The sequence below is a fragment of the Manis pentadactyla genome, chromosome 14 (genome assembly GCF_030020395.1).
Source record: "Manis pentadactyla isolate mManPen7 chromosome 14, mManPen7.hap1, whole genome shotgun sequence".
In the NCBI taxonomy this organism is placed as follows: domain Eukaryota; kingdom Metazoa; phylum Chordata; class Mammalia; order Pholidota; family Manidae; genus Manis; species Manis pentadactyla.
The window spans coordinates 82,030,325-82,174,503 of NC_080032.1; the positions used below are offsets into that span (position 1 = coordinate 82,030,325).

The following is a 144,179-nucleotide window of genomic DNA, read 5'->3' on the forward strand; positions in this document are numbered from 1 at the left end:
AAAAAACCAGGATAATTTTATAAAGGGTTGTATGTTAATCTGTCCTAGGCTAAAAAATAACATGCTCATTAACGAATGACCATTATTTTCTAGGTCTCCATGAGTTCTGACTTGTGATTCTGACCTGATGTACAAACCAGCTAACCACATCACTGACAGTTACAGCCCACGCACACAGGGCGCTTCACTGTATGCCAAAATTGCACCCAGACGTTTGTCTATATTAACTTGACTAGAATCACCCAGCCTAGAAATTGTACAGTCAAATTTTTTAAAAAGTCTGTCTCAAGAGACCATCTTTTTAACTAATATTGGATATCACCTCTCGCCTTAGAATATATCACTCGCACCAGCTCAACACTTCCCTTCCTTGGTTTTCATTACTTTTTGTTTTGAAGGTACCTTACGTATTTGACCGGCCCTGACTGCGCAGGCGCACGCGTTTCCGGTTTCCCCTGGTGGCGGGGCAAGAGGGGGCGGGCCTGCGCGGTGGCTGCATCGCCGAGCCGCCCGCTCGCGCGGGGTCGCGCCTGGTTCCTTCGGCTCGCCGTCCTCGCCGCCATGGCGGCCGCCGCGCACCGTGCCCGGCGGGCGCTGCAGCCGGGGGCTGGGACCCTGCGCGCTCTCTCCACCGCGGTGCCTGCGGCTGCCTGCACTCCGAGCCGGAGCCCGAGTGAGTGTCTGCCGCGCTGCGCCCGGGCGTTAGGGGGACGTGGGAGGACGGAACACCAGGCCCGGGGTGGCCGCCGCGGTGGCGGACGGTGCGTCCTGACAGCCCGTCGCCGGCCCGGCAGCGGGGAGACCCGCGGCTACGGGCGCGCTCGCGGCGTGCGCGTCGCTTCCTTGCCTGCCGACGTGCGCTGCCGGGCGCGCGAGGTAGCCTGCGCCGCCCCCCCGAGGCCGGCGCGCCCCGGCGCCCGCGCCCGAGGCCTCGGCACGGGGTCTCTCTAGTCCTCGGTGCTTGGGTCATGTTTGTTGAGCAGCGCTGAACCAGAGGCGTTCCCGAACCTTACGGGAAGCACGCAGCTATCCTAGAACAAACTGCGTCTCTGAATCCCGGGCTGAGCTGTGCCACCAAACGGGGTGACCTTCACTCGAGAGGGATCATAGGGATGCGCAATACCGTTCTTGCCCTGGAGGAGTCTAATGGAAACAGGTTTTTTTTTAACGGCGCCGTTCTGTGAAGGGTGAGATGCTGAAATAGAAGCTTGAATAGAGTCACGTGAGCACTGCGGAGCCCACGCGAGTCAGGAAGAGCTCTGTGAAGGAGGGGCAAGGCCTGTCATTCACCAGGTGCCCTGTACTGACGCATAAAAGATCACTAATGTTCACAGTACTGACAGCCCAGTCTAGGCCACCTCCCACTTAGGCAGGTTTCTTTACTGGTCCCTGTTTCTGCCCCTGCTCTCCTACGTGTAATTCTCACAACAGAGTGAAGTGTTCAAAAAGGCTAATCTAATCTTGCCTCTCCCTTGTTCAAAGTCTACACGTGGTTTCTCATGGTTTTACTATAAATTATAAATTCCGTAATGTATCATAGTGACTCTTTAAAGTCTTAAAAGGTCCCTTTGAAATTCTTCGTTCATTCATTCATTCTATAAATACGTTAACTCCTGCTGGTGCTACGTGGTGTTCTAGAAACTGGAATCCATCAAGTTCCCTCACCTCGTGAAGTTTACATTCTTCGGGACAAGTCAGACTTATAAACAAGTAAACAGTGTCAGTACTCTGGTAATGATTTGTGCAATGAAGCAAAATAAAGGAGGATATTGAGAATGATGGGTTGGGGAGTAGTGGCTTAGGATAGGATAAAAGGGTAGTCAGGTCAGACCTCCCTGGAGAAGTGACATTTGAGCAGATCCCAGAGCCACGTGGAGATGTATGTGGTGGAAGAGCATGGTTGGTACAGGGAACTGCAGGGCTGTTAGCCCACAAGTGAGAACAAGCTTCGGGGTGTCTTTAAGGAACAGAAAGAAGGCCGATGGGGCTGGAGCTTTGTGAGCATAGAGTATGGTAGTATAAAGTGTCAGAAAGATAAGCAATGGCCTGATCTTGTAAAGGCTTATAGGTGTTTAGCTTGCATTTTACAGTTTAGATCATACTGGAAAGTTTTGAACAGGGAGGCGATATAATGTGATTTGTACTTTTAAAAGATCTTTGGCTGCCGTGTGGAGAACTAACTTTAGGTGGGAAAGAGTGAAGACAAGAGATCAGTTTGGAAATTGTTGGAGTAGTCCACACGAGATGATGGTGACTTGGAGTGACCAAGTGGAGAAGGTACTGTGGTTGGATTTAGGATATATTTTGAAGGTAGAGCTAACAGGACTTACTAATGGATTTGATAGGATGCTTGAGGAAATCTCAAAGAAGCATGTTAGATTATGTTGATCTTGAGCAATTGGATGAATGGTGCTACCATTTATAGGGATTGGGAAAACTGGGAGGAGATCAAGATCTCTGCCAGTGATGTGTTATAGTTGAGATGCCTATTAACTATCTCAAACCTCTTCTCCATGCTTTCTCTGCTCTACTCTTAAATTTCAGCCATACGGAATTATTTATTGTGATTTTCCATCTCCTTTCTAGAACATTTTTCTCAGTCCACTTTGGGGAGATTTTCCCCATGTAATTGACTGAGTTCGACAACCCTGCTGTATGTTTCCATTAATATTTATCACTGTTTATTGAGATTGTTAAATAGTTCTTACTTGACAGGCTCTGCTGTTCTGTGAGAGGAAGGACTGTGTGCTGCCTACCTAGTTTCTGATACACAGTATCACTCAAATAATTTTTGAATGAATAAGTGAACTATATGGAAGGATGAATATATGAAGTGGGAAGGGGACAGAAGCCAGACGTATGGAAAGGAGGCACATTCCAGGCAGGGAGAACAGAAAGTTCAGAGGAAGACTAAAGGGCCTGGTACTGGAAGCTCAGTGTAGTTGTGGGAGCTCGTGAAGGGAGATGAAGCTAGAGATTGTGGTTCAGAGCATGAAGTGTCTTTTATACTAAAGCTGTTGCCGCCCTAACTCCTTTGTGTCCATTGTATTTTTGGCTACAGATGACCTCTTAAAAAGAATAATAATAGTTCTTACAGTTATTGTGAAGAATAAGATTAAGTGAGATCATGAAAAGCATTTACCATGGTGTCTGTCATGTGAAATTGCTAATAAATATAGCAAAACAATTTATTTAGAGAGGCGTAAGTTAATATTTTATAACCTTTCTACAGTTATGTGATTTATTAAGAATGACTGATTTTTGTCATTACTGGTACCATTTTAGCATTGGCAGCTGTAATATACAACAGAGATGGAAAAACTGAAGGGTTTTTTTTGGTAGAAGAAAACAGATTACAAGTATGAGCAGTATATTTATAATTAGAACATTTCAAAAGGAGGCAAAATACTTCTAACTAGATATTTTAACTTGGGAAAGTGAGTTTATTTGACTATGAACCTCAAAGTATATTGAAAATAATACTTTAGATGATGAGTTAACTGTATCATCAGTCACAATACACTTTGTATTTAAATAAGTGGAATTTTCTTAACTATTTCTGACTTTTCATTTTCAGTAAGATGACTTAGTACATAAGCTTACAAAAAAATGGATTGCTGTTTCATTTTTATACTACTTAATACTTTGAGTTATGTGAGAATTATGGCATCATGATCAATGTTGAGCAACTCTGCATTATAAAATTCTCTGTAACTATTATGTTGTCTTTTAGGTGCAAAAGAAAGAACGTCCAGACAGGAAAGGTCACTGAGAAGACAGGTAAACGATTAATGTCCTCTAGTATATGCTACCTTAATGGCTTTGGAAGCTCTGAAGTGAGGCAGGTGCTCATGCTGAGGCAGAAGTGTGCTGCCTGCCCCACAGGGCTTCAGAGGGAGTGTTTACTTGGTGATCCCTGCAGCCCCGCCTCTTGTCTTCAATTGCTTTTTGTCAGTATCTTGAGAATGCATCATCTTTGAGAAGTGGACTCACTCACATGCTCCCAGGATATATGTGTATTGACCAGAATACAGAATTATCTTGATAATGCCTGAAAGAGTCATGCAGCCTGGGACTTATGGGTTAGTCCACTCAGATTGGTCTCACCCTGGACGTCTCTATGGAGGATTCCGAATTATAAGATCACGTAGAGCAAAGGCACATTAGTAGGAAGTTAAATGGCACCAAATTTGAATATCATCATCTTCACAGGAATATTAGCTGCTTCCAGGATATACACTACACTGGTTTTGATATTACTTTGTTAAACATTGCTGAATTTTGCCTTCCTCAACCCTATGTTAGTATGCTGGCTATCCCCTTCTGTTGAATATAGTTTTTCTAAAAGTATGTGTATATGTGAATGTGTATATGTTAATAGCTCTCCTCTGGAACTAGCAGACATATAATTTATCATTTTGTATTTGGTTAGTTAGTTCAACCCTAATTTACTTATTTCCAAATTCTTTATTTTCCTTATTTCTGATTTACTTATTTACAAGTTCTTGGTGTCACCTCACTTCTATCGAATAAGTTTTAAAAATGACAGACAGTCCCTAACTTATGATGTTTTGACTTAATGTCTTTTCAACTTTATGATGGTGCTAAAGTGATATGCATTCTGTAGAAACTGTACTCCAAATTTTGAATTTTTATCTTTTTCCAGCCTAGCAAAGTGCAGGCCAGCATATGATACTCGTGGTCCTGGGCAGCAGCCAGAAGCTGCAACTCCTAGTTAGCCGTGCAGTCATGAGGGTAAACAGTTGATACACTTAAACCCTTCTTTTCCCATATGTCCATTCTGTTTTTCACTTTTATGTACAGTATTCAATCAATTACATGAGATATTTAATACTTTATGATAAAGTAGGCTTTGTGTTGGATGATTTTTGCCCAACTGTAGGCTGATGTCAGAGTTCTGAGCACATTTAAGGTGGCTAGGCTAAGCTATGATGTTCATTTTTAAATAACTGAATACTTAAGATAGGTTCGGTATATTAAATGCATTTTTGACTTAATGTATTTTCAATTTTAATGGGTTATTGGGACATAACCCTGTCATAAAGCAAGGAAGATCTGTATTTCAAAATATGTTGTTACTCACCCTTTCATAACCAAACTGTGAGAAGTTTACTAAAAGTCTGTGTACATAAATAACATAGAAAAATTAAAGTGAAGGAAATGTTCTATTAAAGGGGTCCTTGCCAGAGGGTTTGTGGAAATAGTGCAAAGGTAAGGTATAAGGTATATTTAGTATTTTTTCATTTGAACAGCAGCTTTGTGGGAGGTCAGATTTTTGTGTAGGTTGCAATTCTGTTTATATTTCTCTTAATTGCAGTTTTTTTGATTTAAAATTAAAAATCACATTCATATTTAAAATGTTAAACTGTTTTGTATTCCTTAGGCACTACCTCCGAGGACAGAGAAAATGGCTGTTGACCAGGACTGGCCCAGCGTTTATCCTGTCGCAGCCCCATTTAAACCCTCTGCTGTACCTCTGCCTGTTCGAATGGGTTATCCAGTTAAAGGGGGGGTGCCCATGGCAAAGGAGGGAAATCTAGAACTTTTAAAGGTAAGATTAATGGCTGATTCATTGGCTGAGTCTAAATCAATGCTGATCCTCCCTTCCACATACCTCCTCCCCTGTTATACCTCAAAGTTAAGTATATAGCAGTTTATTGTATTTTAGTTTAAATTTCTTTCTAGGTAATAATGGATGTTTTACCCTATTTTGATTACTCATGGTAAGGAAGATTCAAAGAATCCTAGCCATTTAAGAATGCAGTTAATTGGTTCTATGGCTCCCCTTTTGGCTTTTTCTTTTCTGTATCTCTTCTATATTGCAGTTGTATCTCTTCTATATTGTATCTTTCAAGTGGAATTAAGAATAATGAAATAACCTAATTTGAGATTGAGAATCAGGGTGGGGAGGTGAAGGTTCTACTTTGAAAGAGAGATTAAAACTTTCTATACAGACAGGTAGAATATTTTTTAATATTATTATTATAGTCCCTAAATTTATTTATTTCTTGATGCAAAATAGATAATATATTATTACGTTGGTAGCATCTATAATGATTTACAAACTATAGGCTTTTTAAAGAAAATATAAATATGCTTATCCTGGGAGTGCATATCTTAAATGGTCTCCTTTTGCATATAGTACAGTTATCAAACTGTTTTCCACTATATGAGAGTCTTCTTAAAAAGCAAAGAAAAATTTGCTGAAAGGTAATGGTAAAAATGAGACAGTAACATGGAGAAGGGGTTCTGCTGCAGGAGACAGGGGTAAATGAAATTTGTAAACGGGAATGTTTCAAGAGATGTAAGAAAACAGATATCAAGGAAACTAATCTTCAAATGAAAGAGAAGTGAATTTAGTTTAAAGCAAAGGTCTTTGGAAAATACTACTACATGAGAGAGAGTAGCAGTCTATTTGTAATAAGGCTAATAGTTATAAATGGTATCTAATATATATAAAAATCCAAACGTTTAATGCATGCTGCCTCTTAATAATTACCTATTAGTCCAGTGATGTGGTCTATGCCTCGGGGGTGCCATTGCATAAGCTTATTAACTGAGCTAATATATATGCAAAGTTTACAAAGAACAGTGCCAATATAAATGCTATATTAGCTATTCTTTCCCTTTATGATTTTAAGGTCATATTTTCATGTTTCAAAAATGAAAGTGTAGAAAATGAAATCACCCAGTAACCCCAATTTTCAGTGCCTATTTTCTCTTAATTAAATAAACATTTTCTGATCAACATTCAGGATTCCAGGTATATAATATTTGGAGTAAATTTCTGTGTGTTCAAATGCATTTCTTTAAATTTTTTCTAGATACTTATATTCAAGAAATATGCTAGGAAATGTTAATTACTTACTTGAAGAAATCAAATATATGACCTTTCCTAAATTTCTATTTGTCCTGTGGATGATTAGGTAGCCTCTTAACGTATCATCGTAAATAAATTCTATACTTCATTAAACAGTGTAGTAAAGATTTGCTGTCTTCATTTATTTATCCATTCAACTGATAAAATATCTTTTAAGTGCAAAGTGGAAAATACATCACTGTATTCTGCATTCCAGGGGAATGAGGATGAGTAAATAATGATCTGTCTCCTTAAGTACTTTCAGTTTTATATATATATATATACCTATAGATTTGTGGCAGGAAGAGTACTATAAAAATGATGTTTATTTTTTCCACTGTCACTGTCATCACTTATTAATTACTTAGTACTAAATATGTATTTTAAGGAATTCATTTCTTGAGTTCACAGTACATGTGACATAGAATAAATATTTTTAAAATGTATCACTTTTTATTTATTATGAATTTTGTTGGGACTATAATTTTGTTTTATGAGAAAATTGACTTTGATATGTTTTTAAGACATTTGACTAATTTATACTTTAAAAACTTTGTCTATTTTAGGTCCCCAATTTTCTACACTTGACTCCTGTAGCAATTAAAAAACACTGTGAAGCTCTTAAAGGTGAGTGGTCGTTTTGTTATATGAACCTAATATTGACTTTGAACATAAGAATCTCATTTCTAATGATAAAGGGGGTCAGTTCATCAAGAGGATATAACATTTGTAAAATTTATGCATTCAAAATAGGAGTACCTAAATATATAAAACAAATACTAGTAGAATAGAGCAAGAAATAGATATCAATACTGTCATAGTAGGGGACTTAATACTGTACTTTCAACAATGGATAGATCTTCCAGACAGAAAGTCAGTAGGGAAACACTAGATGTAACCTACTCATTAGACCAAATGGACTTAACAGACATTTGCAGAACATTCCATCTAACAGAAGCAAAATACAGTCCCTTTTCAAGCACATGTGAAATATTCTCTGCGATAGGTTATGTATTAGCCCACAAAACAAGCCTTAATTGAAGAATATTAAAATCATATTGAGCATCTTTTCCAGCATCAGTGATTTGAAACTAGAAATCTACAAGAAGAAAACTGGGAAGTTCACAAATACGTGGAGATGAAACAGTATGGCTCTAAATAACCATTGATTCAAAAGAAAAATAAAAAACAATCTTGAGACAAATGAAAATGGAACAACAACATACCAAAACTTAAGGGATGAAGCAAAAGCAGTTCTAAAGGACGTTTATAACCTACATTAAGAAAAAAGAAAGATCTCAAACAACCTAGTTTACATGTCAAGAACTAGAAAAGGAAGAACAAAGTAAGCCCAAAATAAGTAGAAGGAAAGAAGTAACTGATTAGAGCAGAAATAGAGACTAAAAGGACAACAAAAAGATCAGTGAAACCAAGAGCTATTTTTTGTAAGGTAAAAAACAGAAAAACCTCTCACTAGACTCACCAAGAAAAAGAAAGGACTCAAATAAATGAAGTTGTCAAAGAAAGAGGAAACACTACAAACTAATTCTATAGAATTACAAAGGATCAAAGAGACTACTATATGCCAACTAATTGGACAACATAAAAGAAATGGATACATTTTAGAAGCATACAACCTACAGGTACAGAGACTGAATCATGAAGAATTAGAAAATCTGAACAGATCAGTTACTAGTAAAGAGATTGAATCAGTAATCAAAAACTTGCCAATAAAGAAAATTCTAGGACCAGATGGCTTTGCTGATGAATTCTACAAAGCATTGAAAGAATACCAATACTTACCAAACTCTTCCAAAAAAAGAAGAGGAGGGAACACTTCCAAACTCATTATGAGGCCAGCATTACCCTGATAGCAAACCTGGACAAGGATACTGCACGAAAGGAAATTACAGGCCAATCCCTGATGAACATAAGATGCAAAAATCCTCAACAAAATACTAGTGAACCAAATTGAGCAGTACATTAAAAGGATCATACAATGGACAAATAGGATTTATTCCAGTGATGCAAGAATGGTTCAACATATGCAGATCAATCAATATGATACAGCACATTAACAAAATGAAGGATAAAATCAACTGATTGTCTAAATAGTTGTGGGAAAAGTCTTTGACACAACTCAAAATACTTTCATGAGAAAAACTCAAAGTGGGTATAGGGGGATGTACCCAACATAATAAAGGCCATATGACAGGCCCATGACTAACTACTCAAGATGAAAAAGTGAAAGGTTTTCCTCAAAGACTGGGACAAGACAGGGATGGATGCCCACTCTTGTCACTTTTTTTCAACACTGCACTGGTGGTCCTAGCAGTTAGACAAGAAAAAGAAAAGGCATCCAAATCTGGAAGGAAGAAATTTATCTCTGTATTCAGATAACATGATTTTATATCTAGAAAACCCTAAAGACTCCACCCAAAAACACTGTAGAACTAATAAATGGATTCAGTAAAGTTTCAAGGTACAAAATAGACATAAAAAAAATGAGTTGTTCATTTGGACAATATCCACCATATCATAGATAAGTTTTCACAAATGCCTAAGGTGCCTAACTGGTTTTCTTGGTTTCACTGCAGATGGCTGGTAATTACAGATATGCTTTGGTTATGTAACTATACTCCTATTATGTTAATGTGTGTGTGCAATTTAAGTAGTAGCTTAAAACCTATACATGCTGAAGTTACTCTACAAGAAGATATGTCAAAGAAATAATCAATCTTCCCATGTTTTCTTCCGCCTGCTACTTCTATAGCTTTTCTTCTTCCTTCCTAATTACAACCCTTAAATAGAATTCGTGCCTCATATCAAATTTACCGAGTATCATAATTCTTCCAAGTGGTAAAGATACCTCAAGACAAATGCTGGGCATAGAAGCCACAGGGCATAAATATGCAAAGAAGTAAAAAGCTAACTTTTTCAAACAATAAGGCTTCTCTCTCACTTACCAACTTAACATTTCCCTGTATGGCCCCGGAAGATGACTGGTTAGCCAGAGACGGGTAAGATTCCTCAAGGGAGGAACAACCTAAGACAGGCACAGTCGCAGGGGGGCCATCAGGTGAGAAATTGGGGATCAACAGAGGTGAGGCTTAGAACCTCACCCCCCCGTTCTGAGAGAAATCTTCTGCATACGTGGATGTTTTATTGCCCTGGTCTAGCTTGGATTAACACATAGTCTACAGGCACACACCTGATCATCTACATTTGCTCTCTTACAACACTAAACTATGTTTTCTACCTTTATCTTGTATCTACCTACCACTTCAGCATTTTATTAAAATAATAATAATAAAGAGAGAAATGTGGTATTCACATATAAATCAAGTATAAAAATCAAATGAGTATTCATATTTGAACTGACTGTTTATAGTTCATAATGCATGAGCAAAACCGAAAGTTTCTGTGATGACTGCCCTTGTACTGTTCACTATGTAACTTACTCATTATGTAAGAATTTGTTCTACATGTAAAAACTTGTTTGTTATGCCTCAGAAGATTGGAGACTGACAAAAATTAGGCTTGGGGTGGAATAATGATTGTGCATTGAGCATTGACTCCCCTATACAGAATTTTATTGTCGTTAACAACCATTTGATCAATAAATATGAGAGATGCCCTCACAAAAAAAAAAAAAAAAAAAAAAAAAAAAAAGGACAGACTTCCAATGGTAAAATAAATTAGTAACCGGGATGTAATGTATAGCATAAGGAATATAGTCAAGATATTGTAACAGCTTGGTAGGGTGATAGCTGGAACCTAGAATTATGTATATAAATGTTCTACCACTGTGTTGTACACTTGAAAGTCATGTAATGTAATACTGTGTGTCAACTACCCTTCAATAAAAAATAATTATTAATAAAAAAAAAAAAAAAAAATGAGTTGTGTTTCTGTACACTAACAGTGAACTGTCAGAGAAATTAAGGTTTATTCATAATATCAAAAAAATAAAAAACTTAAGAATAAATACAACCAAGGAAAAGAAAGATCTTTGCACTGAAAAATATAAGACACTGGTGAAAGTAATTGAAGAAGGCACAAATAAATGGAAAGATACTGTTCATGGATTGCAAGAACTAATACTGTTAAAATGTCCTATGACCCAGGGCAATCTATAGATTCAGTGCAGTCTACCAAAATTTCAGTGGCATTTTCCACAGAAGTAGAACAAATAATGCTGAAATTTATATGGAACCACAAAAGACCCTGAATAGCCAAAGCAATTTAGAGAAAGAGAACAAAGCTGGAGGCATCACACGTCCTGATCTCAAACTATCACAAAGCTATAGTATATCAAAACTGTGGTATTAGCATAAAAACAAGACACATAGATCCCTGGAACGAAATAAGAGAGCCCCCAAAAAAAGCCATGCATATATGGTCAATTAATTTACAGTAAAGGACCCAAGAATATACAGTTATAAAGGACAGTTCCTTCAATAAATAATATTGGGAAAATTGGACAGACATGTGCAAAAGAATGAAACTGGACCACATTCTTAAACCATATGCAAAAGAAAAATGGATTATAAAGGTGTGAATGTACAATTTGAAACACTGAAACTCTTAGGAGAAAATGTAGGGGGTAAGTTCTTTGGCATGAGTCTAGGCAGTGATTTCTTGGATTTGACACCAAAAGCAAAGGCAAGAAAAGCAAAAATCTATGGGACTACATCAAACTAAAAAGCTTCTGCACAGCAGAGGAAACCATCACAAAATGAAAAGGCAGCCCATGGAATGGGAGAAAATATTTCAAATCCTGTATCTGATGCAAGGTGAGGGGTTAATATCCAAAATACATAAAGAACTCAAACAACTCAATAGCAAAAAAAAAAAAACTGAAACACCACACATAGTCCAATTTAAAAATGGGTAGAAGAATTTAATAGACATCTTTCCTTAGACACACAGATGGCCAGCAGACACAGGGAAAGGTGCTCAACATGACTCATCAGGGAAATGCAAATCAAAACCACAGTGCGCTATATTACCTTACACCTGTTAGAATGACTGTCCTCAAAGACAAGAGATAAACGCATGTTGGTGTGGATGCAGAGCAAAGAGAACCCTTTTGCATCTTGATGGGAATGTAAATTGGTACCACCACTGTGGAAAGCAATGTAGAGCTTCCTTAAAAAAATGAAATTAGAACTACCGTGTGATCCAGGAAGCACACTTCTGGGTATATATCCAAAATAAGTGAAAACATGATATCAAAGAGGTATCTGCACTTCCATGTTCACTGAAGCATTATTTACAATAGCCAAGACATGGAAACAACCTAAGTTGGTGATTGGATAAAAAAGATGCAGTGTATATATGTATGTGATGTATCTTTCAGTCAAGACAAAGAAGGACATCCTTTCCATTTGCAACAACATAGACAAGACCTTGAGGGCACTATGTTAAATAAGTTAGACAAAGAAAGGCAAAATAGTGGATGTTTTCACTTACATGTGAAATCTAAAAAAGCTGAACTCATCAAATAGAGAGTAGGATGGTGGTTACCAGGGGCTGTGGAGAAATGGGAGATGTTTGTCAAAGGGTATAAAGTTAACAGTTAAAAAATGAGTAGGTGCTTGGGATCTAATGGACAGAGTAAAGATTATAGTTAATATACACATACTGAAAGTTGCCGAGAGTAGATCTTAAATGTTCTTACCACAAAAAACGGTGATTATGTAATACAGGTGTGAGCTAGTGCTCTTGTAGTCATTTTGCTGTATGTAAGTGTATCACATCAATGCCTTGTGTTCCTTAAACCCACACAGTGGTTTATGTCAGTGATGTCTCAACACAGCCAAAGGGGAAAAAATTTCATCTAGCCTTGTTCTACACCCTTTCTTCTTCCCACATGCATGGAGGTTCAGGCAAAGAACATTATTTTGTTCATAGTTCTATATGTATTTTCAAACTACATACTCCAGTTTCTGATCTAATTTGCATTAAACTACATATGAAATAAGCAAACTTGAATTCTTTTAGATTCAGTAATTAGTGATTGTGCAATTTAATTCAAGAATTAGTGTCTTGGGATGAAGTAAAATTCATACTAATGAAAAAGTGATATATAAATACTCAGTAATACTTGTTAAGGCTGTTCAGGAAAGAAAATGAAACCCAGAAACTCTTCACAGGTAGCCTGGTTATGCTGGAAGGAGAAATAGGATAGTGGTCCTGATTATGATCTGAGCTTTCAGGAGGGCCTTTCATTCAAAAATACAAAGAAGAAGAGATAAAGTAGTCTTAAAAAGTAGGAGTAATAACCTTACTCTTGACATGAAGAAAGAAAAATCTCTATTCTTGCCTTTCATGTGTGTGATCTTCTGTTTCAGATCATCAGGATGCGTTTCTGTCCCTTGAGGTTATATGTTGCTATATTCTGGGATTGGGCTGACACTAATCACTGTCCCAAATTTCTGCCCCATTTGGCACAAACCATGTATCACTCTTTGATCCTTTGTAAAGCCTGCTAACAAATGTGTTATACTGTGATAAATTCCATTTTTCTCCTTTTTAAACATTACTTTTAAATGTGCATTTGTAATCTAGAAACTAGTCATTTTAATACTTCTGAAATATTCATGATTCTTAAACAAATGGCTTTCATAAAGCACATTCAGAAGAGTAGCATTATATTTAAGTGTTTTAATCTTTCCTTAATTTTGCCTTTATACTTTTGCCAGTTTCTGGATTTAGATTATATCTTCCAAGTAACTCAAAGGCTTTTCAAATATTTCTTCTCAGAGTTCTTTCAAAGTAGGTCAGTTCAGACTTTATACCTAACTTGCAGATGGAAAATCTGAAGCACAGGAAAGGTAATTTACCAAAACATTAATAATCAGTGGCAATAGTTAAGTAAAAACCAAGATCTTCCATAGTCTAGTCTATTGCTCTACCTATCAAATAAGTAAAGGCTAATAGGGTCTAGTTATGTGCTTTCCAGTTGGCTATCTTTTTTTAAGACATATAATTGGATAATTCAATTTAAAAATGTAATTATCATCTGGTGATTGAAATGACGTCTTCAAAGTTAAAGAAAAAAGGCTTAGTAAAAATCCAAGAACTCGTAAAATTCCCCAAATAGTCTTTCTTTTAAAGTCCTTGGCAGTGTTGTATCTTACAGTGCAGGATTTTGGAATTCGCCCATGGGACTGAAATTTAACCTCGGTAATCATGTTCTTTTCATTTCATTTAAATATCAAAATGTTCTTAATTGTAAAGATACTTCTTTCCCCTTAAAGTGTCTGAATATTGATCTCTTAAACAGCATATTTAGGGAATGATGTGAGTTATATTCGTTTGCTAACATATATTTAGTCGCAAATCTTGGAGAGTCTCTGTAACCGAGAGTGACATTTTGCTGACTCTTATATTAAAGCCTAAATTGGAACTAAATATAGTACCTACTGTAAGAAAATTGTTAGCTTGGGAAAATGGTATTGGCAGAGTACCTCTCAGTGTCCCTTAGATCATCATGAAGAATAGGTCCCATGTCTGCCTGTGATTGTGACCAGCGTTCCCTGCAGTCATGCTCTTTTGGAGAAAGCATGGATCTGTGAGGTCTAATGTGTTTGACCTAAGAAACCAATTACTTTTCAGTATTCTTAGAATGAGATGTTTAAGGAGAGATTTCTATTGATGGGTACCTTATAATACTCTTAATAGACCCCTGTTAGCCTTTATTCATCTGACAGGGAGAGCAATAAACTAGAATTCGGAAGACCTTGTTTTTTTAACTGCTGCCACTGATGATTAAAGTTTTGGTAAATTACCTCGCTTACCTGTGCTTCAGACTTCCCATCTGCACGCTACCTTGACAGGAATAGGCAAAATGAGATCAGCCACCTACCAATGGAGTCCTTCGGCACTGGTAGCCGCAGGAGGCTGGGAGCTGTCCCTCTTTTATCCCCCCAGTTGAGGCCTGAGTTTACAGCTCTGCACTGTGGTGATTGGCAGGGAGCCACGTTCGCAGTGCTTGGAACCCTATGTTGCGGCCTAGCCTTTTGTAAGCCAGGCTAGCTGCCTCACCTGAGTATGAGGACAAGTCCGGCGCTCTTTCTGTGTAGCCCTGTTGGCACAGAAATCACACACAGGAAACATGAATTCCTGTAAGGATCTATTTAAGAATAACCTAGGCTTCTGTACCAGGTCTCAGTTCCCTCTTAGAGCTTTTTCAGAGCTTCTTGCTCGGCTCCCTTTAACTAATCTTTAATAACCTTTATTTAAGAGTGAATGAATATTAACTGTTGCTTTTTCAAAAACAATAATGCTTTGAACACTATGAACTGTTTGCTTTTACTTAGTGCGGCCATCAGCTGTAACAACAGGTATGTGCAGAGCTAGAATAAGCTCCCATCAAGTCACAGTTCCCCTTTATGTGAACACACCACTCCCCACCAAGCCTGAATTACCCAAATCAACCCCTTAATTAAATTCCCTTATTAGGAGTCACCTGAGAAAAGGGATGAGGGATCACGATGTGTATGTAAAGTGCAGAAGAGAATCTGTTCTTACATTTCATGTAACCTGAAAGTGATCTCTCAATTTGATTTTGTCTGGTAGCATACATTACAGTGAGAATATACTTGAAAAACTATAATTGAGATTTTTTTTACTTCTCAGATTTCTGTACTGAGTGGCCAGCTGCACTAGACAGTGATGAGAAATGCGAGAAGCATTTTCCAATTGAAATTGACACAGCTGATTATGTTTCAGCAGGACCATCTATTCGAAACCCCAAAGCACGGGTAGTAACCTTAAGGGTAAGAGATTTAAAAAAAAATAAGTTACTCTAGTATGTTTTTTAAAAAATAACACTGTGTGATTATAAAATTAATTCATATTTGTCATTGAAAATTTAGAATATATAACAGTTTTAAAGTATACAATAAAATGGCATGTATTTCTGCCCCTCATAAATAACTGCTATTGACTCCAGGGGCTCTGTTAAATATATGCAGTCAGCCTTTGTATATGTTAATGGGATGATATGATATTTGATTAGTTATCTGCTTTTTTTGTTTAATAATATGAATTAAGATTTCCTAATGTTATTAAACATTCTTTATGTTATTTTTGATGGCTGCATAAAATAACATGTAAATAATTAGTTGTTATGTGCATGTTTGAGGCTGGCGGGTACAGTGTTGATCACTACAGACGTAGTCTTTTTTCTGAAACTGAAGTGGGAGATACAAAAATCTAATTCCGTAACAGATCTACCATGATTTATGTAAGTTACCCATGTCTGGGGACATTTAGGCTTTCTTGTACTTTTCTTTAGTAGAAAAAGGTAATGAAAATCCTTAGAGATCATGTTATGTGTTTGTTCCTTATTATGTCCCTAGGATGGCTTCCTAAAAGAACTGTCAGGTCAAAGGATATATATCTATAAATAAACTTTTTTGATATACAGTTGACCCTTGAACAACACAGGTTTGAACTGCTCAAGTCCACTGATACTTGGGTTTTTTCAATAGATATATTGAAAAGTTTTTTTAGAGATTGCAACAATTTGAAAACACATTTTCTTTAGCTTATAAGAATACAGTATATAGTACATACACAGAATACATATTAATTGACTGTTTATGTTATCAGTAAGGCTTCCGTTAACAGTAAGCTATTAGTACTTAAGTTTTTAGGGAGTCAGAAGTCACACACAGATTTCCAGCTGTGCATGGGGCCAGTGCTGCTAATGTGGCCCCCCAGCTTTGTCCAAGGATTAGCTGAATATTGTGAAAGATATTTATTATGTATATTGTAACATTCCTGCAGGAAGTGTAAAAGAATACAATATCAGCAAATTGGGAGGAAGCCTGTTTTCCTCTCCAGCCTAGTTATTATTACCCATCAATTTGATAGATAAAAATATATCTTATATTTAAAATTTGCATGATATTGAATTCTAACAAGGGTGAGAATTTATTCCCTTGTGAATTGTTTTTTTTGGCATTTGCCCATTTTGGTGGTGTATTAATTTATTATATACTTAGTTTTTCTTTTTAATAACAGCTTTATTGAGATATAACTCAACATACTATAAAATTCATCCTTTTAAAGTATACAGTTCAGTCATTTTTAATATAATCACAGAGTTATGGAACCATCGCCACTATCTAATTACAGAAATTATCATAACCATAAAAAGAAACCCCATACCCACTGTCAGCCACTCTCCATTCTCTCTCTCTTCTTTACAACCCCCAAGCCTCTGCTCCTGCCGATCTAGTTTCTGTCTCTGGTGTGGCATTTCCTACAAATGAATCATACAATATGTATTCTTTCATGTAGTATAATGCTTTCAGCGTTTCATCTGTTGTAGCACATATCAGTTCTTCATTCTTTTTTATTGCCAAGTATTCTATTTTATATAACCATTCATCAGTTGGTAGACAGTTGGGCTGTTTCTACTTTTTGGCTATTGTGAATAATGCTATTAAGAGCATTCACATAAAGGCTTTGTTGTGGACTCAACATTTTCAGTTCTCTCGGGTATATGTACATGGGAGTGGAATTGCTAGGTCATATGGTAACTCCATGGTTAACGTTTTGAGGAACTGCCGGGCTGTTTTCCAAAGTAGCTGCACTGTTTTACAGTTTCACCAGCAGTATTTGAGGTTTCCAGTTTCTCCACATCCTCACCAATGATGGCTATTGTTGTTGTTCTTAGTTTTAGGCATTCTAACGGGTGTGAAGTGGTATCTCATTCTGGCTTTGGTTTACATTTCCCTGATGACTAATGATGTTGAGCATCTTTTCATGTGCTTATTGACCATTTGTAGATCTTGGGAGAAATATCTGTTCAAATCCTTTGCCCATTTTTTAAATTGAATAATTCTTTTTTATTGTTTAGTTGTATTTTCCAATACAGGTGTACCTCAGAGATATTACAGGCTCGGTTCATTGCAATAAAGCAAGTCTGATGAACTTTCTGGTTTCTTAGTGTGTCTAAAAGCTTACACTGTACTGTATCTATTAAGTGCGCTGTAGCATTATGTCTAAAAAAGAAAAAAGTACACACCTTACTTAAAACATACTTTATGAGCTTAAAAAGTGCCAACATCATCTGAGCTTTCAGCAAGTCATGTTTACTGATCATTGGTCACCAAAACAAATATAACAATAATGAAAAAGTTTGAGATATTGTGAGAATTACCAAAGTAGGACACACAGACATGAAGCAAGCAAATGCTATTGAAAAAATGGCACCAATAGAGTTGCTTGATGCAGGGTTGCCACACAACTTCAGTTTATAAAAATTTTCAGTAATTCCTTGCTATCATCTAAAACATCTCCACACTCAAATCTCCCCAATTATCTCACAGACACAAAAATGTTCATAGCTCTTTTGTTTAAACTAGAGTTCAGTCAAGGACCATTACATTTGCTTGTTATGTCTCTTAGGTCTTTTTAAATCTACAACAGCCAAAGACCTCACTACTTTTCTCCCTGCCCACCCTCCCATGACATTGGCTTATTTAAAGAGACAGGTATTTAATCCTGTAGCATATCTTTCCTTCTGAATTTGTCTAAATGCATACTGGTGTCATTTACCTTATTTTTCTATCACCTGTATTTCACATAAACTGGAAGTTAGATTTAAGAGACTAATTAGCTTGCAGTCAAATATTTTTGACAAGAATAATTGATAGATGTTGCTTTGTATTTTATATCATGTGATATGAGAGGGCACATAAAGTCTGGTTGCTTCATTCTTAGTATAATGTTGATAACTCGGTTAGGAGGCTGGCAACCTGATCATTCCACTGTGAAGTTATTTTTGTTGTTGCTTTGCTTTTTCCACGAACAAGTAATCTGTGGGTAAATATTCTTTTTGATGTCCAAAGTATATCCTAACTGGCCAGTGGAAACTCTTTTAAGAGTTTGTTACGCCCGTTTGTTACAGTCCATTAGCACTGGAAAAATTCTTTGCATTCTGGGACAGCAAGCTGGCCCAGCTCACTGTATGGATTCCTTATCCCAGGCCTGGCCTCGGTCATTTCTCTAAGGAGCCCCGCCTGATACCTTTTAGTAGACATTCGTGGTTGGAGGCCAAAATCTGGATGCAAGGACTTTTTAACTGATTCTTTTGGTTATTTCTTAGGAAATAAATGATAAGTAATAGTAGTTTAAATTCCCCTTTTTATATATCTGTAGCTTGTTTTTCTTTTCATCCTTTGCATTAGACAAACTTTCTAAGATAATGTTTATTTGGTCCCTGTGCTGTTCTATACATTAATGGGTGTGCCTCTAGTGTTTAGTCTCTAAGTATGAGATTGGAATTGAGTTTGAGATAATAGTCTTTATTTTGTTAATGATGTATCCAATTCCTATAGCATTTTTGAAATGATCTCCATAGAATTATTGAAGTAATGAATTATATTAATAGGGTTTCAATTACTGAAGCATTTCTGAACTCTGACCAGTTCCTACGATATCATCTTTTGCTGTGCTGCTGATTTGCTTTGTTAGAAGCTCATTTAGGACCACTTGTCCTAACCTCATGTTGCCTTGGAGGAGCATCAAACCCCTGCTCTTGCTCCCCAGGACCCTGCCACCTGCCATCGCACTGCCCACATCTGCCCTGGTACCTGAAACCAGTTAGTTTCCTTTGCTCAGGGTGTGTTCCTACACGAGGCATATCTTTTCCACACAGTAGTCATGGACCAGTTACTGATATACTTTCTTTTAATTAACTTTTTTATCTTAGAATTGTTTTAGATTTATAGAACAGTTCACAGAGTTCCCCTATATTTCATGCCGAATTTCTCCTGCATTACATCACAACAGTAATCAGTACATTACTATGGTACATTTATTACAACTAAGGAATCAATGTAGATACATTGCTAACTAAAGTCCATATTTTTTCAGATTTCCTTGGTATTACCCAGTGTTCTTTCCCTGTTCAGCGTCCCATCCAGGGCACCAAACTGCACCTAGTCATCCTGTTTCCCTAGGCTCCTCGTGGCTGGGATGGTTTCTCAGAATTTCCTTGTGTTGGATGACCTTGACAGTTTTGAGGCGTATTAATTAAGTATTTTGTGGAATGTCCTTCAATTTAGATTCGTTTGGTGTTTTTCTCACGGTTAGGCTGGCATATGTTTTGAGAGGAAAACGTCAGAAGTACAGAGTCATTCTCGTGACAACTGTAACAAGGGCACAGGCTCCTTAACGACGTGCCGCTGGGGACGCCGCCATGGTCGCCTGGCTGAGGCACTGTTTGCCAGTTTTCTCTGCTGTAAACTGCTCTTTTTTCCTTCCTTTCCATATTGTATTTAAAAGGAAGCTTATGCACAGCCTAAACCTAAGGGGTTGGGAGTTAGGTTCTACCTCCTTGAGGGAGAAATATCATATATGTGATTTGGAATTCTTCTGTATGGAAGTCTTGCCTATTCTCCATTTATTTATTTATTCAATCATTTATATCAGTTTGAGCTCATGGATATTTATTTTACCCTTTGGGCTCTAATCTAGTAACATATTGTTGTTTTGTTGTTCAGATATCCAGCTTTGGCCATTGGGAACTCTCTTAGTTGGTTCCTCTGTTCATTTGCCGTGCCTCATCATTTCTTTATAAATACGTCCTTACTCTTTGGCACTGCAAAATGCTTCCAGTTCAGGTGACAAATTCTCAGACCCAGTCGTAGAATCAGCCGTTTCTCCAGGGAGCCCTGACTAATGGACATTTGATTCTTCTACCCTAGAGGTGCCTTCCAGGACCGTCCACATGTAGTACTTTAAATCAGAACACTCCAAATACAATGCAAAAATATGTTGAAAACCTGCAACCACTTTACATTATATGCTAATAGACTTTGTTTATAGAAGAATTTTCAGTGATACATCTGTAATTAACCTGTAGTTTTCTTTGTTGGGTTTACCTCTTTTTAATAATAATGATAACCACAACCAACAGTTGTTGAGCTTTATATTACATGGTAAAAAAATCTCAGACGTTTGAGTCAAGAAACCTAGATTTTGCCTTACTTTCTGTGGGCTTTTGTCTTCAGTACTATAGACATCTGAGGTTCTCATTGGTTCTAAGTTTGCTTAGTTTACTTCACACAAAAGTGATCTCATTTTGTTTGAAGTAGTCCCCCAGATACCACTTACTGTATCGTGTCGCCATCCTCCCTTGTCTCAGTGGCCTCGTGCCACCACATGACACCTTCATCACTCCCCGGGACCCTTTCCACCTGGCTCACGGCTGCTCTTCTGGACTAAACCCTGTGCAGTCCAGCATGATTTAAGGCAATACTGTGAAGGTAATAACATGCCGTAATATTATTTAGAGATACTCAAATCTTTAAATTCAGAGAAAAAGATGGTACTACATTTTTCTTGATAGTAATAAAAGTAGTTCAAAATTAAGAACAACATAATATTTATATAGGACTTTACTTTAAAAGTGCTTTCTTCTATTTAATCTCATTTATTCCTAACAAAAATCCTGTGAATCCTTTCTGTTTTATAAATGAGACACAGATGGGAAGATAAAATGATTTAAAAGGCCACTTATCTGATATGTGGCAAATCTAGAAATCAAACTCAATTCTTGACTTATGTGTAATACCAGAGTTCTTTAACTGCACTATTCTTGTAAATAGAGAAAATACTTCACACATTTAGACATTTCTCAGTTTACATTGCTCTTGTAAATATGGGCATTTGAAGATACAAATGTATAACCACAACCTCCTATGATTTGAAATGTCAACATTGTTTTGGGGATAATGTTAATAGTACAGTACTGATTCTCTAAAATACAGCAACTTGACAAATCTAAGGATTCTTTGGAGCTTTGGGAAAAGAATGAATGCCACTCCTTTAGGTCCGGAGGATCAGTGCCAGCCAGAGGGCTCCAGTTCTGCAGTGTCTTTGAGTTCTAGCAGGTGGCGTGAGTGCACCACATAGCTGTTGCTGACATTTTTATGAGTTTCTGGCATAAACTCTACATAAAATTTTTGAACATTAAAATGTTAATGTGAACGTGAGTTCTAAAGCAGTTGTTATAATAATAATCAGCATTCCTGCCCCTTTTTTTTGACTACTTCTAAATATAAAAATCTAGAACACTTAAATTTCTTGAATGGTACATTTTAAATTTATTGTTAAACATCATTATTTCATTGAAGGGAGTTTTAAAAGGAAAATTCACTACATTTTCACTATCCTAATGTAAAAACTATTCTTTTTCTTTACTGTATCTGTGTGCATGCATATAAGCAGTTATTTTCATAATTATAATCAGAATGTCCATACATTTTAGGATTTTTTAAAAAGTGATTCTCCATATTGTTAACAGTCACGAGTTATCATAAAATTGCTTATTTTATCCATTAAGCTGTTAACCTGGTCTCTCTCCAGGGGATTGTGGTAGTTCACATTGTTCATGACATATAACCATTCTGTTGGTTGATATTTAATAGTCAGTGTTCTTCCTGCTTGGGTTCTTTAAGAGTGCATTTATATTTATTTATTTTCTCTTTTCCCTATTTCAAATATAAGATTCACAGTGCTTAAAATATATCCTCCCCTCCCTTCATGTTTGTATTCATTGTTCAAATACATGTTGCATGCTTTTTAAGTGTTAGACCATTGCCAAGAATGAGACGGGCATTGTTCCTACCCTCAAAGGTTTGCAGTCTAGTGGGGAAAATAGAAAAATAAATAAGCTCTTGTGCTATGTTGTCTTAAGGGAAGTGCAAGCTTATTAAAGCTACAGAGAAGAAGTGGATAAGATTTTAAAATCTTACTTAGGCTTTTCTTCTTCATGCAGTTATGACTCTTTCTTATTAATGCTCTCCATGGAAAAATAATCTGGTTTTACCTTATTTAATTGTATTCTAGTGTCTAACCTATTTTCCTCTATCAAGCCTATCCATTTATAGATATACATAAAGCCCATGCCTTAATTTTCTGCAAATTAAATGTGTATTTGTTTGGCCCCCCATTCCCCAAAATATGTTTTAAGGAAGACTAATTACATGAAGTGTCCTTAAAAAGTAGAATCTGAGGTCAAATAAATTTGGGGATCATTGTATAACAGCCATGATCTTGAAATTTCAGAATGCTCATTAGCCCATCTCCTCTTCTAAGTAATCCTTTCATAAGGAACCCAGGTTAACTCAGCACTTCCTGAATGTATTTCAACAGAAATAATCTTTTAAAGAAATAATTCTCAGCAGTCTGTGAAACTAGTATTAACATTTTGAGAAACATTGAGCTGAATTATTTCAAATGTTTTGATCCTTCACAGATGTTGAAATCCAGCAGCCACAAGATACCTGTACCTTTTCAAATAAATGCCCCTAAACTAGTTGCATGATATGGGTCTCATAATTGCATGGTAGAAATTTCTTAAATCCCTTAACGTTCTATCCATTTATTCCTATATTCCAGCTTTACTAACACTAGTTGAGTTTAATTCTCTTAGTTAGTGCTACTCAGGAGCATTGAAATTTCATTTATTTAAGAGACATGTGTCATTGGTTCTTTCAGGAAAAGGTACTAATGCCCAGAACTTGCAAAGAACTCCAAGCAGTTTGCCCCCCCTTCCCGTTTTTTTCCCCCGTTAGTCAGAGCAGGCTTCATAATGCATGTCAGTTGCTGATTCTGTATAGAAAAGAATTTGAAAAGTTTTCTTTTTGGTCAGCTTAATGTTCATATAGTATTGCTCCTCTTTTTTTCACTGAAGTATATGAAATACATTTTTCAAATAATTTTTTTCTTATATTTTTAAGGTTAAACTTTCCAGTTTGAATTTAGATGATCACGCAAGGAAGAAACTTATTAAACTTGTAGGAGCGCGGTACTGCAAGACCACAGATGTGCTCACCATCAAAACAGATAGGTGAGGAGAGAAAAAAGCCCGGCAGGTCGGTTGCTTACTGCTTTATGGTCCCCCAGTCTACTGGCAGTCCTTTTTTAAGAAATGACACTGAAAATAGGGGTAGCCTTTTATCTCAACTTATATTAACTTATTAGGTCAGATAAGTTGTCATTTTTTAATGTCCTCACACTAGCTGAAGAGAGGTCTGCGCAGCTGAGTTAAATCGTTATTTTTAATCTTGATTTTAATTTATCCATCTATATAAAACTTAGGGAAGGTGTTAGAAGAAAACAAAAGTATGATTTGCTAGTGATTAATGCTGAAACAGGTTTTTAAAAGTCAAAGTATGTAAAAATCTTATAGCTTAAAATTAAAATCATTAAATACGAAATTTAATTTACGTATTTGGAAATCAAGCAGAATTTCAGTGCTAGCATAGGCGTTCATAAAAGCGGGATTAAATTTGTTTTATATGAATTCGTAAATTAGGTTACTTGAAGTAAAGAAAGGTTATTGTCATGTTTTACTAAATGGTTATTTTATTTCTGGAAGTGTACTTTGGTTGTTTCTAAATTATGTCAAAATCTAAAGGACCTGCCATTAGAGAAGAGCAAGTGGGCGGATACCCTCTCTGCTCCCTATCTCAGTTTGAAAGCATTTGGAGATGTCAATATTGGTTAGTTTTTATATCCTGCTTAATGATGGGAGGAAAATAGTATGACACCCGTTAAGAGATGGTGATATGTGGGGGTGCAAAAAGCTTGGGAACCATGATTTCAGATTATTACCCTAGGGAGGAAAAAAGATGTGGAATATATTAGTAATATTCGTTTTTACCATCTTGAGAAAATGTACAATAATGTTTTGTGTTTTTAGTTTGTGCAACTTAAAAAATACTTGTAAGATGTTATTGTTTGAAATTCAATAAGTATCTTATAATGTTGCTTTTTTTCTCAGTTTACAACTGTCAGTGCATATATATGTTCTGTGGTAACAACAATTGAGGGTAGGGAACTATTAAACTTAAGTATAGAATAAACAGAGTACAGTTAAAGTCATTTGTCATTTGGTAGTTTTCTTCTATATTTAAAGAAATTAGAAGTAGTTGTTTCCTTTTCTACATTATTTTATTAAGTTATAGATATGCCATCTCATATTTATGTAGAAGTTTTACCTAATACTAAGTCAGTAGTTCCACTTTAAATACCAGAGCAGCAATACAACTTTGTGTAGTATAGCTCTTTTTAAAATTATTGGCTCTGGAGAAATCATGATGAACATTTTGATTAGTGTTTATCATCAGTCTGTCTCTATTTTTAAAAATGAACTCAGCAGATACACTCATAACGTCAAGCAGACTCTTAGCCTTGAGGTTGGAAGGCCGTTGGATTGGCCACAATCATATTAAAAACAGGGTAAAGCTGTCATCAGGTACAGATAACTCCGTTAGTAATGAAGGCAAAGAGAAGAAGAAAGAAAACACCAGTTTTCAGTATCATCAAGAAATGGACTCTGCGACTATTCTTACTTCAAGAATAGAATTTTCCTAAGGGAGTAACTGAATATAAGTTGTGCTTTGTATTTAATATTTGTGTATTTTGCAAATTATTCTATATACTGAATTTTTAGAATTTTGACTTCCTCCCTTTCTCTCTCTTAAAGGTGCCCTTTAAAAAGACAGAATTATGATTATGCAGTGTATCTGCTAACAGTTTTATACCATGAGTCTTGGGTAAGTGATTGTGTGTGAATATTCCATGATTTTCTCAGTTTAGATGAGGTTAACCTTTCTAAATGGTCTGTGTGGCAGGTACTCAATTGAGTATTTGGTGAACCACTAGGTAAGTTAAGGATGTATGAAATGTTAATAGCTTCTACTGACACTGAAAGTGAGAATCTTGAAATAGATTATGCAGTCCATCTCAGGATCTTAGAGAAATCAGATGACTAAAATGCCTTTAAAATTCAGTTTCTGTCTTTGATTGGAAAATTCAAATAATCTTATTTTTTGTTTGATTTTGGCTGAAAGTTCTTAAAGTTATATTGGAGGTTAGTCATCATCTGTAGAACTTGAGGATTTATAATTCATCCTATTATTCAAATAAACTGCGTACATAATAAAGCTCCAAAACTTTGTAAAAAAGGTGTTTTAAAAGCTCATTAAAGTTTTTAAATAACACATATATAGCCTTTCAGGTGAATATGTCACTGGTATCCATTAGGGACAATTAAGGGCAACTAATTATTTAAGTAGTATTAAACATCGTCTGGTGTCTGAATTCATTGAGTTGTAGTATTGACTTAGTGATACAAAAGGTAGAAGCAATAATGAGATAAACTTCAGTTCACTGAGTGAATTTTCCAAGAGTCATCTGAAGGTGGAGTGGATTACCCTTATAGGTGGAAAAGTTCCATCATTGGCTACTTACTGAGGATCTGGTGCAAGGAAAATGCTACTTGGATAGGCAGCCTCATTAGGTGGCCTTTGGAATGTCCTTTCGTCCCTGAAATATGCTAATTCTGTGAACACATGCAGCCACAGCATTTCACTGATACTAATGTAACAGTTGTACCACAAGAGGATGAGTGGAAAATAAAACAAGACTTTGTTGTAGGGTTAGTGAAGAACAAAAAATAGCTGGTAGCTCTTCTCTTCTTTAGAGATACTCTAATTATCATAATTCATCTGGATTTTCTACTTCCTGCTTCCTGGCTTCAGGGGCAACATTCTGATAGCAGTTAGTCTCTCTTTCCTGACAATTGATTTTATAAATGCCTTTGACTTAAGGTAATTAAGTTCCCTTTTGAACCAGCAACAGGTTGATTTAGCTACAGCTCTAAGGCTGCTGCTTAAAGAGTTAATACCAAACAATAAAAGCCAACTGGGTTTGAGTCTCTTTGCTAGCAGCCTGTAAAATGAATTCGCCCCAAAGGAAATGAAAGGCATAAATAAATTCAGTGAAAGTTGACTTACTGGATTCTTTCTGTGGTTCCATGACATAGAATCCAAACACTCCTGTATTCTGGATTCAGGCAAGAAGCCTTTGATCTTTAATGCTAATTACTTTGATGCCAGAATAAGTAGCCACATACAACTGTCCTAAACAGATACAATGAAAGAATTCCTATATTAAACTTGGCTCTTGATCCTTCCTAAACAAGTACCATCAGAGAGCATACTTAAGAGAGCGCAGATGAACTGTGTAATTTTGCAGAGCTGGTGGAACAGAATTTTTATTGAATTGAAATTCTTTTTTCCTTCACCAGCATGGAATTCATACTTGAAATTGATGTTACCGCCTGGTAGTTAATCAGATATTTAGAAAACCCCCTTTTCATCCATTCCTTTATTTTTTAAACTAGTTTCATAGCATTTAATACCTAAATCCAAGCTTCCCTTAACTTCTTAGCTTTTAACCTTTCCATGGAGGTTACCTCTGAACAGTGTTGAGAGTAAAGAAGTTGGCCATTTCATGTATGTAGCACACAGCACTAAAACTTCTCTGAAAAGGTGTTCATCTAGACTTCAGGGTAAAGATGTTACTGTTGTGTGCTATTCAAAACAATTTATAGAAGTATCAAAGTAGACTTGAAAAAGCATGGACTTGAAGAAGTGTAGACCTCGTGAAGCATAGACTTCAGGCACAGAGGCTTAGTGATGATTCAAAGAATGATTATCGCAGAACCAGAGGGGTGGCAAGAGACAGATACACATTAGACCATTCATCCAGCAGCAGTTCAAAGAACCAAAGAGACTTGTAGAAATTTGGTTTCATATTTCAGTGTTACACATTGTTAGCATAGGAGTGAATTAAGTTTTAACCTTTGGAACCACATAGACCTGGATTCACATCACACAGACCTGGATTTGAATCTCATCACCTGTTAGCTGTGTAGCCTTGGCCAGCCATTTGAACTCTGTGGCTGTTCTCTGGTAAGGATTTTTGGTGGCTCAGGCAAAATTGATGTGAAATGTCTGGCAGATAGTGGGCTCTCAGTATATGGTGGCTAATAATATTGTTGTTAGTACTAAAATGAAGATTTATCTTAGAATTTCAAGCTCATTTTGAAATTTCTGTATACAGCTTCCATTTAACTTGACAGAGACATTATAGAGATAGCCAGATCTGTGCCCTATTGTATTTGAATTTTTAGAAAATGTATCCTACTCACTTTCTGGTATAACTGACAGTACACACCTTTATTTCTATGTAATTTAGGCTGTTTTACTAGATAATGGAGATAGGCACATAGGATTAATTTTCTCTGGAAGCTTCCCAGAGTGGTGAGTGGTTTTGGACGATAAACAGGAGTATGAAGTACATAAGTGAAGGGGAGGGTTCTCTGGGCCTTGTGGGCTCGGAGAGCAGGCAGTAGTGTAGTGTGGCCAGGGTATAAGACTAACAGGGCAAAAGTAGGAGATGAGATTGAAAAAATAAGCCAGAGCCAGATTGTGATTGGGTTGTGTAGCTTTTTCACAGAGGAGACACGTCCAGAGGGCAGCACCGAGCTGCTGTAGCATTGCACCAGTTGAAAAGGCAACTCTTTCACTGTTGTAGTGTTCATGAGAGAATTAACTATCCTTATGGTAAATAAAAGCAAATTTGCTTTTATTAAAGTGAACTGTTGATGAATGGGCAGCGTTTACATGTCGCCTTTTATTTGCTTGGTGTTGTTGGGTATGGAGGTTAATACATAAGGGGAAACACATCATTTTTTCCATTAAGGAACACTAGTAGAAGCAGGTAGGTTTAGTAATAGATATTACAAAAGTGTTATAAGCATTGTATAATTTGCTATTTAATTTTTATTTTTCTCTTATTATTTATTTCTTACATATCCTTCAAGGCTTTAATGGATACCTGCTTAGAGCATCTTTTCTTTTTAATTGAGATATAATTGACATACAATATTATATTAGTTTCGGGTGTACAATGTCATGATTCAGTATATGTATTTATTGTGAGATGATCACCACAATGTCTGGTTAATATCCATCACTCCATGTATTTACAGGGTTTTTTCTTGTGATGAGAACGTTTAAGATTTTCTCTCTTAGCAGCCTCAAAATATACAGTACAGTATTATTAACTGTAGTCACCATGCTGTTCATTACCTCCCCACAATTTATTTTATAACTAGAAGTTTGTACCTTTTGACATTTTGCCCATCCTCCACTCCAATCCTGGCAACCACCAGTCTGTTCTCTGTTTCTGTGAGTTCAGGTTTTTTGGGACTTTTTGTTTTAGATTCCATGAATAAGTAAAATCAAAGAAGTGGTAATTACCTTTCTCTGTTGGACTAACCTCACGTAGCATAATGCACTCAAGGTCCATCCATGTTGTCGCAAATGGCAGGATAGCGTACTTTTTTATGGCTGAATAATATTCCACCATGTACGTATGCACGTACAAACACACACACAAATACCACTTATTCTTTACTCATTCTTTGATGGACACTTGGGTTGTTTACATGTCTTGACTATTGTGAATAATTCTGCAGTTAACATGGGAGTACAGATATCTTTTTGAGTTAGTGTTTTCATTTTCTTTAGATAAATGCCCAAAGTGGAATTGCTGGTTCATAGGATAGTTGTATTTTTAACTTCTTGAGGAACCTTATTAGAGTTTTTGTTCTTCAGAGTATCTAGGTCAGTGTTGGATAAGAACACTACATGTTTAATAACAGTTCTTAAAACATTGTTTTTTAGGCCATCCATAGTAGACTTTTGAAGTAGAAGGTTTTCAGCTTCAAAAGAAAGGTGACAAAGTAATAAACTCCCTTTTTGTTAATGTAAAATGTAGCATATTTGTTAGATGTTAGCAATAATTAGCTTATTGGTATAGATTATTAATGGTCTGTTTGTAAAATTACTAATAATCAGCAATCACACTCGTGCTGATTTTTAAGAAGTATCTTTGCCACACTTTGAGATAACTTAGTTTTCGTGGATGTATGTGTAGATGCAATTTGCTTTTCATTTACAATCCTTTTCATTACAGTCCTTTAATACGCCCCAGTTGTAACCTTTCTTAGATGTTTCCTGCTCATCTTTCTTCCGCCCTCCTTCAGTTCGCATTCCTCTTGTTAGTTGTATGGTAATTGTCTGTATAAATGTCTGCGTAACTGTGAGATCACCGAGGGCAAGGACTGGGCATTTCATTCATCTTTATATTCCCGGCATCTAGTACAATGTCTGGCATAGCATCATTCAGTGAATTTTTTAAAAACCAGCCTGAGTTGAATTGAATTCCTTGTCATATTCAGTTAAAAATATAACTTTGAGAACTGACAGAATTGGAAGTAACTTTTTCATTCATTGTGGATATTTACCTCTTCCTATTTTTTATGATTTTCAATTTTTAAAAAAATGATTGAACTGTTTTCCCTTGTATAGCACAATGCCTTACTTGTAACTCTAAGAAGTGGAATATTACCATGATTCATGTGCTAGGCAGAGGGAGTTGTAAATAAGACGGTAGGTGACAGATGTGTGTTCAGTGGGACAGATACTCCTTTGCCTTCTGTTACATCGGAGTGCACTGACCGTTACATGAATGAGCTGTTTTGTGTTTTCTTTGTATTGAATTTATGCTTATAAGGGGGAAAAGGATAATAGGTACAAATTAAATTATTCTTTTGTTCTTTGTATATTTATTTTTATTATGTCTCTGTATACCTTGGAGAATGTTATTCCGCCACTAACGAGCAGTATGATTTGGGGCAAGTTATTTAATTTTTCTGGAGTTCAATTTCTTGCTCTATAAAACAGATGGTAATAGTACTGCCTCCCCGGGTTGTTGTGAGGGTTCAGCGAGTTAGTGTGTGGAAGGTGCTTAGCGTAGTGAGTATTCTGGTAGCCAGACTGATCCCATGCACCGTCCTCACCGCCGCCTGCACGCAGTTCCCTGAATGTACTCAGCCCCTTGCTGCCTCCAGGCCTTGGTGGATGCTGTTTGCTCTCCTGGGACAGTCTTCATGCCTGGCTCCCACTCACCTCCAGGTCTGCTACTAAACTGGCAGTTCCACGACAGCACAGTGCCTGGCACTATAGTTGTGCAATAAATATTTATTGAGTTAAGGAAGGAATGAATAAGTAATTGAGCCAGCTGTCCAAAAGAGAACAGGATTGTGTGGAATGGAAGGTTTGCTTCTTCTAGGATTGTAGTCAGAGCAGCTTCTCTCATTCTAGGCAGGGAAGAAAAAGGCAAGATAAGTGTGTGTATGTATGTATGTGTATTACATCTACACTTAAAAATTAAATGGTCAAATTACAAATATTTAACGGTCGAAGTATTAAAATAGGAGTCTGTAAGTTAACTAGATTCTGCCTAAATGAGGATCAATTGGAACTTACAATAGTACATCTAATTGCCCCCCCAGTAATTTCAGCATGTTATTGTTTATGTTTTAAAATTAATACATTCCAACTATATTTCATATAAGAGAATAACTACCCATTTCAATCCTGGGTATGAATTTAGAAGCTAAAACTGATGTAAATTTTAAGTTAGGGCGCAAAATTGTAAATAAATCAGAACAACGTTTTTAAAAATAGATTTAGGATATGCACCAAGTGTCACAAGTACTGACCGGTTATATTGGGTTGGTAGAATTACAGTGATCATATTTCCTTGTACTTTTCAGTGATTTCCATCTTTTCTGTGAAGATGTATATAGAACTGCAATCTGCTACAGAATACAGTTCTCCATTATTATCCCTTTACTCTTAACCCCCTGTTGTTGTAACAATAAATTTTTTGCTTAAAGACATTGACATTTAACATTTAAAGAAAAAAAAATTTAAAAAAGGAACTATTCCAAAAGGGCCATTTAAAGTCACTTAAATGTAAAAATCTTATTTCAAGATACTTTTAAGTATAACGTGTTGGAAAGACAGTACTTACTTACAGGTAATACTTACAGATAATCCATTTTTAACTGTAAAATTGCTGACTGGAATGTGTCATGTTTCCAGAAATGTCTGCTATATGTTTTAGTCCAAATCAGTCAAATTTAATTGTTTTGCACATTTTGTCCTTTCCCTCTTTTTCCCTGTGTCCCTACATTCTCCTAGGTGATCTGAATTCCATCTTGTATATGCTGACAACTGTGAACTCATTCCATCCTTAAGCTTCTGAGCACCTCTGTTAGTTGAGACTCCACTGTTGTGAGTAATAAAAATTCACTCAAGCTGGTTTGTGCAGAAAAGTTTCAAGGGCAAGAATGCTGCAAGATCTCAGGAATGGGCAGGAGCAGAAACTAGGACGGTGTGAGTGTGGTCTTGTTCTCTGGGCTGTCACTCTATAGGCAACTGCCTCAGTCTTTTTTCTGAAGATTGATTTCTTCCCCGCCTCCATTCTGTACATCAGAAAGCGTGACCTTGATTATTTCGTAATTTATAGGACTGGTCACCCCCAGGGAAGGAGAGGGGAGGGGGAGTAAAACTAACAATTAAACCAGATTTAATTCTTTCTTTGGATTCAGACTCCAAGGGAGGGACTCTGCTTCCATCAGGCACTGCCCAGTAACTGTGTCCAGATAGGCAAGACGAAACATACCTGTCGGGGGCCAGTGATGTGGCTGAGGAATTGCTAGTTGGTAGAGCGTATAAATTGAATGAATGAATGAATGAACTGACCTGGGTTAGGCTCTCATCCATCAAAATACCACAATAATGTTACTGTGGTTATGATTTTTAAGAATCTGTATTTTAAAGAAAAGTGCTAATATATTGTGGATTGTAATGGCATTAAGTCTGGGATTTCCTTCAAAATAATTCAATGAGGGCATGGTAAGAGGGCAGTGGGTAGAGGCACATGTGAAACAAGGTTGGCCAAACTGGTTTGATGGGTACATGAGGGTGCATAGTGCTGTTCTCTTTACTTTTGTGTATGTTTGAAATTTTCTATAATAGGCTTTTTAAACCACAAACACAAAAACTGTATTTAACCTCATGTAAAATGATGAGCTTATAAATCAGATTAATTTTATACCGGTATCACTATTATCATACTTGAATAATGAGGCGTTTTTTTGTTTTAGCCAACTCTGTTCTTTATTTCACCTGAAGGGGCATTTCAGCAAATGTCTAATATGAACAAGCAAATGTACTTTTTTTTCTAAAATGTTTGGATATGAAAACGTTCGTTTTTAGTGAGCGTGCCTTGAGACACCCAGCTTCTTCTAGAACAGAACATAGTAGGTTTTCAGTAAATGGTTTTTGAAAGAGTGCCCATAGCAGTCACGGACCAAAAGGGAGTTGTTGAGCTGTTTTTCTTAGAATTTATTTGTTGAAGAAACCTTGTTTTTTTTTTGCTATAGACTTTCCCATCATTTAAATTTTGCTGACTGCATCATCATAGTGTAATTTTTAAAATTGATAGTTGGATCTAGGGGCTTAATCAAATTCTAGTTTGACTTTCTTTTTTAACTACTTCATAATTGGTATTGTGTTCCTCCACCAGGAATTACATGATATCTTGTTGTTTGTCTTTTTGTGAACTTAGCACCATAGCTTTTTCAAGTTAGAAGTTACAGAAAAATTACAGGTTTTTGATAGTAAAAATTATAGGTTTTTACAGTAGTGATAACTACTGTAAAACAAATTCAAGAATCACTGATCCAGACTAAATTTCCCAAAATCTGGTTTTGCCGACCTTAAATAAAGTTAATTTTTACTTGTGTGGGACATTGGGCTGTTGTAACAATACCACAGACTGAGTGGCTTAAGAACAACAGGAGTTTGTTTCTCACAGTCTGGAGGCCGGAAGTCCTAGGTCATTGGCAGATTCGGTGTCAGTGAGGCCCACCTCCTAGTTCATAAATTACCATCTTGCTGTGTTCACATGGCAGAAGGGGCAAGGGCTTTCACGAGGGTCTCCACCCTCATACCCACACCTCCTGAAGGCCCCACCTCCAAGTACCATCACTTCGGGGATTCATTTCAACAAGAATTTTGTGGGGTGCAAGCATTCAGTCTATAACAGATATGTAAGAGCATTCTTTCCCGTTCTAGGTTTGTTGGAACTTATTAAGTAGGATCACTAGGAACCTTAATCATTATAATATAAAAAAGATTCCAGAATCTCACAGTTAGAACCCCATGTGATAGTCTAATGATAATTTTCTGTTGCTTTGTCTTTATATTCACTAACTTACTAATTTCAGATACTTTGTTTTCCAAATCCACATGGTCTTTTGATTGTTCATTCTTTCTAGATACCCGTTCTTTGTTGAAATTCTTCAATATTTAATTCCTGTTATCTTTTTCACTATTTTCTGTATCACATTAAGTCATAGTTATTTTTACATTCTTGTCTGCTAGCTCCATTATCTGGACTATCTGAAAGTCTGCTCTGTTGTTTGTTTTCCCCCAGTTATTAATTACATTCTACTTCACTGCAGATGTCTAGTAATTGTTTGTTGCTTGTAAGGCATTGTATTTAAAAGGCCATAGAAGCTCCAATCGCTGTCATCCCTCAGAAAGAGTTTCTCCTTTTTCTCTTAGGCAAACAGGGTCAGGGGTTAGCATTTTAACCCAGTCAGTACTGAGCGGGACCAGGGCTAGGTTGCAGTTTCTGTAAGGTTTAGTCCACCTCTCATTTGTCCCTCACTTCAGGCGCAGCCTTTTATACTTTTGACTGGGAACTTGTGAGTCAGCTTCCGCGTCTCTGGAAGTCGGCTCAGCAGTCACCTGTGCTCTTCAGAAGTTTTAAGCTTAGCTTGGTAACCACTAGCCTGTGCAGCAAAATCTGGCAGGTATATTGAAAGGGAGATCTGTTGTCTTTTTGAAACCGGTATTCCTCCCTCTAGTGGGACTTTGTCTCCTAAACACTGTGAATTATGGCAGACTTAATTCTGCTTTTTAGAAGCCTGATTCCACATTCCCGGCTTCCCAGGGGTAGCCCCAGAACTAAAACCAATCATGTTTGGGGCTCTTCAATTCCAGTCTGTCACACAAGCCCTGGTAAGAGCCCCAACCCCACCCGCTGCTCTTTCCCCAAGTAGAGTCCATTTGCATGGGCAAAGCGCCAGTCTTGTGCAGAATTGGGAAATGCCCTCAGGGCAGAAAATGGCTGGGGATTTTCATAAGGATCCTCCCCACATACCTGCAGCCTGGAATCTTAGTTCATCTAGTCCTCATTGATTCTATAGCCCTCTGGTATCTTTAAGGTTTTGGAGTGAAGGGGTGGTTCTTTGCCTTTTTCCAGTCGTAGCTAGAGCAGAAGCCTGCTGTGACCTCTTACATCCTGTTTGAGAGTGGAACTCATAATGTAACATTAAAATATGATTCTTAGAGGCCTTTCCCCCCCTTGGATTTTAAATTTTACCTCGTAAATGAAAAATACTGTAAGGTGACAAAGCATTGTAGAAATTTTACCGCTTTTCTATCATTGATGAAGACTAGACGGTGTTTGGAATAGCTGCTTCCCAGTATGTGGTTCACGGGGCAGCAGGCCTTCCAGCAGGCGCTGTTCTGTCCTCACTGGCAAGCCGCGTTCGGTTGACACCCATCTGAAAACTTACACATACTAATGCCTAGAAAAAGTTTTCCTTAAAAGGTAAATATAGTGAAAATAATTAGCTTTTATCTTTCCTGCTTGAAAAACCGAGACATTCTTAAAGTTGTTGTAAAGATCTTTTCTTACATTTAACAAAGGACTTCAAAAAACTTGATTTTTTTTTTTTTGAGACATGTCTTTGTAAGAGGAGAATGCTCTCTATAAAGCCAAACCCGAGGGGAAGGGCACAGCGAGGGTGGGATGTCCTAGAATATTCAAGTGTGCTTGGGTAGGAAGAAGAGTTAATAATAACGTGAGAACTGGGGGCGGGTGGGGGCCAGGAGTGAGGCTCCCCTGCACGGAGAGAGAAGGGGGTGTGGGGGGCGCTCTGCGCCCGGTGCATGAGAGAAGGGGACACAGGAGGAGGGGGGAGGAGAGCGCGTCCCAGCCGCCCAGCGTCCGCCTTGTGCCACCGGCCAGGGTCTCAACAGTCCTCACCAAAGTGCCGTCTCAGAGGGACCGCGCCGTGGAAACCGCGGTGTTCACGTCTCATGGATTTGCTGGGGAGAAAGGCCGCTTAACAAAGGAGGATGTGGGAGCACTCGTGGCAGAGGAGTTCCCCGGGTTTTCAGAAAATCAAGAAGACCCTCTGGCGGTGGACAGAATAATGGACGTGGACCAGTGCTCAGACGGCAGAGTGGGCTTCCGGAGCGCTTCGCTGCCGGCTCAGCTCACCATGGCGGGCAGCGGCTGTTCCCCATTGCACAGGATGCAGACTGGGAAGACGTGGGCAGCACGGAACGGTAGCCCCGCCCTGGCAGGAGTTCTCCAAAGGGTCATGTAAGGAATCTGCCCCATAACCTCCCCTCTGTAATGATTTCATGAGCAGATCAGGACCCTTAGAAAATGTACAGGTGAAGTCCAATCCCATCATTCGACAAACAGCAAGAAAAGTCAAAGCCAGCTAAACTTGATTTTTATATTGCTTGCATCCTCTTGCCCTCAATAAACAAATTTCTTAGGAGAGGTGATTGCTGCCTTGTGTGTCTTCTCTAACCTGCATTTGGTTAGACATAGAAAGCCTGCACCCAAGGGAGACCGCAGCAAAACTAGAGATAACTCAGTTGTTTTTAAGAACAGGCGATTTACTGAGAAACTTTAATCACTGGTACATTTATCAAAACAGGAAGTAACCAACATCATGAAAAATACCTTTATTATTAGTGATAAAGAAGTAAAGATCTCTTGTTTCTGTATATTATTGTATCTAAATTTTACGAATATCAGTCATGATTTTGCTAGTGGAATAAGGTGGCAGAACATTTGGACAATTGTGTATGTGCTTTTGTTTACCTTTAAAGTTTCAGTTTACTCCTTGGTAGTGATAGTGGTGCCCTTGACATAGGAACATACATTTGGAATGTAGGCTAAGCAGGCTTGAATCCCACTCTTCTCCATTCTTCTTAAAAAGTTGTGTTATTAAAGCAAACATTTATTTAGTGTTTACTATGAGCCAGGTGCTCGGAGTATGTGGATATTCCTTACCTCTTAATCCTCAGAACAGCCCTATGGATCAGTTCTTACAGAAATGCAAGCCTGTCACACTAGTGATGAAGCTAGCATTTAAACTCATTTCCTTAAAACACCAAAGCCCATCTAAGTACTGTGTCATACCACCTCCCTGTGTGACCTAGAGTAAATCACAGATACACACTCCTCTGCTGTAATTCTGAAACCCAAAAAAGTTTGGCAATGACTAGTCTTTTCATAAATCGGTGGCAAAATGAGACCAGAATGAATGACAAATTTGTAGCCTTTGTTTATCCCTTTAGTGTAAATATTCATACATGTTGCTGCAAAAATAGTAATATACTGGATTTAGGGAATGCTGCTATAGAACTCCTATGGAGGTGTTAAAAAATGTATGGTATATATCCCACATTAACTTTCTAAAATATAAAAAATTCTCAAGTCTGAAACATTCCCAGGCCACTGTGGCCCTCTGACTTCCATAATAGTTACTTTCCTTATCTGTAGAGATGTTCACACCTAATGAGTAGGTTTATAGTAAGAATTGTATGAAATAATTAATATAGGTAAGCATCCGAGGTACCTGGTATGTAAGTATTTGACTTACTGGTGTTGTTACTGTCATCGTGGACTTTATATTCACTTGTGCAGAGTTTGGATCTAAAACTAGAATATGTTGCAAACATGAGCTTTACTTAGCTTGTGGCTGGAGCCCCACACTATATTGTATTGTGTAGGATCTGTGGGAAGCCATGCCTTTCACAGAACGTAGCTCCTTCTCCTTACCAGTGACGGTTTAGAACGGTAGTGACTTTCTCCTGTAGATGTACCTGAACCCTGAGAGCAGGATTTTGTGCTTTTTCATATCACTGGACACATGGAAAATTCTTGACTGCAAGAGAGGGTGCTCTGCTGGTCTCACCTGGCCGCCTGAGGGCTGAGGGAGCCCACAGTACGGCACACCGCCAACACAACTTGGCAATCCAGCGTCTGTTAGGTACAAGCTAGAATTGTGTATACAGAATGTAAGGGGAAGATAAATGAAATGTTAGAAACTATTAGTAGATTTACTTTGGTTACCTCCTCTTTTTAAGCATGCACTTCAAAGCAGTTAAGAGAATCCGGAGAATCCTGGATGAAAGTTAAGTCTCTAAATTGCTTGTCTTCTAGCAGTCAAGAATGAGATGGGTTGACTATTTTATTTTACTTAACACTTTATAAAATGTATTTGTTGACCTCTTAAATTAAATGTACTTCAGTTGTAAATTAGAATTATGAAGAGTAGATAGGACCAATGATGTATTTAATTTAGGGTTTTTCTTTAAGAGGCTGACATTTATTCTTCTTCCCAGTATTACAGTAACAATTAGGTGAGGTAGGGTAACTTTGATAGTTTTTTTTCCTTTATGTTACATACTTAGAGTTTGTCTATTAGAAGTTATTTGCACTGGGCTTGCAAGGCCGGGGTTGCTGGGGTGACACAAGAAGTTGTTGCACATTACCCCCACCCTCTACAGCCAAGCCCAAAGCCTAACTACAGATGAAAAAGAAGCAGAGGGTGGATTCTCAACCAGATAAGATATTTCTGGAACGTTCAGTTAGGACATTGTCCTCAGCCATAAATTCAGAATAGGGAGGTTGGGCAGAGCTGCGAACACAGATACCCCACTTTGGCTAATGAATTTTGGGGTTGGGAAACCATCCCACATGCTGTTGATTTCTCTTAAAGGAAAGGGTACTTGTTTTGAAGGATTAAAGGAAGATGATTTCTTCTTGTGGGTGTCTGAGGTGGGGGAGCCTCTTCACTGGGCTTCAGTGGTTTTAGGTGAGTCCGTGGCCTCCCCAGCAGCCTGTTTGCGGTTGGTGGGGCTCCTCTTTACCCTTTGAAGGACAGATTTCCAGTGCATTTCTCTCTTGCTGCAGTCAGGTGAGGGTCAGAGGGACACAGGGGTGGGACCTGTTTTGCCGGCTTAGCTCTGAGCAGCCTTGGAGCTCTGCTCAGTCTGGGGTCTCTTTCCAAAGTAGTTTTCAGAGATTAAACAACGTTTCTGACAGCCTTACAAATCTGCCTCTTTTTAACATTTAAAACATTATAATTTTGGTGTTTCCACCTTCAGAAGTTGTAAGAATAGTGGGTGATTCTGTAATATCCTGTAGCTCAGAGTATTGTCATGTGTTAATTTGGAAAGAATGTGGCTGGTATTCAGCACTTCTTTGAACCATGACGTTATTTATTAGTTGTATTGCTTGATTTTTCACAGAATGTTACATCTTCATTTAAATCATAAACCTAAATTATATTTGTATAAAACCTAACAGTAATAATTTTTGTAAGAAGAAACGAGTAGTAACAAAAACTGTTTCCCTTATTGGAACAGAAAATAAGGCAAACAAACATATCAAAATTCCAGAATGTATGAAGTAATTATATCTAAAAACCATGTGTAACACACACACTTCCTATTTTTAATTTTATCATAATAACTCGTCTTCCCTGTCATCCCCCCAGGCATGTTACAAAGATAATACAGTCTCCCCTCGACTCATTATTTTTAACCTCGGAAATGTGAGGTGTTGACATGTTAAGAGTTCAAGGACTAGGAAGCTGTGACAGTCGAGTTTTCTGTATTTTGGGGGAAGCAGTATTACTTTATAAGTGAAGTTCGCAAGGCAGATAACGTGTGATTCAGGTGGGTACACTTAGTGACGGGGCGTTCGTGTAACAGAGCACGTCGCCCGCAGCTGCAGGTGGTGGCCGCGCTGGACGACGAGGCCGGCAGGGTGCGGGCAGCGCTGACCGGGGCCCTCCGCGTCGCAGACCCTCTTCCCCCTGCAGAAACGAAACGTGCTCTTGGGATGATTCTCAGAATTCAGAACTCATTTTTTTTCCCTTTCAGAAAACTGAAGAATGGGAAAAAAATAAGACTGAAGCAGACATGGAAGAATTTATCTGGAAAAACAGTGCCTCAGAAAAAAATATCCTGGAAACACTTCTCCGAATTAAAGCTACTGAGAAAAATCTGGAAGTAAATAAAGAAGAGCTCCTTGGTACAAAAGAGGTTGAAGCTTACAGAGAGTCTGTTGTTAATCTTAAAAACGAGGGGGACAGTGAAAACACCCTTTCCCAGTACAAAGAGTCTGTGAAGAGACTGTTGAATCTGGTGTGATTTATGAAGAAAAGTCTGCTTGATATATTAATTTTATGGTTCATATGTAATCATTACCTAATCTAATAAAAAGTTGAAAATGTTAAAACAGTTTTATATCTGAATTAAAATTATTCCTTTCAGTTAATATATAATGGCAATGATTATTCAGTTTTCTTACTTGTACACTGGGGCAGTTGGGCTGATAGAGGATCTCTGATTTCTTCTAGGTCTGATGTGTGTTGATTTTATCTCTACCATCACAACTTTAATATTCATATATATATACATATGTTGTTATTTTATCACCTGCTACATTTCTTGCCCTATAATTTAGCACTTGCCGATTGCTTTTAAATATGGATCTTCTTGATCTACAGTGGAGTTACTTCCCAGTTAAACCCATTGTAAGCTGAAAATCTTAAGTCAAAAATGCAATTAATATACTTGACCTACCTTAAATGTGCTTAAAACATTTACATTAACCTGCATTTAAGCAAAATCTTCTAACCCACAGCCTGTTTTTATAATGAAGTATCCAGGGTCTTGTGTAATTCACTGATTACTGAAAGTGAGAAAGAGAAAGGGTGCATCTCATTTACTGTTGCAGTCACGGGGCTGACTGGGACCTGCTGGCTCACTGCCACTGCCCAGCATCTTGGAAGAGACCATCAGACTGCTTATTGCTAGGCTGGGAAAAGATGCAAATTCAAAGTATACAGAATCACTTTCATACCATTGTAAACATCGTAAAGTCTAAAAATTGTAAGTTGAACCCTCGTAAGTTGGAGACTAATGATTTTGGTTACTTAGACCCAGACCCCAGTCCCCTGAATGCAGTTCAGTGCCTTATGTACTTAACTTGTAGCCACCCAATGCATTTTTCACAGATGCTGATTCTAATTAGAATTTGGTCCTTGGGAATATTTTCTAAACCATCAAGTTTGTACCATCTGTATCTTCTGGGCTCAGTATGTTGACTCAACTCTGTTTAGCATTCTACTTCTATTTCATGGGGCTCATTTCTGTAAGCCCAAGCTTGCAGAAAAGTGGAAATGGAGATGAACTGTTGTTCATCTCTGGATTCACCAGTTAGAGCTTCTTCAGCTCAGGAAAGAAACAAGTTATAAGAACCTTGAATTTAATTGGAGTAAATGACAAAATGAGAACTGCCCTAAAGAACATTACATTCAATTTAGCTGTCAATTCAGTATTTTTAGGTATATCTGTTAAGTCATTTATCACCACTTCCAAAGTTGGCAACAAATGATTAAATCAAAATAAAGGAATTGAGTTTATCTAAACTTATTTTCCTAACAGAATTGGGGAACATAAAAGTCTAAAGAAGTTTCAAAACAATTGCCCAAAAGTTTGACTAAGTTGAAGGTATGATTTAGTATCAGCAAGGGCAACAGTCCGTAGACTATGAAGGACAACAGTATGGCTTGAGAAAAAAAAGAGAAGTGTGTTCTATTCCATCGTATGGAGATAGTGAATGAAAAGCAAAGTAGATAAAACTGAATTTTTTGGTCAATTTTAAAGCATACTTTAAATATATTGGAAGGTTATATTTCTTACAGACTCAAGGAAAACACATGTAGAGACAAGATTGAAGAAACATTTGAAAACAAGCTGAGGAGAGATGATCATTTGGAAACATGTAAAGAGGTGGTAGATTACAGTCATGGGTCCTGTAGCAATCATACAGTGCAGAGGAGTAATGATAATGTAATGTAATAAAAAATTGGACCTCGCCCGAAGAGAGGTCTGGCCTTTGCCCTCGGCTTCTGAGAGGTATCTATCATACCTCATAAGAGTCCTTTGCTTAGGGTAAGAGCCATCACGGTATATTTTAGGGTGGGGCTGGCCACACTTGATAGTCTTAGCGATGCCAGAAAAACCAACTATGTGACTTAGGGTGGGGGCATTGAGTCACCGCAGCCGAGATCAACCACCCAGGTAATCAATCATACCTATTTATTGGAGCCTCAAAAACAACACTGAGGCGTGGGCAGCTGTCCTGGCTGACAGTCCTCTAGGCAGTGTCATACCCTGGGGGAGGGATGTGTCCTGCCCCCAGCGGGGAGGACACCGGGAGGTCTGAGTCTGGAACCCTCCTGGACTCGATCTTGCTCTCTTCTTCCTTTGACTGATTTTAATTTGTATCCTTTCCCCATAATGAACCGTAATCACGAGTGTAACAGCTTTTATTGAGTTCTGTGGATTCTAGTGAATGGTGAGATGTGAGGGTGGCTTTGGTAATCCCCTGCTCCCACCACTGGAACTCAGAGTTGGTGCCGGAAGTGCGGGCAGTCTTGCAGAGCACTGTACCCTTCTAACCTTTGCCGTCTGGTGAGCCACAGGCAATCGGCCTGAAGACTGAGGCTGCACCACTGACACCCAATGGCGAAATCTTTGAGCTGCTGCTCGTAAGTTCTGTTTGGTCCCTTTGGGTTCCGAGAGGGACATGGTTTCCAGGCCAGTTGTTTTTGCTTCACGGCTGACTTCACTCTGCTTTCCTCTCCAGTCTTAAGTTTACTCAGTTTATCTCATGGTCAGAGGTAGGGGCCGAACAAGAGAATATTCAGTCTGTTTTCTTACAAAGATAATGTCTTCCCCAAATTATGGTGATTTCTATGAAATAATAATTTTAGGGAATGAAAAAACTGAGAAACCCCAAGGAAGAGAAAAACTTTCTTTTAAGCATTCTAGTTTGCTGGGCCACCTTTAAACAATTTATATGTATTTTAAAGCCAAGTCAGTGATCTTTTAAAAGAACATTGTACAATTAATTTTTGAAGACCATTTCCTGAATTAATTCTTTAAATATATTTTTAGGATAATTTCAATTTTGGTATCCTCCCTAAATAATACGGGATTTTTCCCTAATAGGAAATTGATAAAATTTATGATACTTAATATCATGACTAGCAAGATCAATTAATTTTTTTTAATTCAGACTTTTATTTGTGGCTAATACTCTACTGATACTTTGTATTTCTTCCTTTTCTTATACTAAAAGAAGAAATAGACCTTTTTCCCACCCTCTATCAATACTAGAATAGGTAAAGAAAAAGTAACATGTCTGTGTATGTGAGATTTTAGTTGAAATATAATTAACATGTTATATTAGTTTCAGGAAAGAAACATCTAAGCCACTGGGCAATTTGTTTTCACATTTGAGAAAAGTACTACATTATTAATCTTGTAATAGCATTTCCTGTTATCCTTTATGCTAATAAACAGGCTTAATATCTGTTACACTAAAAAGCTTTCAGTGATGAGGTTAAGGTCCTACAGTTTAAGATCTTTAGAGACTTGAATTAAGTTCTCTACTCTTAAGAACCTGAATGTAAGGTTTAGTGGGGTAGATCTGGTGTAAAATCTGGACAGAGCTGAAACACCTGGAGCTAATATTTGCAGCTGGGAAAACAATGTATACAAGTGAGGGATGTCAACCCAGCCTCCCAAGCTCTATTCACACATCTCAGAGCCATAATTTTTGAAAGGCATGTCAGCTTTGGAAAATGAAGATTGAGAAGAATTAACCAATTGAACAGTAAACTGTATAATAATCAGGACACATTTGCTCATGGATTAGTAACTATAATAGTTCTCTTTTTTTGTTCAAATCACTGAAAGATTTTATTAACAGAGGTGACAATAATTAGACCTTGATGGGAGACAAATTGGATGTTTTACTCCTAGCATCTTTTTTCTATGCTTATTGGGAAAATGGAGGCTTCTCATCTAACTGATTTTGAGCATGGATTTTTGAGCCAGACTGCCTATTAAGTTCTGGCTTCATTACTAGCTGTGTGACTTTAGGCAAGATACTTCACCGCTCTTCTCTGTTTCCTCATCTGTAAAATGTGATACAGTATAATGGTTAAGAAAAATATAACTCAGTTGTAAGGATTCAATGAGTCAATGTGTGTACAGCACTTAGAATGCTCGCACAGTGCTAACAACTGCAGGGGTCAGAATTTTGGAACTTTGGCAAAGGGTACATTATTCAAAAAATGTAAACTAAGAAAAGCTGTTAGGTTTACCAAGCATCATCCTTTTTTAGGGGTTGGTAGGAGCATGCATCCTATGAAATCACTTTTTTTTTTTTTTAACTACCCTGGTCTTTAAAAAAAAAATCTGAAAATGATACTCTTGAAAGCTTACAATCTCTACAACTTTTACTATCAAAGAGTTCTCAGAGTGTGTTACATTTTTTAATTTGCCTGAATCCTGACTCTCTGTCCTGGTTTATACTGGCTCTGCTGCTTTCGACAGCATGCATAGACCAGGATGGCTATGCAACAGCAAAGACAGATGACAGAGGTACAAAGGGCCACAAGAACCAGCCAGGTGTTTGAAGTCACAAATGCCCCATCAGGTGTCACATCTTCATTCTCAGGCGTGTGGTTTCTCATGTTGTACCCCTTGGTTTTATTCAGTAATTGTTTGCTACTGTTGAGCTGGGATGGAATAGGCATATGAAAAAGTTTTGTGTCTGTGGGCACAAAGAAAGGAGAAATAGTCTTGTTATCTGGGCTGCTGGTAAAATCATTACTGAGGGACATCTCACTGACCTTGGTGGCAATGGACTCATTCAGGGAAATGAATCTTGCCCAAGAATCTGTGGTGAATTCCTTGGACTCTGCGGTTGATTCCTCGGAATACTTGGTATTGTTTGTGTTTACAAGCCAGTCGTGATGGGTGGTTGATGATGGAGCCACTCCTGATGGCAGTACTTGGTTTACCATGGTGGTTTGTTGTTTATCTGCATTTGTAGCTTTTAGAATTCTTAGTCTGTCCCGTGTGTTAGATGAACGGGTATTTAAATATGTGGGAGGAGACTGTCCAAAGACCAGCAAATCTGGATCTATACCTGAAACATAAATTATGGCACTGTTACTTATTTATTTATTTTTTAAAGGAAAGGACCAGACCTTAAAGAACAATTTGGAGAAGTCCTGGATTTTGCCACTGAGTTATTGAAACTGAACTGCCAGTTTGAAGTTCTACTATTGCTTACTTCTGATAGGCTTAGAAACATACTGGCCACATTTGAATTTATCTTAACTTCCTAGGACACTTTCTGTTATGAACAGAAATTTTGCTGCATCATGGAGAATACTTTGTGTCTTCCAGGGCCTTGCCTAACAACAGCAGTGTTAGTACAAGACCTGCAAAAACAATAAGCATTTGAGAGACATAGCATCTTAAAAGAAAGTTCCACTAACTAGGCTAAACCTGAGAAGTGTAACTGTATCCAAATCGTGAGCAAAGCCCTAAATTTCATCCCTTTCCAGTCCCCGAGGGCCCTTGCTTTGTCTCCAGTATTTCCTCTCTTCTGGCAAATAAACTCCTTTGGTCCTGACTTCAGGCATGTGCAAATGTCTTTAAAACAACTCTTAACAGCTTTGCAGTTGTCCTGCTAAAAATCAGTCTCGCTCTCTCTCCCTCTTTACCTTCTGCTGAATTTTCGCTTCATCCCTCCCTCCATCCCCTAAGGAAATTATCCCAGTCACTATGCTGGTGTCAGGGCGCTGAAATCTGCATCACCAGGTTTCCCTCTCCGCTGACCTGTCTCTTTGTTCTGGTAATCATCCCTCCTTTTCGTTGCCCCTACAATCACCTTGCCCAAATCTAGTATTTCCCTGTCTAGATTTTCTAAAGTGCATCCTGCATATAATTTTCCTAGACTAAGATAACCAGACTCATCACTTTAATGATGGCATTTTCTCATTAAATACATTTGTTGGTTCCCTATTTCTGACTAAGTCAAACCAAAATCCTACTCTATCAAAGCCCTTTTGTCACCTGGCCTACCCTATCTTATGCATACTTTTATCACAGTCCCAAATGTGCCCTTATTCAGCCAGATCAGATTTCTTACTTTCCCTGGTGTGATAACAAAACTCCGTATCTTGCCTCTGCCTGGCCTCTTCCATGAAGCCCTCTGACTAATCTAGTTTTCTTTAGTCTCTCCTCCTTTTGAGCCCTTGAACTTGCAGCAATATCGTACATTTCTGTATTCAGTTATATGTCTTCCACTAGTGAGTCTTGTCACATCAACTAGATTGTAAGGAACTTGAGAGCAGAGCTATGGCTACAGTCTTCCGCAAGGCTGAGCACAACCTGGTGCAATAAGTACAAATTGGTAGAGATTTATCTCCTATGTATTTTGACGGCAAAAATCTACTCTTTCATGTTTACTTACTTGTACTCTGAGATTATTTACGTGGGCAAAGAACACTTAAATATGTATTTTTCTGAAATCAAATATACTGGTCATCTCGGGACCAGTGGTATGCTCATGTATATCAGTAAGTGGCATTTCCCTGTCCCTGACATCCATCTTTGTAGAATCCTTGGGTGTAATGTCAGTGGACCTCAAAGTTGCCATTTAGGCATTTTCTTTATTTCCTCGTGGCATCCTCAGTCACTGCAATAGAAATGCCTACTTTGGCTCTTGCTGAGGGCTCTTAGGATAAATGAAATAAAATGCTGAAGCTCTTGTTCAATACGTATGATTGTCACCATCTGGAAGGAACTCATCGTTGCTGGACATTGCAGACTGAAGGGAATTCCCTTTTAGTTTTCTGCCCTGGATGCCCAAAACTGTTCCAGACCGAGGTCACTGGGAAATAATGATTTGGGGAGTCATACATGGCTATTGTCAGCCAGTTTCTAGGTTATATGCCTTTCCTAGAATATTATCAACATTCTTCAAAATCCATACACAATACATAAGTCACTACCGTCTGTAATGTTGTATAAGATGGCACCGGTCCCGGGCTCTAACATGCAGCTCTCCAGTGTTGGGCAGTGAACGTGGAGGCAGTTGACATTGTCATGAGCAGGGTCATGGTAGAAGACAGCCAGGTTACAGGCCACTGAAAGGGAAGCAGGCATACATTTGTGGGTTCCCTATTTCTGACAAAGTCAAACCGAAATCTGCACAAGATCCTGATTTCCGCGAGCTTCACGAGCTCTGAGTAACTTAACATTTCTTTCAAGAACACGGCATTAACAGCACTTTGCAGGGCCATGTTCAGACGTTTTACAGAACCTTATAAACTACACAGCAACTGTTTCTATAAATACAGAAAATGCCTTTTTAAAAGAAAATGCCTACTGCTTTTCTCTGATCTTTCACACATTCCATTCCACACAGGATTAGCCTGGACTCATTTCTCAATCCCAGGATTTTATGTCTGTGAAAAATTCAATTGGCTGCAAAGCCTCTGGGGATTTATTAGATCAGATTTCTGAGTACAATGCCCTCTCAGAATGCTCAGGTACTGGAGTTCATGGGCGAAAGAAAGTGACAAATGATGTAACAGAGGAGAGGGTAACGGGAAGAGCAAACAGTGATGTCTGCATTACTCGGAGAGGCCCAGCTACTGGAAAGGCAGGAGGCTGGGGAGCATCACCTTGACCCTGACTGCAGGTGCGCACCGGCCCCAAGATGCAAAACCCCAGGCAGTGAAACCTAATCAGTGTCATTTAAAGAGGAAGGGAGTAGATGGACAAGCTGTGAGCCCTTGGAATTCAAGGGGTATCTCACTTGGTGATGCTGTCTTCCCATTTCTAAGTAAGTTTGCTTCTTGAAACATACTGTGTTGGCTCTGGAAAACCGTATGTCAGATTTGCTGAATGCCCATCTTCGGTCTGTCCTCTAAAGTGCAGCACAGATTCCCTCCCGCTGCAGTGTGGTGGGAACCATGTGATAGGAAATATCCATTGGCCAAAGGTATCAACGTCTTTAATAAAATAAGATTACACAGGGATAGCATTCGATTACCAGACCTCAGAGTTTGCCTAAAGCTGCTGTGGGATTGCTTGTGGCAAATTCTGGACTGCTTCTGTGTAAGGTGAACTGTGGGGCGTTGCATCTCCCCCATGACTTCTGGGACATCCCGTGGTTTCCCCACTTGTAGGAGAAAGACTAGGACAGGAGTTAATTAATAATACATTGCTATTGCATTATAGACTACAAATACGCTCGAGAACTGAGCTATAAAATTTAAGAGAAAGGAATAAAAAAGATTCAAATGTAGAAGTCTCGAGTTTCTGAAAATAGTTGGTGCTGTAGAGAACAATTTTTCAAGGTGTTTTACATTCCTTCTCATGTACAGAGTCCCAGCTCTGAGCAGGTTCGCTGTTGCAGGATGGTGGCTTTTAAAGTTCTGGTTTCCAGCAGAAAAAGCAGGGATTTGTGCTTGTTCCTTTTCTTCTGGAGGAAGAAAGCCACACCATGAAGTCTACACAGTCTCTAAAATCATGGAATTCTACCAGATGCTCACGGTATCCCACAAGTCTGGGAACCAACACTTCCTGGCGTGGAGTCTGGTAGATTGATGCCATGGGAAAGTGCAGAAAAGCTATCGCCCCTTGCCCACCTCCTCCCAGGGAAGGCTCATACGAGTTAGAACCATCTCTAAGGTGAAAATCTGGATTGGCTACTTTTCAAAAAGATTTCCCTTTAATAAATGAATTGCTGTCTTCTGTGCCTGACGAACTTTTGAGGGCTTAGCCTGAGATGGCTTCTCACGCTGTGGTCTCTTGACAGTCAGTTTAGACTCTCCAGTTAGCTTCAGTTTGCATCCCAGAAATCTCATATATATAATTGGATAGGAAGCATTGGCAATTAATAAGTTGGTAAATGAAATTAGATAATTTTTAGACATTACACATCTAATTTAGAAATTAGACAAAAATTACACAATTGTAACTTGAAATTCTGCAACAGTGAAATGGTTTCCTAATTACAAGTCTTGATCACGTTATATGGATGATATTTAACCCTGATTCCAGATTTCAGACAAAAAAAATCTGTCAGGGTATTTTGAAAATATGTTTTTTTCTCTCTCTTTCTGCTGTTGCCATATACTTCCCTATTTATTTTAAAACATCAATCACAATCTCGAGTTGTGTTGGAACATCCTATGTTTGGTCAACACAAGACACACATTTCAAAAACTTGAAGTGATACCAATATCACCAAAAGGACTTTGAAAAGGAAATTATCATAAATATCTTGGAAATCAAATATGCCATATTTTTAGGCTGCAGAAATACCATAGTTAACTCTCAAGGAAATATTTTTATTTAGCACTTTAGTGAAGAAAAGAGGATTCTGTTACCTGCAGGTTCCACGGCGTTCTGGTCGTTACGAGCGTTGCCAACCCAGCCGGCCGTGGCCCGGTCTGCACGGTCAGTCTCAGTGTCCCCCCCTCTCTCCCTCATCCCAGCGCGTCTTCCCTAGTCCTTTCCAAGGATGTCTTCATTCTGGAAGTTTCCCCCGATCTGTGCTCAGGCACATCATTAATACTTACCATCCTTCCGAAGGCAGCAGCTCCTGCTGCATTTCCGGCCAGTGCTCTCAGCGTAATACTTCAGGAACTGGGCTCCCAGCTTCTGAGACTCCTCCAGGTCAATCAGAAGACCTGGGAAGCGACGGATCCAGCAGTCTCGGTAAAAGACGGTGGGTGAGCAGAGACAGTCTGAGGTCCACCCCAGGCTTAGAAGCAGTGTCACATCTGCTGCCACCAGAGCCACATGCATTTTCCTGGTGTGAAGGCTCAGCAGGAAGTCTGATTCTCAGGCAGAAGCAGGAGCTGACCATCAGGGCTGAGGACAGTTTCTGGAACTTCAGGGCTGTTGCTAAGGGAGAGCTTCTTTGAGACTCCTGGAGGGTCATCTAGAAAAAAAATGAGGCTGTTCTTTAACTGCACATTCAGTTTTCCTTTGTTTCTTCCCAGTTGATCCCTAGGTGAACATTTGACTTTCTGGCATTAATTCTGTACATTTTCCAGGCCATCTTGATTCTCTGTCCCTTACTTAGCCTCTTGAAGATGTGGATTCTCTCCTCTGCTTTTCTTCTTTCTGTGAAAGTGAATAGTCACAGACACCTTTCACTAAGTAAGTATAAAGACAGGTAGAAATCCTAGCCAAGAGTCTGTCTCAGGGAAACAATAATTTAGTCATTTGACATCAGATAAAGGAAGAATCCATTTCACCAGAAACAAGACATCGTTTTGTAAGGGCACTTCTGTACGGTGTTTAAGGAACTTGGGACAGCAGACTTTTTTCAATCATCTCTTTATTTTCATCTTTGCATTTAAGTTCTAGTATTCAGCTTCACTAGAAAACCAGTTTGTGTGCTGGTTTAAATTTTTTCTTTTTACTAAAGAAAAAGACATGTTGAAAGTAAATGAAAACTGAAAGTGAAATAAAAAATTAAAAAATGGAATTTTGCAGTGATTTTGAAAACATTGGCTATGGACCTGGTCACTTCTTGAGGTCAGACATTTTTTGCAAAAAGGCCAGTCACAAGCTTTTTTAAAAGATGAAAAGAGAACGTGCTCCAGTGTAGACAGAATACAACACCCAGCAAGTAAGGGGTATATTGTTCAATCAAGAATAAAAAGTGTAATTTACAGTGAAAATTGTGAAGAAGTTCAAATTGGGAGCTGTCTAATCTGCTTTCTGATATTCATGCTTGCAAGTTATAGAGGGGATTTCTTTGTGAAGCACATACATAAAGGCAGAATGTTCCTGATGGAAGTAGTTGCTAAGAAATGTGCATTAGGAAAATGGCAAAATAGCTTAAAATTTCTAAATAGTAATAAAATTACTTCAGATGCAATGCCAAAACATTTGAAAAGGTATTAAAGGAAAATAGCCTCTTATACTTTTGTGAAGATAATGTGTTCTATATCCATGATATCTAAGATGGCAAATTAGTTCAAAGTTTAAAACTTACTTTTTTTGTCCATTTTTGTACAAAGCATCAGTGATAACCAGCTTTTGGCATGAAGTATTCTACTGTTCTTTTAAAAAAAGGTGAAGCTTTTTCTAGCCTATGATCTGTCTTTCATACCTTTTTGGGCAATGACTACTTCACTTACTTGACACATAAATGTTAACATTCTTGGAACTTTCATTTCTGTTCCCTAGTAATAGCCTAATGATCACTTATCTTTTGTTTTAGAAACATAATATTAATAATAGATAATAAAGGGAAAATATTCAAAAGATTGAGTAACTTTAAAATTAAAAGATTTCACCTTCTTCCAAGCAAAAATTGTATCATGGATTAACTCCTAACTTTATATAAGCCACATAAAATACACTAACATGATAAATATTTTATTTTAGTAAACTTCTCATAGAAAGCAAGTTTCAGTTGCTTACCTGCAGACAAACTGTTCCATCTGTTCTGAGGGGAAAGGGAAGAGAGGTTTCTTAGTGGAAGAGCAAGGGACAGATGAAGAACAAAAGACCACTTCCTGTTTTGGCCTGAGATTCCATAGCTATTTCACTTAGTATGTGCCCTGGGGACGTAAACCGGAAAGTCTACTTTCTTACCTTCTAACCTCCACATCTTTCAGCCACATTAACTGTAGTTTCTTTTGTGTGATATATAATTTCTTGAAGTTTTCATTTTTCCTACAGGGATAATGGAACCATCCACAATTGTTTAATCCTTTTGCTGGCAAATGATGTCAAGTGGAGATCAAAGTTGCATTTTAAAGAATCTACAAGTTCCAAGGTAAAAAAGCATGCTTTAAATTTTTAAAAGGACATTTTTTATGATTGCATAATAAGTATTATGTCTGGAAATGGGTAACTTCTTGGAGCCAAGTGTTTTCAAAAGGAGGCTAGAAATTGGACTGCAGGGGCAGAGGAAGGAATCCTCTATGGGCTGAGATTTGTGGCTCTAAAGCATCTAGTCTCAAAACATGTCTATGTGACATGAAATTGCAGAAACCAGCAAGCAACTGTAACTGAATAAAAAACTACTATCTAGCCTTTGTACAAATTTATGAAATACCCAGAACCATTACACTATTTCAATGCCATATGTTGTACTTACTTCTAACTGGGCACTCTTGAGAGGGGTTCAAAAATTGGATACCTACCTTAAAAAACACGCATCTTCCCTTAACAACTGATTTAGCAGCTCTATAGTGTGGGAACCAGAATCTTACTTTTATAAGTGTCCCAAGTGAGTTCCTACGAGGTTTGGAAAACACTGCTATAACACTGACTGAAATAAATGGAAGTTTGCCTACACGAAGGTGCTCAATCTATATTATTAAATAGAACCCTTTATTTAAATTGCCCCACATGATTTAATGAAAGGACGATATTTCAGTTTTGCCTGTTAAAAAAAGAAATGTAGTTGTGTTAGGAATTAGTGGAGGGACTGAAAAACAGATAAATAATTTTTAATTTATTTTAAATTAAAATAGTGAATTGGTAGTGAAATGATAGGATACATTACTGAATTCAGAAAGTGTTTTGAAAAACAGTAACATTCATCTTTATTTTAAAGATGGTGTATAGTAATTCACCAGTTGATGAAATCGATGGAAATTGTTTTTAAAAATGGGGCCTCAGAAATTTAAATGTCATTATGTTTTCTTTAAATATTTTGCTTTTATTAAACTGATATACATTCAGTTAAAAAATCCAAACCATACAGAGAAGTACAAAGAAAAATAAAAATGATTCAAGATTTTACAATCTTAACATTTTAACATCCTCCTGAACATCTCTAAAAAGATATACATATATAATTTTACATATGGATTTATACTGTTTTAGGAACAATTTTTTAAAACTCCAGTGCCAAATTACATTTTTCAGTGTTTGTAAAGAAAAATCTACATCCACAGTTGTAATGACTCTGTGGTATTTCATTCTACATGTACCAAAATTTACTCTGCACCTCAGCTTCTTCAGCTGTAAAATAGTATAAAAATAGTATTATAATCCATGTAAAACACAACAGTGCCTGGCACATATAATAAACATTCAATAAATGTTAGCTACTATTATTATTATGCATTATGTTTCCAATTACTTTTTATACCAAGCAGCACTATTATAAATATCTTGTACTTAGATTTTTTTTTTCCATTCTAGGTTAATTCTAGGTATATTTTCCATAAATATTAAATAAGTAGCTTAACTCTGTGTTGGCCATTACTTTAATCTTTTGTAAAACAGATCATGATGTCAAGTGCTTGAAGTGAATCATAGTGCCAAAGACCAGTCTTTATTGTTCCTTGATCAGTCAGTAACTGATCTATGAAATTATACCTCCAGTTATATAGAAGCAATATTTTCATGAAGCTTACAAATAATTTTAGGTCTTTTGTAAATAAAAGAGTATATATTGCTTTGACTTTGTAGTGCTAAGTTTAACAGAAAGCTTCCTGTGAGTTATCAAAATGATTTGCCCTTTTAAGATGCTTCCAATCTTAACTGACGTTATTACAGGGCCGAAATGCTTACAGGATCAGTGCCCCGTGTTGTCAAACCAACACTGTAGATTCCGCATCCAGGCCGATCTTGCTGTGATAATATTACTGAGTGTGAATTGCCTTTCTAATGCACATCATTCTTTGAGTGTCATTTTTTTGGGTCTGTTTTTGAAAGGCAAGAAAATACCAGTCTGAGGCATATCTATGACAGTTGGGAAACAAAAGCAACTATTGGTGAGAGATTCTAAAGACACCAAGCAGAGACTAGGAGCCTGTTCTCGGCTGACCCGATGAATCTGATGGAGGCACAAACAAATCCCAATTCCGAGCCTCTTTGACAGAGGGCGTGCCTCCTAGCAAAACTTCCTCAACTACCAGGTGGCACATTATCTTCCTCAAAGGGATGCTAGGTTCATGGCCCCCCGACTGCTACACCCTTACTGAGAACCAAAGTGTGAGACTGGTGTGAGAATGGAGTTATCGGTAATGACTTAAAAGCCAGGTGAAACAAGGTGAAAAGCTAAAGTTTTTCACAGAATCCAATAAGTGAATGAGGCCAATCATACATCCACTTTCTCTCCTTTGTTTTTCCCAGGTAGGCCAGGATCTACTAGAATATTTTTCTATGTATTTAAAATGTTAGCCCCTTATTCATGGTGTGTTGTAAAGAAAATACTGACAACACCTCACTTGATGCAGGAACTACGTTATGTAGTAAGAAGCACAAATGTAACCAAACTGTGTTGAAAGGGTTTCGTCTTTTAGGGATATGTCTTTTTTCTTTGATTTTTAACTCTCCCACCTTCCTAACATAAAATGATCAGCACGGTCAGAGGGAGGTACCTTTTGCTTGAATTACGGGAAGTGTATTTTTGAAAAAGTAACAGTTAACCTGCCTCATTCAGGAAGAAAGCTGCAGCTTGCCAGAATAAAAACAAGTCCAAACACAGAGCCTCCCCACGTTGAGGACGATTACAGTTGGTTCTCCAATGCTGGGCTGGGAAAGTTTTCAAGTTTTTTTTTTTTTCTGTAGGTAAGAGTGAACGGGGACCCCCCGCTGCTTCATCTCAACCCTCCGTCTACCCGAAGCTGACCTAACGGCACCCCCACCCCACCCCCGCCAGGGGTAATTCGTATCTCACGGGCGACAGAGTCCCAATGATCTGCGTGAGCTTCCTGTTTGCGGCGTTCAGTGGGAGAAGCGGGGCCTTCCCTGGGGAGTTCTCGGGCGGCGGGGCGGGCCGGGGGCCGGAGGAGAGGGCCCGGGGAAGCCGCCTCTAGGAGCAACAGGGAGCACGAAGGGCCGCAAGATAACCCTGGGTCAAGGCCAGCCCGACCACACTGAAGTAGGGGCAGCCTTGGGTGTTGGGGAACACTTTAAAAGGCACGTGGCCCCCCGTCTGGGAGCTGCACTTGTCCGTTTCTAGCCCAGCGCGGGTCACGGCCCGCAGCGCACGCACCCCCTGCGCCCCAGCGCCCCGCCGCCGTCCGCCCGGCTCCCTCTGCGACATGGCTACCCCGCAGTGCCCGCGCCCGCCACCCGGCCGCCCCCGGGTCCGCCGGGCGCCCCAGCCCCGGGACGCGAGGTTCGATGGGGCCCGACGCGCGGCCCGGGCGCGCAGCCTCCCCGCCCGCGCCGGCCCTTCCCCCCGCAGCGCGGAGCCGCGGCCGCCCGCCCCACCCCGCCCGCCGGCGCCCGCCCCGAGCCGCGGCCCGGCCGGCTGACCGCAGAGAGCGGCGCCCGCGTGCGGGGGAGGCGGGGGCGCGGCCGTTGTCCCGCCCGCCGCGAGAGTCGGATCCCGGGCGCAGGGCCCGCGGGCGGAGGCTGCGGCCGGGCCGGGTCCCTCTCCCCCGCCTGCCGCCGCCCCGCGGAGCCCGCCGGGCCTGTCCGGGCGCCGAGGGAGCCCGCGGAGCGGGGTCGCCCCCGGCCCGGCCGGACCCCCGGCGCCTCCCCGCTCCCCTCCCCGGCGCGCAGGGACGCGGCGGGCGCGTGGCGGCGGGGAGGCGAGCGCGCCGCGCTGGCGGGGTCGCCCGCGGCCCCCGGGCCCCCGGCCATGTCGGCCGAGGAGGTGGTGCAGATCCGCCTGGAGGACCGCTGCTACCCGGTGAGCAAGAGGAAGCTGATCGAGCAGAGCGACTACTTCCGCGCGCTCTACCGCTCCGGCATGCGCGAGGCCCTGCGCCCGGAGGCCGGCGGCCCCGAAGTGCAGCAGCTGCGCGGCCTCAGCGCCCCGGGCCTGCGCCTGGTGCTGGACTTCATCAACGCCGGCGGCGCGCGCGAGGGCTGGCTGCTGGGCCCGCGCGGGGAGCAGGGCGGCGGCGTGGAGGAGGAGGACGAGCTGGACGAGGCGGGCCTGCTGGCCGAGCTGGTGGAGGCGGCCTCCTTCCTGCAGGTCACGTCCCTGCTGCGGCTGCTGCTCTCCCGGGTGCGGCTCACCAACTGCCTGGAGCTGTACCGTCTGGCTCAGGTGTACGGGCTGGCCGACCTGCAGGACGCCTGCCTGCGCTTCATGGCCGTGCACTTCCACGAGGTGTTGTGCAAGCCCCAGTTCCAGCTCCTGGGCTCCCCGCCTCCAGCCCCGGGGGATGTCAGCCTGAAGGAGAGGCTGAGAGAGGCCCGGATGACTGGGACTCCTGTCCTCGTGGCCCTGGGAGATTTCTTGGGGGGGCCCCTAGCCCCTCACCCCTACCAAGGGGAGCCCCCGTCCATGCTGAGGTATGAGGAGATGACCGAACGTTGGTTCCCACTAGCCAATAACCTTCCTCCCGACCTGGTGAATGTCAGGGGCTACGGGTCCGCTATCCTGGACAACTACCTCTTCATAGTGGGCGGGTACAGGATCACTAGCCAGGAGATCTCCGCGGCGCATTCCTACAACCCCTGCAGCAACGAGTGGCTCCAGGTGGCCTCCATGAACCAGAAGAGGTAAGCGCCCGGCAGTGCCGCGTTTTCCCATTCATTCATTCACTTGTTCATTGGCTTGCGCCCCTAATGCTGACTGGGCAGGCACGGGAGTTTGTGCTGAGGTGGGAGTGGCATCTGCAGGAGTGCCGCTGGCCGAGTTCCCAGCGAACTGCGAGCTTGCGAGGTCGGAGAGTTCCCAGGGAGGCCGGTTGGCCCGGCAGTTTCCTCGCAGGTGCCGCGCCTCTGGGCAAACTGCTTTTGTTTTGCTTTTATCCCAGTGGAAAGAACAGATATGTGTGGTTCCTATAAGGATTTTAATAGAAAGCTACCTTGAATTTTGCTTCTATTTTTACCTTTTTTCTTTTTTAGGAGCTAATCCTGATTATAATGACACATTGGGCAATAATCCATAATGCCGACTTCGGAGGACCTTTTTGTTGTTAATGACTTTGAAGCTTTCTGCACTGGGGCACCAATCTGTCATCAGGAGATAATCGTTAGAGTTGTATTAATATTAACTGGATAGGATTGCTTTCTTATTGTTTATCCTCTCTTTTGCATCTCACTTCCCAGACAGTCTTCATCATTGAGGCAAAATGTGAGCCTGGCATCTACAGAATTAGGACATTTCCATCTACTCCAACCTTCGCCCTTCCCACCCTGCAGATCTCTCCCAGCATGCACTTGGGTGACTTGAAGAAAATAAAAGGAGGAGATAGGGGTCGGGTAAGCAGGAGGAGTGGGGAATGGAGCCAGGAAGGGAATAGGAAAAAAGGAGTGAAGGGCAGATTTAGGAAGAGGTGGTAGGAAAGAAAGATGGTAGGGCTCAAGATGGCCCAGAACCATTCCCAAGTGGGGAGAAAGTCAGTAAGCCAGGAAAGGGCAGGAATACCCTTTCCTCTGGTCCTCCGGTATCCGTTTAAAGCCCCACGATGGCCCCTACCCTGAAGTGCGGAACGGGGAGTCGGGAGACTCATAGCCAGGCACAGAAAGTGTTAACAGGAGCGGCAAGGCCGTTATATCTACCTGCCTTAGGAGTTCCGAGAGGGGAACCTTGCTTTATGTCTAGTATAATATGAAATTTATTCTGAAAAGTTCTTCTGATGATAAAAATAATGCATAGCTATTCTAAAAACTGTAAAAATGGAGAAGAATGCAGAAGCAGAAAGACTGTCACTCCTCTGCCCTCCTTCCTGGAGGCAATAGCCATTTACAGGTTGACATATTTTCTCTCAGCTCATGTTTAGTGCATTATTTACTCCTTTGAGATGATACTATATTTTCAGAGGTGTTATTTTAAAGCAAATTCTAAGAGCTTTAATGGAAGTAACAAAGGAACATTCAGTGGCTATGGGTGGTGCTCAGATTAGGGCAGGATGGTCCAGTGGGGTGTCTGTCACCTCCACACATGTGTCTCCAGCTATAGCTCTTGGGGATCAGCATGCTACCTCTAGCTCCTCAACTCTTAACATAACACCTCACAGAGTTCCTCTTTCTTCACAAATCCTTGGTGGTCTTTTTTTCCCTAGGAATGCCCTTTCTGTCCTCTTTGAAAAAAGAAAAGCATTTGCATAATGCATGAATAGATGCTTAGAGAAATTGCAAATGACATGAAAAACCTCAGAATAAAAAAGGTGTATGTACTTACAGACACGTTCTATTAATTATACAGTTATAAGCATATTTATGAATATGTCTGTTGATAGCGGTTAGCAGGGAAAAATGAACATGTGGGGGTGTATATGCACCTTATACATATTTTACTCTAAAATTAATTAGGTTATGCTGATAATTGGGGCCCTTGATATCTCCATCAGTAAATGGAGAGCAACCTCACTCTTGTTAATGCCTGTGTAGTAGTCCATCCTGTGGATATACCATAATGTATTATGTATTCATGAGCACTTAGGTTGCTTCCATTTGCCATTATAAACAATACTATCTTGAACTTCTTGGTACATGTGAGCCTATTTTAGGAGGCATATGTGTGTTAGTTCTGTATGGCAGATTCCTGGAATCCCTAGGTAGGTGGGACAAAGTATGCACATTTTAAAATTTGATAGCTTCTGCCAAATATTTTGCCCATCCAAAAACTGTTCTAGTTTCCTCACCCAATAACAGTGTTTGAGCTTGCGGCTTCCCTGTATTCTTGCCAAGACAAGATACTATTTTCACCTATCTAATGAGCACTCCGGTGCAAATGTCTCTGCTTGAACAAGTGATTGTTCTTTTTGTATGTTTATTGGCATTTGTGTACCTTCTGTTAAATGGCCTTTGCCAATTAAAAAGAAATTGGTTTATCTTTTTCATATTCATTGCAGAAGGTGTTTATGTGTATTAATTTATTTGTCTCTTAGCAATGTTGTACGGTTTTCCCCTCTGACTTTATTTTAGCATAAGGCTCAGAGAATGAAATGCCCAAAGTGACCAGGCAGGTAAAGTCAAGTGAATAGAGGGGTGGGTGGGAGTTTATGATAGACCAGCCAGCTGCTGCCCACCGCAAGAGGGCGCCACCTCTCAGGCGTATCTGGTATTGCCGCAAGGAAGTGAGGAATGATCTTGTCAGACATCCAGATATCCCAGTTTTTAAATGTTGTTAATTTACTCCATTTAAAGACGAACCAAATCAGTAATAACAACAAAAACCTTGTAGCCCACATAGGTGCAGCCCAGCCCAGCACTGGTTTTGGGGACCTCCAGTTTTGGATTTCAGGTTATAGTGTAAATCTCCTGTAAAGACACTGTAAATTTTTTGTAGTCATATTTACCATGGGTGCCTCTAAGTTTTTTATCTTGCATTGGAAAGGTGTCCAAGCTAAGACTATATAAGTATTCTATTTTGATAGTTGTGCCTTTTTACATTTAGATCTGCATCTTGGATTTATTTCATATAAGGTATAAGGTTTTCCAGATGTCCCAGTAATTCAGTCCTTCTCATGGTGACATGCCAAACCATTTATAATCTAATTTTTCTGTTTCCAGACTGGCAGGTTGGCCATACCAATATCAATAACGCACTCTTAAATTATTGTAGCTTAGTAATCTATTTTATGGCTTGGTAGACAGAGACCCATTTATTCTGTTTTGTTTTCATTTCTTGGCTATTCTTTGTACATTTCCTCCTTCTCATAAATGTTAAAATCAGCTGGTCAAAGCCTGTTGGAATTTTCTGGGATTACATTATATCTCTAGATTAATTTGGAGGAGGAGTCGCAGTTTGAGAATACTGGGCAGCTCGAACAATGGTTTGTTTTTTCCATGTATTTCGGGTCTTTTGGTCCTTCAGGAAAGATTTCTTTTATTATCTTTGAATAGTCTGTATATTTTCTTTTAGGGTTATTCTTAGGTATTTTCTAGGAACTTTTTGTTTTTTTCCTATGCAGATACTTCTTTCTAATGTATTTGTAATTGGGTGCCATAGTTGCATTCGTACCCTTCGTTATCTCCCTCGTACTTCGACTCACATCTGACATAATCTCAGCTGGGAGTCCCTTCCTGAACCTTCGTCTGAGCTAAATATTCCAACTCCGAGCTTCCCTAGCACACTGCTGTCCTGCAATTGAAATTTCATCTTTGCTTCTCTCCCTTCTAACTGGGGCCACTTACTTATTCAAAGCTTGTGGGTATTTACACTGCTAACAGGATGTCAGATTAATAATAGATGCTTAAAATCTGGGGTGTTTTTGAATTGTGGGATATATTTACATTGCTGTAATGAAAATGAAGGCATAACTTTATAGTCATATAAAATGTAACAGTATTTTTTATCTTGTAACAGTCATTATGGTTATTGAGAATAGTTGAAAAATAATGACAGGTAGCATTTAATCGAACATTTCCTCTGAACTAGGTGCTCTGCCTACCACCATGCATGTACTGTCACTTAGTTTTTGCAAGGATGATGTTAGGCAGGTTCCCATTTTACAGAGGCAGAAACTGAGGCTTAGAAAGTTAAGTAAATTTCTCGAGTAGAGTAACCAAAATGTAAATATCCATTGAATAGATACAACCATCTAGAATGTTTACAAGTTTTGGCTTCTAGACTTGCAGTGACTATCTTCATGCAGATTTTTAAATTTTCCTTTTAAAGATCATTTTCTTCCAGGGAGCAGAGATATTTTGTGGTATGATGCTGCTTTTCACAGTTGGGTCATGTGTGCCTCAGCTTCCCCGCAGCCCTTGTGTCCAGCAATTTTCTAGTCTCTGTTGGTTAAATAGCAAAGATGACATGGTTCCTGCCCTCAAGGAGTTTATAACTGAATTAGGTGGTGAAACAAGTAGAAATGAAACATAGAATAGAATTGTTCCTATATAATAAATCCAATGCAGATTCAGGCAACACTGGAGAAAACTTAGAACCTTGAGTTAAAAAGGCAAGTTTTGGCTTCTGGTGACATAGCGTTTCAACACCTGCCTTGGCCCACTGCCTTTGCAACATGTGTGTACCGTTTTATTTCACAAAGGGGACCAGTGCAGAGCAGCCCACTTTGCCTGGGGATGCAACAGTACAACAATCCCAGAATCTTAACTAACAAGGATCAGGCAGGAGCCGTAGGATTGGGAGATTTTATAAAGCCCTTTGCACCCTTGAGAAAACGGTGCTCTGTGACCACCAGTGGATCAGAAGAGAAAAAGAAATGTTTAGTACTGCACCCACATACTTGAAAATGGCGAGGTGGGTACACAGCGCTCTTTGAGAGGATGCTTTGAAGTCCAGGTATGCAGCACTTCCCAGTGGTCAGAAAGTGGATTTGATCTAAGGAGTTGTCAGGACATAACTCCTCACATGTGAAAGCTTGTGAACCCACAAAATTGCTCGTTCTCCCTCCTCACCTTCATGAGCGATAACTTGAAGGGACAGGCCGCTGTTGCAGCAGCCAGTTCCTTAATTTCTCTGTAATGTTGGTCCTCGTCTCTTCCATTGCCCTGCACTTTTGCTCTGAAATTGGAGTTGTGTGTGTGAATACAGAGAGGCTGGAAGAGCGTGTAACAAACAAGAGTCTTCTGGCTTAGATGGAATTACAGTTGTCAGTCTTAGATGCCCCCTTGCCTGTGAGCGGTTTAGCATTTCAGAGCATTTATAGAGTCATGGAACCTTCGAGAGAGTTTGTCCTCTGTGGTTAATGTTGTAGTGGAACCTGAGAATAGTGTGAAGGACAGAAACCTGTATGTTTCTTTGTCTCCCCCAATATAGTTTTGGCCAACAGCTGTGATTGCTTTATGCCCTGGAGTTTCTCAGAGGTGGTAGTAGGTAGCAACCACAACTACTGCTGTTTTCTAACCTTTGTTCTCTCCCCTCTCTGGTCCCCAGGGGAGATTAATATGTAGGGAAGTGGCCGAAGGTGGGCAGCAGGAGGGGAAGAGGGGACAGAAGACCTGGATTGTCCACACAGGCTACAATCCTCTTCCCGGTGGTTGAGAAATTGCCATTCCACTTTAATTTTTACTCTAGTGATAGCAAATGTTTCTGTGTAGCTGTAATGAGTTAGTTTTCTGGAGCTCTCTGGACCACATATTGTGGTCACTACTTTAGATGTCATTTCCCAGTTCATGCTCACAGCATCTCTGTGAGATAGGTGTTATTTATTAGCCCCTTTTTCCCAAAGGGGAACCTGAGGCTTAGTGAGTTTAATTAACTGGTACATAGTCACAAGGCCAGCATTCTAAGCCCCCAAGACTTCTGTCAACTTGCTTCACTGCAGCTCTACACGGCTATTACTAATCACTGATATTTATGCACTGCTGATCAGCATGTTTCACGTGACTTAGCTTTTAAGGATTTAAAGAGCTTTTTATTTCTTCTAAGTGAAGTAGAAATTAAATCGGCATCTAATTTCATTTTCATTTCCTACAGGTATATCAACTATCTAGCTACAGCAAATTGTTATTTGGTTTAAATATTCTTTTTGCCTCCTGAATGTGATGATATGTGAGGGATTGATATTGAGAAAACACTGTAGAGACAATCATTTTTTAAAATAACTGATAGCTTGGATTCATTCCTTGACCATTCAAGAGGTGAAGAGTGGAGGAGTTATTTTCAGAAGGTTGAAAAAAAGGCACTACTTTGTGAGAATTTAAGGGTGAGAGAGCCCTTGGTGCACAATTCCAGACTAACGTTATGACCAGTGGCTATGGCAGTTGACAAATGAGAAACCCACCCTCTTGAAGTTAAGAAACGTAGACTTAGGACAAGCAGAACAGCATTCCCTCTGGCGACCTCATTATGCAAGCCTTACCCTCTTCATCTCTTACTATGCATGTGTGATACTGTGCTCTTCTTTTCCCCACTTCACAGGTGGGGAAACTGAGGCTCAGATGAACTGAGATGCAGTTGCTTGGACAAGGTCCCATAGCTGCTGAGTAGCAGAGCTGAGATCTCCCTGCGCAAGCCTGGGCTCACAGTCCTTAGCATTGTGCCTCTTTATTAAGTGGTCTGCTTTTGGGTGGAAATTTCATCTTAAACTCAGTATTGAGACGTCTTCTCTGCAAGTACATTTGAGCATGTTGGGGTCTGGAGAGGTGGAACTGTTTATTTTTAACTGCCTATTGAGCCTCAGTGGGAAGCCCCTTATGTGTTTGCTTAGGACAAATGATGATGCTGGATGAATATTAAAAACTGTTTTGATCCTACAAAATTTACTATCTGTGTACCTTTCGGGAGCAAAAACAAATTGTGGGCTGGTAAAATTTAGTGCTCATTTGCAAGTTTTATTTCCTTTGGTTCCCCAAATTTGCACACACAGAGAGGGCACCATGGTTAGATTTTAAGGACCGTTGGCAGCAGGAAAGGTAAGCAGCATGTACCAGGGACCTCCCACTAACTGCCACCCTGATGAAGGCTGTTGGCATGAAAAATTGAACGGCTGGCTTGGTTTAATGGACAATATGAACTTCTCGATGAAGAGTACTCTGTTCACTCTCTGATTTGAAAAAGAAAACAAAAGTAAAGTTCATTTAAATATGAACATTCCAGGCACCTTGAAAAAAATCTTAATTTTTTAGTAGGTGGCTTTTACTCACATATGTCCTACTCCATAAAGAATCTATGTTTATAAGCAGCTGCTGGGAGGTAAGGTCTGGACTGCTGGTTCAGGGCTCCTTAGGCAACCCTCTTATATACTTTCTCATTTGTACCATCTACCCCTCTTTTTCTTAGGATATTGTTACTTTTGGAGAAGTTACGGTGTTGGCATTAGATGCGACCTCTAAATTCACCTGGTCTAGCTTCTTTATTTCAAATAGTAGAAAATGGAGAAATTATAATGGTAGTATCTTATCTCTGGGTGGTACGTCCTCATAAACTGTTCTAATTGTCTCAACTGCCCTGTAATGGGTGTTATCCCCAGGCTGGAGGTGGGGAGGCAGACTGGTTGGGCCAGGGTCAGCCAGCCAGTCATCAGCAGAACTGGGACCAGGCCTGGGGGCTCTGGGTGCTGTGGTCACCCAGTTGTCACCTTGAGAGTGTTGTGTTATCACAGTGGACTGATTCAGCACTTCCAAACGTTTATTTATCCTTCCTGGACTTCCGAAGTCGATTAATCCCAGTGTGCTACATTGAAACAAATTACCTTTTTCTTACTTTTCAATTCAGAAGTCATGAGACTTTGATTTAGTGTCTGATGCTTGATGAGCAGTATTTAATTGTATTACTGAGTATAGGCTTAAACCCCAGTGTATGTCTCTTTTTAAATTTATCATGATAGGTGTGCCTTTGTTGATACAAATATTCGTTAATGTGGGACTACCCAAAGAATGCTGGGTCAAAATATTTTTAATTAGTTCAGTGTTTACCTCCCCCTACCTTATGTGCTGTGAAGGAACCTACAGGGTGGAGGGAGGGCGACTGACCCTCTTGGTGCACTCATGGTAAAGGGGTCTCTGGACCACCCTTATCAAACACCTTTGCATATGCCTGTGCAGGCAGCACTACTGTGTACCTAAGAGGAGCTTACCCACTGAATAGGAAGAATGAGAAACATTCCAGGAGAGACAGACAAGGGAGGGGGTACGAATGCTTCTCCCTCACCACTTGCTGCTGCTCCCAAAACAGGTGCTGAGCTCAGTGATACAAATTGTCTTCAGTTCTTAGCATAAGGCTAAGCAAGAGTAGTCTTTATATATTGAGTTGCTTATCTTCAGTTGCCAAAGTTTGGAGGATGCACCATTCTCTGGACTCTTAAGGTTAAGAGTGAAATTTGAGATGCCATTTGGTTGTGCCTCTGCCCTTAGGCAGAAGGCACCCAACTCGTAGAGCTAATTTTCTTCAAATATGCAACAGATTCCACACCCTGCTTTAGCGGCTCGTACCATTCATTGTCTTACTTCCTAATGATCAAAAGAACTGACGTGGTGGCCTTTGTGTCTCTCTTTCAGGTCTAACTTCAAACTTGTGGCTGTGAATTCCAAGCTCTATGCCATTGGTGGGCAGGCTGTTTCTAATGTTGAGTGTTACAGTCCTGAGCAGGATTCGTGGAATTTTGTGGCACCCTTACCGAATCCTCTGGCTGAGTTCTCTGCGTGTGAGTGTAAGGGGAAAATTTATGTCATCGGAGGCTATACCACCAGAGGTGAGTCGGGGGTGGGCCGAGGAGGCGGTCCCCTTCTGTCTCCAGCCCTGTGTGGTGTGAACTTCAGCAGGCTGGGAAGGGCAGCGGTGCTAGAGGAACCCCGATGCTGCGCACAAGTGTGACTTAGCATCCTACATGCTGTATGTGTACATATCCGGAAAGAAGAGAGTCCTGCATGACGGGGCGGTTTGGACAGGAGGGGCCTTTGATGCCTTTGGGTGGGCATTAAAATTGAGTAGGGACAAGGGAGCTGTGAAGAAAACGGGTATTTTCCTTCTGCTCTGGAAACCAGCCTGTGGCCAGCCTTCTTCTGACATGGCCTGGTGACTCCCAGCCTTCTCCCAACCACACGATCCACTCCCGTCCAGCACAGTGTGATTAGTGCCAGGGCGTCCTTGCGGGTCTTTGGTTTCACTCTCTCCACTTCTCTCCCCTTCGGTGGGCATTTTATAGCTAGTAATTTGGAAAAAGAAAGTTTCTGCAGCAGGGTGTACCGCATCGTTCTCCGCAGAAGCGTCGCTCGTGGTAGCGCTAGGAAGCTGCTTCCTTGCGGTGAGAAGGGCGGTGGTGCGCCTCCAACGAGGAGGGCGCCCTTCCCGTCCTCTCCCCCGCTGGAAACCACTGTCTCCCAGTTATCTCTTGGCCAAGAATGTATGTTTTTCATTCGGTCTGGCTGCATAATGCCCAGAATTTATAGAAAAGGTATAGCTGGACCGTAAGGGGGCGCAGCCACAGCGAGCTAGTGTCTGACCCCTCCAGCGGCCCGAGTGGGCAGGACAGAGTTCCCCAGCCCTGTCTGAACGCAAGCGTGGAGGCGGATGCTGACGGGCCCACGGGGCCGCACGGGGCCGTGCGTGACTTTGCAAAGGGCAGAAGCCACGCGCTAGTGTAGTGTCAGCGGCAGAAATTGTTTTCACCCTCACCAAACATGTCTTGTTTGGGGGATTAATGGTAGAGGAAGAAGTTAAATGTAAGGTGTTCTGTGAACATCTGATTACTGTGTGTGTGTTTGACAAGTTATTTGGTGGGAGGATGATGGGCGGTGGCTTTGGTTTCTTGCGGCTGATTTAAACCTCTGCACGCTTAGTGGCCTAAAACAGCGGAAATGCATTCTCTCATAGTTCTGGAGACTGGAAGTCGGAATTCTAGGTGTGGGCAGGTTGACCCTGCTCTGAAGGCCCCGGGGAGACTCTCCTGGCCGCTTCCAGCCCTGGTGACTCTGGGGTCCCTGGACTGGAGGCCGCGTGGCTGCAGTCTCTGCGTCCACGTCCACATGCCTTTTCCTGTGTGTGTCCTGTCTTTGCCTCTTCTGTCTCATATAAGAACACGCTTCTCATTGGGTTTAGAGCTAATCTGGATAATCCAGGATGGCCTCATCATGAGACCCATAACTTAATCATATCTGCAAAGACTTTTTCCAAATAAGGTCACATTTGAAGGTTCTGGGGATAGGAGGTAGACATATCTTTTGGGGCACCACCATTCGAGTCAGACAAGTGGTGTGTTTATTTATGCACTTAAGGAGAGGCCGTGAAGAAGAGAGGCATGCTGGGGAGGTGAGCTCTTTTTCCCCCTCCCAAGTTTTCAACACTTGTGTTGCTATGCCTGATGTCCCTCCCTAGTGAACCTCCATTGAAGATAATTGGTCAACTTTGTATGTTTATCTAAACCATAGCCTCCAGAGAATTCCCTTGCATGCATATGTGCCTCTGTGTGTCTTTTCTCCTAAAGCAGCAAATGCATTTTCTTTTGAACACTTCTAAGAATCCTGATTCCATGCAGAACGCACCCCATGGGCTGACAGAATTCTGCACACACCCCTTGGCTTCTCTTCTGACCAGGAGCTGGGAATCACTGCCAGGCAGCCCTGTGCCCTGAAGAGTACTCTGGTGGTAGATTTCCTCATTTTTCCATGACCCTGGCAGAGCCAATGTTCTTTAGATTTGACCTGGAAAACCGTTGTTTGTGTGTTCTCTAGTCTCCCAAGCCACTGCTAATGTACCTTCTGCACCCGGGCCACCCACCGTGATTCCTGCCCTGGATCTGCAAGCCGAAAGCCCACAATGGGATGGCTGGTGATGTGGATGGATGCATGTTTATGTGAGGGTTGAAAATGAGTTTTCTAAGGTGAGAGGGCAGGACAGTAACTTGTACCCTGAAGTTCCCTCCACCCCTCTTTTGGCTCTTCCAGGAATCAGCGCTTCCAAATGGTTCTCTGTGTTTGAAACCAGCAATCCTAATTGTCATGAAAAAAAAAAAAGTCAGGACTTAAAGTTGAGTTCTTAGCCTGCTGTCTTCTTAGTTAAGACTTAAAATTCAGTAAGTTATTGGTCATGATTTTGATGATAGGTCCTCCATGAATTTAATTCTTTGGCTGGCACTGACAAAATTAAAAGAAATCCAATCGAAGATAATAGCAACCACTAAAGGGAAGAAGGGCGATTTGTTAAACTTCAGAATCAACTTTAAATGTAAAAGTGGAAAGGTCGTTCCAACCAACTCAAACCACCTCATCACGGTCTGAGCTCTTGCTGGATGGGGAGAGGAGACATCCACAGAAGACCTGGAGGGAACTTCAGACTTTGGAACTGAGAAGTACACTGAAGCTTCACTAGAATAAGTCCTTTATTCGTGCGGTGAGAAGCCAGGTTACTAAGGAGCATTTTTTATTAGACGTGTACCCCAACTCCCTTGGCTGTCTCCTGCATGAGCTTAATCACAATAGCTATAAAAATATATATATATTGAGGGAGCATTAGTGTAGGTGGAAGGTAGAAGGACAGTTGCACGCTTGGGGACATGTGCACACACAGGATTTGGCCCTTTTTACCTCCTTCTGTGCCTTCTCAGCAGGGACCAGGGACGGTGGTGGGCTCCTGGGTCCTCGCTCACTAGGGGAGGGTCCTTCTGTCTCAGGAGAAAGCGGATTCCAGCTTCCGCAGCCATCCCAGCGCCCCACACTGCGCTTGTGTGTCCGTTCCCAAGCTGAGCGCTTACACTGATGGATTTTGTTGTTTGTTTAAAAAACAACAGCAGACAGAAAGTTCATTCTTTCTGATTACTCAGAGCACTTTTTTTTTTCCCTGCTGAGGCTAAAGTATTCCATTTATTCTTTCTGTGAGGAGTAAAAGAAAGGGAAAGAAAGAACAATTAAAGAAAAGAAACATAAAACTAGATACTTTAAATTTCCCAAACATTTTTCAATAACAGACTAGGCAATATTTTTCCTTTAAACAGCTATATATTTGAAATAATGGCCGAGCACTCTTTCGTCTACTGTCTGATTTTATCCACACCGTAACTAACCGTCTCTTGTGAAACGGGCAGGGGAAGAGGGAAGGGCCTTTATTAGTGTGTCTCTGGTGTTACACTTGGGAAACAGATTCATCAAGTGATTCCATGGCTTGGAGGCCAGAAGTGAGGTTTTCTAGTATTTTTTCTGACCTGCAACTTTGTGTCATTTCCTTTAGGCGGCCCCTGAAGAGCCCGTTTGGCTCATTTGTCTTGTTTCTAGAATCCTCTGTCGAGAGTAGGTCCTCCTGGGGCTCAGCCTGTTATCTGTATGAAGTTGTTAGTAATTTTGTTAACATTGATGAGGGTTCTGAGGCTCTGATTCTTTTCACTGGTGGCTCTAAAAGGTGTCAGGGTACCAGGGAGGAGGGGATGTGTTCAAACCACAGCTGTTCACCTCTCTGGCCTTACCCAGGGAGCCGGCGTGCCTGAATGCAAGGTGAGTGGAGATGATGCTAAATCCATCTCCTCCCAGCCTCAGCTATTCTCAAATAGCTTCGCTTCTGGGTTAGCAAATTATCCGGGAGGAAGTAGTAGACATGTATATACAGCCTAGCCAGTGGCGGTACTCATGGCCCCACCATCATTTAGCTTCTTTCTTCGTTTCAGACCGGAACATGGACATTCTGCAGTACTGCCCCTCTTCTGACATCTGGACGCTCTTTGAAACATGCGACGTCCACATTCGCAAGCAGCAGATGGTGTCTGTGGAGGAGACCATCTACATCGTGGGGGGGTGTCTCCATGAACTGGGGCCCAGCCGGAGGAGCAGCCAGAGCGAGGACATGCTCACCGTGCAGTCCTACGACACGGCCGCGCGGCAGTGGCTCTACCTCAAGGAGAACACGTCCAAATCGGGTCTGAACCTGACTTGCGCGCTTCATAATGACGGCATCTACATCATGAGCAGGGACGTGACCCTGTCAACCAGCTTGGAGCACCGAGTATTCCTCAAGTATAACATCTTTTCAGATAGTTGGGAAGCGTTTAGGCGTTTCCCAGCCTTTGGACACAACTTGCTGGTTTCCTCCCTTTATCTTCCCAATAAAGCAGAAACATGATTGAATTGACTGAGTATTTTAAGAGAAACCTGGCTCAAGACAAAGAAAAATGTAGTGTCCCACTTCAAGAGAGACTCATTTCTAAAGGGAAAACATGGACAAAAGGTCACATGTATGGCAGCTGTAGATAAACCTACTTGGACTAATGACGTGAAAGCTGTGGAGAAAAGAGACCAACTTTATTATTTTTTTAATTAATTGATTTTTAAATAACGGGAGCAAATCCATGATAATGTTTTCATCCAAATATGATGCCCTTGGGTCAATGACTGAAACTGATCATCAAAAAGAAGATTCATTGTGTCTGCCTAGTAAAGGGCCAAAGTCAATAATAGGTGGGAATGGTAAAGGTGATTTTAAAATCATTTTCATTTAGGTCACTTGAAATATTAACATATTAAGAGAATTTTTGTGGGGGGTATTAATTTACGTGACCAACATTTATATTAATACTTTCATTCTTCCCTTCGTTCCCCCTGTATACTTCTAGTGTGTTTAAAATAGGGTTCTGTGTTCAGATATTTTATTTGCACATTACTTTACAGGAAACTTAGAATGATGGCACCTTACAGGGAATCCTTGCAAGCATCCAGTCCTTCCCAAAACTTGCATAGAAACATTCTCGGCTATTGTCCAGTCTTTCTTTTCAATCATGAGTATTGGTTGAGTAAATAGGCAGATAGAACTTCATATTTCCTTTATGTGGCAGATGGCAGACTTATGTGGTCATAGAAGTTGCATCGCTAAGCATTCTTTGTTTAAAAGAGAAGATATATTGTTTAAAAGGATGGATATATGTATATATATTTTTAAAACTGAGTCTTAAATTTAAATGGAAGGGAAGGAAGCACCAAATAAGAATTGCCTTTAAGAGTTCATTTTTTTGAATGTACTTGACTTAGTTCCTTTTTTAAGATTCAAGAAAAAACTTTATCATACTTAGATCAAGCATCTTTCCAATTTAATATCAGCCTTTTAATGACTGCTCTGCTTTTGTGGGGGTAGGGTGAGGATAGTTGTGAAACATCTGAGCTGGAGAAAGGGGAAGAAGTTCCTATAGAAGTGGCAGGGCCTCTGGTGGTATTTCTGATATTAGACATGGGTCTCTCCTTGCCTTGGTTGTTAAAGCGAATGGAACCCAGCTCAAGCAGTTGTTTGGTTTTAGTAAGTCAGTGAACAATAATCAATCATAGATCAGCTTTTCTTTAAAAATACATACACATACTTATAGCAATTTTACTGTGATTGAAAAACACTTTCTGAAATTCTCTGATCTTTTGTAACGGAATCACTTAGACTGGGAGCTGGATTCCATCTTTCTGTTCTAACATTCCGGTCACGGCTTGCCTCACTTTAAGAAAGTCCCATAGAAAAACAAACTGTCACAGCAAATTCACGCATTCAGCAGGCACTGACCGCGTGCCCCCAGGGTGCGCCCCCGGTGCTGGTGTAGCAGGGAGTTGCTGACCGCTTCAGCAGTTCTTCAGTTTATCAAGGCTGTGTTCTTTACAACCATGGCCTCTTGGTTTATTTAAAATAACGGTCTGGTTGTACAAACTCTATTTGCACAACTTTTCAGGAATACTTCTATTAGGTAAAATGAGGTAAGCCCTTTTTGTGGACAAGAGACAGCTCTTTGTGTCGAGTCACCAAATAATCTTACCAGCATCTACTTAACAGCACTACTTACCAGTTTCTAAGCTGTCTCCATTTGTTCTCAAATGCAAGCCTTTTTTTTAATTTAAATTCTGAACTGAAATATTCCTGGAGATGGTACTTTAATAAGAGATTTATATAATTTATATGCATTATAAAATTGAATTTCCAGTGACCTTTAATTTCATTACATATATTAAAAAACCTAATTTATTTTAGATAGTGTTAACTTGCGTTGCAACAGCACTTCTCTTAAGGCGTCCCCTTGTATATACAGAAGATTCTAGCAAGTTAGATTAGTTCTGGACAAACAAATGGGCCTTAGCTTACAAATAACCACGTCCCATAAAATGCAATATTACTCCTACCAACCAGTTCTCTTCCTGATTACATTCTTCGGGTCTGTTTTCCCAATGCCAACAATTAGATTCTTGGACCAAGGGAAGGCACACTGTGATCCACAAAGCCCTTTTTATAAACCAGGTTTGATGTGTGTGTATATGTGCACGTGTGTGTGTGTGTGTGCTGGCATATTATAGCTCTCTCTAAGATACACAGTCTTCTAACAAGGTTTTGTTCCTCGGGGCTGCCAGCCCTGCTTGGGTGGGGGTGGAATGAATAATAGGAATGACTCTGGATCTGGGATTCCATCCTTACTGCTGTGCACATCAGCTGTGTTGACATTTTGAGGCTGATTTTAACTTAGCTCTGTTTTTTTGTTGGTGCCAATATTATATTGAAGATTCTACCTATGATGCAGGCAGGACCGCTTTGAAAATCTCAGCCCCTAGGACTTTGCTCTTTGACAGTATTCCTCCATCTTCTTCCTTTTTCTAAGTTCTTTATCCTTTTCTGAAGTGCTTCTGAGGGGCACCAAGCTCCCACTATGGAAAAGGGAGTTATTGGGGGGTGGGGCTCCCAGGGGTAGCCACTGTGCCGGAAGCAGCCAATTGAATTAGCAACGGTCTCATGGCAGAGAATGGGTCCTGGGTGTGTGAACCGGCAGAGCTCGGCTCCTTCTGTCATTCTTGCTGGCTTTCTTCTCAACACCCTTTGCCTCAAAGGCCTCTCTCCTCAGCATCCTTTACAAGTTTTTCAGATGAAGAGTAAGAGTTGATAATTTCAACAGTATTGGTTAAGTCATAACTGTGAAGGACTGAGAAGGTTGTGGATGCTAGTAAGAAATAAGTAGATTAAGGTTAACCATGGATACCAAAGAGAATTGAACTCTGCCATTTTTTTGGGGGGAACCAAAACCCCAAATAATTCCAGATGCCTTAGGTATCAATTAGAGTTGTCCCTGAGATGGGCCAAGCTCTTCTCCACAAAGGAGGTAATCAAGTAAATGCCTGTTCTCTTTCCATAAACTCTTACTCAGCATTGTGGATGCCATGTTTTCAGATTTCCAGGTAAAGTCATGACCCTGCTTGTTTGGCTGCATAGGTAAGTCAAGTGGAAAGACCTTGGCCTTCTGATAAACCAGCATTTAATGAGCAGTGGCTTAATGCAGAACACTTGAAAGGCAGCAGAGCAACAGAAAGGGAACATGGGAGAGCTGCTGGATGCCCTTCTCCTGGACCAGGGATGGGCAGTATAACACCTGTGCCATGATTCTTTCAAGGCGGCAGTATGAGTGAGCAGCACACCTTTCCTCTGTGCCAGGAATTGGGTCTCAGAATCCATGTCGTCAGTGCTTCCAGGCGTCCATTATCAGTCTGCCAGAGTGAGGTGAGGTCTGTCTGTCATCCCTGCCTTAGGCAGAGGAGGGAATGAATTAGGTGAGTGGCCATCACCCCGAATGGCTTTGAAAGCAGTAGCTGATTCAGCTCGGTTCCCTGGTTTCCAGAAATACCGAATGTCCATCATGTGCAGGAGAGTGCTAAGCACTGGGGATCCAGGCGTAAATAAGCCACCATCTCTGGCCTTGGAGAATTTACAGCCTTGTGAGAATGTTTGCCACAGCTGTAACAAGAATGCCCTAAGGGACGCCCGCTGTTGTCAGGCACACCGGGACCTGGCCTGGCCACCTCGGCAGCCCCAGCCTGATCTGTCCATTTCTTCATGAACCAGCTTTTCTCTAAATTTGAACGTCACAGCCTATGTTTTTATTTTTTATGGTATGCTTTTTTTCCTTACTATTTTTCATAGTCTACTCTGTACTTCATTTTTCAAATATATATATATATATGTTATCTGCTTTATTTAAAAGTGCTTACAAGGCCCCACAGCCTGTGTAGCCAAGGGCTCAGCAGCAAAGCCAGAGGAGTGAGCGGGAGAGGGAGCCTTCCACGTGTTTCTATCTGTTCCTTTAAAACACCTGCATGAAGCTCTAGTGATGCAACGGTTCCGACGCTAGTCCTCACCGAAAGTCAGTTGATTTGCCTTTGTGATAATTATCAAAGAGCAGTTTTTCATCCTTATGTTTCACTCACGTTAAGACTGTTTTTCATTTTCTTATGTTAACTTAGGGACACAATATAAGTAAAATACACACCAACTGACACGTGTTGACCCCTGCACTTGACGTAACCATTTTTATCCATTCCTACGGGAGACAAGTAAAATGTAAATATGCCCAATTTTGAGGAGCAAAAGGCACTGAAATTATTTTGGTGGAATTGGCTACTGTTTTCTCAAACGGATGTCATAGTTTATTCCTAGTAAAATGGAAAATGTAATTTGCATTATTGTGCCATTTTTCTAAGAAAAATCTTAATAGGGCCTCTTTAAATGTCTCTACAATGTTTTTCATATCTAGGGGTCATTTTAGGAAAAGTGATACTCTGTAGAATGAATAGTTACATTTTGTTATGACTGATGCTTTGTTTAAAAAGTTGTATTGAGTCTGCAATTTCAAGTGTGGCTTAAAATGTAAACATGATTCATTTAAACACAATGATGCCTATGAAGCACTCACTCAGCAGCATTCATGTGTTTAGAACTAGAACTACAGAAGAACTTCTCTTCAAATAAATCAGTTCTAAATCGGTTCTTGTTTGTCCCTTAGGTCCTGTGTACCAGCCCAGCCGGCACTCAGGGCTGTTCCAGAGCTGGAGGGAGGTGGGTGACGGGAGACCCCTGATTGCAGGGAGCGCCGGGTGACACTCCTGCGGCAGTGAGAGAGGAGGTGGTGGGGTAGGACAGGGCCACGGGGGCAGCACAGGCCCAGAGCTGCTAGGGTTTGGGGCAGAGGGATCTGGGAGCAGGCTCTCTGACTCCTTATAATCAGCAGTGAAAGAATGTAGTCCCGATTCCCACAGTTTGGCAGTAGGGCCCACGGCGATCTGTTCCTCCCTTTGTTTTCTGACTGTTCCCACGGTTCTCTCTTAAGCACCACTCACCCCAGGGAAACAAGCACAACGCCTGGCTTTCCTATTGCTTTAGCTATGGCTGACTGGCTAGGAGGGGGCAGGGAGGATGGTGGGGGGCTTCAGTTTCCAGACACCCCACAGACGTCCATGCCCTTTCATCCTTTGATTGCCCCATGTGTGGGAACACACACACACACATGCCCTTCTTATACACACAATTTTAAGAATGACCCAACTATAATACTACTACGACCCCATAAAAAACCAAAGACACACCCACCTTTCCTCCAAAGGAAACAATGAAAAATCAGATCCAGCTCTTGCATCCGAAGGTGACATCACTGCTCACTAAGTCGCACGTCCAAGTTTGTCAGGGGATGTCTGTCCCTCCTAAGGGCCTGGGTGACCACTCAGTTCTGACATCCATGAATTAGTGAATACTCTTATTTCCTACACACCTAGACACAACAAATGCACCACACCCGACACGACCTGAGCACTTATTCCGTACCAGGAACTCTCAAGCATTTTTTGTTTACCTTACTTAATCCTTACAGCAATGTCATGCGGTAAATACGGGTATTATCCCACTTTTCAGTTGGAGACACGGAGGCACTGCAGGTCGCACATTGCCATGTGGTAAAAGGGAGAAGAGAACACTGCGCTCAGCAGCCGCTGGTCCCACCTGCGCACTTTCTCCTGCGGGTGGGCTTAGCAAGAGCTCCTCGCCGAGGTGGGGGAGTGGGCAGCCTGCTCCCCGATCGCGGGCCCTCGGTTCTGCCCCGCACGGGATGTTCCGGGGCTGTGCCCACGTGGTGGCCCTCTTCCTGTTGGCGTGGACATGGGAGGCCCGCGGAGGAAGCCTGAGAGGTTCTGTGGAGGCCGAGGAGGCCCGGGCCTCTGCCCTGTCGGATGCCAGCAGACCCGATCCGGGCATCTCTGGGGCTGAAGGCCCAGATCCAGCGGAGCCCAGCGTTTGCACCTTGGGTCCGCCTGTGAGCTTCTGTCTCAGCACAGGCTTCCTGCTTGTACCGTTCCCCCTAAGCTCAATGCCTCCAAGCTCTTCCTCAGCTTTGGGAAAACCGGACACAATAGGGGTCTCCCCTCGCCAGACCACATCCCACCTCCCAGGAATGCCGCTCTAGTAGAAATGATTGTCTCCGTGGGGCAGGATCTGTTTGGGAGGGGCTTGGGGGATGAAATTGCCCCCCTACTTCTTTGCCTCCTATAAGGGCCCTAGTATATTTTCCCAACTGTTCACACACCTGGGACTGGAATGGCGTCTCTGGCTCTTGCTTGCACATTATCCGCAAGGCACGTACCGTCTGACCCACTGCCGCCTGGTGGCACGAAGAAGGCCTAGAAGTGTGCGCTCCAGAGCAGGACTGGCCAGGTTTGCTTCCCTGATCTGGAATTTTCTAACTATGTAGACTTGGTCAGTGTACTGCATCTCCCTGGGCCTCGATTTCTTTATTCGAAAAGTAGGAATGATGGCAGTACCCACTATATGGGGTTATTGTGAAGCTTGAATGAGGAGAACCATGTAAAGCTCCCAGAATGGCATCCGGCCCGTAGCACACTGAGCACAGGTTGTTGCTATGAAGCGGGCTGCTTCCTTTAACCTTCAAACCAGCTAGCTTGCTGGCAGCTTATGCCTTTCTTAAAATAGCTCACTGAAACCAGTAAGGTAGCCAACAAATTCCAAGACCCTAATGTGTCTCCTCCTCTTCTCCCGAATAGCTGGAGTAAAGGGTCTGAACCCTAAGCTAGAGCGGGATAATCAGTTACTTTGCTTCCTACGTAAGGATAAGGGTTGGGAATCCTGCCCATCCCTTCTCTCACCTTTAGCTGGTCCCATATTTCAGCTTCAGATAGTTGCAACATTCCATCCCAAGTGCCAAACCTTTTCTTAAAACTACTGGACCAGCTGGGGTCCCGCATCCATCTCTGTGGCCTGGAGGTTGGAGGGGAAGCTCAACCACGTGGAAAGGATTCATCTCAGATAATAGGGATTCCATTTACCAGAAGAAGGGGTGTCAACTGTTGTCTCTCAAAAGACCATCCAGACAACCTGTTGGTAGAGCAGAGCTAAGTTAGCTATGCTCACTGCAGTAAGGAAGGGCACCACCTTGAGAGAGTCTTAGTGTTGTCTCAGAATGGGGGAGTCAGGTTTTCAGGCCTGGGCTGGACCATTAATGCTGATCTGGAGACAGGGCAGAGTTTACAGTATGAGAGCTTTGGGTGCAGCACTTTGTGGCATATTACGGTGAGAATCTTGAAGCTCATCTTAATGAGTAAGGTGTGAGTCTTGATAGGCAAGCTAATCAGTTGGTCCATAGTGTTATGGAATATATTTTTTTATGACAATACTTGTTTCCTTTGTATCTCTCAGGCACATATATTTGTCTTTTATAACAGTTCCTTGCACATTTCTTATTCCTGTTCTAGATCGTGGCTTCTTTGAGGGTAGAGAAAGTATTTTATTTATCTTTTTATCACCCTTAGTCAGGGAATGCAGCAAAGCTATGTACACAGCAGATTCTTAACATATTTGTTGAATTTGGAAAGTTTTGAAGCCTCCTTGAGTTTCCTAAAAAGAAATGTATGTTTTGGGCTTATCCAGCCATTAAATTTCCTTATAGGAAATAATATTGTTTTCTTGAACAACTTTATCAGGAAAACCTTGCAGTGTACTTTTATCTTCTACCAATGTGCAAACAGGTGGGAGACGTTTCAGCTCTGGCTGCTGTTGGAAAGGAAATTTGCCCACAAACAGCAGGAACGCCGGTGCCCAGGAGCCCAGGAGCACTGTGGGTAAATGAGAATTGAGCTCCATCATTTCATTATTTTCTTGCCAATGCAATTAACATTAGAGCTTGAGTGGTATTATTATTGCCACTTGTAGAGCTATTCCTTTTGTAAAATCTGAATTGAATGCCACAAATACACAGTTACCGGAATTTGAGTACTAGGTGGAAAGAAAAGTAAAAAAATTAGAAGGATGTTGTTGCTAAAAAGCGTGTTGGATTTGTGTCTGGTCTAAGGTCCCCTGTGGACTGGGGAAGGGCTTCTCAAGGGGAAGGAAGTCCACGGAGCAGAGTTGGCCCTGCTCACATCATTTCTAGTCCTGGGGGATTTTTAGGTAGTGCTGGGAGGAAGGACAAGAAATCAGAGGCAAGAGATCTAGAAAGAGGCACTGTTCTACAAGTGGTCTGTGGCCGGAGGTGATTTTTCTCATAAAATCTGATGTGTATGTATATGTTTGCCTGTCGGCTTTATTTTGAAGCAATGTCTTTTTTAAAATTGAAGTATCATTCATATACAATCTTATGTTGGTTTCAAATGTACAAAACAGTGGTTTAACAGTTACCCACATTATCAAATCCTCACCCACTCTAGTGCAGTTACTATCTGTCAATGCAGAAAGATGTTACAAAACCATTGACTATATTCTACATGTTATATACTACCATCTTGTGACCAGTTTATGAAACAATGTCTTTTTATGAAGCAATGTCTTTTTAAAAGTCCAGGGAGTCCTATATGATTTTCCTAGATCTGCCATAACATAGTGTCAAAAATTGGGAGGCTTAAAACAACAGAAACTTATTGTCTGACAGTTCAGGAGGCTAGATTCCCAAAATCAAGGTTTCAGTAGGGCCAAGCTTTCCCTGAAACCTGTAGGGGATCCTTCCTCATCTCTTCCTAGCTTGCTGGTAATCTGGTGTGCTTAGGCCTGTAGCTGCACCCCACCAACCTCTGCCTTCATGATCACACAGTGTTTTCCTTGTACGTCTGTCTCCACATGGCCGTCTTAGAAAGACACCAGTCAGATTAGATTAAAAGCCCACCTACCTTGAGTATGACATCATCTTAACTAGTTACATCTACCATAAGCCTATTTCCAAATAAGATCAAATTCCTTAGGTTCTGGACGTTAGGACTTCAATACCTTTTCTTTGGGCAGAGGGAACACAATTCAACTGATAAAAAGTACTAACTTTAGTTTCAAACCCTTTTTAAAATCTGCTATTTTCTACATAATGCACATTGCATGAAATGAGGTCCGCTTTGAGTTGCAAACTTCTGCCAGCTCCCCACCTCTGCATAATGCACTATCTTTTAATAATTATGAGGCTAAAAGAACAGGCTAGATTAGTCCTATTCTGTTAATGATATTTTGACTACTATTTTTAATGGAAAAGAGGTTGTGTTCTTAACTGAGTACATGAGTCAGCAGGTTCACATGTCAGTAAATGATGTTTATGGATTTAGTGCTGTCAATGTACCGCGTCCCACATAGGTTAACTTCTGCTACCCTTGGATTCCTGGAAGGTGCCTATCAATCAGAATTCTTTTCCAAGCACCAGACACTGACTCAAGTTAATTAAAAAGGAGAAGAAGAAGCAGGAAAAATTACTGAAAAGATATGAGTTAAAATATCTAAAAGGAAATCACAGAAGCAGGAACTGTGGCAACTCCGGCAATTGGGACTCGAGAACAATGTCTTCAGGGCCCCACTGGTGAGATAAATGAGCTCTACCTGACTTGAGGCCACACGTCATGAGCTCAGAGTGAAAATTCAAGGCGTGAGCACCCTAACTGTCCAGTTGGAGCTCTGTGCCCATGTCGAGGCCAGGACAGGGGACCACGATGGAGAATCCCACCAGGACTATACCCAGTGTGAGACGGTGATTCGCTGGAGCAGAGCCAGAAATTAAGCAGTGGGCCAAGACAGTGCTGGTCCCCTCCGAGGGACCATCAGACCCACTCACCTTATGTGTCTGAGTACCAGGGTCAGCCTAAGCCTCCTGCTCCGTGGAGGCACCTGTGGGCAAAGGGAAGTCACGCGAGGCCTGCCCCATCCTCTTATGTTACATCATGCAAAGACTGCTGTTGTATTCACTTCTCTTATCTGAATAGTCATGAAGGGGAGAAGAAAGAGATGGGGCAATGTTCATTAACACTGTTTATTATTATCATCACTGAATGTTCAATAGCCCCCACCTCTGACAGTTTTACAGTCCTTCTGTGACATTAACTTGCAACACGCTTTCTTTGACCAAAAGTGCCTAATTGTGAGAGAACGTTCCTACCTTTTTTCCACCTGACTGGTACCCCCAGCAATGCCATCTACTCCTGCTACCAACACCTGGGCCACGTGATGAGCTTCCTGGATCCTTGGCACTCCTGCCTGCATGAGCCCGGTGGATAAAGTGAAGGTTCCTGTGGCCAGGATTCTCACCTGGCCCTGGTTGGCTGACTCACTACACATGTGTGGGCAATACGTTGTTATTGACTCTATATAAAGAGCTCCATCCGGCGCTCTGGGCAACACAGTGCCATGGCTGCAAGGCTGCAGGAGAGCAGAGACGAGACTGGAGTGGTGGCAGCACTGAGGACAGAGACTGAGACGGCTGTGGGGACAGAGAGGCCCAGAGGCAGAGACCGGCTTGCTGCCTGCAGACTCGCTCTGAGTGGTTGGGATTCTAGTGACTGACCTGCCACCATGGGAGTAAAGTTGGGTATACCCCTTTCACCCCAAGGACATTCTACTCTCATTTATTTGGTCACATTGAATCCATAGTGAACTTGCACGGGGCTGAAACCCATCGGCAGGACAAGCCCATTTCCATAAAACATATTAAAAATGATGTTTTATGATTTTGTTGATACAAAGACAAATATATGCCAGGAAGGATTGTTACGCATTTATATTTTTCTTCTGATTTTTAAAAGAAGTTACAATTAGAACATTTTTATGGGCCTCTAAAAGTGGAGCCACGTGCCTCCTGTGCCCAGGTCAGCCGTGTGCTCAAGCAGGCGGAGGAGAGGGTCCGCCGGGTCGCTGTGCCTCTGCCCGGCTCTGCGATGGAGCTGGGATCCCGTTCTCCAAGGGTCTGCGAGAAGTCTGTGCTCAAACAACCTGGATGCAAGTACCTGCTTCACTCTCCCCAGCTGGTGACCTGGACTTAACCCCACAGTCCTCAGCTCCTCCTCTGTGGCGCGGGTATATTGATACTGGGTACCTTCTCGGTTTCTTATCAAGATTTTCCGAGAAAATGTCTGTAAACATTTCCCATAGGATCCCACATATGGTAGATACTCCACACACCACAGCTGCACTTCTTGCGACTACTATTCCTAGGCGTGAAGGTAATAACCACACCGAAGGTGGCCCCGGAGGAAACCTGGTTGATTATCTACTGACTTGACCACCCTCCGTGACCTGCTACATCTGCAGAAGGAGCAGAGTTTGATGAGAACCCAGGTGGATCACATGGAATCAATGCCGTGACTCAGAAACAGCCTGTGCCCAGAGAGGCAGAGCAGGACACGCACATGCACTTTTTATCTCGAAGAAATGCTGCAGTGAAGGGAGCTGGAGCAACGGGTGACCCCAATGGTGTTTCCTGGGATTGTTGGCGCCACTGCCGGGTTCCGGGTTCAGGTAAGGACATCAAGCTGTTCTGTGACACAGGAGCCAGTGGTCCTGGTAAATTCCTGTTACAGAGAAAGGGGTGCCACTTTCCAGTGGGCTCCAGCCTCTGGGCTGGCGGGTAAACGGCCAGTCCCTTTGCTGTGGCAGATTCATGCAGTGATTCTGTGCCACTAAAACCTAAAGAAAAAGAATCGGTCTGTGTGTGTTCCCAGCTCTGTTTTCAGAGAGGTGAATAGGTGTTTTCTAGTAGCGCTGATGTTTATTTGTTCTGAAGTCATTTCTGCTCTGTTGTGGGTCTTGGACTTCACCAGCCTTCAGAAGCCGCTGTGTAAAGGGGCTTTAATGTCACACACTCCAGGATTTGTTGCTCTGCTTGAGGATATGTCCCATAAAGTACCTTCCCAGGCAAAGCACAGTGATGATTGTTTTTCTGGGAGAGTCATCTATGTCCTTATGCAGTTTTCAAAGTCATCCAAGCTCTGCTGTTTAAGGATCGGGGTAAATCTTACTGACAGGAGGCAGCCGCTGGGAATGATGCGTAAGGTGAAGCCTGGTACCGCACACCCGTTATCCTGCTTAGATCCTGATGCATCCAACACATGGAAAAGTCCAAGTGAAGAGAATTTCAATGTTGAGAGAGGAAACTGGAGAAAATTACTATAGGATAGGTTTGTTTGCTTGTGATAGAATCCCTAAAATAAAAGGACCTTAAATAATATAGAGTTTAGTTTTTCTCTGATGAAACTGAAGCCTGGAGGCCAGCAGTCCAGAGCCGGAGAACCAGTGGTGAGCCTGGGCTTGTGAGGACCAATTGCTAGCATCTCCCCCCAACTCTTTGCTCAATGATGTCACATTGGCAACTTGAAATTAGCCATCATGGAATATTTACATCTCAGGAACTGGCAAATGCTACAAATCAGGGTTTTGCCTTCCAGAGAAACTATTGCTTAACATTTGCCAACATACCACTGGGTACAGCTCTATACAGAGTTAGGGACCCAGGATCTTTCTCTCCTACTGCTGCACTATCCTTGTATGTGGTTCCCATCCTTATGGTCATTCATGTCCAAAATTGCTGCCAAAGTTCCAGCCATTAAACCACATATTCCACCTGGCAAGGAATCAGAAAACAAAGTGACGTATATTGGACATTGGCAGTAGCTCAGGGTCATTTCTGGGAAGCTGCTGTAAACATTTCTTTGGCTGGTACCTAGACACATGGCTACACCTAGCTGTGCAGGAAGCTGGGAGATGTAGTCTTTATTTGGGGATGTGTCTGTCAAGCTAAAAGGTGGGGGAACTGTATGGCTTAAAACAGCAGAAATGTAATCTCTCACAGTTCTGTAGTTAGAAGTCCAAAATCAAGCAGGGCTTTGCTCTCTCTGAAACTCTGGATGGGAGCCTGCTTTGCTCCTTCCTGGCTTCTGTCCGTGGCCTGCAATCCTTGGCATTTCTTACCTTGCAGCCGCAGAAGTCCAACCTCTGCCTTCATCCGCATATGGCCTTCTCTCTCAGAAGGACAATGGTCATACTGGATTAAGGGCCTATACTACTCTCATATGACCTTATTTTAACTAATTACATCTGCATGACCCCATTTCAAAAGAAGGTCATATTCTGCTGTACTGGGTTTAGGTCTTCAATGTATCTTTTTGGGGGACACAACATGTGGGCCGTAGAGGAGTGTGGAATGGGCTGATTGCTTCAGCAAATGTCATGTGCTCTACCTCTGAGGGCAGAGCTGAAATCAGCTTTCCAGATGTTCCTGTGAGCAAAAGCATATATGTACCTGTGTGTGTGTGTGCATTGAGGGGGACTGGGCAGGAGGGTTTGGGGAAGAGAAAAGGAGGAACTCAATAGCGGGTGGTAACGACAAATGCCCACTGTGCTAACAATGAGCCTGAAGAAGCTAAAGAAAGGGGATGTTTTTTGGAGATGATACAGTTGGTTTTAATTTTCCAAAGCTGCCAGGAGCATGTAGAGTATGAATAGGCCACGAAGGGTGAAAGTGGGCAGACTTACTAAAGCTTTCAGTCCTAGAGAAATAGAGGACCACAAAAGTAGTGTGGATGGAGGTGGGATTTTAGACAAATTTTAAACAAAGCAGTGCCATTTGGACTTGATGCTAGAGGCAGCTGAGGACCATTGTAGCTCTGGGCATGAGGGCCTGTGCGGTTGATGGAAGTGTGGAGACCCGGAGGCAGGAAGGCCAACTAACAGACAATCGAGGTAATAGACACAGGCTGGTAGCAGTGGAAATGGATGCTTTCCAGAGACATTATAAGGGCAGATCTCTAGGAATTGATGAGGGGTGAAAGTAAGGGGAAGCAACAATTATTTCAAGATTTTGATTCTGAAAGAAAGCTTAAAGATACTGTAGTACTCCTAAAAGAACAGGAGTGCTTGGGAGGGAAACTGGTTTGTGGGACAGGGAGAGAGCAGATAGTGGGTTTCAGCAAATTTGAGTTTAACCAGGGAATATCAAAAAGGACCCAGACAAAGATAGCTAGAGAGCAGAGCACCAGATCCTGTGAACCAACCCAGGACAGCACAGTCAGAGGGGACCTCGGAAGGAACAAGGACAGTGCGATGCCAGGCGGGTCAAGAAAGGCATTTCTGAGCAATGTGGTGTAGAAGAAGATAGAGTTCATGATCTCTGTGGATTTAAGTTACAGTCTAGAGCTTAGACCTAACTAAGGAAGGTAATAAAACACCCAGGAAGGTAAAAAATGGTATGTATACAAAAAAAAAATGAAATCAAACATAACTTGACTAATATGACTGTTGACTGTTGCTCACCATGTGTTTCTCAGTTCTCCCTTGATATAATATCTATTGCTGTGTAACAAATTGCCACAAACTTTGTGACTTCACATGCATTTATTAGCCCATAGTTTCTATAAATCAAGAGTCTGGGAATGACTTGGCCGGGTCCTCTTGTTTAGGGTCTCACAAAACTGGAGTTTAGGTGTTAAGTGTTATCTGGACTGCATTGTTACCTTTTTTGGTGTGGGGTGGGGGGTGGGGAGAAGGTGGAGGGTGAAGACAGCAAGAGAGTCGGGGAAGAACCCGCTTCTAAGATCAGTCAGGTTATTAGCAGGATTCATTCCCTGTGGTTGTAGGACTGAGGATCCGGCTTCTTGCTGGCTTAGCTCCTAGAGGCCATCCTCAGCTTCTTGCCATGGGGGCCTCCCAACATGGCTACTTATTTCTTCAAAACTAGCTAGGGAGAGACTCTAGAATTAGTCTTAGCAAGACAGAATCATAAATAATACAGCATAGTCTCTCCATCACTTTTGCCATATTCTATTGGCTAGAAGCAAGTACGGATCCCACCCACACTCAAGCGGAAGGAATTACACAAGAGTGTGAAAACCAGAAGTTGGGGGTCTTTGGGGGTCACCCTAGAGTTTGTGACATACCTGATCCTGATGAGTTCAGGTTTGTTTGAGGTCTCCATAGATCATGGTCGATCTAAGTTGTATACTGCGAGGGGTGGTTGTTGAACCAGGAGTTACAATGCAACAAAGCAGGTACCTCCTAGGAGGACTGGGGAAATCTCTTGGGCTTTTCTGATAAAAGGGGAGGGACACAGGTGGCACCACTTTTTCTCCTTCTCAAGCCTCAAATGTGCATGTGATACCTGGAACTACAACAACGAGGACTATGAGCGAGAGGCCAGGAAAATCGTAGAGATACCACATGGACGTGGCTCATCCCCCAAAAAAGAAATGAAAGGCTGTGTTAGATGTCAGATCTGTCAGCCTGGAGAAGTGACTTGGAATGAACTGCATGGAGAGAGTGGTTGTAGCTTTATGAGTGGATACCTTTTCCAAAGATAAGGAGGAAAGTGAGGGAATAGGGCATCAGGGAAAATGCTGGGAATGCCTACGTTATAGGGGCAGGCAGAGGAGGGTGCTGAGGGGATCCTGAGAACTCAAGAGCCGTCTGTCCACAGTATAGGAGCACGTCCTCATTCTAGGGTTTCTGCTGGACGTTTGCTTGAAAATTTTTCTCTTTGGATCTCAGGTTCCAGAGAAACTGCCTATACTGCTGCTCTCAACCGTATGAGACTCAACACTTCCTCATTATTGTATTTGGTAATGTTCCCTTTACTACTCTGAGGTATAGTTTATAAATAATATAATCTTGTTACACACTTCATAAAAAATTAATACGATGCTCTGGTGTTAAGAGAAAAAGGAAAATATTTATAATTAAGTAATACATTTATCGATATGTAAATGGGCATAACTACACTGAAACAATGACGGAGTCAGTTAATTTTACCTACATAGAATCATTTGGCAACAGCTCCAAGTGCAGACTGACAAAGGTGTGTTGTACCAGCCATGCAAATACCTGCAGAGACCTTGCTGTTGGTGACGTGGATTTCCACGATAGTAAACAAATCTTGGCCAGATTTTGAGTGAATAAAAGGACAAGCTTCTCTTGATTTACACAATAGTTGTATTCCTGGAAAATCCTTGGTCTACTGAATTACTGTGTGAAAGATACTTGATGCCAACATATAAAATGGCCTTAGCTTCTAGATAAGAAAATTATAAACAGAATTTTTAACCTCCAAATGTCTTTGGACCACAGAAAAGTTCCATGGGATGCTGGGCAACTGATTGTGTAACACCGTTCTGTTTACTGTAGAATATCTAACATTGACATGAAACTGTGCACTAAGTGTGGGAAATAGAACCACCAACACACCCTCCAGTTTCCAAAATGCCCTCTAGGGGGCAGTGCTGTCTCCACTGGGAATCTGGTCCTACTCAGTGCTCCCTGCTTTTGATGGAAAAAGGCAGAGGTCAGATGGCACTCGCCATGGTGTGTAGACACTTCCCATTTCTGGGGAACTTTGGGCAGATGCATCTGCGAGTCAGCCTGGCCAAGCAGAATGGATGGACAACCACAACTTGGAGGGAAGTTTGTTCCTTCAAAGGTCAAGGGCCTTTGATAGAGACTTTGAGGACTTGAGTTTGAAAACATTCTTTAAAAAAATTTATAATAGTAACAATGCAGTGCAAGCTTATTATTTAACCCTCCCCCCCACCAACCTAGAATCAGCAAGTTGGCAAAAGCATTAAGTACAGATCTCTCTCTTCCTTTCAATTTCTTCTCCTTCCTTTAACTCTTGAGAACACCAAGAAACATATATTAACTCTAACTCCTGTCATTAACTTTATTATATATGTTGTAAAATATTCAGACAGATTACCGAACAGGGATTCCAGAGAGATGTCATCTCGATGAGGTATCCTCAAGCCCCCACCTTGCTCCCCGCAGTGCAGAGGACGGCCTGGGGATGGCTGCACAGGTTCCTGCCACTTCACTTCTTCTCTCTCGCCCTCTCGTTACCAGTGCATTTCTTCCTATCTCCTCGAGTTCAAAACTGTTGGCCCCAATTTGGCGGCAGCTCTGGAGGGAGGGCGGTGGGACCTGGGGTGACAGCAGCTGTGACCTCTTGCAAATCACCTCCTTCTCCAAGTCTTAATTTCACAAACACATACTTCCATAGTGGCTAAAAGCACGCATTGCTTCTTGGCATCTAAAGAATGCATTTTAGTACTCTTTGGTTTTGATTAACTCTCTCAAATATTAAGGCCGTTTGTGAGGATGCTGATGAGCTGAGCTCAGATGCTCAAGTAACTCTCCCTACAATCCCCACCCTCACATTCTACATTTTCAGATTAAAGCATTGGGGTGCAAACAGGGAACATGCACAGAAGCAAATGACATGCATGAAGAGTTCCTGATGCATTTAGTCATGAATTAATCTGAAAAGGGGAGACATAGGCATCTTTGAAAAGAGATAAATTGCTAATGTGTAATATTTTGTCCTTGGGATCAAATATTTGATGAAAATGCTTACTTTCTGATATTAGTGTTATTATGCTTTCCTTTGCATTAGGACAAGGAGACTTACTTTGCTCCAAGATCAAACAAGAATGACCCAACCCTGCTATGTCTCACTATGGAGAAGTATGATGCCAACACTTCATTAGTGGCCTTTTAAACTGCTCAACTGGCTCTCCTTTATCGCTTATCAACTTCTTCTGGCCGTGCCGCCGCAGTCACTCTTAATCCTAACCCCTTAATCACATGATCACCTTCTAACCAAATGTATTGTGAAGGGCAGCACCTCTCAGAGGGTCGTGTGCGTACAATTCATTATATTGCAGATTCTGACTCTGTGGGTTGAGATGGAGCCTGAGGTTTTGCTTTTCTAGTAAGTTCCTCGTTAATGCAGATGCTGCTGGTCAGGGAGCCGTGCTCTTTGATAGAAAGGTACAGTGGAGGAACGGCAGGTGGGGTGAAAGGGGGCCATTCCCTTTTCAGAAGAGCCTCCTGGGAGATTAAAGTACCAGGAAGAGGTAAGATTATGTGTTTGTGTATAGGAATTTATAAGATATGTATTAATACCTAAACTATCTCTGTTTAAAAATGGCTTCATAGAATAGATGTTTTGCAAAAACATTTAAAAGGAGGTATGGAGCTATTTAGGGATGTTTCATAATCTTTAATATTTGACATATCATAGCTTAAAATGAGTTAATATAAATAAAATGCTTAGTATAGGACAACATATTTAAAGCACAATGTAAGCACTTCCTCCTATTACTGTTATAGTTTTATACTGGTTCTAGGATTTAAAGGTCTAGGAATTAGAATGGAAAGGACTTTTCTGGAGAAAGAAACTGTTCATGATTGGCTAAGGACAGTCGGAATGGTCACCAGGAAACAGAACCAATCAGCTGCTTGTGTCTTCCTCACAGAAGTCTTTCGCCGCATGGTAACCAGGGGACACTGAGGGGACTGGAAAGTGGGACCTTCCCAGGAGTCTACAGGGTCTGGACTAGCTGCAGAATCAGAGGCTGTGGTAGCTTCTAACTTCAGTCACATTCTCAGTCCAAGGCCCGCCTAACAATGGAAACTCTGCATATGAAAGAAATAAAGTTAAAATTTCCCTCTTTAAAGCAGAATAAGTAAAACCAAAATTAGATTCAGTAACAATCAGCAGTATAATTAAATTTTAGCGCAAAAGACACAAAATGTTAGCAATTTGAGAAAGGTTTCTCTTTGCCCCAAATGAGATTAATTAGTTCTTATGTTTATTTAAGAAAGGTTTTTTTTTTAAATACAAGATAGTACCATCAAGTGGGATTTGGTACTATGAGATTTTTTTAATACCACATGGCTTTATTCTCTCACCCCTTTTAAATGATAAAGTCTTGTTTGTAGTGGAGCCTGTAGTCTTTAATTAAGCTGGTATAACTGACTTCATAAACTAAATGTTCATCAGTTCCTGGGGAAAGCTTACTAGTTATTCAGCAAACCCATTAATATACAAAGCACTACCGTCCACCTAGCGGTAAAAATACAAATTGCAAGCATTGTGCTTAGGTTGAGAGGTTCCAAACATTTCTGGGGGGTTTAGCCAGACAAATCCCAGCCTGTGTAACCACAAGGGACTCGTGTGGCCAGCCGCAGCTCTCTCAGTCCTGTCGGGGTTCAGCAGACCCAAAAATCCTGGCTACTCATGTGCTGTCTTTGAGCCTTGATTTAATACACTTCCTGGAAAGGTTTGCTGTTTATTCCCTTAAGAATTCACTAATTTGTGTTAGACCTCTCTGTATATGGGAGAAAAAGATAATACTCTAATTTTCATAACTGTACTCAAAATTGTGTACTTTTTCCAAGTTTGTGACTAGGATGGAAGAAATGAAATAAGTAACAGCTGCGTTGCTACTGATAAAGCCTATCTAAATTGAAGTGACAAAGAGCACTGTGACTATTATGGGTAGTAGGCTCCCAGAATGCCTTGCACCATTTAAATTCTTGCTCTTTGCTTCTCACTGTTAGGCAGTTGTAATAGGACAGAAAGAGCGCTTCCCAGTAATGCACCAACATTGGTATGGGGCTTTGGCAAACTCTCTGAGCTTCAGTTTCTTCATCTTTAAAAGGGGATGATAATAGGAATGTATACGTTATGAGATTAAATAATACATATAAAGCAATTGGTACAGCGTGGTCACAGAGCCTTGTTTAAGGAGTAGTGGTGAAGGTTGTAAGTTTTTCCTTTAGTTTTTGGGTATTTGCGAGGAGTTCAGCACTGGGAACGTGGGATCCCCGACGCCACCTGGGCTCATGAGCTCAGCACTGAGTCAGAGGAAAGGAGGTCGCTTTCTGATTCACGGTCCCACTTCCTGAGGCTCCTTAGTCATCTCAACTGGTCCAGACTAGGCTGCCCCTACTGAGAAATGTCCGTATTCTGTGTTGAGTCAAGTTACATTACATGCTGATAGTCTTGCCTGGATATAAATGGTGTTTGTGTATTGGTGCCCGATGTGGCCAAGGTAACACATATGTTCTTCCGAAGCTGGCTTTATTTTTTGGGAGAAAGTTATGAATAGCTGCAGAGAATTGGAAACTGTCTTTCAGCTTGGAGGAACAGCGGAAGTTGGCGCTTAGGTGGAGCAGAAGCTGACTAACTTGTAGGGTGACCTCGGGGGTGGGGTTCCATAACCTTGGGGCTTGCCACCTGTTTAGGGAAAGTCCTGATTCCAGCGTTGCTGCCTGGGAGGGGTGCTCATAGGGTGGTTTCCAAGCCGTTTTATTAAACATGAGCAGTCATAATAATGGTTGCTACATATCTGGCTGTCAGCACTATCTGGCTGTGGTGGTGAATAATCTGAATTATGTGAATTTTGAGTTATGATTTGAATATAAAAAAATGCTTATCCACAAGCGTTGTAACTAAGAATGTCTGTGTAAAAAAAATGGTACACAAAGTTCTCCCTCTACTTATTAAAACAATACGTGCTCATGTATGAAGAGAGTCACCACGATCAGGCCATACATACATTCTGGTGCAGAACGCAGTCCCAGTCCAATTGGCACCTCCTCTCAGTCTCAAAAGTGTGCCTTTCGGACAATAGGGTCATGGCCCAGTGATGAAAGGCTGTGTTCTGCAGAGCCCGATAAACTGGTGCTGGAGTTTGCCTGGGCCACTTACTAGCTCTGTGAGTTTAAGCAAATGCTTTTTTTTTTTAATAGTTATTTTTTTGTCACTTAAAATGCATTAAATAATAAAGTACAGTAAATAGTTCCTAATGGTATGAAAGAGTACAAGATGCCTTCCACCACCCGACTCGCCCGCTCCCCAGAGGTAGTCATCTTTGGCTGGGTCGGTTACTTCGCCATGTTGCACCTCAAGTCTCTCATCTGTGAAATGGACAGTGTAAGTTCATCTCACATGTACTCATTTACACCGACCTTATGTGCCCAGCACAGGTCCTGATGTATAATAAACGCTGACAGACGGTTGTTGGTATTATGCTTACTGGCCTGCTCTTTTGTAGCCTGCTTATTTTCACTTAGCAAGTATACAGAATGCTTTCTTAACCTCATTTGTAATAAACAAAAATCCCCCAGTAAATATGGAAATGTGAGTTTTCTGAGGGGCCTCTATTCAGATGTTGTTCTTAAGCAAATATTACCAGGCTCAATAAGCATAGAAATGGAACCATCATCCCCCGCTAGAAGCCGTCCTTCCAGGTGGGGCTCGGGGCAGTCTGGGTGTGTGGGAGGTAGGGGGCGGGCCGTTTACACTGCTGCTTGTGGTGTACCTGTTCAGCCATAAACAGCTTTCCTTTCCATCTGGCTCCTCTTCCTGGCATGAAACTCACATTGCAAAGAAAGAGAGCAATGAAAAAGAAAGACATCGCAACGTCTCCCTGGTGAGGGTCAAAAACAAATTTGGTCCTGGGGTCCCAGGTTCTCATGTGGTCAGAAGGGGGCAGAAGATGGGATTTTTTTTTTTCTTTTCTGGAATAAAAGACTCCAGGGAGGTGTATTTTGACTATGAAGACGAGTTCTCGTCAGTTCTAAGAGCCCGGGGCTGCTCACTCTGTAGTCGGAACTTGCCACCGAAGCTGGGGGCTGCTGACAAGGACGTCCGCCCTTTGCTGTCACTTTGTTTAGTTACAGTCAGTCACAGTTTGTTTTGTCAGGCGCTAGGGAGATGCCTCAGTTATCCTCAACAGAATGGAAACTTCGGTTCACAGAGTTGACTCTTCTTAGGCTCTCCAGCCCCCCGTCTCTCCTGTGCCAGGCTCCACCCTGACTGTCTGTCACACTGGGTCTGGAAACCCTCTCCTGAGGTTGGGGAGCCAGACTGAGCCTTGGCAGTTAGGATGCCCACCCCCTGCTTTCACTCACTCCAGTGTCTTCCTGGGCTTTTTAAAGTGGATTAAAATCCAGTCTCCCCATTTCTCCCAGATGCGGAGCATGCAAAATAATAAACATTAGCATTTTTTCCACTTATAGAGCTGTCTGGCACCAAGGGTGTATGGAGAGGACTTTATTCAGAAGACATTCTTGGCACACTGGTAAAAACAGAAGATTTTTACCTACCTGAAGGTCTGTGTTCCTTTCCTTGGAGCTGACACCCTGACTCTAGGGAGCGTTTCTGTATGTTCATATCATTTACAGACAGAGTGACAGGTAGCAAATGGATTTTAATTATTTTATTCTATGTATTTTAATACAATTCTATGTCTTAAAAATAAAATTATCTTTAGGTAATACAGACATTTGTTGTTTTTAACCACAATGATGCAGCACTTTAGGGAAGTATTTCTGTCTTGGCTATCTGTATTTGTTATCTATTGCTGCATAACAAATCACTCCAAACAGCTTAAAACAACAAATGCTTTTTTATTATCCATATGCTTTCTAAGATTCAGGGATCCAGGAACAAGTTAGCTGGATAATTTTGGCTCCTAATTTCTCCTGAGGTCTCAGTCATAATGTCAGCCAGGGCTGCAGGTGTCTAAGAGCTTGACTGGGCGGGAGCACCCACTTACAAGCTCACTCACATGGCCGTTGGCTGGAGGCTTCAGTTCTTCACTCTACGTGGGCCTTTTCGCAGGGCTGCTCACCACATCGCCATCGGCTTTCCCCAGAGTGATCCGAGAGAGAACAAGACAGAGGCCACAGTGTTCTTGTAACCTAATCTCAGAAGTGAGATAATGATAATACCTCTTCTACCACATTGTATTGGTCGCACAGACCAATTCTGGTATAACTAGAAGATCAATCACGGGTGTGAATGATAGGGTGCCATCTTGGAGGATGGCTACCCTACTGTATCCTCTGTGTCATGATGATTTACATCCTTTCCACATGCAAAATACATTTAGTCCTTCTCAAGGGCCCCCACAGTCTCATCCCATTATAGCATCCGCTCCCAGTCTAGAATATTGTCATCTAAATGGAGCCTGGGTGCCAGTGAATCTTGTCAGGTGTAGTTGCCTATGTATCGTTCCTTGAATACCGTTTTTCTCTGTCTGTGCAGACCTCAGGACTAAAAGACAAGTCTGCACGCTTTTAGTGCGATGGTAGTACAGACATTTGTTGTTTTTAACCACATTGATGCAGCACTTTGAGTGCAATGTTAAGCTAGGCATAGGATCCATGCTCAACGTGCAATGTTTAGATAGGCATAGGATCACCACCATAGATACTGTTGCTCAGAAACGGGGAAAGTGGGAGGCGCATCAGAGTCCCCAGCAGTTCTGCAATCTAACTGGCAAACGTGGCAGTGCCTTGACCAGGATCCCGCCCTGCCTCTGACCTGGCGTTACTCCATGCCACTCTGCCTCCTGGGCTGGTGGTTCTGTCCTTCGAGTCATCCTTCTTCTTTCACAAAAATTAAAATGTGTTTACAGCTGAGTGTTTTTCTCAACTTCCTTCTTGTCAGAATTTTTGGGCTCCAATGGCCTCTTTTCATTTTGTCCTCTTCTCTTCGACTTTTGGTCAGAACTGAAATCATTCTTTAAAATATGTTATGGGTCTTCTGTGAATCCCATTGGGGTTTATTACTCCATTAGATTAAAAACCCATACATCTCTGAGAGGAGCTCTTCTTGAAGCTTCTACTGAGGGACAAAGTCTCCAAACATCTTAAAAGTCTTATTGTTTGAATGAATCTGTGAGTCAAACTTTTAAAATCTCTACAGGGCCTTTAGTCCAGATGAATAGTATTCTGAGGCACAATGTTTTCTAGGAAGGGTCCTGTATTTGATCTTTTCTCAACTTTTTAAAGTCCGCTCAGACAGTTTCCTCAAAGTCCAAAATCACATGAACAGTGTATTCAAGGCAGCTTAATATTTCACTAACACTTTCCTCAAAATCCCTAGGGCTTTTCCAGTTTCCACCACATCTGCTCAGTTCCAAAGCCATTCCTGTCTTTTAGGTTTTCGTTAGGGTCCTCCACCTCCGAGTAACAAAAGCTTTGTAACGATTATTCCAGATGAATGTTTATTCCCAATTCCAGATTGGGAAATGCAGACCCAGGGGGCCATGACTTGCTTAAGGTCACACAGCCAGTAGATGGGAGAACCAGGAATCGAAGCTAAGGATAATCAACTCCAAAGTGCATCTTTGATTTTCTCTCACCGTACCTTGTTCGCCCTGGAGGAAAAAGGGCCAAAATGGAATTTATTAACAATTTGGAACAGCTGAATTTTTGACAGGAACATCAATGACATATAGGTGACACTTTTTAAGTTATATTCTATTGCTTAGTATTGCCCAGTGCAGAGGCCCCAAGTCTGTAGATGGCTCCATCCGATGAAGAAACAGACTTCTCAGTGTCACACGGCTAAGAAGTATTAGGGACAGGATTAAAGCAAGGTCCAACTGACTTTAAAATCCTTCTCTCTTTCCAGTGTCCAATCGTGCACAGGATGCCTTATTCATTCACATTTGAATGGATGTCAGAGGCATCATGTTTACTAAAGTGGGATAAAATGGAGCTAAATATATGCTCTTAAATCCTCTGCACTTGGGGCTCCTCATCTGCAAAAGGGACATGGTAGGTGTCCCATTGGGTATTGCCATGACTGAATGAGGCCAGGCCTGCAAAACTGAGCAGTGTGTGGCCTCGGAGAGGCTTCCTGTAAGCATCCCTCTGAGTACGCAGGCGATCTGCACGTAGCCCCAGCACCAGCTGGTTACGTCAGTGACTCAAGGCCCTGCTGCAGAACAAGGAGAGAAACAATCCATTCTGGACGTCACTCCGATGTGACAAGCGAACATGAAATGAGGTGCCTGACAAGCACTGAGTTCCTCAGCAAGTCACCCCAGAAGGCTGGCCTTCTACGTCCCTATCTCAGAGGGTATGAAAACCTCACGCTGGGCCTACAATGCCCCTTCGACTCCAGCCAGGAGCCCGCACTCCATTAAGAACTGTGAGCCAGACCAATGTGTCTCGGGCTTTATGAGGTGGATGAAAGGGGGCCTTGGGGAGACTATCGGTCCCACCCTGGACCCGGCTGGGTGTGTGCCCCCAGACTCTTGTGGTGAGACGAGGGCACCAGCTCACCCACTTCGCTTAAGACTGGGCTGCCCTCGAGGGCCAGGGCATTGATCTTGCCCCCAAGGCCCGGAATGTGGCTCAGCCTTATCCGCAGGGCCTCTTGAGGCTCTGCAGTCGGCCTCACACTTTCACAGGTTTATTCCTGGTGGCAAACTGGTCTCACAAGGTAGGAAAGTATGAATTTGGAGCTTTGCGGTCATTTTTATGGAACAATGTTTTAATACATAAGATGTTAGAGTCAAGCCTTCTATGCTTTCCAAACGGTGTCTGTATTTTGCTTTTTAATGTGCTCCTGAACAAGGCTGTCTGCCAGCGCAGGCCAAATCTGGTTAAGAAGGGCCCCTGTACCTGGAAAGGGTCCCTTGAGAAAGCACTTCAAGTCATTTATCCAGCGCTGGCCGTGTTTGCTCTTGGCTTAGGAGACTGTCAATTTTCCACCGGACCTGCCGCAGAGGACAGCACATCCTCTCTGGGAGGGCGGAGGGGCCGAGGAGAGAGCAGGTTGCAGGAATGACGGCTATAAAGCAGATGTTATTAGTGGGCCTTGGGCGCGGTCTGGAGGCTGAGTACAGCAGCTTTATTTCAGCCTCCAAGGTGGGCCGCAAGACTGTGGTCGAGGAGGAAAGCTGCTCACTTGGCCGAGCCTGGCATCCTGGGAATCCGCAGGCAAAGCACACTTCTGCCTGGAGTGTAAATCCAGAGCTTGGGTCTGGGAGGAGGGACGTTGATGAAATGCAACATTCGGGGTGCAGCCTTGAGAGCTGCTCAAAAGACATCAGTTGAGAACAGGGAGCAAAGAGTGTAAATGTCTCATGACCATCCAGTTTTCATTTTGCTTTGACTATTCTTAAAGTAATAAGCCTGACTTAAAAAAAAAAAAAAAAGACAAGAGAAAATCAGAATGGTGGAACCTGATTTTCATTAGCTCGTGTGAGTCACATGCACTGCTGCGTCTGGGGACAAGAAGCTCGTGTGATGGATGGGATATGCACGCCCTATTTGATGCCTGGAGCTCAAGGTCTTCCTCCTGTTCATCTGATGTCTTCACTCTGAAAGGGAATCTCGGTAAATCAGTGTTCCTTCCACCCCCATGTCCATGGGGATGGACAATGGGAGATTCTCGGAATATGTGATAGAATCGGACTACCTGCTGGGTAACTGAACACTTTGAGCCTAGTGGTTTGTGTATGGATTTCTTTCCCTCCCTCCCTCCCTCCCTTCCTTCCTTCCTTCCTTTTCCTCTTTTCTCTCCGAGAACTAAAATCAGGATAATTCTCTGACACTGAATTAGAGCTGTAGGTAAGACTACCCCACTTCCTTGGGGAATCTGCAGGTCCTCTGAGTACTTTCTGACCACCCCCTGGGTTAAAGTCCTTCCCTGGTACTTTAGCTGCCATGTGTCTCTCCTAGCCCTCTGAGCCACACAGCCCCTCAGGAAGATTCTAACAGAATGCCCTGATTATTTCTAGACTTGGAATCACACAGTGACATGGGGTGAAATATGCAGAGGATAAACTTACCTCACTGGGTTGTTTTCAAACCCACTGATTTCAAAATTCTAACTATATGACTGTGTATGTATAATGAACAACAAACTGGGTGATCCCCAGGGAAATGTATGCATAATGCTGCATAGAATACACCGTGGATGGAGATGGTATTTCTCATAGATTTGCCTGTTGTGCAAAATTACATTTTCAGAAATTAATGATTCTATTTTTTTTTTTTTTTGCCAGCCTTTTGACCTTATGGAAATCAGGAACAGTTCAAGAGGCTCTTTTCTGTCTTTATGGCTAGTCAACAGAACCCTGTGTGGTGGTATAACTAGGCTGGATTGGTGTTTAATCTGGAGAGGGTTGAAAGAACTATTTCCCATTTTCCATACCTCCTCAAGAAGTCCAACTGTTGTGTGCCAAAGTCTAAATGTATGAAACAGGAAGTCCTGAGACAGACCGGCAGCTGGGGCACATCCATGGGAAGTATGTTTAACTTCCCAGACTTCAGGGGTGTAGTGTCAAGCCATCAATTCACAGCCCTGCACAGTCAGTCCTTCTGTAGCCCTTTCCTTTCACATTTAGCATTGTCCGTTTCCATGTCCAAAGTGATTTCTCTTCCCTGTGATGATTTGTGAAGAGACCTCATTAACTTTAGGGTTTTGTTGGTTCAAAGTCAGGAGTGGGTAGTTGACCCTTCCCAATAACAGAGGCAGATTGACCTAGTTTGAATAGGGCTGAGAGTTCGTATAGAGAGCAGCATGGAACTAGGGGGCTAGAGACAGAGCCGGGCCCAGGGGAATCCCAAGAGCCGGAGGGTAGTCTTTGGTCCCTTCACCCCCCCTTTCTGCAATGTTTTGCTCACATTGAGCTCAGTTGTATGTTCTTTGTCCTGCAGTCCTCAGAAACACAAGTTCACCCTAAGATGACAGTGACAGAAATACCTTCCTTCTCAGGGGTTTCAGAGATAGAAAGAGTATTGAGTGCAGAGGACCGTGCTTCATTCCAGAAGTGAATGTCTAATGATGTTCTTTGATTCTTGGGGTATTTGATTAACATAGGTCATTTGAAGGGTAGACCCCTAAAACCCACTTGGAAACTGTCCCCTCAGGTCACTCGTATACCAACCTTCACAAAGAGCCTCATACATTTTATTTCTTGGAGTGCCGTAAAGGTCGACAATAGATCAGCAAATTCTCCACTATTTAACATATAGGAAATTGTGAAACAGAGACTAAAAGGAGAGACTAGGTACCACCACTGGTTTGTAAGCTGGTCTCTTTCTGCTGTGAGACTTTAACACGTCCTTGGTGATTTCCAGGGAGCAGATTTCACACTCTCTTGGATAAAGGCTTTCAGTGGTATGTTGGCAAATTAATATTGACTGATCACTAGCAGAAGGCCCTCTCTGTACTCCCGTTATGGTTACAAAAATTTTGATTTACTACTTTCTCTAATTATGCTCAGGTAGTAACCATATATTTCTTTCTCCAGCTTATATATTTTGAGAATTTCTGATTCTATTGGAAATTTGTATCTGATCCAAACTGATATTTATAAATTAGCTGTTGAAAAATTATTGTATTATGGGTGAAGGCGAATGGTTCCAATACTTTTCTGAAAAACTAGAAACTAGTATATAGGATTCTTTGAATTTTATTTCTACTGGGATTGCGTTATCAGTGAAGGATTCCAGTAGTCTGATCTGCATTATTTTCAAGTGCCAAATCATCACATTTTTATTTGATGTAGAACTGTTATTTATTATTTAAAATAGCTACAATCTGAACCCATCTCGTCTCAAGATCAAGAGCAATGACTCAATCTTTCAATTGAAATGAAAAGAAAATCTGATGCATGGCCTACAAGTCTAGACAGATGAGTCTTGTGCAAGATGCAGTAAGCAACCGTATTGTGTTGAAAACATCTCTTGCAAGAATATTTCTCATTCTCGCTCGGGGTTTTTAAAAACCAGTGGACTATAAATGTGAGTATTGAATTCTAAACATGATGAAACAAAGTAGATGAAAAGCCTTAAATTCATTCTTTGAAACAAAAACTAGAGGTTGCTATCAATAAAAGACAGTTTTTACCAAAAAAAGTTCAAAAAGATCTTCAAATTCAAACAAAAGATGATACTATTTGAAGATGTAGGAACCAAGGGAAAGTATTTGAAGGTGGCTCCTCCCTAGTTTTCAGACCATTAAAGGCAGAAGGAGCTTTTTTCAGCAGCTGGAAAATTTTGTGTGTAAATCTATGTGTGATTTAAAGATGACACACTGCTTTTTTTCCCCCAAGGTAGCATTTAAAAATATCAAATAATATCAATTCCTTATTTATTTTCAATTATTCATTATTTTTTTCACTTTCATGTTAGTGACTTTGTGAATTTATTTTTATTAGTATTTTTGGCTAGTACTCTATTTTAGAATAACAACGTGTACTTAATGTTTATATTTATAAAAATTTTTACTGGAGATGATTTTAGTCTTTAAATGTTATATTTGAATGTGCTATATATTTTCACTGCCATTTTATATGAAATAATTTAAATTAAAAACCCCAGGGTTAAGTGAAATATTGTAATCAGTATTGGTTTCTACTTAGAAATATGCCAATTTTAATTCTTAAAAGGTTTGGATTCCAAAGTTATTTCTTGCCTAATCCACTACCCAAGTCATTTATGTTCAGAGTTTAAAAGGATATGTTAGTACAATCTGTTCAAATAAATTTTATCATCACCATATTACCGGTACAGAAACTGAGAGCTGTGGGATACATCTATGAGGTTGTCCATTTATATAATTATTGGAATAATTTAACAGCTTACAGTTACTATTTCATAAAAATGTATAAGTGCTCATGACACTAGTAATTTTCCAACTAATTCCAGTGGATTGAAAAAGTTAATTTAAATTTTTATCAAACATCTACAAGTAGTTTAAAAAATAAAATAATGTTAAAAAGTTTATTACAGAAAATAGTAGTTGCCTCTTCATCTTTACCCCTGTCTTAATCCCCAGAAGCAGTAATTTAGAATTCTTTTATATATATATTTTGGCTTTACCCTTGTATTCAACCTTTTGCTTATCGGTTTTATCTATTATGTATTGACTTCTTTCAGTATAGCCCTCAGTTTCTGCTCAAATACAATATTTGGTTTTTGTGTTATGAGTATGTTAATATTTGTCCTCTAAGCCACGTAGTGTGCTATGGTTATTTTCCCTTTTGTACAACTTTTTCTTCTACTTGGAGGTGATTATTATTATAGTACCTTCATTTCTTCATCTGTTTAGTTTTCTAAGAACATGTGATGAGGTCTCCCCATACCTTCCAACAGTTTTGTACACACTTATCAATACCCTTATTAATACACTCCTGCACTGTTCAAGCCGCCGGACACCTTCTCTCTTCCATCCCTCTCAGCCCTATTATCAGGCTGGGGAAGGGTCTGGTCACTCGGCAGAACATCACTCCTACCTTTCCCTGTGTTTTGTGTCTGGGGGTCTTCCTGGTCCATTTTCTCCAGGGGAAACCCTGCCAGAGCAAAACCCCTCGCCTCTGGCGGCCGGGTGGGAGAGGGAGACAGGCCCCAGGGTGGGGTGGGAGCCGGACCCCGGGCCAACGTGTTCCTTCTACAGACTGTGCGAGACAAGCCTACCTTCTCAGGGCCTTGGCCTCATCTCCAGCAGGTGCCTTCAATTCTCGAGGATTTTCCAGGGTTTGCTTAGAGTCGTCTCTCTCCTCCACTCACGTCTTAGTATTTCAGGCTCTAGTTTGCTGTTTGTCTTCCCAGCTAAGTGATTTTCAGTTCTTCCGTTCGGGGCTCCCGCTCTGATTCTAGAAGATTTTAGTTTCATCCGAACCATATGGTATTGTTTGCTTCCTGTTTTTCCTTGTTTTGAGATGATTTTTGAGAAGGGATTGGAGCTATCTTTGCTCTTCCAACTTGGAACTGGATGCCTTTTATGCATTTCTTAGAAGGTGGTGTTTTTAGTCTCTGGCCGGCAGCCTATGGGGAGGTGGTCCAAGCAGGCTTCCGCCCGTCGGGATTCATAGAATTCCTTTATATTCAGGAGATGTTTGGGTTGGTGCTCTTCGCTAGCAAATAACAGAGACCACGGCCTGGTTCCCTTAAGCTCACAAAATCCACGGACAAGCTTAGCAGCCAGTTCTCAGAAACAGCAGAGACTGGGGAATCGCTAAGCATCCAGGAGCAGGAATTAATGGGCAGTTTCTCCATTGGGCTATTTTGAGAGGATTGCCCCCCAGCCACCCCTGTTCTGTCACTTCACCCAAGAGTCAAATTCCAAGCAGAGAAACTCTGATTGTCCTAACTGGGATCACAGGCCCATTTTTTGGGCATTCTTAGCCAAAAGAAAGGGAAAGGGATGTTGGCAGGCAAAACAAAGCAAATAAATAAATAGATGTCCACCCAGGTGATAATTTTATGGGGTTGGAGAGGTTACTGGAAGCTGGCTTTGCTCTTTTGAGATCTTAAGGGCAAAATTCTCCTTGGAAAGTATCAGTGCTACTGGCAGGTCACCTTTTATTACAATGTGCCTGGCTGGTACCCTCAGGAGGGACAGAGAGAGTTCTTGCCACCAAAAACTCATCCAAACTCATGCATCCTCTTAGGAGGGACTCAAGATGGCTTCCACAGGATGATGTGGGATGGAATTCTTTAGGGCAGAATTAAGAAATCTTTCGAGGAAGTGACTTATTTATTTATTTTTCACTCGAGTTTGAAGTTTCTTTCTAGGAAGACTTCCTGACAGAATCACGCCGTTTTCAGTGGGAAGAGAGTTTTGTTCTTTACTCCAGGTTCCTGTGAGGACTCAGAGTCATACGTCTCAAATTTGCAGGGCAGTCAGTAGAGCAATTTATGACCCACAGCTTCGGGACTCTGCTTGACTTCAGCCTTTGAGAGAGGGAAGAACAATCAAGTGTGTTTTCCTAAGTCCTCTTTACAGATCAAATGGTAATATTTGTAGCCAAGCACCCATCTAAAACAACATCAGTATTTCAGTCTCAAGGGGCAAACCGGGCTCAGAAGTTTGTGAATTGTCAGCATAATTAAACCAAGACTTTGGCATAGCACAAAGACATTTCCCAAAACTCTAGGCCCCAGAGAAGAGTTATGTCAAACAGATAGAATAGTTTCAGATTTCTTGAGAAAAGGAAAATTACAGTAATATTTATAAGGGGGAATCTGTACAAATCCAATGTTTTCCTAAAGTCATCACTTCTCAGACTCCAGCATGAGAGTGCTTTTGAATAAATAATCTGGAGTTAGTGTGAATTTTTGGTGTTTAGAAAATTTATTAGCACAGTTAACCTCAGGAACATTGCCCTCTTCTGGAAGTATTATTAAATATCTCTTCTGTGAGGAGATGTAGTAATACAATATAAATTAAACAAGGAACATATAGGCACCAGGTCTTTTTTCTAAGCCTTGCCAACCAAATACGAATGTTTCATCCGACCAGAAGTTGGAATACAAATAGCAATATCACATTTGAAATGCTGCCAATGTGAAGGCCTGAGAATTATAATACTTGCTGGCTTGTTTAGCTGTTTTCAAAAGACTTGGCTGTTAGCAAATTGCTGTAAAACATCACTTATTTAGATGGCTCTGGCAGTCCACAATTCCATCCTCATTTTCTAGTACAGAAAAGTGAACGAGCACAGGAATATAAAAGACAAGTACCGGATCTAAGGAAGGAATGAAACAGGCACAGAACCAATTTGTTTGCTGTTCCCTAAGAAGACAGAAATCGCTTAAGATAATGTGGTTTGAAAGTGGTGGACTGGACTCAGCAAAGAACAAAAGTGGATTGATGGTTGGGGAGATTACCCAGTTTGGTAAATTTTAGTGAAAATAGGAAGTGATTTTTTTGTTTTGTTTTCCTGGTGCATTTTAAAAGGATAATGGCATTGAAAGGAGGTTCCACCAGTCTTCTCAGCTAAGTGGCCTAAAAGAGGGGAGATAATTACCTTGAGTTACAACCAGCTGAACAAAGTACCTTGCCCTGCTGAGCTACAAGAAGTCCTAAGCAAGGAATGTGTTCTTTTCTAATGCTAGCCTGATTCTGTGATGATAAGACGATGTCTGACAACTTCTGGATGAAAATAAGCTCAGATGAATTTTTACCCCAAGTTTACCATGCTCTTATGTTTAACTTTCCCCAATTCAGTTCAATGTGTAATTTTTGAGCACCTACAATTTTTTTTTTCTAACCTTAGTGCTAAAGTCAATGCTTCTAGAATATTTATAATAATAAATTTCTTGTGAAACATAGCAGGCAGGTCATCAATCCCTTCAAAGTACAATTTAATGCAATGCTTCATGACAGGAAGTGAGCAGGATAATAAAAACCTTTACTGCTTAAAACCACACTTAATATTTTTATGGCCTAGTTGGCTTGACAAAATATTCTCTATGAGTCATCACTTCAAAGTGAGGTCCTGGGGACTTATTAAAGACATAACTGCAGGCCTCATGTCCATCGTATAAGGCCCCCATGAACAGGCAGGGCCTTTTAAGTAATAGAGACACTCCAGCCTGTCCTCATATGTCCCATGGTCTAGGAAAACATGTGATTAGGTGCCTTTATTTTAAATCTTTCAATCATACTTCTGATGGTTTAGCCTTATATGGTTTTACGTTTACTTATAACTGACCATGTTCTACTGACTCAAGAGATGATGAAAGCCTTACATGGTCCTATCTAGCTTGTTTAGAGTTGAAATTATTCTGTCAAGTTTGTTAAGATAAAGATTTAATTTGGAGCCACTTGCAGAGTATGGGTTGAGAGGTGAATCAATTCGCAGTGAGCCGGTCGGTGCCCCAGGCTTCGAGCAAGTGCCAGGACAGTTGTAGCGCTGCTCTTACATCAAAATAAGAGCAAAGAAGGGAATATACAAGTCTCTGTGGTTCGTACACAGGACTTCCAAACCTTGCGGCCACTATCATCAGCAATAATGTTTTAGACAGTCTCTTTTCTTATGGAGCTCTAGGGGCTAGAAATCACACAACTTACGCTGATACCCTTCATAATGTTTCAAAGTGTTCACAGTTGGAAATATTTCCGATCCGCCTTATCTAAAACTTAAAATTTGAAAACCATTTCCTCCTCCCATTAGATTTCAATGTACATAGATTCACCCAAATTTAAATATCATTTATTGAACATGCCCCATGCACCGGACACTATTGCAGACACAGGAGATTCAGCAGGGCACAAATAGAGTCCCGGCCCTCGAGGAGTTCACGTTCTAGTGAATGTTGTGTTATGTGGTTTATTCCTTCTTACCTGTGAACGAGACCAGCCAGCAGTGTCTGCTGCCCATCTGAAACCTTCCAAGTTCCTAAGAGAAAGCCACTTCTTAGATCTAAATGATTATTATCTGGCTTTCATCTCCTTCCTACAACTTTTCAACCTCTTTTCCCCGCTCTGCTCTCTCCTACTGCAAATGTGGGCATAGCCTCTTAGTTTTCATTCTTCAAATACCCTAAAAAAGAAGAGAAAGCAAAAGGCAAACACAAACAAATAAACAAACACAAAAGGCCTATAGAAACAGATGCTTGGGCAGGCTGTTAGCCAGCCTGTCTTTTTTAGAAAGAGTAGAATTTTGAAAACAGGAGCTAGGTCTATTTTCAGGTGGACCTACCTGGGGTCATTTGTTTATTGATTCACACATAACATTGAGTAAGCATTCACGATGATGTATTTGTAGAAATGTCTAAACTGTAGAAGAGTACAGGAGAAAACAACGCTTATCCCTATTCCTATTACTCAGAATAAACCACAGTTAACATCCTGCCATAATTGCTTCCAATTTTATAAGCATTTAAGGTGGGGCAAAAGAATAGCCTTACACTAATAATAAATGCTGACCCTGTTGAATGGCACTTAATTCAATAGCAGTACTACTCGGTGCTTACTTATAGTCACTTACCGGAAGCAGAGTGAATGGTTTTCATGGGACTTTCTAAGAACTTTGTTTCTCTGAGATGCAGCTCCATGACTTGCTGTAGGTCTTAACAACAAAGTCCTCACAACCCAGGTCCCACTCCAGGGTGCTTGCCACACTGCCCCAGAGCTTGTCTGTGTGCATACAAGCATAACCTGGCAATGGTTCTTCTGTTATCTACAAAATATTTGGGTGTGGGTTTGGTGGTTGGACTCTACTGAACTCAAAGGCTCTTGTAAACGCAGACTTAACCGCAAATGATCACACACACACACACACACACACACACACACACACACACACTGTCTCTCTTTCTGTAACACACACACACATATATACACACACCCCTATGGCTAAAATAATTATGAAATGTTTAAAATAAATCACTTTTGACAGTGATTGCCCCTGGGGGAGGGGTAGCAAGTTACACTGGGAACTGCCCCAATTTCTTCTCAAGTCATGTATCCACCGGCTGGGAGGAATTTCCCAGTAAGCCTCTCCCACCCATTTGATCCCCTGGCAGCCCTGTTTCAGGGGCTGAGTGTGTCTGAGTCCAGTCCTGATAAGTGACACAGAGGGAGAGGATTTCAGGGCTACTTCTGACTCTCCCAGGGATCGCCACCTCCTGCCTGGGTCGGGGTTGTGGTGGGGTCAGGGGCCAGTTAGCTCCAGGTGCAGCTTGTTTCATGCCTCACCTCACCTCTGCTCAGCTCTGAACCAAGTGCAGGACCGGACATGTTCGGTTAGCCCTTCCCCCTGCCCAAGTGGGAGATGGCGCTAGTGGGGCCGATGCGGCCGACGGCAGTGAGAATCCTGATCTGAAGCCCTTCTTTGACTTCAGGCCAAGTGTTTCAAACAGCAGGCCTTTCATAGCTGGGAAAAGCCCTGCTAGGCCTGCTGGGCATGCCACACAACCACACATGGCTCAGCTCATGTCAACAGAGCTGATAACCAAATTGGGCTTCTTGGCTTCCTATCCCCAGTAGCCTGCCAACCCGCTACCCTCCAAGTCCCAATTAACACGCGGCCATGCTAGAACCATGAGGTGGGAGCTGAGGGTTTGTTTACCACGTAGTTAACAGGCAAATACAACTTAATCACAAGGAAAACAGCTTTTATGAGAATCATCCTGAAGTCCTTCTACAGCCCTAGTAAACCATCCAGGAAGCCAAACCCTAGAGATCCCTCTTATTTCATCGCTGCAGGAGAGGAGGCCAGTAGGGACAGGTGGAGAGACCTAGAGTCTTGCCTTGTGACTGTTCACAGGCTCCAGGTTAAGCGAGGGTCTCTGCCCATTCTGAAGCCCTCTCCCAGTGATCAACCCACATGAGAGTGTATGGGCTGCAGGTGACTTCAGACAAGAGACAAAGGTTGGGGGGATAAATCTATCTTTAAATCAGACCCCACTGAGTACCAGGCAGTTTTCACAGATTCTGTCCTTATTCCACCACTGTGTGAAGGACCTCTGCATTTATTATTCTCCTTTTATGAAGAGGAAAACCAAGGCTGGGGGGAGGTGAGCTGTTTCTGAAGATGATACAGTTTAAGTGCAAAGCTGGGATTTGCGCCCAGGTCAGATGGACTCTAAACTCCATTTTTCTTTCCATTCCACCTTTCTTCCTGTCACAAGGTCTGGATTCTCGTTTTGGGCTCAGTAGTTATTTGTCATGGAAGGCTACGTGAATCCCTCAATAGTTAAGCATCAATTCTTCTATCAGTAAAATGCGGCTGTGGGAGAAATAGATTTGATAATGTGAAGTTGCCAAGCACTATATGCCAAGCCCAGGAGTATTACTTGCATGAAAGAAAGCAGTACTCAGGGTTAGGCAGTGGCCTTTCAGAGTCACAAATCATTACAGCAAGATTTGTTGGTTAAAAATGAAGAGTGGATATTTTGTTTGGGAATTCTGATTTTTAAAATTAGTACACATTTTAGTAAACATCAAGAATGTATTTTAAGACATAGGTTACTATGTTAGTTCTGGGTACTTGTGAATAGAAATAATGTGTCTTTCACAGAGGGATATAGCAAGCTTCCGTAGGTATTGACTTCAGTTATGTTTGCCATTATTGTGATGTCTCTTTTCCAGATACTACAGTTCTTAACACATAATACACATGTATTAAGATATCCAATGCTTACTTCTGGATTCCAATAAGCAGACAATGTCAGAAAGAGCTTTCTTTCCTCAGTTGCTTCAAGGTTACTACAATTCTGGCGCAGTTCAGTTCTTGGGGGTCTTCTTCATCTCACCATCTTTCAGCATCTACTGGTCTGCTAAAGTGGTTATACCGTCTGTCCATCCTGAAGGGAAGGAGAAAGCAAGACACACGCCTACTGCAGAGTGAGAGAAAATTCCCGGAAAACACAGGGACTGCCTCACAGTGTCATTTCTGAAGTCCAGACGTCAGTGGACATGTGAGAATGGCTCTCCCAGTGATGCCCACGTAGATGTACTGTAAGCCAGAGGCACAGTCCTCAGTGGGCCTCCTTGGATTTGGGAGAGAACAAGTTTGAACAAGCAGTACCCCCTTGGGGTGTGTGGCTTGCAACCATTTACCAAGGCACTGAAAAAGCTAACGACTTTGAGCGGAATCCAGAAGAGAAAGGCTTTCCACCTAGTCCGTGGTGCCATACAAGCCGCTCTACCCCTTGGCCCTTTTCCTGGTGCACATCTGAATATCAAGACACTGGAATGGAACCTATGGAAACCCCGTAGGAGAGTGACAGCACGGACACAAGAGATTTGGAGTAAGTCATGCTTCCTTCAGCAAGCAATGTTTTCCTTTTGAGAAATAGCTATAGGTTAGGGGTCCTGATAAAGACTGAATGCCTGCCCGTGAAGGTAGGTTACCTTGTAGTCTGAGCTGCCCTTTAGGAATGCTTACCGTCAGTGAGAGGTGTCTGGAAGTATTCGTCATCACGTGGTTATATATGCAGGAATGGGCTGGAGCAGGCCCTGCAGGCAAAAGTAAGTAGTATTTGCAGGGGCTCCAACTGTTCCTGCACCTACTCCTGTCGCATGGCACCTGCACCTGCAGCTTTATGGAGCATCTCCTAGGACCAGTTGACTGAGGGGGGAATAACGTATATCTTGTTTTTAGATGGCTTTGCCCAGTGTGATGGCACCAAGCAGAAGTAGACTGCTGAGGTATGACAGTCCCAAGGTGTGGCCCTGAAGGACAGTGGGGAAGAGAAATGCTGAAATTCCCAGTGGGGGCGGAGTGATGAACGATGCATGTTGTTGTCCAGTCTGTCTCAAGGGACAGGGAGGAAGGAGGGACTGAGAAGTAGAGGTTTTTGATTTGACCAGATAGTTCATGATTTGGAATCATCAAGATTGGAGATTTAATGATAAATAGGTTTGGGGAATAGGCAGGAGTGGAATGAAAAATATTTAACAACTTGTGCTGTGCCCAGCAGAGGCTTCAGCTCCCGTGATCAGCCACACAGAGGAAATTCTAGAGGAAAGCTAGTCAGTGGTGAGCAGCCAGTCTCAGGGAGCCCAGACGGTATTTACCTGTTCAGGTGCTCCTGGGTCCGGTCCTGCTTTATCTAGGGAGGCCTGCAGGGCTGAAGGCCACTCGGAGGAGCCCAGATGAGTTGGTTGGAGGGCATGCAGCCTGGCAGGGGCTGGGGTAAGGTGCCCCGCTTGGTGCTGACCTAGGGCCTGTGGGACAGGAGAAATCAGGGCAAGATGCAGGGAGTGAGCATGCTGGTGGCTCGTGGCAGCTGCTATTTACTAAGCAATACGGAACTATTTCAATATTTTAATAACTCACCTCAATGTACAGGTATATACTGGCTGAGTAGCAGCCTCAGGAAAAGGGATGTAAATGGATATCTCAGAATAGGACCAGTGAGATCCATGTAAATGTTCCTCAAATAAACCTCAGCCACAGAGAAAGTTCTTAATAACCAGATGAACCAAACGATGAATGCTGTGGCCATCAGTTGGCCTCTCTTCCCATCTCCTCCAGTGTTAGTTCAATGGGCTCATGAACAAACTAGCCATAGAGACAGTGACGGAGTCTATGCATAGGTCATGGATTCAACAAAATGGTCTTCCCTTCCAAGGAGGACCTGGCTCTGCTACTTCTGAGCACTGAAGTTGCCAGCAACAGAAATAAACCCTGAGCCTCTTACGTGAGAGGACCAGCCAACTAGAAATTACTCTGGACCCTGCAGTTGGCAAAGGCCATGCCTGCTGAGCTAAAACCTCATGTAGGCCCAATGGTGCAGCAAGATATAAAAACTCAGAAGTCTGTCCCTACGGTGCAAGGAGAAAATTCTTTCATGGCAGTAAGGTAGACCCTTGACCCCTTAGTGAGAACTGCGTGCAGTGTACACTGAATGTCGGGTATGCACCTTTAAGGGGAATAAGTTTCTGTAGAATCTTGGCTATTTCCACTGCACAGTGCCTTCTAGTTGATAGAAAAACAAAGTGAAGTTAACATCAATTGAGAGCACGTTGTGTACTAGTGTCAAACCTGGACCATCTCTACTGATCTGGCTTGAATAGAGTGATTCCAACATAGAAAGGGCAGTGATCTGTCCTCACCAGAACAGTCGCTTATTCTGGATTGGGATTAGCTTTCACTGCACATAATATTTTTGGTACCATCCTTGGATTTACTGAATGCTTCATACACTGTCATGTATCCCAGATGGCATTGCTTTTGACCAAGGAACTCACTTTATAGTTAAAGAAGGAAGCCAGTGGCTGCTTGTTTATTATATACTCCATCACCCCCACAGCAACTTGGACACAATACTTGAGAGGGTTGGCTGATATTTTACAGGTTGTGGTATATGTCCTGAGCCAGCTGGGCTGAACCTGAGCTTCAAAGTTTGACAAGAGGGGCAACTGGGGCTCAGTCTGAGGGTACATTCACTTTGGCTCACCACTGCACTAGCCAAAAAGCAATGGACTCAAAGAGTATGAATGAAATCAAGTACACATTTGAATGGAGCAGCGCCTTGCGGAAGGGGCCACAGCAGTCCTGAAGGGTCATCCATGCTCCTGTGTAAGAATTTCTTGCTCCTCCACAGTTACCACGGTCTATATTCTGTTTCTTATATGCCCAGCAGGTCTTCGGCAGGCCTACCTATGGCTACCACGACGTGATCTATGTACTGAGCTTGAAGACATAGGTCAGGAAACTGAGATGGAATTGGAGTGGTGCCTTTCACTCTTATACCTAATGACCAAGTTGAAATGTGTATTCATCTTGCCCTGGAAATGGCCAGTTTTGCACGTTTAGAAGTTTTGTCACACAGGAAGGAAAGGTCCCATCAAGTTGTGCAGGTAGAACCCTGCCTACTCCATGGACCCTGCACTTTGCAGTTTGATAGGTCAGTATAGGATTCAGTGCTCATGTGGCTCTGGGCGGTCTCCATCTGCAGAGAGCCTGAATGCATTTTATATATATATATATATAGCAACAGTTGAATTATGTTAAGTCGAAACATTATTTTTGTTTTTTTGGTAGTTTAAAAATGGAAAGGTCGGTCTATTTTCATGGGCGGGTGTTATTTTTTTAGCAGCTGCCCAGCACAGAAACATGGTTTTTGTTTTCCCATGAAACCTGAAGGGAAGCTGAGTCTGATCCCGTGACAGGGTTGAGAAAGCCACTTACCTGCTGGTCTGGCCCCGCGGAAGCCAGGGCCCAGTCACGTGACCTCACACGGCAGCCAGTTAGTCACACCCCCTCACTAATCGAATCTGGAGCAAGTGATGCAAATAAGAAAGCATTTATTCTGGAGGTGGCAGCAATGACAGCGACAGCCAGTTTGCGGGGCAGACGGCGACGGAGGAAGCGGCTGCGTCCGGTGCCCGGGGCTGTCCTGAGGGCCAGCGGCAGCGTCTGGTATTTGCTGCAAACGGCCGGCACTGCTTGGTAGGAAGGTTTGGGCTGTGGTTCTGGCTGCCTGGCTTCCCTTTGTTCCCACCTGTCTTCCGGAGGCTGGTTTTTCCAGCTTTCCCAGAGATTCAGTGAGCTTCCCAATATTCTCTGAGTAAATTATTTTGCTTCTTAAATCATCTAGAGTTGGTTTATGTGACTTGTAATTAAGAACCTTGGCTTGGAGGAGTACAGAGAAAAAAAGGTGAAGCTGGAGAGGTACATTAGAATCTGAGTGACAGGAGTTTTGCATAACTAGGAAGTTTGGGCTTTGTCCTGAAGGCAAAGAAAACTCAATGAGAGACACTAAGGAGAGATACATGCAATCAGATGAGGCTTTTACGATGATGTTTTTTGGTAGTTATGTACAGGATAGACTGGAGGAAAGGAGAAAACGAAGGTAGAGAGAGAGAGCAGTTAGAACGTTGCAAGAAATAAGGTGACAAAGGAAGATGATGTAGAAAAATCACAGTGGTAGAGGGGCTGGAGAGGGTAGGATGGATTAAAAGATATTTGGGAGATAAACTGCCCAGGACTTGATGACTGGATTTGTAGGGAACAAGGGAGTGAAGATTTGGATGACTTCAAAGTTTCTAACTTGACACAGTAGATGAATAGCGGTGCCTTTGACTGAGTTAGGAAGGAAAGGAAAAGAAAATGGATTTGGGGGAGAAGACAATTCAAGAGAAGTTGAGTTTGAGATGCTCTTCTTCGGGTGGAGATGCCCACTGAGTATCTAGAAACATGGAACAAAGATTCGCTGGAGAAATAGACGCTGGAGAGGCAGGTGTGGGAGTCAGCGCTGTAGTGTTAGGCGAAGCCAAGGAAGCAGAGGAAATTCTCAAGGACAGTACAAACGCATGACCTCGTTTATGAATTCGAAGATATTAAATTGGTTAGAACCACTTAAGGCTATGACTTTGCATGTAATGCCGTAAGGGCCCACAGGGACTCATCATGACCTTTGTGGGTCCTCCTCGCCTCTGGATTCCAAACACGTCCTGAGCCCAGCATGTCTCCCAAGCACATCCCAGGCCACGTGATCCACAAGCACCAGTGACTCTGCTCAGGTGCCCAACGCCGCAGACCAGAAGTGGCCGGGAGTTAACGTCACCGGGAGCAGCCTGCCCACGTGAAGGATGAGCACCTGAAGAGAAATACCCCAGATTCCTCACTCCGCATGTGGAATGGCTTGGAGGCATATTTCACCATATCTCCCTGAGTTACCCAGGAGGAAGGACTCTCTGGCCCACAGCCATAAACTGCTTGATTAGATACTACTGGCCTTAGGCACTTTCTTGTCCTGTTCTCATTCCCCACTGGCATTTCTTAGGATCACCGTCCTAGTAAACTACTTGCACTCAAATCCCTGTGTCAGGACCTGCTTCTGGGAGAATCCAGACTAAGATAGTCTTTCTGTTCTTCCTGGTCTTCAGAGGGTGAACTATTTGAAATGTATAAACTGCTTATATCCTTTCTCATCTGCTGCCACGTTTTCTTTCTTATCCTCTGCCATTACCTTCAGTGCTACCTGCAATCTCTCAAAACAGATGTGGAATTGTAAATGAGCCTCCTTGACCCAGAAGACACAAAGGGATAATAGACACCTGGATAAAAAGTCCCTCATCTGTTTTAGGAAACAGGTGTAATGATAATCATATTTTGTATTTATTAAAATCTTTCCTTCCAAGGAGTTCAAAGTGTTCCTTATGAATCCCCTGTGGGAGGACTAGGACTGGCTTCTAGCACAACTGTAAATTACGTGAAATGTAAATCATACGAAATTGGGCTTTAGCAACCATTCTGTTTCCCCTTCAAGAGGCCGTCTCTGCCTTAGACTCTGCTCCCTGGCACCTGGACCCCTTCCTGCCCATTTCTGTTTTCACCCTTACCTCTTTCCTTCCCATAGTGACTTGCTCTTTACCCACCTTTCAACCAATCTCAGCTTAAGGGGTGATTATTAATATTACTGACATGGCATTATTTTCCCCAGGAATATTTACGTTTACATAGGACGAACTTTGAAAAATCCAGAGAAATGAAATTGAGTAGCAGAACCATAGGCAAATAAGAACTTCTGGTCAAAGATAGCATTAGGCCATTTGGTATTCTACATGATCTCGAAATGACCAGTGGGGCACTTTCAAGAGGAAAAACATGGGTTCGTGAATCTCCAGCCATTTCTATTTCAGAGACAAGTTTAAAGAACAGAAATGGAACCAAGAATGATGAGACGGTTCCACGTAAAGTGTTCTATACATTCAATTACTCAGAGTGAGTTAAACTTCGGTGTTTTAGTTTAAGCTCTGTTGAGTATTTCCTGTGTGCCAGGCACTCATAGGAAGCAGAGGGAAGAGAATGCAACAGAATGAACATGTTTCTTGTCTTCATTGAGCTTGCTTATAGTACTTTCCCTCTATCTTGGTTTGAAGAATGAAGACCTCAGCTCTCAAAATGAGCTGCAAAATTGGCCCATAGGACTTTGATCTGGTCAGAAATCTAGAATGCCTGCCTGAGTTAAAGAAAATAGTATACTTCCAAATAGGAGAGTTTTAAGAAGGCATCTCCTTTTCTTTAAACGCCACACTCGGGAAGAAAGAGTGTAATACTTGAAGAGCATGAAGAAGCCACTTCCTTCCACAACTTACTTTCAAAAATAGTGGTGGTGAGAGGATAGAATACTCTTCCCCAATATGTTCTCCCTTAAAAAATGCGCTCCACCAAAGAAAGATATTGACTGAGAAATATCACAAATATATTGTTTTCCTCTCCCCCTCCCAAGTATGAAACATCAACTTCAGGGAAAAAAAAAATATTATGCTAGCAACTTAGTAACACAAACAACCAACTTCAAACCCAGGAGGAATTTCCCTGCCTTGGGGAGGAAAACTCCCTTTTTGCTGGTATAATCAGTCCTTCCTGTTAGAGACAACTGTTCAGTGCTGCCTCGCAAGACCATGGAACAAATGCTTTGTTAGTCCAACACCCCAGAATGTACTCAGCAAAAAGTTTATTTTCAAAATGTTTAAAGGCTGGAGAAGCAGCCACTCTCTGCTGGGGCTTTCTACACCCTGAGGCCTTCCCTGCCCAAATTGATTCAAACTCTGTGAAAAAATAAAAAATAAAATAAAATAAAATTTTTTTTCCCAGCGACCATGACAACTATTTCCATAAAGAGGTCCAGATGTTTAATTTTTCCAAAAGAAATTTTAACAAAAACAAAATAAAAGTAACTGAGGAAGGATCATTTTTCCATTGACTTCTTAACCCAAATGGGACTGGTTATGCCAGTCAAAACCACAGATTCACATCCCCCCAGTGCTCATCCTTCCCTCTCTCCTGGTCTTCTGCCTGACACAGGTGCTGTCCCAGAATGCCTCTGGCCAGCCACTTGCAGCCTTTGTATTTACTTTCAAGAAGCTGTTTTTCCAAGGCCAGCTGGGGACAGCTGTGGGTTGTCACACTTTCTCTCCAACACTCTGGGCTTAATAATAAGTAGAACATGGTTTCATCAGTTTGAGCTACATTTTCCTAAGTCAGTTAGGAAATCCCCTCACCCAGTGGTTTGCAAAAACAAATGTAGCTTTAGACACAACAGGTTTCCAAATAGGCACAGACCCATTCATACCTCCCATAGGCAACAAGTGTTGATTTCAGGGGCTGAGAATTAACTGGGTTAAGTGCAGAGTGGGAAGCAGTTGTCTAAGTAGCATCAATCCAGCTATAAAGTCATGGTTTGATGGTTTTATTTCTCTCCCGAACAGTTTTGACGTCTGAGCTTAGAAGGAGTTTCTCCTCCTGAAGATTCTAAACCTTCTTACGATTTTCATTGAGATTAATTTCTGTGGGAACAGTGAAGGTTACAGGCCTCTCTGTGAGCAGTAGGATACCTGGACACCTACCTGGACCTTCCTGCCATCCAGCACCATAAAAATAAGAGAAGCCTGTGGGTGTCCCATAGCTTGTTTGGTTAATGTAATGGCTCATAACTAAAATGCCAGTTTAACCACCAGTTTGTTTTGCTGGTGTTTGGTTTATACATAAACATGAGTGGGAAGGGACCAACATTTTTTTTTTAAGTACGAATTTCATTTTTATTACTGCTGCTTTGTTTTTTGTTTCAAAGGGATGGCATACACTCAAGGGTACAACAGCTGTATTCAGCCCAGCTGGAAGGCGCTGGAGTTTGAACTTCTATTTCTTAAAAAGGGGTTGTGTGTTGAGCATTCAAGTGCTGTTAACCATCTCTATTTTATTTGCCCTACAGCTCTTTGCAGAGCAGAATCCAAGACCACCTCAAGTCCAGACAGATGGAAATGGTTGGGGCTGTGGAACTGGCAAAGGCACTTTAGACCATGACCTCTCATGAGAAATTGGGCTGCGCCCTCAAGGCCCTTCTTACGTGCCCTTACTACTCAGGGGCACACTGGAGTTTTGTCTTGATGTTCCCCCTCCCTAGTTTGTAGATTATCCCTGAGGAACACAGTTTGGGGCCAGCCTGGCTCATTCTTAATATGTTGTGTCCACCAGAGGTGTAAGTAAGTAAGGAGCAATCTGGGCCTAAAATGCAAAAGTAGGCACCCGAATGTAGGGACTGACTCACATGTTGGATCATGAAAGGGCTTGAATGGTGAATGCTGTCTGCCCAAGAACAAAGCTCAATTTCTCTTATTTCCCAAGGCCATTCAATAATTCTTAAAAGATAAGACACACAGGCCTAACCCTGACCAAAATCGAATGTCTAAGTAGACCTGGAATGAGATGGATTTGAGGGGTGCTGAATTCTCTTCCTTGTTTTGTGTTCAGTTAAAGTTGTTTTTTAAATGTAAGTACCCTTTTATCAAATTAAAATCCTGTCCTGACAGGGTTAATTCAGTGACAAACAGGGTCTTTGAAAATAAATTTGGACCTAGATGAAATAATTTAGTACATTTTAGGTTAAGTTTTCTAAATGAGCTAATCATTCCTCCTAGACAAGAGGGAATCGATGTTCCTGTGGTCCAGAATGTGTTCCTACTGGGTGTTCCGGCCTGAGCCAAGACTTCTTGGCTGTAGTTTATATGTGGAGTCTTCTACATTGTAGGCAGAAGACAAGGCCAAGGCCAACTTACCCAAAGAGCTGTCTGTTTAAAGAGGCAGGGAAGTCAGGGGAAAATCTGCGTACATGCTAATGAGATGAAAACCAGGGAGATGAGCCTAGAATGAAAGTCCAAAGCAGAGAATAAACAGCAAAATTGAGAAACAGCCTGAATGGTGATAGCAGCAATTTTTTTTTATGGGGTGGTAGTGGCTTGGGGTATGGCCCAGAGGAGAGTCAACTTGGTGTGAACACGTCTTAAATTTGTTTCTAGGAAAAACAGATTGGAAAATCAATTAACTAAGAATTATGGGAAGATGAAAACAATGAGCAGTATCAAAAGAATAAGGGAAAGAAAAGAGAATACAGTTAAAAGGTGGCTCATACCACTGGAATAAAAATATCTCATGGTATGCATGTGATTTTGTAGGAGTAAAGTCAAGTTTCTAGATAAGTGATTTCTATTCTCCTACCAGTGTGGACAGGTATAAGGCATATTTGGAGCTGTTTGGAATGAGTAACCATACTAGCACCCTGAAAGCAAGCTATCCAATAATTGCCCTGTAGGGGAAAGACTTCAACTTTTATTTTATTTTTATACAGCTTTTTCTCTGTAAGTAGGAACTCTACTAAAGAGACTAGGTACATCAGGTGTAGACCTAAATACCACTTAATCTAAACAGTGACTGATGATATTTTGAAGGCAGGGCCCAGAAATGTATTACTTCATGATTGCTACTTACTAAAAGTTTTTATATTTGTACTGTTCTGTTCTTTGTGACACAAACATTATTAATTTCATATTCATCAATACTTTAAATATGAATCTAATTCTGTGCCTTAAAAATATTTATTTTTACCTTAATCTCTTTCCATATACTAAGTTAAATTTGAATGAAGACCTATTTATTTCTGGTAAAAAAAGATATATACCTGCTCATTAAGCAAAGAGCCCCAAATCCAATTAATAAAAAGGCATATATATTTTAAAGTTTTCACTAATCATCATTGCTCCAGATTATCGTTACAGTTCAGGTCAATAAATATTTGTGGAGTACTTACTATGTGACAGGCTCTGGGCCAAGATCTAGGGACAAAACAATGAACAGGACACAGCTGCTGCCCTCAAGAAATTTTCATTCAGAATGGGTTTTCAACTGGAGATTCATACTAGAATCAGAGTCTATTTAAGAACATAGATAGCTCTGTCCCCTGAGATCTACTTATAAGAAACTTTCTGAGTATAGCAATTTAAGAATTACTCATCTCTCTGTTTCTTTGACATTAAACCTCTAGCCAGACTCATCAAGAAAACAAATAAATAAATAAATAATAAAATCAGAAGCAAAAGAGAAGGTAGAACTGACACTACAGAAATTCAAAGCATCAGAAGAGACTGCCAAAAATAACTGGAAAACTTAGAAGAAATGGATAAATTCCTAGAAACACACAAACTTCTAAGACTGAATCATGAAGAAATAGAAAATCTGTATAGATTGATTACAAGTAATGTAATTGGATCAGTAATGAAATAACTCCCCAAAACCAAAAGTCCATCACCAATTAGCTTCATAGGTGAATTCTACCAAACACTTAAAGAAGAATTAGTAACTATCTTTTTCAAATTATAATACTTTCAAATCCATTTTATAAGGCCAGAATTACCCTGATACCAAAATAAGAAAAGATGCCAAAAACAAAGAAAATTACAGGCCAATATCCCTGATGAACATAGATGCAAAAATCTTCAACAAAATATTAGTAGACTGAATTCAACAATACATTAAAAGCATCATACACCATGATGAATAGGGATTTATTCCAAGGATGCAAAGATGATTCAACATCCACAAATCAATCCATTTGATACACCACATCAACAAAACAAAGACTACAAATCAAACGATCATCTCAGTAGATGGAGTAAAAACATCTGACAAAATTCAACATTGTTGATAAAAACTCTAAACAAAGTAGGTATAGAAGGAACATACCTCAAATTATAATGGCCATGCATGACAAACCCACAGCTAAAATCATACACAGTGATGAAAACATGAAAACTTTTCTTTTAAGATCAGGAGCAAGACAAGGATGCCCTCTCTCACTACTTTTATTCAACATAGTATTGGAAATCCTAGTCATGGCAGTTAGGAAAGAAAAAGAAATAAAAAGCATCCAAATTTGTAAGGAAGAAGTAAAACAGTCACTGTTTGCAGATGACATGATACCATATATAGAAAACCCTAAAGATGCCACCAAAATATTAGAACTAATAGATGAATTCAGTAAAGTTGAAGGAAACAAAATTAACATACAGAAATTGTGTTTCTGTGCACGGATAACAAGCTATTAGAAAGAGAAATTAAGAAAACAATTCCCTTTACAATCGCATCAAAAAGAGTAAAATACCTGGGAATACATTTAGCCAAGGAGGTAAAAGACTTGTACTCTGAAAACTATAATACACTTGTGAAAGAAATTGAAGATACAAATAAATGGCAAGATATAACATGTTCATGGATTGAAAGAATTAATATTGTTAAAATGGCCATGCTATAAATCAATCTACAGATTTAATGCAATCTCCATCAAAATACCAATGGCATTTTTCACAGAGCTAGAACAAGGAATCCTAAAATTTTTATAAAACCACAAAAGGCCCAAATAGCCAAAGCGATCTTGAGAAATAATAACAGTGATCCCTGATTTCAAACTATACTACAAAGCTACAGTAATCAAAATAGTATGGTATGGCATGAAAACAGACACATGGATCAATGGAATAGAACAGATAACCCAGAAATAAATCCATATATACATGTTCAGTTAACCTGTGACAAAGAACAACAATATACAATGGGAAAAGGATAGTGTCTGCTATAAATGGTGTTGGGAATAATGGACAGGATGCAAAAGAATGAAACTGGATTGCTATCTTACACCATATACAAAAATAAATTCAAAATGGACTAAAGACTTGAATGTAAGACATGAAACCATATAACTTCTAGAAAAAAACATAGGCAATACACTCTTTGACATTGGACTAGTAATATTTTTTTGAACCAGTCTTCTCAGGCAAGGAAAAACAAAAGCTAAAAAAATAAAATAAAATAAAGTGATTACATCAAACTCAAAACTTTCCATTTGCTCAGCAAAGGAAACTATCAACAAAATGAAAAGGCAATCTACTGAATGGAAGAATATATTCTCAATGATAATCAGTAAGGGGTAATATACGAAATATATAGAGAATTCATAAAACTCAACTCCAAAACAATCGAATTTTAAAAATGGGCAGAGGAAATCAATAGACATTTTTCCAAAGAAAACATAAAGATGATCAATAGACAGATGAAAAGATGCTCAACATCACTAATCATGAGGAAATGCAATTCAAAACCATAGTGAGGTATCACCTGACATCTGTCAGACTGGCTATTTATTAAAAAGATAAAAAATAACAAGTGTTGGAAAGGATGTGGAGAAAAGGAAACCCTCATACGCTATTATGGGAGTGTAAATCAGTGCAGCCACATGGAAAACAGTATGGAGTTTCCTTAGAAAAATTAAAAATAGAATACCATATGATCCAACAATTTCACCTTTGGGTATTTATCTGAAGAAAATGAAAACACCAATTTGAAGAGATATATGCATCCCTATGTTTATTACAGCATTGTTTACAATAGCCAAGATATAGAAGCACCTTGAGTGTTCATTGATAGATAAATGGATGAAGAAGATATGGTATATATATTTAAAATGAAATATTACTCAACCATAAAAAAGAATGAAATCTTGCCATTTGCTATAACATGCATGGATCAAGAGGATATTGTACTAAGTGACACAGGTCAGACAAAGACATTACAGTATGATTTTACTTATATGTGAAATCTAAAAAATGAAATGAACAAACAAAACAAGCAGCCTCATTAACAGGGGAAGAAAAGGTCGGTTACAAGAGGGGAGTGTTGGGGGAGTGTATGAAATTGATGAAGGGACTGAGAGATACAAACTTCTGGTTATAAAATAAATGTCATGGGGATGAAAAGTGTAGCATAAAAATACAATCAATGATGTATTAACTTTGTGTAATGACAGATGTTAGCTACACACCATGGGGATCACTTAATAATGTATAAAAATGTCGAATCACTTATATAGACCTGAAACTAAGAGGGTATTTTATGTCAATTAATCTACAAAAAAATTACATAGCTCTAGAGTCCCATTAAGAAAGAGATTACTGTTCCTTCTTATCAGAATTTACTTACATGAGTGGTTTCTAGTATCCTATAAAGTTTTGCAGCTCTTATACCTGTGGCTGTTAAAAAGGCTTGACATGACATTGTTCTTGCTTAAGGAGTCAAGGAGAGTAATATTTTTCTAGTGAGGATGTATGCCCCCTGTTCATATATGGGAGCAATGATCAGCCACAGCATTAAGTATAGAAAGAAAAATTAATAAAGATTATGCCTGTATCCACATTAAAGTGCACTACTCAATATTTATACCAATTCATTGAGTTATATACTGAACTCTAATTTCTTTAAAGACTACACTATTCATCTTTACCAAGGAGCCTGTACTTTTTTTTTTTGATGCCTTTAATTAGTGTACTTTTACAGTCTTTATAGGTAAGCAACTAAGAATATTATGGAAGAGTTTGGGACATTTTACTAGACTACTTTGGATGCTCATGTATTCATTTATTCAACAAACATTCTTTTGCATACATCATATGCCAGGTACTATACTAGATGCTGAAGAAATAGTGGCATAAAAGACAGGCATGCTTCCTGCCTGCCAGAGCTTGTGGTTTAGCAGCAAACAGACAATCAAACAAGGTCTGCTGGTGCGGTATGATCGAAAGGATGAGGTGCTCTGAGAACGCTAAGCAGGAGTCCCTGTCTGTCTAGTACGGTGGGCAGGGAACATCCATGAGGAATGACTTTGGAGAGGAGACAGAAAGGATAAAGGCTATGGCTATGTACCCCAAAACATGGAGGTCATTTTCACTATTTTTTCATCACTTCTAGAAGTATGAGTTGTATTTGCTTTCTATATTTAGTAAGGAAGGTGTCTACAGGAAGGAGGGTTTTGATTCACTGTATGTACACTCAGTTGGAATATTTGATCTGTCTAGCACACTTCCTATTTCATCCCAGAAGACTTGTTAGGGGAACAAGACATTTAAGTGAAACTAATGCTCTGTTCCTTTATCTCCTCTCAAACCAACTAAGAGATGGTTTTCCTGTATTGGGAGGGATCTCACTCTCCAATTTGGTGATTTATGATTCTGTTAGTCGCATCTGTTTATTTTTCTTGCAGCCAATTCATGTTGGTTTTAAAGAAATGAAGTGCAGCAAGAGGGGAAACACTAAAAGACAGAGGAAGGAAGATTTGGGGCTCTAGTAATGGTGAGAAGAATTTAGGAAAACAGAAGCTCATATGGACCTGGGGGGGAAAAGGGCTGCTCAAAATACAAAGACCAGAAAGGTAAAGAAATAAGAGAAGGGGGAACTGGATGAACAAGTTGTGCAAAACCTTGTTGAACCAGGCCTGAATCCAGTCCAAACTCACCCCTGATCTCATCCAAGTACTGTCCAGCCCCTTTACAGTTTGTAAGATGTGACGGAACCGCAGGCCAAAGTGGTGTGGCTGGAGGCCATGGGCCTTGGGGAAGCATCTTGCCAGTGGGGCAATGTGGGAAGACAGAGGGCCAAGCTGGCCAGACGCTGGTCTCTAATGCTATGTAATGAAGGCTAAGTGACAGACGGATATCCACTTAACTGCTGATTCCATCTCTCCACACCCTGTTATCATCCTTCAGCTGCTTTGGAGAAGGCAAACTGAGCCAGAAAATATGTTTTCGGTTACTTGATTTTCTGGTTTTCAATCATTAACCAACTTCCTTTCTCCCCCTTGGTGGATATCAAGGTAATAGCTCGCGAGGGTGCCAGTCCAGGGCTGTTCCTCTAGTCGTCCCCCAGAAATTTGAGATGGTGCTTGGGGAAACTGCCAACGAGAGGTACTGACTACATAGACAGGGAGGCTCTTTACACGCAGGGAGCTGTCTGAAGCCCAAGAGGCTTTTGTGGAGTGTGTGTGTGTGTGTGTGTGTGTCTCCCCTTGCAGAGGGCTGGGCTCAAACGTATCTATACCATCCCTTGTCTCTGCTTGTGAGTAAGCTAGTGTTGCCCTTGTTCCAATGACCTTGGCTTCTGTAATTTTGCTTGTGGGAGCTCAGTAAATCCTCCGCCACTGGGGTTGGAGATGAGAGGGTTTCAAGAAATGCAGGAAGCTGAGAGGCTAAAAATTAGAGATACATCCCTTTTATGAACTCTCTTCTAGAACTAAGAGCCTCTCTTCCCTAAAAATGAAAAAGCGAAAAATAACCTTCCATACACTTTTGGTTATTTCTTTCTTATTTATGATCTTTTAAACATGAACACCTTCGTTTAAAACCCATACAAACAACCCAGATCATGAGAGGACGCTGGAAACAAGAGCCAGGATGTTCACAAGTCTCTAGGCAACTGCAAGTCATCGTGACGTGACTGGATGCTGTGCAGGAAGAAACAGAAATGGGAAATGCCCGAGGGCGAGGGTCCGAGCGGGCGGTGGGTCCTCCTGAGAGCCTGCAGCCTGACTCGCCATTCGTGACAGGCAGCTCTCGTTTCAGTGAGGGGGCTGCAGATGCTTCTGCACAGGAAGGCAAGTGACGGAGCAATTTTTCTAATTAGTAAGCTTCATTTACCACCACGTTGAGCTCAGCTACCTTGCACCCTTTATTCTTTCTCCGCCTCCCCATCGCCCCATTGTCTTTCTCTTTTTCTTTCCACACAAGGTGATTGAGTATCTAGTATGAGTCCAAACTGAGTAGGTATAGGGAACGTAGCTCTGAGTCAGGCAGACACGCCTCTATGGAACTCACTCTCTTCATTTCTGGGATATTTTTTTTTCTTAGGTTTTTGATCTTTCCTTTAAAAATACCCTATATGTAAGTTCTCCTAGTTAGATTGCTGGTTCTCTGAGGGCTACTATTCTTTTTGTGTGCCGAATATATGCCGAATCAGTGTTACAAAAAATAATAACTGCCCTAAGAATGTCGATACTTCCCATAATATGCAAATGTGAGCTTTTTGTTCATGGAAAAAGACAATTTTTTTGTCTTGGCAAAAAGACAATATAGAGGTTTAGTTCATTTGTGACTCAGTTATTGGGCTAGATCAATTCATTTCTATTGGAATGTTCATTGTAAGTATGCACTGCTATCATGTCAACTTAGAAATTTTTAGATAGTAGTATTCTCTAAAATGCCCTCCTTTTCAGTGGACACGCTTTGAGTGGTTTCCAAAATCCTTGGGGGACCATCTAAGGAGTTTTTGTGCGTGTCTTCCAGGGGTTTTCAGCGGCAAAGTGTGTTGCCCCCAGCGGGAGCTTTCTAAGAAGAGTCTTCCATTTTATACAAAAGGAAAGCATAATTTTGGGGCGACACCCTGTCTATTTTAAATCATTGGAGAGGGGAAAAATATTTGTCTCCAAGACTGTAATTTTCCAGATGATGCCATATTGTTGTACAGTTGCCATATCATGAGAAAGAACATTCTTGTGGTCTCTGGACTGGGAATTCTGTAGGAATGCTATTTCTGGCATCTTTTCATAACGAAGCCAGGCAAGTATGGGGAACAGACAGGCCAACCAGATACAGTCTGTGGTCTCTCAGCATTTTAGAAAGTCCCTTCAACACGGCACTTTTTTTTTTTATAGGATTTCTCAGTGTATGAGGTGTTGAGTGGGATGGATTATGAGGAGTAGTGGGGGGAAATATTAGTCCCGGTCAAATCCCAAAGCAGTGGTCTGGTCAGACATTTGGACTTTCATGTGATTATTGTCTCATAAAACTAATTTTGAACATCCAATTTCGTCTTTTAGTATGGGTATGAATATCTCTTTTCAAAATTAAATTTTGATACCGAGGGACCGCAAGTATGTATGCATTCTAATAAAAATAAAAGTGACTAGGTGGGTACATGGAAATTCAATAGTAGTTTTTCAGAGGGATTTTGGGTCCTGTGAAAACCTACTTTCTGAATCTGAGCTGAATGTCCTGTTTAAGGAAGTAATGAAAAATAAAAGAAAAATTCTACAGAACTCTTTTATGAAATAGGAAAATCATAATGATTATTAAAACTCTTGCAATATTGCGCCCAGGTAACATTATTTTTTCTCTTTAACTGAGAAAGTTACCTTGCCACACCACCTTTGAATAGCAGCTTCCAGAAATACTTCCAACTTGTATTCCGTCTTCCAAATCCTCTGAGGTGAAGATATTGACAAAGAAAGCACAATACTCTTAAAAAAGCTGTTTAACCCCTAAGTACATAAACTGTTTTGGAGACAGCTGTGTTGGAATTAAAAGGTATTTCCCAGGCATTTCTGACATCAGAGAATAGAAATGAATTGATCTAGCCCAATAACTGAGTCACAAATGAACTAAACCTCTATATTGTCTTTTTGCCAAGACAAAGACTGTCTCTCCTCTCTCTCTCTCTCTCTCTCTTTCTCTCTCTCTCTCTCTCCCCCTCTCTCTCTCTCTCTCTCTCTCTCTCTCTCTCTTTCTTTCTCTCCTTCCCCCTCCCCTACATCCCACTCTTTCTGGCAATATAGCAGCAGGGAAAAAAAGGACCAGGTCAAGCTCAGGCCCCCAGGCTTGCTCTTCTTCCATTTCCCGCCCTGCTCTGGGCTGTGGGTCCTGTGGGTCCGTTGGGAGATAGCAAGCTGTGGCCCTAGGGGAGGATGTGGACAGACCATATGGTTTCTCTGGCATTTACTGGGAGCAGTGTTGACAGGCTTGGGAGAAAGCCAGGCCTGCATCACCTGTGCCAGCAGGAGGGCCGCAGGAGGGCCGCAGCGCTCTGGACGGCGGAAGGGAAGGAGAGAGCCCGGAGAGACCCACGGCTCTGGAAGGCCTGGGCTTAATGCCTCAACTACTCAGGAAACTAACCTTTAAACTGGAAAAAAAAAATCCCACTCTTTGTACTAGGGAAGGTATGTCTATCTTTTCATAGAGAAATAAGAAATAAGAAAACTGTTAGTTGCCTTTATTAGTATAATAAAGGTAACTACGGAATTTTAAATACTAGGAAGGGATCCTGTGTTGAATCAGGACTTCTGTTAGATTGATGGCAGGCAGGATGTGTACCACCAATCCTGGTTGTCATTTGAAAAACCTGGACTTTTAAGAGAGAGGTAGAAAACATTTCTGAACTCCTCTAGAGCTATAGAGAGGAAGATGGCAAATTAAGAAGTAAAGGTGTTAAGAAAGTTGGGGAAATGGAACTTGGGGCTGTACTTTCCAGTTTTTATGAGTAAATTCAAGCAACAACTGTGAGAAGTGATCAGCAACTGCCTATTGCAGAAGGTGGGGTGTCTCAGTAAAGGTCTGCCCTAAGGCTCGTAGGTAGGCTAACGGTCTGCTCACATGAGCCTTGGAGGGGTCTGACAGCAGCTGAATTTCCCTCGGGAAGAAAGTGGCTCCCAGGGTGCCCATAAGGCGAGGTAAGTTAGAAGACAGCCCTGTGGTGAGGCCGGCCATGATGCCAAGGTCTGGCTCCTGGCACTTCAGAGAGCCTGGGGGAGGAAGAGGGAAACCTAGGCGGACTTGGCATGGGAAAATTTTGGTCCCCTCGAGGGCCAGTCAGGGTCATGCACCACAGCCCATTCAGTCTGCGGGCCCTGCAAAGATCACTTGCCCCATCCGATTTGCATTGCATCACTTCTTCTGCTTCTGCTTCTGTCTTGGGTTATTATAAACATGGAAGGCAGATTCTCCCAGAGACCTGGCAGAAAGGTGACAAGAGGAGAGGCAGAGGTTATTGTGTTTAGAATCCTGGTCAGATTCTTTTAAGCCTCTGCCCGATTTCCTTTTGGGTTGGCCTGCTTCCTTGACTACCCTAGACAATATAATTACTTGCATGGCTGGTCGGAAAGAAATGGCAGACTTCAATACAAGTGCCATTTTAATTAAAGTCACAGAAAGAAATAAGAAACTAGCACAATTATAAGTCATCTATTTGCCAACTGGGTAAGTTTATTGTGCTATCTCTGCTGGTTGGCCAGCCAAAGAGTTTTCAAGGATTAACAAGCAGAGTCAGTGAGAAGATCTGTGGTCACATAGGAATTTGCTGCATATCTTGTGGGCTTTTCTGGAACTAGATTTGTTTTAGGGGAAAATGCGAGACTGGATCAATGCCGCTTGCAGAGTCTTGATGCCTTGATCTCAGCTACATCTACAGGCCTGAATTTAAACCTACGTCAGATTGGATGGTGCTTCTGATGACAGCTTGACCAAAATATTATGAAATAATGGAATAATGGAAGAAAAAGTACAACTTAATGATAGAGAATTAGCCTCTGAATTTCTGGTTCACCTCTCAAAATGGAAAAACTAAGTACAATAGTTAATGATCTTTTTTTTTTTTTTTTTTTGTAGATAATAATTTTTTTATTGAAGGGTAGTTGACACACAGTATTACATTACATTAGTCTCAGGTGTACAACATAGTGATTCAACATTTATATACATGACAATTCTAGGTACCAGCTATCACCATACCAAGCTGTTACAATATCTTGACTATATTCATTACATCCCGGTTACTTATTATTTTACCATTGGAAGTGTATACTTTTTTTTTGTGACGGCATCTCTCATATTTATTGATCAAATGGTTGTTAACAACAATAAAATTCTGTATAGGGGAGTCAATGCTCAATGCACAATCATTAATCCACCCTAAGCCTAATTTTCATCAGTCTCCAATCTTCTGAGGCATAACAAACAAGTTCTTACATGGAGAACAAATTCTTACATAGTGAGTAAGTTACATAGTGAACAGTACAAGGGCAGTCATCACAGAAAACTTCGGTTTTGCTCATGCATTATGAACTATAAATAGTCAGTTCAAATATGAATACTCATTTGATTTTTATACTTGATTTGTATGTGGATACCACATTTCTCTCTTTACTATTATTATTTTTAATAAAATGCTGAAGTGGTAGGTAGATACAAGATAAAGGTAGAAAACATAGCTTAGTGTTGTAAGAGAGCAAATGTAGATGATCAGGTGTGTGCCTGTAGACTATGTGTTAATCCAAGCTAGACAAGGGCAATAAAACATCCACGTATGCAGAAGATTTCTCTCAGAATGGGGGGGTGAGGTTCTAAGCCTCACCTCTGTTGATCCCCAATTTCTCACCTGATGACCCCTCTGCGACTGTGCCTGTCTTAGGTTGTTCCTCCCTTGAGGAATCCTACCCGTCTCTGGCTAACCAGTCATCTTCCGGGGCCATACAGGGAAATGTAAAGTTGGTAAGTGAGAGAGAAGCCTTATTGTTTGAAATGGTTAGCTTTTTATTTCTTTGCATATTTATGCCCTGTGGCTTCTATGCCCAGCATTTGTCTTGAGGTATCTTTACCACTTGGAAGAATTATGATACTCAGTAAATTTGATATGAGGCACGAATTCTATTTAAGGGTTGTGATTAGGAAGGAAGAAGAAAAGTTATAGAAGTAGCAGGCGGAAGAAAACATGGGAAGATTGATTATTTCTTTGACATATCTTCTTGTAGAGTAACTTCAGCATGTATAGGTTTTAAGCTACTACTTAAATTGCGCACACACATTAACATAATAGGAGTATAGTTACATAACCAAAGCATATCTGTAATTACCAGCCATCTCCAGTGAAACCAAGAAAACCAGTTAGGCACCTTAGGCATTTGTGGAAACTTATCTATGATATGGTGGATATTGTCCAACTGACCTTGAACAGTCTGAGAGAAATCAGACAAATTAAAACAACCCATTCCTGGGGAATGTTCACATCCCTTATGTTCTTTTAACAGTAAATAGTCTGTAGTTGTAAGATTTTGGAGCGCTACAATTTGCACTTCTCCTAATTCTTGATTGAGTTCCAACAGTATAGATCCAGTCAAATTTGTTGTTTTACTGTATGCACAGGCCAGCTTAGATATCTCCTTCTTCATTCCCATGGCAAATCCAGGGACTGGTGGGATGAGTGCATCTACAGCTGTACCAGTGCGTGGATCTTTGTTGGGGTTTTTTGATGATCATCTTCTGGCATGAGTCTTCCAGAGAGTGCTGATGTTGGAAGTTCTTTTTCATATCGTATCTTAGTTCATTTTCAGGGTAGCCCAATTAGGCTTTGATCCTCTGTATAAACACAAACAGACCCTTTGCCTACACTTTTATATGCCCTTTATACTCTTGTGTAGAACTCATTGGAGGTTATCACACAGGAACTGCCCTTTTTTTTTTTTTTGGTATCACTAATCTACACTTACATGACGAATATTATGTTTACTAGGCTGTCCCCTATACCAGGACCCCCTATAAACCCCTTTACAGTCACTGTCCATCAGCATACCAAAATGTTGTAGAATCCCTACTTGCCTTCTCTGTGTTGTACAGCCCTCCCTTTTCTCCTACCCCCCCATGCATGCTAATCTTAATACCCCCCTACTTCTCCCCCCACCTTATCCCTCCCTACCCACCCATCCTCCCCAGTCCCTTTCCCTTTGGTACCTGTTAGTCCATTCTTGAGTTCTGTGATTCTGCTGCTGTTTTGTTCCTTCAGTTTTTCCTTTGTTCTTATATTCCACAGATGAGTGAAATCATTTGGTATTTCTCTTTCACCGCTGGGCTTGTTTCACTGAGCATAATACCCTCCAGCTCCATCCATGTTGCTGCAAATGATTGGATTTGCCCTTTTCTTATGGCTGAGTAGTATTCCATTGTGTATATGTACCACATCTTTATCCATTCATCTATCGATGGACATTTAGGTTGCTTCCAATTCTTGGCTATTGTAAATAGTGCTGCGATAAACATAGGGGTGCACTGATCTTTCTCATACTTGATTGCTGCATTCTTAGGGTAAATTCCTAGGAGTGCAATTCCTGGGTCAAATGGTAGGTCTGTTTTGAGCATTTTGATGAACCTCCATACTGCTTTCCACAATGGATGAACTAACTTACATTCCCACCAGCAGTGTAGGAGGGTTCCCCTTTCTCCACAGCCTCGCCAACATTTGTTGTTCTCTGTCTTTTGGATGGCAGCCATCCTTACTGGTGTGAGGTGATACCTCATTGTAGTTTCAATTTGCATTTCTCTGATAATTAGCGATGTGGAGCATCTTTTCATGTGTCTGTTGGCCATCTGTATTTCTTTTTTGGAGAACTGTCTGTTCAGTTCCTCTGCCCGTTTTTTAATTGGGTTATTTGTTTTTTGTTTTTTGAGGTGTGTGAGCTCTTTATATATTCTGGATGTCAAGCCTTTATGGGATGTGTCATTTTCAAATATATTCTCCCATACTGTAGGGTTCCTTTTTGTTCTATTGATGGTGTCTTTTGCTGTACAGAAGCTTTTCAGCTTAATATAGTCCCACTTGTTCATTTTTGCTGTTGTTTTCCTTGCCCGGGAAGATATGTTCAAGAAGAGGTCACTCATGTTTATGTCTAAGAGGTTTTTGCCTATGTTTTCTTCCAAGAGTTTAATGGTTTCATGACTTACATTCAGGTCTTTGATCCATTTTGAGTTTACTTTTGTATATGGGGTTAGACAATGGTCCAGTTTCATTCTCCTACATGTAGCTGTCCAGTTTTGCCAGCACCATCTGTTGAAGAGACTGTCATTTGGCCATTGTATGTCCATGGCTCCTTTATCAAATATTAATTGACCATATATGTCTGGGTTAATGTCTGGATTCTCTAGTCTGTTCCATTGGTCTGTGGCTCTGCTCTTGTGCCAGTACCAAATTGTCTTGATTACTATGGCTTTATAGTAGAGCTTGAAGTTCGGGAGTGAGATCCCCCCTACTTTATTCTTCTTTCTCAGGATTGCTTTGGCTATTCGGGGTCTTTGGTGTTTCCATATGAATTTTTGAATTATTTGTTCCAGTTCATTGAAGAATGTTGCTGGTAGTTTCATAGGGATTGCATCAAATCTGTATATTGCTTTGGGCAGGATGGCCATTTTGACGATATTAATTCTTCCTAGCCACGAGCATGGGATGAGTTTCCATCTGTTAGTGTCCCCTTTAATTTCTCTTAAGAGTGACTTGTAGTTTTCAGAGTATAAGTCTTTCACTTCCTTGGTTAGGTTTATTCCTGGTATTTTATTTTTTTTGATGCAATTGTGAATGGAGTTGTTTTCCTGATTTCTCTTTCTGTTGGTTCATTGTTAGTGTATAGGAAAGCCACAGATTTCTGTGTGTTGATTTTGTATCCTGCAACTTTGCTGTATTCCGATATCAGTTCTAGTAGTTTTGGGGTGGAGTCTTTAGGGTTTTTTATGTACAGTATCATGTCATCTGCAAATAGTGACAGTTTAACTTCTTCTTTACCAGTCTGGATTCCTTGTATTTCTTTGTTTTGTCTGATTGCCGTGTCTAGGACTTCCAGTACTATGTTAAATAACAGTGGAGAGGGTGGGCATCCCTGTCTAGTTCCCGATCTCAGAGGAAATGCTTTCAGCTTCTCGCTGTTCAATATAATATTGGCTGTGGGTTTTTCATAGATGGCCTTTATTATGTTGAGGTACTTGCCCTCTATTCCCATTTTGCTGAGAGTTTTTATCATGAATGGATGTTGAACTTTGTCAAATGCTTTTTCAGCATCTATGGAGATGATCATGTGGTTTTTGTCTTTCTTTTTGTTGATGTGGTGGATGATGTTGGTGGACTTTCGAATGTTGTAACATCCTTGCATCTCTGGGATGAATCCCACTTGGTCATGGTGTATGATCCTTTTGATGTATTTTTGAATTCGGTTTGCTAATATTTTGTTGAGTATTTTTGCATCTACGTTCATCAGGGATATTGGTCTGTAGTTTTCTTTTTTGGTGGGGTCTTTGCCTGGTTTTGGTATTAGGGTGATGTTAGCTTCATAGAATGAGTTTGGGAGTATCCCCTCCTCCTCTATTTTTTGGAAAACTTTAAGGAGAATGGGTATTATGTCTTCCCTGTATGTCTGATAAAATTTTGAGGTAAATCCATCTGGCCCGGGGGTTTTGTTCTTTGGTAGTTTTTTGATTACCGCTTCAATTTCATTGCTGGTAATTGGTCTGTTTAGATTTTCTGTTTCTTTCTGGGTCAATCATGGAAGGTTGTATTTTTCTAGGAAGTTGCCCATTTTTCCTAGGTTTCCCAGCTTGTTAGCATATAGGTTTTCATAGTATTCTCTAATAATTCTTTGTATTTCCGTGGGGTCCGTCGTGATTTTTCCTTTCTCGTTTCTGATTCTGTTGATTTGTGTTGACTCTCTTTTCTTCTTAATAAGTCTGGCTAGAGGCTTATCTATTTTGTTTATTTTCTCGAAGAACCAGCTCTTGGTTTCATTGATTTTTGCTATTGTTTTATTCTTCTCAATTTTATTTATTTCTTCTCTGATCTTTATTATGTTCCTCCTTCTGCTGACCTTAGGGCTCATTTGTTCTTCTTTTTCCAATTTCGATAATTGTGACATTAGATCATTCATTTGGGATTGTTCTCCCTTTTTAAAATATGCTTGGATTGCTATATACTTTCCTCTTAAGACTGCTTTTGCTGTGTCCCACAGAAGTTGGGGCTTAGTATTGTTGTTGTCCTTTGTTTCCATATATTGCTGGATCTCCATTTTGATTTGGTCATTGATCCATTGATTATTTAGGAGTGTGTTGTTGTTAAGCCTCCATGTGTTTGTGAGCCTCTTTGCTTTCTTTTTACAGTTTATTTCTAGTTTTATGCCTTTGTGGTCTGAAAAGTTGGTTGGTAGGATTTCAATCTTTTGGAATTTTCTGAGGCTCTTTTTGTGGCCTAGTATGTGGTCTATTCTGGAGAATGTTCCATGTGCACTTGAGAAGAATGTATATCCTGTTGCTTTTGGATGTAGAGTTCTATAGATGTCTATTAGGTCCATCTGCTCTACTGTGTTGTTCAGTGCTTCTGTGTCCTTACTTATTTTCTCCCCAGTGGATCTATCCTTTGGGGTGAGTGGTGTGTTGAAGTCTCCTAGAATGAATGCATTGCAGTCTATTTCCCCCTTTAGTTCTGTTAGTATTTGTTTCACATATGCTGGTGCTCCTGTGTTGGGTGAATATATATTTAGAATGGTTATATCCTCTTGTTGGACTGAGCCCTTTATCATTATGTATTGTCCTTCTTTGTCTCTTGTTACTTTCTTTGTTTTGAAGTCTATTTTGTCTGATATTAGTACTGCAACCCCTGCTTTCTTCTCGCTGTTGTTTGCTTGAAATATGTTTTTCCATCCCTTGACTTTTAGTCTGTACATGTCTTTGGGTTTGAGGTGAGTTTCTTGTAAGCAGCATATAGATGGATCTTGCTTTTTTATCCATTCTATTACTCTATGTCTTTTGATTGGTGCATTCAACCCATTAACATTTAGGGTGACTATTGAAAGATATGTACTTATTGCCATTGCAGGGTTTAAATTTGTGGTTACCAAAGGTTCAAGGTTAGCCTCTTTAGTATCTTACTGCCTAACTTAGCTTGCTTATTGAGCCGTTATATACACTGTCTGGAGATTCTTTTCTTCTCTCCCTTCTTGTTCCTCCTCCTCGATTCTTCATATGTTGGGTGTTTTGTGCTGTGCTCTTTCTAGGAGTGCTCCCATCTAGAGCAGTCCCTGTAAGATGTTCTGTAGAGGTGGTTTGTGGGAAGCAAATTCCCTCAGCTTTTGTTTGTCTGGGAATTGTTTCATCCCACCGTCATATTTGAATGATAATCGTGATGGATACAGTATCCTTGGTTCAAGGCCCTTCTGTTTCATTGCATTAAATATATCATGCCATTCTCTTCTGGCCTGTAGGGTTTCTGTTGAGAAGTCTGATGTTAGCCTGATGGGTTTTCCTTTATAGGTGACCTTTTTCTCTCTAGCTGCCTTTAAAACTCTTTCCTTGTCCTTGATCTTTGCCATTTTAATTATTATGTGTCTTGGTTTTGTCCTCCTTGGATCCTTTCTGTTGGGGGTTCTGTGTATTTCCGTGGTCTCTTCGATTATTTCCTCCCCCAGTTTGGGGAAGTTTTCAGCAATTATTTCTTCTAAGATACTTTCCATCTCTTTTCCTCTGTCTTTTTCTTCTGGAACCCCTATAATATGGATATTGTTCCTTTTGGATTGGTCACACAGTTCTCTTAATATTGTTTCATTCCTGGAGATCCTTTTGTCTCTCTCTATGTCAGCTTCTATGCGTTCCTGTTCTCTGGTTTCAATTCCATCAATGGCCTCTTGCATCCTATCCATTCTGCTTATAAACCCTTCCAGAGTTTGTTTCATTTCTGCGATCTCCTTTCTGGCATCTGTGATCTCCCTCCGGACTTCATCCCATTTCTCTTGCGTATTTCTCTGCATCTCTGTCAGCATGTTTATGATTCTTATTTTGAATTCTTTGTCAGGAAGACTGGTTAGGTCTGTCTCCTTCTCTGGTGTTGTCTCTGTGATCTTTGTCTGCCTGTAGCTTTGCCTTTTCATGGTGATAGGAATAGTCTGCAGAGCTGGGACGAGTGACGGCTGGAAGGACTTCCCTTCTTGTTGGTTTGTGGCCCTCCTCTCCTGGGAGAACAGCGGCCTCTAGTGGCTTGTGCTGCACAGCTGCGCGCAGACAGGGTTTCTGCTTCCTGCCCGGCTGCTATGGAGTTAATCTCCGCTGTTGCTGTGGGCGTGGCCTGGCTCGGGCAGCTGCTCCAAAATGGTGGAGTCACGTTGGAGCGGGAGCTGCTGGGAGGCTATTTATCTCCGTAAGGGGCCTCCCTGCTCCCTGCAGCCCAGGGGTTAGGGTGCCCAGAGATCCCGGATTCCCTACCTCTGGATTAAGTGTCCCACCCTGCCCCAAAAAGCACCTGCGGAAACAAATCAACGACCACAAAAAAAAAAAAATTTTTTTTAATTAAAAAAAAAAAAATTAAAATAAAAAATGGCCACTTGTTTTTCTTTATTCTCCAGCACCAGTCTCAGGCATCTGCTCACCGGTCTTGCTGCCCTGTTACCCCAGTATTGGGTTCCCTGTCCCTTTAAGACTTCCAAAAACAAAACAGCAAAAAATAAAAATAAAAAAAATGGCTGCTCGCTTTTCTTATGTCCTCCGGTGCCAGTCCTCCGGTACCCGCTCACTGTTCTTACTGCCCTGTTTTCCTAGTATCGAGTGCCCTGCGCTCTGGCCCGGATGGCGGGGGCTGGGTGCTCGGCAGTCCTGGGCTCCGTCTCCCTCCCGCTCTGCCTGCTCTTCTCCCGCCGGGAGCTGGGGGGAGGGGCGCTCGGCTCCCGCGGGGCCGGGGCTTGTATCTTACCCCCTTCGCGAGGCGCTGGGTTCTCTCAGGTGCGGATGTGGTCTGGATGTTGTCCTGTGTCCTCTGGTCTTTATTCTAGGAAGGGTTGTCTTTGTTATATTTTCATAGATATATGTGGTTTTGGGAGGAGATTTCCGCTGCTCTACTCATGCCGCCATCTTCCGCCCCCTCGTTAATGATCTTTTTATGGGAAAAAAACTGTGAATGTATTTTTACTCATTGCAGTTCTTGATGCAAAGATTTAAAAGTTATCATTGGAAAACAACTAAGACCATAGATATCACCGATGATCTTTGACTCCTAGAAGCAGTGATGTGTTCTTGAAGTGTGTAACATATTCTTAAGACTGCTAAATAACCTTGCATGGAAGACTCATCTCTTTTCTGAGAAGGCCTTTCCTGCATAATATAGGTTTTGAAAAGGGTAGATCAATCTGTTAAGAGTTAATAATTTTTGCTCATTTAACAAGTTGGGACAAACAAAAAGAGAATGGTAAATTATGCAGCATTTTCATCATGACAAATTGTAAGAGTTAAAAAGCAGTCCTCTTTTGTACATATGCATTGATTTTTCTCTTTGAGGGGCTGTTAGGTTTGTTTCCAAACTAGACAATTTTATTCACATCTTAATTAAATTGAAAAAAAAAACACCCCAACACTCCAACCCCTAAAAATTCAGCTTCCTCATGTGACCTTGACCTTTCATAAGCTGACGAATATGCAAAGATTTAATTATAATGGACTAGGGGAAATCAAGGCCTCTTTCTGTTTTGGTGCAATTAAATCCCTCTCAAATTCAGGCAACCCTTAATTTTCCTTGAGTGAAAGTAGTTGATGAACTTAAAACTAATCTTACCCTAAGGCTTTCTTTATGAAAGCCCTATAATTAGAAAACAGAGGTCCATCCAACTTAAAAGGTTTATTTGTTTTTTTTGAAATATTTTTACTTTGAGAAAGGCTGTAAGATTTTGTACTTAGTGTTGCTCAGAGCAACACTGATTTTAACCAGCACTGCAAAGCAGACATGGGTGGACCTGTGATTGCAGGGATGGAGGGGATACTTATCATTTATAATTGTTATCTGGAACCTTGCTGCTCAAAGTGTGGTCCAGGACCAGCAGCATCGACCTCACCTCGTTAGAAAAACAGAACAGGTCCTGCTCCAGACCCACTTCATCAGCAGTTGCCTGTTGTTAAGAACCCCAGAGGCCTTGAATGCACATTAGAGCTTAGAATACACTGCTTTATAATGCCGATTGGTTCCTTGTGGAAAAGGTGAACTTTAAAGTAGATAAGCTGATTGTTCTTTGGTGAAGAAAAGTTTGTAAGTTAAAGGCAGTCAGTTTTATTTCTTAGACTTTAACATCTAGGCGACTAGTGCTGCCAGAAGGATTTTTTTGAAGCTCCTGCTCCCTCTTGGGAGGTCCCACGAGAAAGAGCTTTTCCTTAAATTCTGGAATAACTTTTATTTCCCAGTCTGAACGAGGAGTCCAGATCTCTGGCCCAGAGGGTGTGTCTGGCTGTAAGTTACTTTTCTCACAGGAAATGTAATTTCCACCTGAGAGCATCTGACTGAAAGTAGTTGTTCAGTAAGTCTTTTCTGATGACTCACTGAATACAGTCAGATCATAGCTAGTTTTATGAGATGAAATGCACGTAAGGAACTCCGTCCTCGGCACTCTTTCTCTTCCCTGGGCTATCAAAGTATTTGTCCATTATGGTGCCTACTGTTTTGTGATCATTTATGTTTCTCTTTCTCTCTGACTATACTATGAGTTATCAGAGTCTTGTACAGATCTGGGAACATCTGGTTACTCAAAAATGTATTTTAAAAAAATTGTGGTAAAACATACCTAACAGATTTTCCCATTTGAACCATTGTCAGGTGGGCCATTCAATGGCGTGAAGTTCATTCACATTGTTCTGCAGCCACTGCCACCCTCCCTTCACAGAACTCTTCTCATTTTGCAAAACTGAAACTCCACACCCCTTAAACACTTACTCCCCATTCTCCCTTCCCTCAGCCCCTGGCAACCACCAGCCTACTTTCTGTCTTTATGAATTTGACTACTCTAGGGACCTCATATAAGTGGAATCACATAGCATTTTGTGACTTTTGTGACTGGCTTATTTTCCTTAACATAATGTCTTCAAGGTTCATCAGAATTTCTTTACTTTTCAAGGCTGAATAGTATTCCACTGTAGTTGTATATCACATTCTGTTTATCCCTTCATCTGTCAGTGGGCCCTTAGGTTGCTTCTACCTTTTGGATTTTTGTGTATATATATATATATATATATATGTATATATATATATATATACACACACACACACACATACATTTTCTTTCTTTTTACTTTCTTTTTTATTTTCTTTATTTATCCATCAATGGACACTTAGGTTGTTTCCATATCTTGGCTATTACAAATAATACTGTAATGAACATGGGGCGGGGTATGTATGTCTTTTTGAGTTAGTTTTTTTTGAAATATTTTTCAAGTTCAAATACTATCAAGTTCATTCATTGAGTTAGTATCATTTTCTTTGAATATATACCCAGAAGTGGGATTGCTGGATCATAAGGTCATTCTATTTTTAATTTTTTGAAGAACCTCCATACTGTTTTCCATAGTGGCTGTACCAATTTACATTCTTACCGAGAGTGCACAAGAGTTCCATTCTCTCCATATCCTTGCCAACACTTGCTATTTCTTGTCTTTTTAAAAATAGTCATTCTAAAAAGTGTGGGATGGTATCTCATAGTTTTCACTTGCATTCCCCTGATTAGTGATGTTGAGCAACTTTTCACGTACCTGTTGGCCATCTGTATGTCTTCACTGAAAAAAATGCCTATTCATATTCTGTGCCCATTTTTAAAGTGATTATTTGGGGTTTTTTTGCTATGAGTTCTTTATATATTTGGATATTAACCCCTATCAGATATATAATTTGCAAATATTTTCTCCTATTCAGTAGGTTGCCTTTTGTTTTGTTGTGCAGAAGTTTTTAGTATGATATAGTCTCAGTTGCTTATTTTTGCTTTTGTTTCCCTTGCGTTTGGTGTTGGAGGCAAAAAATCATCACTAAGACTAATACCAACGAGGCTACTGCCTATGTTTTCTTCTAGGAGTCTATGATTTCAGGTCTTAAGTTCAAGTCTTCAATCCATTTTGAGTTACTTTTTGTGTATGGTGTCAGTGATCTTGTTTCATTCTTTTGCATATAGCTGTCCCGTTTTCCCAACATCATTTATTGAAGAGGCGGTCCTTTCCCTATTGTATCAATTTTTATCTTTAAAGCATAGAGGTTGGGGTATTCGAAGATATGATTCCTCCTACAATAGTTGATTGCCTGCAGATATATGTCAGTATAGATTATGGTATTTGATTTATAGACGATAAGATTTAAAATGATTATTTTTTCAGTTTTTCTCTCCCTAAAATTTAGAAAAAGTCATTCCTATAGTTTAGACTTTTGGGTTGCTCTGGTGATGTGAGAAATTGGTTAGAGCGACAGGGCAGTTCTCCCTTCCTGAGTCGCAGGGTTTGGGCTACGAATATTACCAGGAAGCATGGCCCGCTTGTAAGACTGGTTGTTGTGCTCTTCCTATTCAACTCCACCCTCTCCCTTTTTCCAAAGTGATACACTGTATAACGACTTTTAACAAAGTTCGAATCATGGATTAATGTACATGTAGAATTCCAGTACATCTCAAAGTAAGCTTAGGTTCTCTGTGTAGAGCTTCACTGCTTTCCTCTGGTTCAGGTCTCTGGCTGTGCCACGTAGTAAGACTAGGCCCACTTGTTTATCTTCTTGAATGATGTTTCACCCCCCACCCCCAAGAGCCAGCTGTAGTGTTACACGCGTGTTGTTTTTTCAAGTGAAATCATCCGTCAGCACCACTCCCCAAATCAGCAGCAACTTCCCCTTTCGCGTCCTAACAAAGGAAAACGTGAGCTGAGCGGACTTGCATCTTTAGTCGCTTGCTCAGACGTGATGACTCTTCATCCACACATGTTACGGCTCTAAAGGCTGAAGACACAGCCCAGGCTTTGTCAACACGGTCAGCCAAGAATGTGCGTGTGTGCATGCATGTGTGCGTGTGTGCGTGCATGTGTGCGTGTGTGCGTGCATGTGTGTGTGTGTGCGTGCATGCATGTGTGCGTGTGTGCGTGCATGTGTGCATGTGTGCGTGCATGTGTGTGTATGTGTTTGGAGGATTCATTATCTGCCTCCCTGCACAGCCCTAACCCAAACACCTTGCTACCCAATTCCAGGTACCTTACTTCTAGACTTCCATTACCTTCTGGGATGGACCTTATTTTCACACTGAAGTTTAAACTTAACTTTATATAAACTATGGGATACATGATAGGTGATTTACTTACCATACATATGCTGGAAAAGGTAGGCTATGTATAGAGGAACCAGAATCTGATTTACAGGGTAATTTATTCAGCTATTTAAAAATATGTATTGAACACCCACTGCATGCTAGATACTGTCAGAGGCTCTCAGTAAATGGCGACTGAGCCGGGTCATGTAACACTAGCCTCACATGTGCCATATTCGTGCTGACACCTTCTGTTTGCCCCTCCGCCCTTCTTCATCCTGGTCTGGGCCCTGGGAAGCTGAACGGTACTGACTGCATGGAAGGGCTTTTCACCCTCTGGCCTTCCGCTTCGCTGGTCAAGGAACCAAACGGCAGAAGACTGAGGGGGAGGGGTGTTTATTCCCCCGTTTCTTTCCTGGGGAGAAGCACTGCTCCTGTTAGGCAGCCCCCTCCACGCAGTCTTCCTCTGTGGGCTCTGTCAGGCTTAGGGCTCAAGGGTGCAGTGCAGCCTTTAATAGCCCAGAGGCACCGCAGCCCATGATTTCCCTTTACCCCGTCTTGCTTCCTTTGTGAAAAAGCCCCTTATTGGACTCTCCTCAAATTGCCCCTCTGTTTCCTGCTAGAATCCTAGGAGGAGCCTGATGATGATGGGGGTGATTGCTGACCATAATAATGACTAATACTGAGCATGTCCCATGGCCCAGGACCTAGGACTTCCACAAATACATTTGATCATTTCCAAAACCCAAAGACGGTAAATAGTATTGCCTTGATGTTGGTAACTAAAGAAACCGAACTTCGGAAAGATTTGGTGATTTCCCCAAGTCCGTACAGTGAGTAGAGGTAGAACCCAGCCCGGTGGCTCCCCAGTCGGTCCCCGTCGTGCCCCTTCCTGTGTGCTGCGGCCCCCATCGCCGTCCCTGCCGCGCAGCCAGAGCAGGTCTGCCCGCCGTCCTGTGGGGTCTCACTGCCAGCGTCAGGAGCTCTGGTACGTTCTGTTCAGCCTTGAGATACGGAATAAGAATATACTCTATCTTTTGTTAATTACCATGATTTCTGGATTTCAGGCCCTGGGACACAATTTTAGATGACACCTTAGATCACCTGAATTTAATCACATGGCAAATCAGTAGACATAAGGGCTTTCCCACGATTAAAATCAGCAAAGTTAGAAGAAGAAATAGCCTAATTATAATCCTAAATGCAAATCTAGTTATTCAATCGGCACACACTCCCTTGCATTTCACAGGCTCAGATGACTGTGGTGATCGGCCTGGGGCCGCTGCTTTGTGTCTTTTGGGCTAGTGGGCAGTGAAGGACGATCTGCACCACAAGAGCATATGACATTGTCACCTTTCTCAGTAGAGGGAGTCCTCCAGGGTGTCAATGTCATATTTGATTTTTTCTAATACTATTCTGTTTGGTTTCTAGACAGATTTTGTAAATGCTCATAGTGTAGACAAAAATAAATTGAACTTCTTGCAGAAATACAAACACAGGAGAGAAAATAAGGGCCATTCGTCACATGATGGCGAAGCTGTGGTTCTTATTAAAACAGTCTCAGAGTTAAAAAAATCAGTCTTTAATACAGACTTGGACTCATGTAACCACACATACGTCTAATTTTTGCCCTTTATGAATGTGCATTCCAGGCCTTTCCCTTTATTATCTCCTTTTCCTCTCCATTTGTGTGCTCCAGCTCTAGTCTGAAGCCTCCTGGGAAATCTCTTAATCATGTTTCAGGAGTCTGGGGGTGTGAGCTCAGAGATCTGGCTTTTAACATCTTTCATGTGGTTCCCTTCATGTTTAATGTGTCACCAGTCTCTACTGCAGGCGTAAGTGTGCGTGGAAAACAAAGGGATACAGAAGGCAGGACACTGACATTAAGATGTGATGTCACCTACAGGACTAGGGGGGATGTTCATTACATATGAATGTTCGTTAAGCAGCTGGGGAAGCTGTCAACGCTGTATATTTTCTTTATTTAGAATGCTGGTATTTCCTGTAAGATTGATGCTCATGAACATTTCAGACAATACATTTGGTAGGAGAGGGAGAAGTATTTGGAAAATTAGGTCATTCACAGAAATGCCCTCTCTCCCTTTAGAGTCCCCTTTACCCTTTCTTTCAAAGACAATGGATGTCATCAAAGCAGCTTTCATTCTCTGGTTAAGAGCCCTTCTATGGCATCTGATCTGCTGCCTGTACCATTTCCTCGTGTCTATCCATTATGTTTCTCCGTGTGTCTGACTGATGACCCAGCTTTCCATCTTCATGTCTTGATTCAGTATGAATCAGTGGCACATACTATAGGAAATGGCTACACTTTACCTCTTTTAGTCTTCATTTTTTAATTCTTTTTGCCCTTGGCTGCTTTTGAGTGCCTCAGCCCCCAGGTTTATACACCCAAGTCATAGTAGGAGGTAATTTCTAAATAAAATCAACATTAGACCTTTGACTTTCCGGTAAGTGATTTTCCATGTTGGCTGGTGCTTTTCCCTCTGCCTGCCCTGTCCTCATACCAGCGGGGGTTTGATCTCTAAGGTTCATATTGGAAGTTACTCCTTCGGTTTTTTTCCTTGGTGCTTTCAAAGGCAGGAAAGAATTTCTCACCTCTGAAGTTCTACTCTGCTGCAGGTAGAGAATTTAACTGCTAGGGGGGGTGCTAATTAGAGCCAGTAATAATTGGATTGACCTACCCTGGTCACTAAATTGTTCAGGAGATCTTTCTTTCATGTTGTAAGGTGGTTATTTAATTCTCTACATAGGTGTTTAAGAGATCTACATTGTCTCCAAGTCATTGATAAGGCGATTTAGCCCAGAGCATACATGCAAATGTTCCCTATATAGATTTATGTGGGCAAGCTTCAAAGTTTATTTTGAAAGAATTAAAAAATATTTTCCCTGTTAAATATTGGGATGAAGGGGTGATTCAGAAGCTGGTGGTGTTAGCAGGAGGCCTTAGAGACCCTTGGACTCCAGGAGGTGAGGCAGCAGCACCAGGAAGATTCCAGAAAGAACAAGGAATAGGGTTCGGCAAACCCAAGCCAGAAGCCTCAGGATCTTCCTTAGTTTCTCTCTTCCCCTCTTTCAGGTTCAGTGCCACCTCTGAAATGCCTGTGCAGGGCAGCTTCTTTGTCCGTCCCTACAGCCACGGCCTTCGTGCGGGCCTCACTACCTCCCCTGGGGTTCATTACTGCACAGGCATCTTGGCTGATCCCACCACCCTTTCCTCCCAAGGAGCAGAGATGTTTTCTGAAATACAAGCGTGGCAGGTACCCGGCTCTGCCCGAAACACACGCATGCTGATGTGCACACACGACAGGCCCATCTCAGAGATCCCCTAGGGCTTCACTCACTCGAGCAGAGCACAGGGCGTCTGCGGCCGTGTTTCTCCGCCGGTCACACCTGACGGCAGTGGTGCGCTCACGGGCCCCATGGCTGAGGGGAGGGCGGGGAGGAAGCATGTGGTAAAACGGCTATGATGTGCATGGAGAAACCTGCAGCATAATTTTGAGGTACCTCTCTGAATGAGGAAGAGGTTCAAGGCACCCGTCCCTCCCAACTCTCTTTGCGAACAGCACCAGGAGAGAAACCCCATCCTCGGTCCCCCAAAGCTCTCAATGACACTCGACAAAATCTCCTCTGTGAGAAAACCCTTCCTAAGTACTAAGAAGCAAATGAACAATGCTTTCACCCTTGCTGGGCCATCTGGGAGTCGGCCTGCTCACCTCTGTAGCTGCACACGCCTCACACTCACTTTCTCTCCTCCAGCCACACAGACTTCAGGCGCAGTGTCTCTAGTGCCCGTGCTCCTGGCTGTCGCACACACTGTCCCCGGCACCCGGAATGCTCTCCCCTTTTCTGCTTAATTTTCACTCATCCTTCCAGTCTGGGTGGGGTGTTCCTCCTATAGATTGGTGCTTCCCCTGTGCCTTGGCACTTACCACACTATTGTCCCCCAGCCTGACCATCTCGGCCTCTGCACCTCCAGGAACACATCTGCCTTGCTTATTGTGGACTCCCAGGCCTTCAGCACACTGCCTGGCACAGAGAGGGTGCTCAGTACCTGTTTATTATATGGAAGAATGGGGAGGACAAGAGGGACACGCACAAGCATGATGCACGAAGCATGACATCATCCTAGTGACGTGTTTCTGACGCCCTCCTAGCTTCTTTCCCCCCAGGCTCTGAGGCAGCCTGCATCTCGTCTCGGTCTGTCATGCGCCAGCCTTGGAGGGATGGGCTGATTCGGAAGGCCGCTTGTCTGCTTCCCGGTTCCTGTCCGACCTCTATGTGAGATGCCCTGCTGCGATTCTCTGGCTTTGGGGAGTGGATCTCCTCGGGGTACTTTGCTTCTTTTGTGATGGGAGGCGCCTTATTTTTCTCATGGGGTTTGGCTTTCCCTCTCGCGTTCCTGGGGCCTGTCACGGGAGGAGCGTGCTCCTTGGGCTATTGCCCTGTCCACCTGGAACCCAAAATGAAGGTGCATGGAAGGGACAAGACCCCAACCCCAGCCTGAGGCAGAGCCACCCAGCCCACCTGCAGACCCGAGAGTAAGAAAAGAGATGTCCGTGGTTGGAGGCCACTGAGATGTCTGGGGTTGTTAGTCACCTGGCATAATTACAGTAATAGATGACTGACATACCATCTGTAATAGAGGGAGCGACAGGCTCTCATTGACTGCAAAGTAAGATACATCCTTTGGAACAGAAAAACTAGCTTGTCTTACTCATCATCCGTTCCAATGTCATTCTAGTATCATAGTGGTTGGGAAAGCTATAAGTCACATTTCTAAAATGCAAATGTGGCCACGTAGCTACCTCTTCCCGAAAACACCCACATGCTGGCGCGTGCAAATGCACATCTCAGAGTCCTCCCACGCTTCCCTTCGTCTAACAAAGCCCAGGGCCTCTGTGGCAGTGTCTCTCCACCTGTTTCTCTGCCCAGACACACCGAGGGAAGTGTCATGCTCATGGTGCCCATGGCTGAGGGGCGAAGGGGAGGAAGGGAGAGAGGAAGCATGGGGCAAAACAGATTCCCCTGCAGCTAAGGTTTCAAATGTGATTTCATTTCCATCAATCAGATGAAGCTGTTTGAAACTTGAATTTGAAACTAAGTGGAAGAAGGCAAACATTTTGGTTGGTGCAAATCATGGTGGATCATGGCAGAAACTTCCTGACTCGGTGACTTTTGCATGGGAGATGGCAGCACTGCATGCTAAGCAGGGGTCTTGCGATTCTGGGCCTGAGAGTTTTACCTGGATTCTATATGCAGTCTGCTCTTCCGGTCCTTCCAATGTGTTTGTGAACTACCTGATAGGGTAGCAAACATTTCTTTCTGCCTAAATTAGTGAGAGTGGCTTCTGTTTCAGCTACCAAGATCTAATAAACATCCTACAGTAAGAATTTCAAATGACAATCTCATAAAAATCATACAGAAAGAATTTCAAACCAAAAATCAGAGGCTGATCTAGCACAGGCTCTCGGTCACCTATGGGATAAAACCCGTGCTTAGCCTGATAGACAAGTTCCTTCACAATTTGGCCCTAACCTACTTTTACAGGCTCTTTTCTTGCATCCTTTCTCAGCTGTCTTAAGTACCAGCCAGACTGAGCTGCTAAGACCTTCCCAAGGCACAATCTGCCTAGTCTGTTGGCTTGGACATGCTGTTCTCTGCCTGCAATTACTTTTAACTCATTGGTTCATTTATTCAGCAAATGTTTGTTGACTATCTACAGTATGCCAGGCCCAGTGTTAGGCACTGGAAATATGAAGATGAGTAAACAAGACCCCTCTGTGCAAGAAACCCATGGTCTAGTCTAGTATGAGAGACTAACATATAAGTAAATGTAATGAATCCTGTGAAGTGCTGGGATTCGAGTTTGAAAAAACTGCGACAGTGGAAGAAAAGGGGCACTTGTTTACCTGAAGACTTGATGTAATTTTCCTACAGAAGGAGATCTGGAGCTAAGTTTTATGATGTAAGTAGTGTAGAAAACTGACCAAGAATAATCTATTCTAGAAAATGATGAGAAACTCAGGCACCTAGAGTAGGGGAATAAAAATAAATGAGGTTCTGGGCTGACTGCAAGTCACTTTTTAAAGCTATGCTCTAGATTCTGGTGAGCAATGGAGAGTCCATGGACGCTTTTCTCTAGGGAAATAATGTGATTGTATTATACTGTTAGACTGTGTCTGGAGCCACATGGCATGTGGGCCAGAGTGGAGAAGACTGATGACCAGAACACAGTTTAGGGGGTGATTGCAGCACAATGAGACTTTAACTAATTCAGAAGCAGTAGGGGTAGAGGGAGAAAGGGATCAGTTGTCAGCAGCGTGTTCCTGGGAGAGAACGTACAGGACCTCATGCACAGCTGGACATGGGAATGAGAGGAGAGACAGGTTGCAATGCCTGAAGTGTTCAGCTAGGCTATTGGCTAGAGGGGTGCAAGTACTTGCAACACCCTATAGATACCTGTTGACAAAATGAATGCAATTGATTCCACTCATCAAGAAAGAGAATATAAAGGAGTGTCAAGGAGGATTGTGTGTGTGTGTGTGTGTGTGTGTGTGTGTGTGTGTATGTGTATGTATTGGGGGAGGAAAGGGTGATGTTTTGAAATGTTTCCAGTAGGTAGGAAAAGCTCTGGGGAGAGATCAGAACTGGAAATAGGCATCAGATTTGGGTACTGTCAGCGCATGGGAAGATGAGAGTGGGTAAAATTTCCCAGGGATACTGTGCAGAGTGGGAAGAAAAAGTGGTCTGGGGACAAATGTTTGGGAATACGAACAGATGGAGGAAGAGCGGGGCAGAGGAGACCAGGAAAGACTCCAAGGGAGAAAACCACATGAAGAGGGAGGCATCTGTGGGGCCAAATGCCGCAGAGTAAGAACTGTAAAGTGTCCCGTGGATTGGAAACTAGGAGAGCCTTGCCCCGTGGCCAGAGCAGGCTGGCTGCAGTCGTGTTCCAGAGGAGCGAAGAGGGTCTGAGAGTTGGAGAGAGAAGAAGGTAATATATTTACAGTTTGGGGCCTGGGCGAGAATTGGTACAGAGGTGGGGTAGTTCTTCTAGGGAAGCTCAGGATGAAGGGAAGATTTTTTTTTCTAGCAGAGTGAAGAGAAAGGAAATAGCACAACTGCTGTTACCACCACCATCAGCACCACCACCTCTGCCAAC

General features: G+C 41.5%; 3 protein-coding genes across 6 annotated transcripts; 2 read left to right on the forward strand and 1 right to left on the reverse strand.

Annotated features, from left to right (window-relative positions):
• Positions 1–502: 502 nt before the first annotated feature.
• MRPS35 (mitochondrial ribosomal protein S35) lies at positions 503–40,033 on the forward strand. Of its 4 annotated transcripts, XM_057491413.1 has the most exons (9): positions 503–673; positions 3,734–3,780; positions 5,405–5,572; positions 7,447–7,507; positions 15,527–15,666; positions 23,653–23,762; positions 25,404–25,473; positions 27,962–28,026; positions 39,676–39,813. In XM_057491413.1, coding segments are annotated over exons 1-9 (774 nt in total). In that variant the 5' UTR covers positions 503–561; the 3' UTR covers positions 39,677–39,813. The 4 variants fall into 4 exon arrangements, with proteins under 4 accessions (XP_057347396.1, XP_036745382.2, XP_036745383.1 ...); XM_036889487.2 differs by lacking the exon at positions 27,962–28,026 and having other exon boundaries at positions 507–673; positions 39,676–40,033; XM_036889488.2 differs by lacking the exons at positions 503–673; positions 27,962–28,026 and adding an exon at positions 906–1,156 and having other exon boundaries at positions 39,676–40,033.
• Positions 40,034–43,478: 3,445 nt separating this feature from the next.
• On the reverse strand, positions 43,479–50,641 carry MANSC4 (MANSC domain containing 4). Its single transcript, XM_036889490.2, has 3 exons — positions 49,263–50,641; positions 46,683–46,817; positions 43,479–44,806 (listed from the first exon to the last, which is right to left on the reverse strand). Exons 1-3 carry the CDS (start codon positions 49,489–49,491, stop codon positions 44,148–44,150), a joined length of 1,023 nt encoding a protein of 340 aa, XP_036745385.2. The 5' UTR covers positions 49,492–50,641; the 3' UTR covers positions 43,479–44,147.
• Positions 50,642–55,155: 4,514 nt separating this feature from the next.
• On the forward strand, positions 55,156–73,675 carry KLHL42 (kelch like family member 42). Its single transcript, XM_036889423.2, has 3 exons — positions 55,156–56,127; positions 64,483–64,676; positions 68,577–73,675. Exons 1-3 carry the CDS (start codon positions 55,256–55,258, stop codon positions 69,026–69,028), a joined length of 1,518 nt encoding a protein of 505 aa, XP_036745318.1. The 5' UTR covers positions 55,156–55,255; the 3' UTR covers positions 69,029–73,675.
• Positions 73,676–144,179: the final 70,504 nt, after the last annotated feature.

Excerpts from the sequence above, each read along its gene's own strand:
- MRPS35 (XM_036889487.2), top strand. The coding sequence starts at position 562 with ATGGCGGCCGCCGCGCACCGTGCCCGGCGGGCGCTGCAGCCGGGGGCT. Across the intron at positions 674-3,733 it reads CACTCCGAGCCGGAGCCCGA|GTGCAAAAGAAAGAACGTCC; the intron begins GTGAGTGTCTGC and ends GTTGTCTTTTAG. Across the intron at positions 15,667-23,652 it reads CACGGGTAGTAACCTTAAGG|GTTAAACTTTCCAGTTTGAA; the intron begins GTAAGAGATTTA and ends TATATTTTTAAG.
- MANSC4 (XM_036889490.2), bottom strand. The coding sequence starts at position 49,491 with ATGCATGTGGCTCTGGTGGCAGCAGATGTGACACTGCTTCTAAGCCTG. Across the intron at positions 46,818-49,262 it reads CTGCTGCCTTCGGAAGGATG|TGGCCTGTAACCTGGCTGTC; the intron begins GTAAGTATTAAT and ends CTTCCCTTTCAG. Across the intron at positions 44,807-46,682 it reads CTTATACAACATTACAGACG|GTATAGATCCAGATTTGCTG; the intron begins GTAGTGACTTAT and ends TTTATGTTTCAG.
- KLHL42 (XM_036889423.2), top strand. The coding sequence starts at position 55,256 with ATGTCGGCCGAGGAGGTGGTGCAGATCCGCCTGGAGGACCGCTGCTAC. Across the intron at positions 56,128-64,482 it reads GCCTCCATGAACCAGAAGAG|GTCTAACTTCAAACTTGTGG; the intron begins GTAAGCGCCCGG and ends TCTCTCTTTCAG. Across the intron at positions 64,677-68,576 it reads CGGAGGCTATACCACCAGAG|ACCGGAACATGGACATTCTG; the intron begins GTGAGTCGGGGG and ends TCTTCGTTTCAG.